This window comes from Mytilus californianus, unplaced genomic scaffold (assembly GCF_021869535.1).
Source record: "Mytilus californianus isolate M0D057914Y unplaced genomic scaffold, xbMytCali1.0.p SCAF_42, whole genome shotgun sequence".
Classification (NCBI taxonomy): Eukaryota; Metazoa; Mollusca; class Bivalvia; order Mytilida; family Mytilidae; genus Mytilus; species Mytilus californianus.
Window position 1 is genome coordinate 772,794 of NW_026262693.1, and position 121,896 is coordinate 894,689.

The 121,896-nt window shown below is 33.1% G+C and overlaps 4 protein-coding genes across 7 annotated transcripts; 3 read left to right on the top strand and 1 right to left on the bottom strand.

Annotated features, from left to right (window-relative positions):
• Nucleotides 1–15,061: 15,061 nt before the first annotated feature.
• LOC127699851 (neurogenic locus notch homolog protein 1-like) lies at nt 15,062–28,243 on the top strand. The gene is made up of 12 exons (XM_052203239.1): nt 15,062–15,206; nt 16,707–16,760; nt 18,341–18,601; nt 19,166–19,273; nt 21,102–21,197; nt 21,552–21,671; nt 22,222–22,332; nt 23,876–23,988; nt 24,898–24,988; nt 26,177–26,272; nt 26,590–26,708; nt 27,888–28,243. The coding sequence occupies exons 1-12, from the start codon at nt 15,155–15,157 to the stop codon at nt 27,942–27,944; spliced, it is 1,278 nt and encodes a 425-aa protein (XP_052059199.1). The 5' UTR covers nt 15,062–15,154; the 3' UTR covers nt 27,945–28,243.
• A 14,103-nt stretch (nt 28,244–42,346) lies between these two features.
• On the top strand, nt 42,347–58,009 carry LOC127699855 (stomatin-like). The gene is made up of 9 exons (XM_052203243.1): nt 42,347–42,463; nt 48,097–48,154; nt 48,917–49,035; nt 51,407–51,479; nt 52,662–52,744; nt 53,579–53,782; nt 54,510–54,565; nt 56,267–56,345; nt 57,119–58,009. The coding sequence occupies exons 2-9, from the start codon at nt 48,139–48,141 to the stop codon at nt 57,305–57,307; spliced, it is 819 nt and encodes a 272-aa protein (XP_052059203.1). The 5' UTR covers nt 42,347–42,463; nt 48,097–48,138; the 3' UTR covers nt 57,308–58,009.
• Nucleotides 58,010–70,575: 12,566 nt separating this feature from the next.
• Nucleotides 70,576–95,739, bottom strand: LOC127699849 (uncharacterized). 4 transcript variants are annotated; one of them, XM_052203236.1, is made up of 3 exons: nt 95,632–95,739; nt 80,363–83,162; nt 70,576–72,030 (listed from the first exon to the last, which is right to left on the bottom strand). In XM_052203236.1, the coding sequence occupies exon 3, from the start codon at nt 72,027–72,029 to the stop codon at nt 70,986–70,988; it is 1,044 nt and encodes a 347-aa protein (XP_052059196.1). In that variant the 5' UTR covers nt 72,030; nt 80,363–83,162; nt 95,632–95,739; the 3' UTR covers nt 70,576–70,985. The 4 variants fall into 4 exon arrangements, 3 of the variants coding, with proteins under 3 accessions (XP_052059196.1, XP_052059195.1, XP_052059194.1); XM_052203235.1 differs by lacking the exon at nt 80,363–83,162 and having other exon boundaries at nt 95,632–95,729; XM_052203234.1 differs by lacking the exon at nt 70,576–72,030 and having other exon boundaries at nt 80,747–83,162.
• Nucleotides 95,740–102,079: 6,340 nt separating this feature from the next.
• Nucleotides 102,080–110,470, top strand: LOC127699848 (uncharacterized). The gene is made up of 2 exons (XM_052203233.1): nt 102,080–102,147; nt 107,084–110,470. The coding sequence occupies exon 2, from the start codon at nt 107,085–107,087 to the stop codon at nt 108,750–108,752; it is 1,668 nt and encodes a 555-aa protein (XP_052059193.1). The 5' UTR covers nt 102,080–102,147; nt 107,084; the 3' UTR covers nt 108,753–110,470.
• Nucleotides 110,471–121,896: the final 11,426 nt, after the last annotated feature.

Genomic DNA, 121,896 nt, shown 5'->3' on the forward strand with positions numbered 1-121,896 from the left:
GAGTTTAAGTAATTCTGGGGCCTGTTTATCGAAGCTGTCCTAGAATTTGTACTTAGACCTCTCTTGGGAATTAGTTAGGATAAAGTTAGGACCGATTTACGACATGTCTCAGCATGCACGTCGAAGCTATTTTAGGAATATCTTAGCTAGGATGTCCTAACCGCTGTCCTAAGTGTTAAAGAATCAAAGTACTGAAGTACTGAACATCGGATGACCGCAAGTTCTTGTGGATGGTCAAAAACACTTGTCACAGAAAAAAAATCACATCTCTATACCTGAAACTGAGGTTAATGTACAGAGATTCTTTTTTTCTTTGACAATTTCGTGCGTGGATGATGAATAAATGACAGGAAATTCAACCTCACCGTAATAACTATTATATTGTAGTGATACAAATCAGTATACACTGGTTTGTTGAGATATATTATTTACATGTACGTTGGTTTTCCCGTTTGAATGGTTTTACACTAGTAATTTTTGGGGCCCTTTATAGCTTACTATTCGGTGTGAGCCAAGGCTCCGTGTTGAAGACCGTACTGTGACCTATAATGGTTTACTTTTATAAATTTTGATTTAGATGGAGAGTTGTCTCATTGGCACTTATACCACATCTTCTTATATCTATATATAATTTTCATCCATTTGTATATCATTCTATTCTACTATTCTAATAATAGTGCAGTGCAAGTGCATGGTGGACACTCTTCTGAAAAAATTCGATTTTTCTAAAAGATTGGATATGAGTAAGCATTCATATTTTCCCGCAAAAAAAACAATCTTCCATGCAGAGTTACCGGTCCTTGCCGGGATTGTCGCAAAACGTTCTTGAGATATTCTTCCGCATGCTCCAACACAATTTTTCGGTACGTGTGCATAGATATTATCAATGTTTTTTTACTTTTATATATATATATATATATATCTAACGACAAAATATTTTCATATTATTAATTTATGTTCTAAACAAAAATATTTTTATCAGTATTCATTGAAGAGATGTATTTATAACAAACGATAAGGAATGTTATTTTGCACTCGTTAATATCCGCGTATTTATCATGTTTATAGATCGGTTAAAAACCCAAAACGAATGTTACGCAATGGAAATCTAGGCGAAAGCAATACATCGAAATGCCCTCACGGTCATCGCGATGTAAAAATAGGAATTTATTGATTTTGAATGTTTAAGAATGCATTGAATTCATCAGTAGTAAATAATTACAAAATTAGAAATTAAAAATATTATTAGTATTATCATAAAGAAAATAAATAATGTTTATCTAAATAATGGTACATTGAAACTTAATGAAACAAAAACAAAAACACAAAAAATGTAACAACGTTTTATATAATAATTGAAAAAAATTGTTTGTAAACAGCAGCCACGTGACAGTGAACACTAATAAAAGACAATCGGAAACAATCATTATATATTTTTGAGTGAGTTTAATTCGAAGTGTCACGGTTTTATATTTTACAGAGTTCAAAGGCAAATCTCGTGCATCTTTCAAAAACATAAGGAATACATAAATTATTTCATTACGGATCATATGCGATTGTGTAATGGCAGGGACGGATCCAGCCATTTTCAAAAAGGGGGGGGGGGGTATCTTGTAAACGGTCGATATTAACGAGTGCAAAATAACATTCCTTATCGTTTGTTATAAATATATCTCTTCAATGAATACTGATAAAAATATTTTTGTTTAGAACATACATTAATAATATGAAAATGTTTTGTCGTTAGATATATATATATATATATATAAAAGTAAAACACCATTGATAATATCTATGTAATTTGCACTAACTTTATAACTTGTGTCCAAAAAATCATTGATAATATCTATGTAATTTGCACTAACTTTATAACATTGTCCAGTTTTATTCAAATCTAAGATTTTAGCTTTGACTTTTAATTTGATAGTCTTGTGAAGCGTCTTTGTTTAGATGTTCGAAAGCCAATAATTTCATGCGTCTTATTATTTTTATAATTTTTTTACATTTATTATGACAGAGTGTTGAATAAAGAATGAATCACATTCTACAGATGATTTATAACCGAAATATTGGTATTTAGAAACATTGATGTCAAAGCAATGAAATATTTATTCATAAGGCGTGTCTAAACATTAATGGAATCAGTATTAAAGTGCAAGGTATACACGAAAAGTTATTGAAATAAATGAATACAAAAAGAAAATAATTTTAACTTGGTGAAACGATCGTTCTGGATAATTACCAGTATTTTTTTTTTATTACTGACGAACATTGACTTTCTTCGTTTGAATCTAACCGGACATAACTAATTTATGGACATAATCGATAGAAGTACATACTGTCATGCACTCAAAAATGTACTTTAATGGATAATTTTATAAAATATCTACGAAGTATTGTCAGTATGTCTGCGTGTACAAGTCTAAAAGAAAAAAGAAATAATAAATGTACAGAACAAACTTTTCTATTGGATGTTGTGTTTTTTACAATTACATAATTACACTAATGCGAAATTGTCTTATATTAGAAGTAGAATTATCACACAGATGCGCTATATAGATATAAGAAGATGTGGTATGAGTGCCAATGAGACAACTCTCCATCCAAGTAACAATTTATAAAAGTAAACCATTATAGGTCAAGGTACGGCCTTCAACACGGAGCATTGGCTCACATCGAACAGCAAGCTATAAAGGGCCCCAAAAAATTACTAGTGTAAAACCATTCAAACGGGAAAACCAACGGTCCAATCTATATAAAAACGAGAAACGAGAAACACGTATGAACTACATAAACAGACGACAACTACTGTACATCAGATTCCTATTTACCTGCTTTTTTTCATGTAAATTTAATTTTTTGCGTTTCCTCTTTGTCTACTTATTGTAGTACTGTAGTGTCTATCCGATTTTTGTTTATCTTGTTATAGTTCGATTTCTATATCGGGAAAACGGAGATATCAAAGTATCTTTTGATAAAACAAATCAAATCGAGTGTTTTGTTTATGAAAATAACACCATTTTTTAATTTGATTTTTATCTTGATTTAAAAGGTTTTTTCACTCAGTATATTGAATATATTATTTTTCATATTTGTTATGGGAAGTTATACAATGATAAGATCAAGGATTCATCATAATCACTTAATACTTTAAATCCATTCACAGTTTTCCCATTCTTGCATCGAAGTATTAAAGAAACTCTGCACGTATATATATGTAACACTCAGAAACGTGTCCTTCCCCCCAAACGTGTCCGATTCCCCCAAACGTGTCCACATAACGTCACTGAACTGCAAAACATGTCTAGTTGTAAAAGGGCGCCAAAGCGTGTCATTTGTATAAACGCCCAAACGTGTCCATTTTTTTTTATTAAACACCCAAACGTGTCCATATCAAGCTTAATTGTTTTCTTTTACTGGAACTATCATTCGTGTCCATATTATAAATACGTAGATTATTTGGTTATTGCTTTTTCATTAACGTATAATCATTTTACTATTTCATTAAAAAATAGAAATACATTACTTAAGGTCTTTTTTAAACTGGCAGTCTAACCTGGGTAAAAGTGGGGGCGTCAGTTTCGGCTACGTTGGATCCAGGCTCAGTTAAATTGTAGATATTAAATTAGATACCTCTATGTCTCATTCTCTGTGCATTAAAACCTTTGTAGCATTTCACTCTTTCATGGTGCCATCAGTTGTATATTGGAAGGCAACGTTTTTTTTTTTAAATTTCCGCAACTTTTATTTAAAACGGCCTCTATTACATAACAGAGAATGAAGTAGTTTCTTACTGAAGTCATTAAAAAAATGGTCTTTACTCGCTCTTAATTTTTTTAGATTAAAATCCCAACTAGTGTTAATCCCGAATAACCGTAAAAATTTAGGCCCAATCCTAAATGTCCGGTATGATGATAGAACTTATCTACAGTATTTATTGTTAACATGATGTCGTTCAAATAATGCATGACATATTTGGCACTGGACGTTATGTCTCTTGTTCGTGTGTCTTTAGTGATGCTCGAAACCTACAATTTATTAAAAAAAAAACTGATAACCATGCAGTTTATAATTTGAAGAGCTTTTAAAATATCAGAACTGTTGAAAAAATGGAAGTCAATTCTGCTGATGTGCAATATTCGGATTAATATAAAAGGCATCATCGGAGTTTATTAGTAAAAAATAATTTACATAGTAAATGATTATTTCAACTGTACTAGAATTATTTGTATGTTCGCTCTAAATGAGCATGAAATACTTGCAACTGGACAAGTAATTTCAGTCAAAAGTTAGTTCATACCGGTATGTTACAGATTAAATTTGCAATTATGATAATCATTAACAACCGGTATTGAACAAACTAATGCTAATAAATGACCACTTAGTCAACTGTGTCCCCCATCGTAGAATTGCCGTAAACGTTATTGATTTCATTTAGAACATACATGTATTAGCGCTAAAAGACGTGAGACGTTCTGGCGTTTTACAGTGGACACGTTTTGGCGAATAACAATTATCGGACACGTTTGGGGGTTATGAAATTGGACACGTTTGGGGGAATCGGACACGTTTGGGGGGATGGACACGTTTGGGAGTGTTACATATATATACCAGTCTAAATTGAAAACAACATTCATATATCTTTTCCGCCAGTTTATTGTTTTCTGTTTAGTATTAAATTTGTAATTAAGATCCATTTATTACATCGGTGATCCGTTTATTTGGTAATCGCCAATGGCAGTCAGCAGGGTTTAAGAACATTTGTTGTTCGACCTGTTAGTCAAATGCGTTTTGTTAAAATATACTTTTTCACTTTTTTTTGGTCTTTTGGAAAATGTTGTTTGTGCTGTATTTAGACCCCTCTAACAAGAAATTTGTTTTGCATGCACACGTGTAAAAATTGCGGTTTTTATCCAACGCAATCATAGGTTTGAACGTTGTTTTCAATTTAGACTTGTTAATATTTTTTCGTTTGGGCTTGTATTCTATTTGCCTTCGGGTTTATATGATCCGTTCATCCTATTTTGACTCCTCAAAATTCAAGAGTCTATCCTAAATTGAGGTAAATTGTATGGCTTTCCAAATACCGTTTCGATTCCTAACATCACTGAAGAGACTTTAATTGTCGAAATCCGGATATGGTGTACAAAAACCTTTGCACCTTTTGTTTGCGGTATACCATCTTTTCCGCAAGTTTATTGTTTTCTGTTTAGTATTAAATTTGTAATTAAGATCCATTTATTACATAGGTGATCCGTTTAATTGGCAATCGCCAATGGTAGTCAGCAGTGTTTGAGAACATTTGTTGTTCGACCTGTTAGTCAAATGCGTTTTGTTAAAATATACTTTTTCACTTTTTTGGTCTTTTTGAAAATGTTGTTTGTTTGGGTGATAGTTCTCTATACTTTATTTGTTTGGCCAATCATTCCCTCTACTATATTTGTTTGGTTCATCATTCTCTATACTTATTTGTTTGGCTCATCATTCTCTATACTTTATTTGTTTGGCCAATCATTCTCTATACTTTATTTGTTTGGCTCATCATTCTCTATACTTTATTTGTTTGGTTCATCATTCTCTATACTATATTTGTTTGGTTCATCATTCCCTCTACTATATTTGTTTGGTTCATCATTCCCTCTACTATATTTGTTTGGTTCATCATTCCCTCTACTATATTTGTTTGGTTCATCATTCCCTCTACTTTATTTGTTTAGTTCATCATTCCCTCTACTATATTTTTTTGGTTCATCATTCCCTCTACTATATTTGTTTGGCTCATCATTCCCTATACTATATTTGTTTGGCTCATCATTCCCTCTACTATATTTGTTTGGCTCATCATTCTTTATACTATATTCTTTTGGTTCATCATTCCCTCTACTTTATTTGTTTGGATCATCATTCCCTCTACTATATTTGTTTGGTTCGTCATTCCCTCTACTATATTTGTTTGGCTCATTATTATTTATACTATATTTGTTTGGTTCATCATTCTCTATACTATATTTGTTTGGTTCATCATTTTCTCTACTATATTTGTTTGGTTCATCATTCCCTCCACTTAATTTGTTTGGTTCATCATTCCCTCTACTATATTTGTTTGGTTCATCATTCCCTCTACTATATTTGTTTGGTTCATCATTCTCTATACTTTATTTGTATTGTTCATCGTTCCCTCTACTATATTTGTTTGGTTCATCATTCCCTCTACTATATTTGTTTGGGTCATCATTCCCTCTACTATATTTGTTTGGTTCATCATTCTCTATACTTTATTTGTTTTGTTCATCGTTCCCTCTACTATATTTGTTTGGTTCATCATTCCCTCTACTATATTTGTTTGGGTCATCATTCCCTCTACTATATTTGTTTTGTTCATCATTCCCTCTACTATATTTGTTTGGTTCATCATTCTCTATACTTTATTTGTTTTGTTCATCCTTCCCTCTACCATATTTGTTTGGTTCATCATTCTCTATACTTTTATTGTTTTGTTCATCGTTCCCTCTACTATATTTGTTTGGTTCATCATTCCCTCTACTATATTTGTTTGGTTCATCATTCCCTCTACTATATTTGTTTGGTTCATCATTCCCTCTACTATATTTGTTTGGTTCATCATTTTCTATACTTTATTTGTTTGGTTCATCATTCCCTCCACTATATTTGTTTGGTTCATCATTCCCTCTACTATATTTGTTTGGTTCATCATTTTCTATACTTTATTTGTTTGGTTCATCATTCCCTCTACTTTATTTGTTTGGTTCATCATTCCCTCTACTATATTTGTTTGGTTCATCATTCCCTCTACTATATTTGTTTGGTTCATCATTCTCTATACTTTATTTGTTTGGTTCATCATTCCCTCTACTATATTTGTTTGGTTCATCATTCCCTCTACTATATTTGTTTGGTTCATCATTCACTATACTTTATTTGTTTGGTTCATCATTCTCTATACTTTATTTGTTTGGTTCATCATTCCTTTTACTATATTTGTTTGGTTCATCATTCCCTATAGTTTAATTTGTTTTGCCCATTTTTCTCTTTGCTTTATTTGTTTAGCCAATTATTCTCTATACTTCATTTGTTTGGTTCATCATTCCTTCTACTATATTTGTTTGGTTCATCATTCCTTCTACTATATTTGTTTGGTTCATCATTCCATTTACTATATTTGTTTGGCTCAACATTCTCTATACTTTATTTGTTTGGTTCATCATTCTCTATACTTTATTTGTTTGGCTCATCATTCTCTATACTTTATTTGTTTGGCTCATTATTCTCCTAGCTTTATTTGTTTGGCCAATCATTCTCTACACTTTATTTGTTTGGCTCATTATTCTCCTAGCTTTATTTGTTTGGCCAATCATTCTCTTTACTTTATTTGTTTGGCCAATCATTCTCTATACTTTATTTGTTTGGCTCATCATTCTCTATACTTTATATGATTGGCTCATCATTCTCTATACTTTATTTGATTGGCCAATCATTCTCTATTCTTTATTTGTTTGGCCAATCATTCTCTACACTTTATTTGTTTGGCTCATTATTCTCCTAGCTTTATTTGTTTGGCTCATTATTCTCCTAGCTTTATTTGTTTGGCTCATTATTCTCCTAGCTTTATTTGTTTGGATAATCATTCTCTATACTTTATTTGATTGGCGAATCATTTTCTATAGTTTATTTGTTTGGCTCATTATTCTCCTAGCTTTATTTGTTTGGCTCATTATTCTCCTAGCTTTATTTGTTTGGCCAATCATTCTCTATACTTTATTTGATTGCCGAATCATTCTCTATACTTTATTTGTTTGGCTCATTATTCTCCTAGCTTTATTTGTTTGGCCAATCATTCTCTATACTTTATTTGATTGGCGAATCATTCTCTATACTTTATTTGTTTGGCCAATCATTTTCTATACTTTATTTGATTGGCGAATCATTCTCTACACTTTATTTGTTTGGCTCATCAGTCTCTATACTTTATTTGTTTGGCCAATCATTCTCTATACTTTATTTGTTTGGCTCGTCTTTCTCTACACTTTATTTGTTTGACTCATCATTCTCTATACTTTATTTGTTTGGTTCATCATTCTCTATACTTATCTGTTTGACTCATCATTCTCTATACTTTATTTGTTTGGCTCATCATTCTCTATACTTATTTGTTTGGCTCATCATTCTCTATACTTTATTTGTTTGGCTCATCATTCTCTATAACTATTTGTTTGACTCATCATTCTCTTTACTTATTTGTTTGGCTCATCATTCTCTATACTTTGTTTGTTTGGCTCATCATTCTCTACACTTTATTCGTTCGGCCCATCATTATCTATACTTATTTGTTTGACTCATCATTCTCTATACTTTATTTGTTTGGCTCATCATTCTCTATACTTTATTTGTTTGGCTTATCATTCTCTACACTTTATTTGTTTGGCTCATTATTCTCTATACTTTATTTGTTTGGCCAATCATTCTCTATACTTTATTTGTTTGACTTATCATTCTCTATATAGATATAAGAAGATGTGGTATGAGTGCCAATGAGACAACTCTCCATCCAAGTCAAAGTTTATAAAAGTAAACCATAATAGGTCACAGTACGGTCTTCAACACGGAGCCTTGGCTCACACCGAACAGTAAGCTATAAAGGGCCCCAAAAAAATTACTAGTGTAAAACCATTCAAACGGGAAAACCAACGGCCTAATCTATATAAAAACGAGAAACGAGAAACACTTATGAACCACATCAACAAACGACAACTACTGAACATCAGATTCCTGACTTAGGACAGGTGCAAACAAATGCAGCGGGTTTAAACGTTTTAATGGTACCAAACCTTCACCCTTTTTCTGAAACAATAGTGTAGCATCACAACATAGAAAGACACACTATAAAATAGCAACTGAAATAGCTTAACTCAATCAAAGGACATATTAACACCATTGAACATACACTGAACAAATAAATTTGACCTATGACACAATGTAAATCCAAAATAAATAAACTAAGGGTAGAATAATAAAAGTCTATACTTTATTTGTTTGGCTCATTAATCTCCAAGCTTTATTTGTTTGACTAATCATTCTCTATTCTTTATTTGTTTGGCTCATCATTCTGTACACTTTATTTGTTTGGCCTATCATTCTCTACACTTTATTTGTTTGGCTCATTATTCTCTACACTTTATTCGTTTGGCCCATCATTATCTATAATTATTTGTTTGACTCATCATTCTCTATACTTTATTTGTTTGGCTCATCATTCTCTATACTTTATTTGTTTGGCCTATCATTCTCTACACTTTATTTGTTTGGCTCATTATTCTCTATTCTTTATTTGTTTGGCTCATCATTCTCTATACTTTATTTGTTTGGCCAATCATTCTCTATACTTTATTTGTTTGACTAAGCATTCTCTATATTTTATTTGTTTGGCTCATTTTTCTCCAAGCTTTATTTGTTTAACTCATCATTCTCTATACTTTATTTTTTTGGCTCATCATTCTGTACACTTTATTTGTTTGGCTCATCATTCTCTATACTTTATTTGTTTGGCCAATCATTTTCTATACTTTATTTGATTGGCGAATCATTCTCTATACTTTATTTGTTTGGCCAATCATTCTCTTAACTTTATTTGATTGGCGAATCATTCTCTATACTTTATTTGTTTGGCCCATTATTCTCCTAGCTTTATTTGTTTGGCTCATTATTCTCTATACTTTATTTGTTTGGCTCATCATTCTCTATACTTAATTTGTTTGGCTCATCATTCTCTACACTTCATTTGTTTGGCTCATCATTCTCTATACTTTATTTGTTTGGCTCATTATTCTCCGAGCTTTATTTGTTTGGCCAATCATTCTCTATACTTTATTTGTTTGGCCAATCATCCTCTATACTTTATTTGTTTGGCTTATCATTCTCTATACTTTATTTGATTGGCCAATCATTCTCTATTCTTTATTTGATTGGCGAATCATTCTCTATACTTTATTTGTTTGGGTCATTATTCTCCTAGCTTTATTTGTTTGGCTCATTATTCTCTATACTTTATTTGTTTGGGTGATAATTCTCTCTGCTTTATTCGTTTGACTCATCATTCTCTATACTTTATTTGTTTGGCTCATCATTCTCTATACTTTATTTGTTTGGCCAATCATTCTCTATACTTTATTTGTTTGGCTCATCATTCTTTAACTTTATTTGTTTGGCCAATCATTCTCTATACTTGATTTGTATACTTTATTTGTTTGGCCAATCATTCTCTATACTTTATTTGTCTGGCCAATCATTCTCTATACTTTATTTGTTTGGCTCATTATTCTCCTAGCTTTATTTGTATGGCTCATTATTCTTCTAACTTTATACATCAGCCTGACATTTTTCGATCTGCGTTAATTGTTTGTCTTATTATTGTATATCTATTTTTTGTTTGGTTTATTATTCTCTATTTTTCATTTGTTTAGCCAATTATTCCACTGCTTTAATTGTTTGTCCATCATTCTCTATACTTTATTTGTTTGTCCATTATTCTCTACTCTTAATTTGTTTGTCCATTATTTTATACTCTTAATTTGTTTGTCCATTATTCTCTACTCTTAATTTGTTTGTCCATTATTCTCTACTCTTAATTTGTTTGTCCATTATTCTCTATACTTTATTTGTTTGTCCATCATTCTCTATACTTTATTTGTTTTTCCATCATTTTCTATACTTTATTTGTTTGTCCATCATTCTCTTTACTTTATTTGTTTGTCGGTCATTCTCTATACTTTATTTGTTTGTCCATTATTCTCTACTCTTAATTTGTTTGTCCTTTATTTTATACTCTTAATTTGTTTAGCCAATTATTCTCTACTCTTAATTTGTTTGTCCATTATTCTCTACTCTAAATTTGTTTGTCCATTATTCTCTACTCTTAATTTGTTTGTCCATTATTCTCTATACTTTATTTGTTTGTCCATTATTCTCTATACTTTATTTTTTTGTCCATTATTCTCTATTTTTCATTTGTTTAGCCAATTATTCTTCTGCTTTATTTGTTTGTCCATTATTCTCTATTTTTTATTTGTTTAGCCAATTGTTCCTCTGCTTTATTTGTTTGTCCATTATTCTCTATTTTTCATTTGTTTAGCCAATTGTTCCTCTGCTTTATTTGTTTGTCCATTATTCTCTATTTTTCATTTGTTTTGCCAATTATTCCTCTGCTTTATTTGTTTGTCCATTATTCTCTACTCTTAATTTGTTTGTCCATTATTCTCTACTCTTAATTTGTTTGTCCATTATTCTCTATACTTTATTTGTTTGTCCATCATTCTCTATACTTTATTTGTTTTTCCATCATTTTCTATACTTTATTTGTTTGTCCATCATTCTCTTTACTTAATTTTTTGTCGGTCATTCTCTATACTTTATTTGTTTGTCCATTATTCTCTACTCTTAATTTGTTTGTCCTTTATTTTATACTCTTAATTTGTTTAGCCAATTATTCTCTACTCTTAATTTGTTTGTCCATTATTCTCTACTCTAAATTTGTTTGTCCATTATTCTCTACTCTTAATTTGTTTGTCCATTATTCTCTATACTTTATTTGTTTGTCCATTATTCTCTATACTTTATTTTTTTGTCCATTATTCTCTATTTTTCATTTGTTTAGCCAATTATTCCTCTGCTTTATTTGTTTGTCCATTATTCTCTATTTTTTATTTGTTTAGCCAATTGTTCCTCTGCTTTATTTGTTTGTCCATTATTCTCTATTTTTCATTTGTTTAGCCAATTGTTCCTCTGCTTTATTTGTTTGTCTATTATTCTCTATTTTTCATTTGTTTTGCCAATTATTCCTCTGCTTTATTTGTTTGTCCATTATTCTCTACTCTTAATATGTTTGTCCATTATTCTCTACTCTTAATTTGTTTGTCCATTATTCTCTATACTTTATTTGTTTGTCCATCATTCTCTATACTTTATTTGTTTGTCCATTATTCTCTACTCTTAATTTGTTTGTCCAATATTTTATACTCTTAATTTGTTTGTCCATTATTCTCTACTCTTAATTTGTTTGTCCATTATTCTCTACTCTTAATTTGTTTGTCCATTGTTCTCTACTCTTAATTTGTTTGTCCATTATTCTCTATACTTTATTTGTTTGTCCATCATTCTCTATACTTTATTTGTTTTTCCATCATTCTCTATACTTTATTTGTTTGTCCATCATTCTCTATACTTTATTTGTTTGTCCGTCATTCTCTATATTTTATTTGTTTGTCCATTATTCTCTACTCTTAATTTGTTTGTCCTTTATTTTATACTCTTAATTTGTTTAGCCAATTATTCTCTACTCTTAATTTGTTTGTCCATTATTCTCTACTCTAAATTTGTTTGTCCATTATTCTCTACTCTTAATTTGTTTGTCCATTATTCTCTATACTTTATTTGTTTGTCCATTATTCTCCATACTTTATTTGTTTGTCCATTATTCTCTATTTTTCATTTGTTTAGCCAATTATTCCTCTGCTTTATTTGTTTGTTCATTATTCTCTATTTTTTATTTGTTTAGCCAATTGTTCCTCTGCTTTATTTGTTTGTCCATTATTCTCTATTTTTCATTTGTTTAGCCAATTGTTCCTCTGCTTTATTTGTTTGTCCATTATTCTCTATTTTTCATTTGTTTTGCCAATTATTCCTCTGCTTTATTTGTTTGTCCATTATTCTCTACTCTTAATTTGTTTGTCCATTATTCTCTACTCTTAATTTGTTTGTCCATTATTCTCTATACTTTATTTGTTTGTCCATCATTCTCTATACTTTATTTGTTTTTCCATCATTCTCTATACTTTATTTGTTTGTCCATCATTCTCTATACTTTATTTGTTTGTCTATCATTCTCTATACTTTATTTGTTTGTCCATTATTCTCTACTCTTAATTTGTTTGTCCATTATTTTATACTCTTAATTTGGTTGTCCGTTATTCTCTTCTCTTAATTTGTTTGTCCATTATTCTCTACTCTTAATTTGTTTGTCCATTATGCTCTACTCTTAATTTGTTTGTCCGTTATTCTGTACTCTTAATTTGTTTGTCCATTATTCTGTACGCTTAATTTGTTTGTCCATTTTTCTGTAATCTTAATTTGTTTGTCCATTATTCTCTACTCTTAATTTGTTTGTCCATTTTTCTTTATTTTTCATTTGTTTAGCCAATTATTCCTCTGCTTTATTTGTTTGTCCATTATTCTCTATTTTTCATTTGTTTAGCCAATTATTCCTCTGCTTTATTTGTTTGTCCATTATTCTCTATTTTTCATTTGTTTAGCCAATTATTCCTCTGCTTTATTTGTTTGTCCATTATTCTCTATTTTTCATTTGTTATTTGTTTAGCCAATTATTCCTCTGTTTTATTTGTTTGTCCATTATTCTCTATATTTCATTTGTTTTGCCAATTATTCCTCTGCTTTATTTGTTTGTCCATTATTCTCTATTTTTCATTTGTTTAGCCAATTATTCCTCTGCTTTATTTGTTTGTCCATTATTCTCTATTTTTCATTTGTTTAGCCAATTATTCCTCTGCTTTATTTGTTTGTCCTTTATTCTCTACTCTTAATTTATTTGGCCCATTATTTTCAAAAAATTAAGTTTTGGTCCATTATTATTATTCATTCTATATTTGTTTGCCCCATTATTCTCTATACTTAATATATCAGTCTCACACCATTCGCTCTGCTTTATTAGTTTGGCCTATGTATTCCCTTTTCTTTATTTGTTTTACTCATTATTCTCTATTCTTTATGTTGTTTATCCATTATCCTCTTTGCTTTAAACCACAACTTGGCTGGACTATCCTTAATGTTAAAAATAACGTTTTTATCTGAAAATATGTACCTGCAATATTTGCCCAGGATGTTAAGGAACCAGCAATCCATTATAAGTTAATGATCGTGTTTTCCGATATTTTATTACTTGTTTTTCACTAAACCATAATCTTATTTATAAGTGATTTGAAATTTAAGATTTTTCCAGTATGTTATTACAATTTATCCGGTCAGTATCATAAAACCCCCAGCTGATACATAAAGAAAACAGTTGGAAAAGATTTTATCTTACCAATAATGGTTTATGTTCAAACGAAGGCAGGGTACTGTGGTATATCAATGTCCGGGTACAAACATTTGAAAGTTGTTTTCTTACATTTTTTTTAATTTTGTTTCATAATCTTAAATCAAGTGGTTTGCTGAAAAAGACCATTCATCTGAAACATGTTTTATTCAATATATACTCAACATCTTAGCAGCTGTTCCATACAAATAGTATGACATTTATATTAGTTTTATTGACATAATTCTTTTTCCTTCCAAGTTGAATTCGAATTATTTTTATCAATTGTATTGACGGATTAATAAGTATTTTTTAAGCAATGTACATTTTATATTTACAAAAGGGAAAAACCCCGATGTTAGTTTTTGTGGGTTCGTGTCTCTTAATCTTTAGTTTTCTGTGTAATGTTTCGTAAACTGGTGTTTTCTTTTGGCCATGATATTGTCTGTCTTTAATCGACTTGATTTCCCTCTTGTTGTCTTCTCATACTTTTTTGCTTTTGTTAAGAGATGATCAACTGAAATAAACTAAAAACAATTCTCTTTCCTGCAATATATGTGTTTTGGGTATATATCACTAACATACATTTTAAATAAGTTGTGCATACTTTGTATATTGATTGATTGATTGTTGCTTGCTTAACGTCTGGTGGCATATATCTCATGCATATTCATGGCGATTTGGATATTAAAATTTCTTAAATGAAATTCTTAGTATGTAATACTTAGTGCGATGTAGAGTTAACTCGACATTTCATATCTACATGGTTGCCTTTTTTGTTGTCGAGTATATGAACAGAATCAACTAAATTTGAAAAATAACAAATAAAACGTAATCAGGAGGCGTCCAACACGTACTTTGGTGCACTTTAGTGTTAATGGGTACTAAGGATACAAATAAGATATGACTTCGCATTTGATCATTATATAATGATTGGTCAATGGTAAATAATAAGGAATTTGATTGGTCTCTTCAGGAGTACTGTTTGTGATTATTTTGCATATAAATAGACCAGTAACAACTAAGTCAAACAGCTCTACACAAAGACGTATCATGGGTGTATTACAAGCATTGGTCCTCACGGTAATGTTAGCTGGCAGTCAAGGTATGATTTTGTTATAAATGTTTATTTACTGTTTTTACAATATTCAAACATACGTGTAAAAACTCGTTGTGCTGTAAAGTGCTTATTAAATCCCATAGCATTAAATCTTTACTTTTCTGTTGTAAGTTTTATAGTTTACAAGGCCATCAATGATAAATAAATGGATACACCATATGCTTATTTTGTCTGGCTTCACTAGCAGCTAGACTCAGATATAACAAATAAAGTTTTTCAAAAATAAATTCTAGGTATTTATCGTAGCCAAACAGTGAGTCCTGAATTGTGTTTGTATACGAGTTATTGCCCTTTAAGAGGAGTTGATATACGATGATATGTACATATCAGATCAGTTACAGGTGTATTAATGTAAAGTCATTTCTAGCATTTAACTTGAGTCTAATTACAAGAATGTAAATTATAAGGGAACCAACGTTGGCAATTATTACATGTTCCCCCTAAAAAACCATGGCAATAATTACATGTACTCCTAAACAACCAGGGTAATAATTGCATGTACCTCTAAACAACCAGGGCAATAATTGCATGTACCCCTAAACAACCAGGACAATAATTCCATGTAACCCTAAACAACCAGGACAATAATTGCATGTACCCCCAAATAACCAGGGTAATAATTGCATGTACTCATAAACAACAAGGGCAATAATTGCATGTACCCCTAAACAACCAGGGCTATAATTGCATGTACCCCTAAACAACCAGGGCAATAATTACATATACCCCTAAACAACCAGGGCAATAATTGCATGTACCCCTAAACAACCAGGGCAATAATTGCATGTTCCTCTCAGAACTCAGCATTGGTGTAAACCAGTTCACATCTCCTCTCCATTGAAGTCATATCAAAATATAGTTTCAGTTATAAATCTGGGTTAAGGAACTGATAAAAAAGGTTTGGAAAAATAATGTTTTCCCTTGCATTCTTTTTTCGAATTTTTAATTGTAAGTTTGATGAGAAGTAACAGTGTTAAATGGTTTACTTTTATAAATTTTGACTTGGATTGAGAGTTGTCTCATTGGCACTCATACCACATCTTCTTATATCCAATTAAAAAAAAAATTGATACAAACAGTGAAATAAAGGGAATACGAAGGCTGATTACAAAGTGTTAAAAGGATATTAACCGAGTTACCTCCCATTTTGTTGTGACGCTTGTGTTGTTCACTCTTCTGTCTTTTTTTCGTTTAATGTTTTCATTTTGCATACTTTTGTTTGTCTTTTCATCTTTTTAATTCTTTCGGCAATAATTTTTTGTTCGTCTTTAACTTCGACTTTGATTTATTCCTTACTATCCTCTTATTTTTTATATCTTTATAAACGGAATAAACAGATTAAACAGCGCTATGTCAAAAGACCATTAATTGTTCACTTTACAATTTCTTCGAATCGACATTACTCATAAAACAATATCATGATATCAACATAAATACTGTATGTTAATTTAAGTCAATAAACCAGTGTGTTTTTTTTTATTACAGGCCACAGAAATAATTGGTGGAATATATGGGATATTGACGACACCTATAAATACCGTAAGTTTTGTTATTATAACCTATATCACAAAAAGCCAAAAGATTTATTCGAGACTCTTAAGTCAGAATTCAAAGTTAAATTTTCCAAATTTATAAGTTCTAGATTCGAAAATAAAACTAATGTAACGTGTACACAGGGTAAGCGTGTCTATTTCTATTCTAGAATGAGTTCGTTACCAGTTTGATACTGGATCCAAAATATTCTATTAACAAAATGTATAACAAGTTAACTTTATTCATAAATTAACGTCAATGAACCAAAATATATACAACTGCTCTCTAAACTATTTTACTTAAAATATATACAACTGGTACAAATTTGTACTATTACAAATTTGTCCTGGGTCAGGAACAAATTAATCTCCTGGTACAATTATGTACCCTACAAGTTAACACACTTGTCCAATACGTCACTCGTTCTCTTGGTACAATTATGTACCTTACAAGTTGGTCACACAGACTCATACTTGTCCAATACGCCACTCGTTCTCTTGGTACAATTATGTACCTTACAAGTTGGTCACAGGGACTCACACTTGTCCTATACGTCACTCGTTCTCTTGGTACAATTATGTACCTTACAAGTTGGTCACACAGACTCATACTTGTCCTATACATGTTGGTACCCTTCAAGCTACGACTTGTCTTAATGGTACATTGTGGTACCCTACAAGTGAACACACTTGTCTTGTACGGTAAACTTCATACTTGACAAACTTCAAGTCGTACAAGTCTTAAACCTTGTCCTTTGTTGCATTACAATCATGAATGCAATTCCATATTAGAGAATACTAACAGGCACCAACCTGTTCTTTATTACACTTAGAAACTATATAAGAGACAACGATCGCAAATATCCTTTCTCTAATTACCACGTACCGTACGTATCATGGCCGTCGTCTTCGTAGTATAAGACGAATGACAAAGAGCTAGGAATCGCTCCTGCTTATATGCCGCAATGCCAGCTGTACTATTCTTGTAGAAGGGATGTTCTTCCAAAGTGCCTAATTACTCGTATTACAGTTTCCTTTGGAACACCCCTTCACATTTGACCTGACCCAAGGTTTACCCGCGAAACATCTTATTCATTTCTAAATACATTAAATAAGGCTTCTGCCGAACTGAAACTAATGTAAACGATCAAACCTAAGATTCAAAATCATCACACTTATAACATTTAAAATTCCAGATTCCAGATTCAACATTCAATTTATATATTATTATCATATATACATTTGAAATTCAAAATCTAAAAACTCATATCTTTAAAAAAAAAATATAAACTTCTACCTATATATATTACGTACGTTTGTGTGGTCACTACCCATTCCTCGGTAACTAAAAACCCGTGCAATTAGCTTATATACTGATCGCCAGCAATAGTTATACAACTTATAAAAAAAAAACCATTATAAGATTAATGCGCAATCTTTCAAATTCATTCCGCATACCGCACATAAATTCATAGCACGAAACGTAGTTTCTTATAGTGATGAAACAATTTAAAAATTTTATTAGAATATAAAAATTGTAATCTCGCTCTGTTCAGCCATTTAATCATAACCTTTATATTGTTATAGAGAACACAGAATTCTGCTTTGAAGGAGGAGAAGCAGATCTTGAATGTCACGACGGCTATTTGATCGATGTCAATTGGGCAGTGTACAAAAGCCGTTATTATCGATATAATCGTTGCAGCGACCCAAATGCTTCACAAAAGGTCAAGGCCCTTTGTGACGGATTGACTAGTTGTACTTTTACGTGCGATGATCAGTTATTCAATGATACCACTTGTAACAACTTAAACGAGAGATTAACTGTTTGTTATAAATGTGTGCCTGGTATGTATAATTAGGCTTAAAAATATAATATTACCTTAAAACACTAATTGTTCGTTTTTTGGTTGTCGTCTGTCCAACTTTTTACTAGTCCGTAACTTTTTGTAACTGAAATTGGAATTTGCACTTTAAATTGGTTTTCCACTAACAGCTCGGTAATACTTCGTTGATTTATGCTTTGGTCTAGTTTCTCAGTATTTTGTTCTGTTTTGGGGGGGATAGAAGATCTGGAAGATCTGCAACATAAAAAAATTGACTAGAGAGAAATAAAGATTCAATTGGGTATTCTTATATTGAGGCCACTGTTAAACAATTATCAAAAAATAACAAAATTTTATTGGGGCAATTCGTTGTGAAAGCTCTGGATAAGCACAAACATTCGATAAATAGAACAATTAATAACAATAATAATAAAGAAATATATATTTTCCTTTCATAACGCATCTTCTACACACATTTTTAAATCATTTTTTTATCTGAAAGAGAAACAGTTTAATGTCTTACTATTTTAGTTTGTTCAGATGTCCGTATTTTATGACAAAGTTATTCGTATGTTTTCTATTGTAGATCCATGTGACTCGTTTTACTGTGCTAATGGCGGGATGTGTAAGTTGGGGTCAGATCTAGAGCCTATGTGTCAATGTTTCGGAGACTGGAATGGAACTCATTGCGACGGTAAGTTTTTAAATTAAGATTTGATATGGAACCAATACATGAATGTGACAGTGTCAATTATGGAGCATTTTGGCATGGTACGTATTTCGAAGGAAACCTACATGTAAATGGCTCAGAAATATGTTTCAAAATGATATGTTATTGCTGAGAACATTCTGTTTTAATGATATGAAAATATTAAGGGGTCACCAGATTTTATTTGCCATCTTAATCATTCAGATTAGAGTGAAAAGAAAAAAGAAATTTGCAGCATGACGTCGGACGTTCCGAGGTTACGCTGGAAAATAAACAAATCCGGTGTCCCCCCTTATATTTTCAATTCATTTAAACGGAAGATTTCACAGCGATAACATGACATTTGTAAACAAAATTTTGTGCACGGAATTTCGAGAATAATCAATTTCACCTAAAAAAAAAAAATTTCGCCGCTTTTAACGTAAACTTTTTATATCTTATGAATCTATTTCATAAATGTTGAATTGACTGTATCTCTAAAGGTGTAAATGCTACAATTATCATTTTTTCGATATTCAGACGCATTCAACTAATTCTTAATGCATACGAAATTTCATAATATTATGAGTACCCCGTAATTAAGTATAATTCGCCTAAAAGAGGTTTTCATGAAAGAATACGTTTCTCAGACTGTTCATGACGTCTTTAACCTAAATCCGTTGGATGTGCAATGATGGATACTTTAGTCATCAGGGAGAACATGATTTATTTATTAGCTGTAATTGGTTATGAACTATAGCTTTCAGTAACTGTGAGTACATTTATATCGGTGCGTTGTGTCTATTGTTTTTATGTTTGTTGTTTTTGTTCTTCATACAGATATTTTCAGTTAAGCCAATTGCAACTGTCTTTTACAGTTTGTTCTTATGTTTTGCTGTTACACCACCTTCCCAGGTTAGGTGGAGGGTTGAGCGTTCACAAGCATGTCTAACCCCACCACATTCTTCATGTGCCTATCCCAAGCCAGGAACCTGCAGTTCGGTGGTTGTCGTTGGTTCATGTCTGTCATAATTGTTTTTCGTCAATTGTTTTGTTATAAAGTAGGCCGTTAGTTTTCTCGTTCGAATTATTTCACATTTTTTATGTCGGTGCCTTTTATAGCCGACTATATGGTATAGCTTTTCCCATTGTTGAAGGCCGTATGGTTGGCTATAATTGCTTACATCTACTTCATTTGAACTCTGGTGGATAGTTGTGTTATTGGCAATCATACCACATCTCCTTATTTTTATATTAAGTAACTGAGTAACTGGGTTCTCTCTGTATCCTTACTATTTACTGGTTTCTTATATTATTACGAACCAACGAAACGCCAATTCAAACTACTTTTTTACTTAATAAACGATGATATTTAGACAATATATTACCTCTAAACAATCCACACTCATTTCAAATAAACCAACAAAATTTATCAACCTAAACTCATTCTATCTATATATAGTATTAAAAGTATTCGTGTTCCTTATTTGGACCCTGGTATTAACATTGGTATTAGTAATAGCACAACATAATGCTATTACAAAGCAAAAAAAAAATTAAGAATTGTCCTTCAAATCTTTGTGTTGGTCGCAAACTTATTGATAGAGGTCATAAGTAAAGTACACTACTGTTGTGAAGTCATTCCGTCTTGTATTTGTATGACTGATATCGATCCACTCTTTTAACAGTCGACTATATAAATGTATCTAAAAAAATCATTTAAAAAAAGTTTGGTTGAATGAAACTCTCTACGAAGTTAACTGTGTTTGTTTATTTATTTTAGAACCAACATGAAACATCAATCTGTTATTTGTATCAATGATTTTTATTATAGAAAATCCTTGCAACGACATGATGTGTACAAATGGATCTTGTTTGGTGAACGCTACAACTGGTACAGCACAGTGTTGTTCTTCAGAGGAGTCAACTGGTAATAATTTTAAACATATTCAAATGTCTTTAACTCATCTTTTCGTTCTTTTCATGCACTTAAAAAGAGTTCATATCTCATAAATATTTAAAAAAGAATACTCAGTAGTCCTTTAAAAGTCTGCACGATTAAAGAAACAGTCATATTTTTGCAATGAATTGTTTGTACAAACTGTTAAATTTCAATTGGCACTACATGCATCACAAACTGTAAGCTATATTTTGTATCTTGTATACTTTAGTTTTTTCTTCTACAAGTTAATCGTGTATGCTTTTCCAGAATACATTATCTTATTATTTGAATTGACTAGAGTCAGCGTTTATCATTCTATAATTCGTGTCACAATATTTTCAGAAAATCCATGCGATGAAATTATGTGTCAAAACAATGGGACGTGTCTTGTCAGCCCGACAAATGGGACTGCTCAGTGTTGCTGTGCTGAGGGTTTTATGGGGTCTATGTGTGAAACCCAAGGTAAGACACTTTACTGCAACTAAAGCAGACAAATAGGAATGCTCATTGAAGCTTATATGGGTAACTCACTAAATGTATAGAAATCAATTAAAGAAACAACGCAATCATAAAATCAATAACAATGTTGACTTTCTATGATACTAAGGACATAGTCAGGAAATATACGCGGGTCCACATTGGGAGTCCCTCAATTCTGTATTCTTAATTTTTTAAGCCAATCATTCTTTATTCTTTATATTTTAACACTTATTTTTTGTTTTTTTTAACCTATTTTTCTGTAAGCTGTATTTTTTTGGTCCATTACTCTAGTATTTTTCCATTATTCTCTATTCTGTAAACCCCATCCACACCCTCATATATTTGTATACAAATCAATGATTATTACAACTTAAGTTGTAAAAGAGCAATTTTTAATAAAATCTATAATATAAGTGATCGTTTAATTTTTCTTGATTTTTGTTATTATTTTCATTACCTGTTTAATCATATTTATATATTGCAACTCAAACATGTTACAAAACATTTTCTTATTTGTATATCGAATTAACAGTTGACGCCTGTACAAACAATCCTTGTGGTAATGATGGAAATTGTAGCGTCAGCACCTTAGGAATAGCACAATGTTCTTGTCTGGATGGATTTGGTGGACCTCGATGCAACAGTTCGTATTTTATGTTATCTTGTTTGGCTTAGATGTAGTATCAAATATTTTTTGCATTGATGAACTATTGTCCTCAAAGGTCCGTACGCTAGATTTCGGACAGTTATGAGCATGCCATAAACAATTTTCTGTTAATGACATCTAAATATGAATAAAAGGAAATATTGGGTTCACATCATTGAGAAATCTAACCGTCATCACAAAAACCCATATCTGACTTTTCTGGTTTCATTATGTTTAACTTAGTGTTACATCTCTCATTTTCATATATCTACCTCATATATTCTAAATTCCTAATATACTGCGTACAAAGGGTTCTTTGAATAAACTCTCCCGTCGTGGCATGGACGAAATATTGTGGAACAAAAACAAATTCAAAGAAAAGGAAGTACAGAAGCTTTTAAATGAGTCAGAATATCCAAATATTTGCAAAAGAAGTGCGAACTTTAGTTTGATCAAAATGATAAAATTTATAAGCATTGAATTTTATTGAAACTGTTCGTATAAATGATATCTGAATCGCTAACAATTGATTTATAAAAAAAAGTCTATCAGCATTGAGCTAAATCAAGTAATTACAATTAGATGTAAAAATAAGAAATTTTGATATGATTACCAATGAGACAGCTCTGCACCAGAGACCAAATGACATAGGAGTTAACAACTGTAAGTCACCGTACAACCTTCAACAATGAGCAAAGCACATACCGCATAGTCAGCTATAAAAGGACCCGAAATGACAAATGTAAAACAATTCAAACGAGAAAACTAACGGCCTGATTTATGTACAAAACAATGAACAAAAAAAATATGATATACAGCAACAAACGACAACCACTGAAATACAGACTCCTGACTTGGTACAGACACACACAGAATGTGGCGGGGGTAAACTAGTTTGCTGGCGCAAAACCCTCCCCCATTCCTGCGACAGTGGTGTAACAGTACAACATAAGAACAAACTATAAAAATCAGTTGAAAAGGGCTCAACTTATCATATCGATACAAAACAGAAAAACATTTAACAAAAACACAGACCGGACGTGGCAGGGTATTTATACATCCAACATCAAATGGATTTAGTGTAAAGACGTCATTAACAGACAAAGAAAAGCATAACCTTGTGCAATGCCTAGATACTTGTATCGACAGATCGTAGAGCCATGAATGTGCATATGTATATAACAATTAATATTTAGTTTTATAATTAACTGATAACAAAATGAAAAATATTTATACACATAAAAACAATATTCAAGGATCTAATTAAAATGTTGAATTGGTAACCTTTAAGAATAAGTTTATTTTTAAAAAGGATCGATAAGTTTATCCAGTATATGCCATTCTCATGAAACAAACAAGAAGTGTATATAATTGAATAATGTTTATTGTAATAAAAATGAAATATATTCAACAATGTTTGAGAGCATCTATATCTATATTAGCAATTATACTTTTTTTTCAACTGATTCGTTCTTCTTAAGAATACATAATTTGGTAAAAAAGTAACATAACCAAACTTTGAAATGTTTCTTGCTTTTAGTTGATTGTAATCAGCGGTTGCCATGTGCGGACGGATTCCGGGAGATACCATTTGGATCTGGGAACTGTTACTTTATCTGTCCTACAGATTCGGAGTCATGGCTTGCAGCTGAGGTACATAAACATTTACGCTTTCTGTGTTATCGTTTTATTATTTAAATTTGGTTTAAATATGCACAAAAGCTAACATCACGCAATGTGTGTCACATGTTATTACAAGCATCATGAAACTATACATGCATTTACTTCTTTTTTCTTCTTTTTTAAGCAACATCACACGCTATGAAACTTTGATATCTCTCTTTAAGACTTGCCATATATATGTTCAAAAGAAAAAGAAGTTTGTAGGTTTATTGAAAATATAAAGTCTAATAGTATCTAATTGTTCAAAACAGCCTTGGTGCTCGCGTGGTCACATTGAGTGCGTGAAGCTGTCGGTTTATTTTCCTTCCGCGTCAAACCAAAAACAAAGACTGATAGATAAGAGGAAAATCAATGCGCCTTTGTAGGATTTACATTTTGCCGCAAAGACTGTTCCCGGTACAAACTATCCAAAGATACCAGACTTGTATATAAATTAGACTGACCCTGCCGCTTTCCGTTGAATCCGAATCAGAGGGTATTTGTTTCAGGCACCAACTAACATATTCAAATGATCTGTATTCATATTAAATATTTTTAATATATGATAATTATACGGTATTCTCAGGCAAAAAAAATGGACATACCAAGTTAAAAAATGCAATTTAGCTGCCTTTTTGATATTGTAGTATTTCTTAAAAAATATATCATATACACCTTATTGCTATTTGTCCGCCATTACTGGACATCACAAAGGTTCCCGTAAAATTTTGACGTCATAACACAAAATATCTGACGCCACAATGGAAAAGTGATTGTTGTATGACGTCAACGGTTCAAGCGGGACAGATTCTCAGGTCAGCCGGGACAGAATTCCAAATAGCGATAAGGTGTATTCATGACGGCTTTGCTTAAAATGTCACGTGTCGATATGTTTTACAGCTGACTTGCCTGTTACTTAATGCCTCACTATGGGAACCTAATGACGCTGCAGAAGAAGCAAACGTGGTAGCAGTATTAAATGGTCTCGGTGGTAAGAATAAGATCACATTTTAAATTGGTATAAGATTGTTAAATATATGAGATAAATGATTTTGTAGACTACCCTTTTTCTCAATTTGAAGCTCATCTTAAGTTTGATTTATCCTAATCGGAAGACTTAGAACCAAACTCTTTTATAATGTATGGGAAGCAAGGAAACCAAAAAGGGAATGTCTAAAACGGAACATTTTTTTATTTTTATAAATAGAATAGCTGTTTTTATTTGATTTGAAAAAAAAACAATTGTCGCTTCTTGGGCAAGATGTCGTTGGTTCCTCCCGTGTTGAGTCAAACAAAAAGAAATTTGATAACAAGTATTTGCTACATCTCCGCTAGGCAAACAGTATGTAGGCTGGTAAATTAGGAAGAAGTGTCTCTGTTAGATAGTCTGTATAGTGTTTGTCTGGATCAAGCGCATATCATTTTCTAGTGTGATTCTAATACCATTAATCGATTCATCCACCAATAAGTTACTTTTTAATGTTAATGAATAAGATCTCTTGATTTCGGGCGGGTCCATGATTTTTGAAGGGGTGGGGGGGGGGGGGCGTAATTCCAGAAAAGTGATGATAAAAGTTTTGGACGACTTTATGCTAAAGATTCAAATACATCGTGAGAAACATGAGCTTTTTTATCTATTTGTTTGGCGATCAAAGGGGTATACGGCATTTACGCCCTATCCTGGGTCCGACAGTGCATAGTTTATTTATGTTTGAATTAATTTCTGCCTCTGGTCTGTAAATAAGAGTTTATAAATCCATTCATTGATTTTTTTGTCAAATACACTATGGTATATAGTTATAGCGTTTAAATATTAATTTCATCATCCGAATTTACATTTTCCTACTTTGTAACAAGGTAACACACAATTGTGCTAAAAAGAGTAAATATACTCGTCTACTAAAACTGTGGTTTGGCGGGAGTTCGTTCCTACTTGTTTGTGTATACTGTCTCAGTCATAGATCTGATACCACCAATTACAATTGTTCTAGTAGCGCTTGTTTTGAATCAGAGACATATATATATTTCTCTCAGTAGTTGAATATAATCATTTGAGAGGAGAAACATTTCTTCTGTCAAAAAACAAGGTCATGATGTATTAGTTAAGCATTTGTTACAGTTCTTTGACCATTTCAACCTTGCTAATTATTTTGACCAAGTGATATATTTATATTTTAAGCTTCTGAGACATACTGGACAGGAGGTTTTGATGGAATACAGGAAGGTACCACTGTAGTTGTTGGTTCAGGATCAAGTTTCAATCGACCAACTGTTGGTATGTTTATATGTATACAAGACAGTCAGAAATATGTTAATTTACAATTTTACTAAAAATGCGTGTGACAATTTTTAGGAAGCATAAAGGGCAGTAAAAAGTTCAGTGTCCAATGGATAACATCAAGGCAATATAAACAAGAGATCACAAAGTTAATTATGAAATCTGTTACAAATGATATCAATATAACTTGACGTGTTTAACTGGAAATTGTAGAGAATTCACATGGAACATCCTAAATATTGTCTTTTAAAAACATTTTTTCTGCTTTGGAAAATGAAGATTATAACAACATTGCAATATTTTTTTGCCACCAGGAACCAATACTGCTACAAAAGACTGTGTTGATATTGAGAGGGAAAGTGCTGTGTCGGGTTGGCAATTTCAATACAAAACATGTACTACCACTACAAGAAAGTGTATTTGTGAAGCACTGGTAAGTAGAAAAATGTAAAATAACTTGGAAAACAGAGGGAAGATTAAAAGGGACAATCAAAATCAAAAAGTGGTAAACACAAGTTCTTTGGCAAAGTAGGATGTTAAATTATGCCCAAGTAGTGGCACCTGTGGTGTTGGTCATGGCAGGAAAGGCAGTTTCTGCCCAACTAGTGGCATCTGTCGTGTTGGTCATGGCAAGGTAGGCAGTTTCTGCCCATTTAGTAGCATTTGTCGTGTGTGTAATGGCAAGGTCAATAGGACACAACAAAGGTACTGAAATCTCACATGATTTTGATTTTAAAACATATGAAAATAAAACGATGTGGTATGATGGCCGATGAAACAGATATCTACCGAAATCAAAGGACGAGGATGTAAACAACTTGCCGTTAACTACAGCCTTTAACCATGAGCAAAACTCATTGTATAGCAAGCAATAAAGGGTCCTGGTATGACAAACATGAGAAATAATCAAAAGGAGAAAAGAAAACCAACGGCCTGAATTATCATTAACTATGTTTCTTCTGTAAAAGGAAAAAGGAATAGCAAATAATATATCTATAGATTTCTAGACAAAATATGTATACATTTTAAGAATGTAACTGAAGAATTTTATAAACCCAGTAACCAGATAATACCGAAATAAGCATGCACATATCAACAAAAGGTCTGTCATGATAGACATCTGTCAAGCTTTACATATCCCCGATTCTTAACAAATTGTGAACTCAACAAAGAGTATCGAAGATTTGCCATCAACTCAAAATTTATAAATGAATAGACAAAAAATAAATTATACAGATAATTATTGACGAGTTGTTGGCGATGGTCAGGCACCACCTGTCCCTAATTCGACTCGATCAAAGAAAACAAAATACCACTAAAACAAAACTTTAAAACAATGTCTTGGAGAATAAAATTATTTTGAAGTTTCGTAACTTGAAATATAAGGGCAGAATTGCAGAAACTGCTTCAAAATCCTGACCGATATTGCCAGTATTACCTAAACTTACAATGAAATGTACCAAAATGTTTCATAGATCTCGATTCTAATTACTGATAACAGTGTAAAGAATAAAACAATAATGAAATACAAATATTTGAAGAAAAATGCTATATTACTATAACTACTTGTGAAAGATGTCAAAAGGATAATTTTACAATGTTTATTTTTCAGAATCCTTGCCAGCTAACACCGGCACCAATCATTCCAGTGTTCGGTACTCCTTCTTAAATTGTGGTCAGATTTATAATGGGTTAATTTTCATTAAAAAAACTTTATTATGCATATTATATTTTAAGAAGTTTCACCTAATATTGCTTTGTTTATTTCTGAACTATAAATACAAGTGCATGTTAGAAAAGTGATGATGTGTAATTTTATAGACTTACAAAACAAATACATTTATAACTGTTACAAAATATCATTTATTCATTTTGTTTCAGTGATTTACAAAAATATGTCTTTAAATTCGTTTTACTTGAGATTATCATCTCTATATTGATTCTCAATAAATCTATATGTTAAATTTATGTTGTTGTTTAAATTATGAATAAAACGATGAGTTTTAAATTGTGCGTTTCTATACGCCCGTCTAAGACGGAACGTATACCGTTGTCCGTCCGTCCGCCCATCCACCCGTCCGTCGTCCGTCGTCAACACTTCGGAAAATAACGCAAAAACGCTTTTACCAATATCTATTGACGTAAGCTCTCTTTTGATTTTTATAAATTTTAGAATTTACGTTTCCAAGTTAGGAAATTTTATTCATTAAAAGGGAGGATTTTCCAGTTTTCAGACAATAACTCAAAAACGCTTGAGCAGTTTTCATGAAACTATGGTGACTTGTTTATATCTGTTGAAATAAGCTCCCTTTTGTTTTTTTTTGATAAATTTTTGATATGACATTGAAAAGTTATAGAACTTTATTCGTTGAAAAATTATAAAAACTAAAAGGGTGACGGTCGTATCATGCGCTCATGGCGCAGCTCTATATTTTTAATACAAGTATATATCGGTTGTTTGAATAAGAATTTGCATAAATGTTAATCATTGTAACTGTGCATCCTAAAGATGATCATGTTGTAAACATAGGGTTTAATATCAATGAGGAAACCAACAACTTAAGCCTACCAGAGGTAGCCACAGCACGCTCGTGGTTACCGTTTCCAAATACAAATATGAGCTAATAGCAAATGGTTATCCCTAAATTTTCCAAGCCTTTTGCACATTGTGAAATAAGTGAAATAAGTCATTCAAATGTCATTTTTATAGATTATCAATTTAAATATTAATCTTTGGATAAAACATTGAGGACTTATATGGCGTTTTGACAATCTGTGGTATGTGAAAGGAAGAGTTAACAACGTATCTGTTAAATGATTACATATCAAGTAGAAAAAATGACAGTGCCACATTCAAAAACGTATGTTATTGGATAGCATAGAAAGATTGTAGGTTAGAATTTCCCACAAATACACTATAGGAACATATGTTGTTCAAACATAATCCTTCTGAATACTGAGCAATCAATCCAAGGCATGTCCTTTTTTACGGATTTTCCTCCTTTATAAATCACTACTGATTTTCCCAATTCTGCTTCTTATTATATTCTTGTTCTAAAAATGTTCCACAAAAAGGGGAGTAGATAGCAATAGATATTTAAACTATAAGATAATGTAAGACACACAATTGCAAAAAGATATAAAAATGGCGAACAGACGGACACAGTCCACGAAACTCAACATAAAAAACTAAAAAGTTAACTAAAGTGTTTACTTTGGTGCTCTGATAGAGTAAACAGTTTCTACTTCACTCGTGGTATTCTTTGTGTTGTTCTCGTAGTAAAACTCCGTTGATATGTCGCACTCAGTGATGCAATAAACTTGAACATTTCTTCTTTCTTTGAAATGCATTATGTGTTCATATGTAATAAACTTTTGATAATTTTAAAACAGATTAAGAGATTTATAAAAAGAGAGGCGAAAGATACCGAAGGGACATTCAAACTCATAAGTCGAAAATAAACTGACAAAACCATGACTCAAAAGAAAAGACAAACAACAGTACACAAAACACAGCATAGAAAACTAAAGACTGAGCAACACGAACCCCACCAAAAGCTGGGGGTGATATCAGGTGCTCCGGAAGGCTCAGATCCTGCTCCACATGTGGCACCCTCGTGTGTTGCTCATAACTGTAAATATGAATATAGACAACAATAGGGTAACTAATGGTCAACCAAATAATTATGAATTGTTGTGTTGTGTTTCATGTAGGTTGGACGTTTTGTCATGACATGAATCTGATCATATCTAATCAAGTTCTCTTTCAAATATGTTTCATACCTACGGAAATTATCATATTTCAATGATACATGTATAACATTCTGTTTACTCTTTCGACACACATTATTTTACCCGTTAGAGGAAATTCCAAGTCTTATCACTATCGCCTTCGTTGTTATTCATCGATTAATAGGTTTAAGTTGAGTGAACTTTGATGTTTCCTCTTTAAATATTTATATCAAGTTCAATAGATTAAATGCATTTTTTAACATTCGTTATATAGAATTCGATGCAGTCATTGTGTTTGTCACACAGTCTAAGAATCTTTTATACAGACACGAAAATCATCACTTCGTTAGAACGGTCCTTTCTAAAATTGTCAGTTTATAAAATTTTAAAGTGTAGAGAAACTAAGGTTTCAACTCCCTCAGGCAAAGTTGACCTTAGACGGATTTAGCTATTGTTTAGGTCCTTTTTGTTCATGTAGCTCTTCAACTGCTTCAGTTCTTATACATCATTGGCTTTCAAATATTCAACTTTGAGCGTTCCTGATGAAGGTTAATCTAGAAAAGCACTTCGGACGCATGAAATTTTTAACGTGTTGTTTTCATTTTTTCGAGTGAAACATCAAGGAATATCACTAAACCTAACATAGAGAATATGGTTTAGTTATCAGTTGTGATTTGCTTTGAACTAGATAACAGTAACAGATAGTATTCTTAGAACGTTGCCTTGTGTTTTTGTTAGTGTTTTTGGTACGTGAACAAAGTGTTAAGTGTACCTCTAGGGTACGTGAACGACCTGTTACGCGTACCTCTAGCGTACGTGTAACAAAATGAATTATGACCCGAACGGCCCTTCATACAACTTACGTAACACGTTCAGGTATTTCACATCTAATCTTTTATGGTAATACTCTATACAAAGTACAAAAATGTCGTCATTGACCTCAAAAGCTAACTAAACCTTCAAACAGACTTATTCAGAAGGGATATAGTAACTATACTGTTGTCAGGTCATTAAAGATGGCATTTTTCTTCGAATTAATATTGATTTACTCATAGGGTCTTTGCATCGGAAGTAAACACATTTATTCTAAAACCAGTTGTTGGCATGATACGGGTTATGTTCTTATCGTATATTTTATGATGGTATGATACTAAACAGCTAACGGGGGGATTGTGCTTGATTTTCATATGATGAAGACATAATCTTTCAATCAGTCTAATTGAGGTCTGCAGTGGGCATGTCAGTAACTGCTAGGAGTCCTTTGTTATAATTCATGTTGATTATTGTCATTTTGCTTAGTTTCTTCTGTTACCTTTTCTAACATCGGACTCGGACTTCTTTTAAACTGAGTTTTACTGTGCGTATTGCTGTGTTTGTTTATTCTACATTGGCTAGAGGTATAGGATGAGGGTTGATATCTCACAAAACATGTTTAACCCCGCCGCATTTTTGCGCCTGTCCCAAGTCAAGAAACTCTGGCCTTTGTTATTTTTGTATGTTTTTTGTTTATTTTGGTTCATTTATATGTTTTGGAGTTTAGTTTGACGTAGACCATAGTTTCCATAGACCAGCTGAAGACCGCCTCCGGGTGCGGGATTTTCTCGCTGTGTTGAAGACCCATTGGTGGCCTTGGCCTGTTTTCCGCTCTTTGGTCGGTATGTTGTCTATTTGACACTTTCCCGTTTTCCATTCTCAATTTTATTACTCTTTATTTTGTTTAATATACAAGTGTGGACACAGATCAGTGTGGATAGTATGTTTGAATGTTTGACAGTGTTTTCTGTCAGAACCTGTATGTATGTTCTTCTCGTATGGTTCTATTTTGTCCCTTGTGGTGGCCATTTCTTACTTGGAACTGTAAATTAGTTGAGGATCATCCCAGTATCATTTATAGTAGATTTAGGAAATTTTACCAGTATGAAATAATTTTAATAACATGGTAAATCCAATTTATATGTTTGTGATTCATAATTTCTAAAAAAAATTATGACATATAGTGTAGACTTAAAGATATATTGAACTATGATTCTGTAGTATTTGAAATGAAAAAGGTATTACAGAATTGTTCTTGTTTCAAGGTTTTTGTTATGTGGATAAGAATATAAATGAAACCTGTAGGATGCAGTTTTGTTGTTGTATAAAAATTCAGAGTGGTAATCTGGTAATTAACAGTAACACAAATTAAGAAATAAATAAATAAATAATAAAAGTTGAACAATGAAAGATAATTTAAGAAACTGACTAGGCCTTGTGAGTTTCGTCCATATGTATAAATGAATTGACAAGTTGGACACAGGACTCTTCAGTAGGCAGTACAGATGATTAAAAAGGTGTTACAAAACCACTAAGGAGGTATCAGTACCAATGTTTGGTATATTTTAATGTGCTCTTTTGTTATTTTGCTATCTTGATGAAAATTGTTTGGTTCAAATGGAAATAAAATTTTCAATCTCTAATAAACTACGTATGTTCCGTGGATGCTGCTTGAATAATTTCTTATGCTGACAGTTTCAATAATCTTGCCTTACAGTTCATATGTAGATATACATTTGTAGGTTGTCTGTTTATGAATCTTAATTTCACAAAGAATCCATTTGCATAACAATGACCTTAAGTCAATGCAAAGCACTTTAATAATACACTTAGACAGAGAGCTTAATCCAGTGATATACTTTGTAATGCAGGCTCTTAAGGAACACCGCTAACTAACATGCCAAACTATATGGATCAGAGGTCCTGAAAATAGACTTATCAATTAAATATATCATATCTAAATGAAATGTGCATGTATATAAAACTTATACAAAGTTGTGGTAAATATTGTCAGTAAATAGCAAGAAGATGTCGCTACATGCACAAATGAATAAACACCCTCTCTTGAAATAATCTAGTGCAAGCAAGGTCATTGTCATTGTCTTTCCATTTATCATGTTTATGCAAGGAATAAGAAATTTAGCAAAATAAAAAGAATCCATGTCTACCGATATGTACATATATTGTTCCCTTTTTTCCCAATTTACGCATGCACTTGAAATGCAACAGAGATTTTCTATTTCTTTTAGCTTCTGTATCAGTGTATGCATTTTATATACAAACATGTCTTAAAGTCTAAATTTACCCGATATAATTCTCAGTCATACATTATGCACATGGTCGAGAACCATCTAATACTCCTGTGGTATACCGTTTGCAACTTGTCTTTCCATTATACGGAAGAATTATAAATAACAATTATTTTTTGAATTAGTGGGAAAAATTACATTTTCATACAGTTATATATAAAAATATCAAATATAGTTGACCTCTTGCTTATAGTACTTGAAAAACAGACCAAAGCACAAAAACTTCACATTGGCCAATGAACCATTAAAATGAGGTCAAGGTCAGATGACACCAGCTAGACAGACATGTACACCTTACAATCATTCCATACACCAAATAGTTAACCTATTGCTTACAGTACTTGAATAACAGATCAAAACACAAAAAATTAACAATGACCAATGAACCATGAAAATGAGATCAAGGTTAGATGAAACCTGCCAGTCTGACATGTACCCCTTACAATCATTCCATACATCATACTAGTATATAGTTGACTTCCTGCTTGTAGTATCTGAGAAACGGACATAATCACGTTACTTTTACCTTGATCACTGATCCATGAATTGAGGTCGAGGTCAGGTTAACCCTGCCTGATGGACATGTAGACATTTCAAGGAACCCATATATATCAAATATAGTTATTCTATTACTCATAATAAGTGAGAAATTCTCATGACAAAAAAACTGTAATTTTTTTTTCAAACAGTCACTGAACCATGAAAATGAGGCCAGGATAATGGGCCTATGACAGACGGAAATTTCGTAACATAAGGTATCTGCATACAAGGTATGAAGCATCCAGGTCTTCTACCTTCTGAAATATAAAGCTTTATACAAATAGTTTACGCCGCCGCCGTCGCCGCCGGATAGTAATACCCATGTCGTAGGCGAGACAAAAACCCACACAAATTTCAGAAATAAAATGGCCCTAGGCCTATTGTCTACAATATAAATCATATTGCCATGAAACCTGGTCAACAGTCTTATTAATCCCAAATCTTAGGTCATGCCAAGTTTCATAAAAATTGGTCAAGTCTTTCTATTCTATGGCACAATTGATCTATTCATATATATATACACTGGAAAACAGCACAGACATTTTGGTATTCCCTCATCTCTTTATTTACATGTAACTAAAAATATATATATTTTTTTTTAAATATTTTTTGTAAACGTTACATATTTGTATTGTTTATTGTTTATTGTTTACTTATGTTATCTCTGTATTAAGTAGCAATCTGATTGTTTGGATTCTACACTAATAAATATCTTATCTTATTTTACCAGTCATATCATTGACTTCCCATAAGTGGTTCCTGTTAAACTGACCTACATATACATGTAATTATTACTTGATTGGTGTTTTAACGCCACTTTCAGCACTATTGGCCAATTGTGGCGGTTAGTTTTTATTGGTGGAGGGAGCCAGAGTGCACAGAGGGAGCCACCAATCTTCAGTAGGAAGACTGACAATTCTTATCAATTAAGATTATACTGGAGTACAATGTAACAAATAGTAATTACAATCTTTATCAAATTGTTTACATCATTTGTTTACATTATTTGTTATGCCAAAAACAGCACGCTTTTTAGCTTTGGTGACTTAGTTGCAGCAAGACAAAACAAATTGGGAAAGGGTTCCTCGCCTGCAATTGCAGCTGGCAGTGTAAACGTTACATGACTGCCAAATAATAAATCCATTTATCAGTTAAAAGTGGGAAATTTTGTTTTGATCCTTATAGTTATATGCAGTTTCATTTAAGGCAAAAATAAAAAAAAAACAAATGGTGTCTTTCCTGTTGCAAGCTCCCAAAAAATAAAATTGCAAAGTCGGAATCATATTTCCATCAACCATTAGTCGTATCATGAAGTTCTTTAAACAGATCTTCAAATGTTTTTGGATGTGAAACTGTCATGAAACTGACTTTGTCATGAAACCTTTGTATATCAGGTTTATGGTTGCATTTCACCATCTGAACTGGGAGCACACCAGTAACATGTATTTAAACCAACCATTTATTTATTATAAATCACAGTCACGAAAAAAGGATTTTACAAATAGCACTAATTAGACGCGGAAGATTTTGAGACATGTTGAAGGTAGAGTGTTTTTTCTAATAACAGCAAAAATTGCAGATTTTTTAGTTTGCAGCGAAAAGATAAAATAATTCGGGGTGATGGAAAAAATCCCACCTATTCTTTTCTTTTTTGCATAAGTCAAAATTTGAAACGCCTGTTTATATACATGTATGTGCTATTATACCGAGGCGTGTTTATATACATGTATGTGCTATCATACCGAGGCGTGTTTATATACATGTATGTGCTATCATACCGAGGCGTGTTTATATACATGTATGTGCTATCATACCGAGGCGTGTTTATATACATGTATGTGCTATCATACCGAGGCGTGTTTATATACATGTATGTGCTATCATACCGAGGCGTGTTTATATACATGTATGTGCTATCATACCAAGACGTGTTTATATACATGTATGTGCTATCATACCACGGTAAATCAGATCAGTAGGTAGGAATTTAAAAATATCTAGTGGAAATCACTGTAAAAGATACTGCAGGGTTTGTTGCTCGTGCTGTGTGGATGCAGTAGAATGTGTCCCCGTGCTTGTGGTGTATGCCCTTATATTTTTCAATTATGGGTTGTTTGCCTGTGAGATAGCTTTCACATGTTTATTATATCTTTGTTCTTAATTGTCAATTATATATTATGGTGTTTGGATGTATAAATACTCATCCACGCCTGCTATTTTTATTTTTGCCCCCTGCTATGGTTTTACTAAGATTTCTTACAATCTCTGTTTTTGCCCTGTGTTTGTTATATGTCAGTACTGTAACACTTAAGTCTTTACGTCGGGCCTTTTATAACAGTTTTTGTAAGATTTCTTTTACTGCTTTGTCTATTATTTCCTATTCCGTAATTGTATTCATTGTTACAACCTCCGGTCTTGTTTATTTTTCCTATACCCCTATTTATTTATCATGATTTTACGCAATGGAAAGAAAATTATTAACAACACAACTTCTAGGATATCCACGTGCTTAAACAAACGTTTTGTAATGCCTCTACAGCCAGATTGTTTAACAAAAATGCACGTGGATATCCACAAATTTTCCCGTGCAATGCCAAAAAGTGACTAACCTGTTTTAGATTAACTTCACAAAATACTGTACGGTCAACAGTGAACGGGAGAGCCTTTTCGCTCTCCTTTTCCTGTGACATTACCTGAAAAACTCAAAACCTTATATATGTGGTAACTTGAACCCAACCTAAGTGTGGTATTCAATATGTGGGACAGACGGGACGAGCGTATTACAAAAGAAATCAAGAACACCTTTACCGCTTTCGTAGACCTAAAAAATTCAAAAGTTTGATATATCAACATTTAGATAAACATAATCACAATCTAAAATTTATTAAATTCCAACCACTTGAAACCGTTCAGAAACAACCAGGAGAATCACACAAGCAATTTGAAAAATCACGTGAAGTTCGCGAATTATTTTGGATAAAAAGACTTCAGACAGCTTATCCTCTCGGTCTTAATGACAAAATATTAGGACAGGGGAACATAACTAAAACTTCAATCGATGTCATTAATATTGTCGATAAACGACTTAGAAATAAAAGGTCTCATGGCAAACGCAAAAACCGTAATCAACGTATTAAACATCGTATAAATTATACACTTGCTGATCTGTTATCTATAATAAAAAATAATGGCAGACATCAAGTATTATGCAAACTGGGTCAGATACCAATAAGTAAATTATATGCTATTTTTCTGGAGTGTGATACAATTTCTTTTTTTAGCCCAATGTATGAATACACCCGTATTATTACAGCCTTTTGTCACCATAGGCTATTTCCTAGTATCGATAAACCTGAAAATCATAAACGGCATTTTCTTAAATTAAAATATATAAATAGAGGTATTGATTTTATTAACTTATCTAGTATATTCAATGACTTTACCATCAAAAGCCAAATACCTCCATATTTTGATAATATAGAACCACCTATTATTTCGTATTCTTATCATACGCTCCACAGAGAGTCAAATTGTAAACAAGCATAACACTGCCACTACCCAGCTTAAAGCCTCTTCCGAACATTTGAAAGTACCTACTATGTACTGGTTACCTAAATTGCACAAAAAACCATGTAAATTCCGTTTCATCTCCGCATCTAGTAAGTGTTCTACTACCAATCTATCAGTGCTTCTAACTACCTCCCTTACTATTATCAAAGAACTTGTTATTAACTTTTGTAATAAAGCTTATGAAAATAATGGTATTAATTATTTTTGGAGTGTTAAAAATTCTTTAGAGGTTTTAGATAAAATACATGCTTTTGATGGTCCTTTTAATTCTGTTGACAGTTATGATTTTTCTACTCTCTATACTACACTTCCACACAATCTTATCAAGAACAAGTTTTCATATTTAATTAAATGGTCTTTTGAAAAATCTCATTACAAATTTATTTGCTGTGACTCGTTTAAAGCTTTTTTCTGTAACGAAAAAGGAAAGTATGCTAGATACACTTACTGGAAATGTGAAGATATGATTGAAGCTTTAAATTTTCTCCTGGACAACATATATGTACGTTTCGGCGATAAAGTGTATCGACAAGTAGTAGGTATTCCTATGGGCACTAACTGCGCCCCTTTAATAGCAGATTTATTCCTGTATTGCTATGAGTCTCAGTTTATGACCAAACTCGGTAAAGACACGTCATTGTTACATTTGGTTGATACATTCAACAACACCTTCCGTTATCTAGATGATATTTTTTCGTTAAATAATCCAGAGTTCTCTAAATATATTACCGAAATTTACCCAATAGAACTTACTTTAACTAAATCTAACATAAACAGCAGTAGTTGTCCTTTTCTGGATTTGGACATTTCAATCTCTAAAGGAAAACTCCATACGAAAATTTACGACAAAAGAGACGATTTTTCATTCCCTATTGTTAATTTTCCTTTTTTAGACGGCGATGTTCCTTTGGCTCCATCATACGGTGTTTATATATCCCAACTCGTTCGTTATGCCCGTGTGTGTAGTGATGTCATAGATTTTAACGAACGTAATCAATGCATCACTGGTAAATTATTAAATCAGGGATTTCGTTACCATAAATTACGTAAAACTTTTGCTAAGTTCTTTCATAGATACAAAGATTTGATTAGTAAATTTGGCTGTACTTGTAGAAAACTGATTAAAAATGGTATTTCACATCCTAAATTTTACGGTAATATTGTACTTAAAGCGCGGAAATCACTATGTGATCCATGTAAACTCATCGAACCTTTAAACAAACTTATTAGTAAAGGTTATCTTACCAATGTTGTAATTAGATCTTTGAATATAGTTTACATTGGTACTAACATCGATTTTGTCATCAGCAAATTAAAAAATAACTAAATTTGTATTCTTTTCAAACGGGATGTATAAAGACACACCCACGTTCGTTTTGATCTATAAAGAGGTTAAACTCCTAACTATCCTACTGTCTGTCGATACATTTATTTTTGGCATTGCACTAGTCATGTCTTCTTTGACTGTCCGTGACGTTAAAATACTAAATCCCTGGGATGTGTTTTAGTTGATTTTAGTCTCTGATGCATGATTTTTTATTATTGATTGATTTGGCTTTTAACTTGCTGTCAGTAACTGCGAGTACTCTCAAATCGTACTTTCTTGTTTATTTGACCTGTTGATACTAATTGTATTGCTTTTTTGTTATTTAATGTTATTCAGGGTTATATCTGGTCTATATACCAGCTTTTATAAGTGTTTGGTATTACTATTCCCTTAGTTTATTTATTTTGTATTTACATTGTATCATAGGTCAAATTTATTTGTTCAGTGTATGTTCAATGGTGTTAATATGTCCTTTGAATGAGTTAAGCTATTTCAGTTGATATTTTATAGTGTGTCTTTCTATGTTGTGATGTTACACTATTGTTTCAGAAAAAGGGTGAAGGTTTGGTTCCATTAAAACGTTTAAACCCGCTGCATTTGTTTGCACCTGTCCTAAGTCAGGAATCTGATGTTCAGTAGTTGTCGTTTGTTGATGTGGTTCATAAGTGTTTCTCGTTTTTCGTTTTTTATATAAATTAGACCGTTGGTTTTTCTCGTTTGAATGGTTTTACACTAGTAATTTTGGGGGCCCTTTATAGCTTACTGTTCGGTGTGAGCCAAGGCTCCGTGTTGAAGACCGTACTGTGACCTATAATGGTTTACTTTTATAAATTATGACTTGGATGGAGAGTTGTCTCATTGGCACTCATACCACATCTTCTTATATCTATTATTAACAGGTAATGACAAACAGAAACACATGCAGCTGACATGTCATGGCCTCTATTAATTTGGTGATTTCTTTGTATGCTATTTCTTGGTCTTGAAGATTAGCTTCTGTCAAAGTTTTATAACAATCCATGAAGGTTTACAAATTCATCATGTCAAAACAAAATGTAATCGCAGACTGTCTGTAAATGTTAATTGTGAAATACGATGTCCATCTATCAGAAACATAATGAAAATGAAAAAAAAAAAACAATTTCAAAGATTTGCTTAAGACATTATCATTTAATCATTAAAAAGTTTCTGTCAAAGTTTCATAAAACTCTATGAAGGTTTAACAAAGTAATTGATGAGTAACAAACTTTAACCCCAGCCTGTATCTACTTGATACTGTAAAAAACTAAGTCCGTTTATCTGTAAAATACGGAAAAATGAAAATAAATATTTCAAAATTTTGCTCTGGATACTTTCTTTTGGTCATAAACAAGCTTTTATCCAAATTTCAGAAAATTCCATGTAGGTTTAACAAAGTTATTGATGTCTATAAAAACTTTAACAACAGACTAAATCTAAATGTTGACGCCGCCGACGCCGACGACGGAATCCAGGATCGCTATGTCTCGCTTTCGCGAAATAAATTTCGCAGGCTCGACAAAAATAAATAGTATTCATGGACATTACTCAAATTGTTCTAAATATTTAGAGAGATAAAACAAAACATCAGTCATTCGGTTTATACATGGGTGCAATTTGGGTGCTTCTCATTACAGAATCGTGGATCGTTTGGAGATCGGTTTTAATCTATTTTTCTATGGTTTAATATGGATTCAAAATCAAATTGGTGGAAATATATAGAAAATAAGGATATATCAACAAAATAAACACAGACTGAAAACGTTTATCTGGATCAGAAATAAACGTGGGTGAAAAACTGTCAAAATAGGTACAATTTGGGTACCTTCACGTTACTTTACTTAGGAATTACATTTGAGAGGAAGAATTGTTTTTGTGAGGCGGCTTAATTTTTGGGATCGTCACAATGTAGTTCAACCAATCAACGGCAATGTAATTTTGAACAGATCTATTTTTGATGCAGATTTTGGCATACTAAAATGGAAATTATAGAAATGCTTTCAGTAGATATTAAACAGGGAATGATGAACTCTTTTACAAAAGAAGGATTGGATCGGTTTCATACCCTACTCTTGAAACATCTCGAGTTATTTTCCGAAAATACTTCTAATAAATATATTTACCTAATATAACATAAATACAATATATTTTTGTCAGCTGTAACTATTTTAAAGATTCAAAGATTTTGAAAGTTACCTTGCTGGTATCATATAACAAAAAGATCAGTGGTTCTATGTAATCAGTATATTCAAGAGGACGTATACAACCATTACCATTACCATTCCACGGGTTAGAGGATGATTGAGCGTTCACACGCATGTTTAACCCCGCAACTTTCTTTATGTGCCTGTCCCAAGTCATAGAAATAAGAAGCTCCATCCAAATCACAAGTGTAAAAAGTAAACAATTATAGGTCAAAGTACGGCCTTCAACACGGAGCCTAGTTGTTTTTCGTAAATTGTATTGTATAAATTTGGCCGTTAGTTTTCTGGTTTGAATTGCTTCTAATTTTCATGTCGGGACCTTTCATAGCCGACTATATGGTATGGGTTTTCTTATTGATGGAGGCCATACGGTGACTTATGATTGTTTTTGTCTCCATCATTTGAACTCTGGTGGCTGTCTCATTGGCAATCATACGTATACCACGTCTATTTTTATACTAATCACTTCCTTTACAATAATAAATTCACCTGATACCAAACTAATGTCTATTACTTTATAAATCTTTACAAAGGGAATTTTGAAATACTTTCACTTTCATTAAAACAAAATTAAATCATGAATAAAATATTTGTTCCTCTTTCCATGGTGCATTATTCATGTAGTAAACAAACACCAAATACAGGAATCTGATGTACAGTAGTTGTCGTTTGTTGATGTGGTTCATAAGTGTTTCTCGTTTCTCGTTTTTTATATAGATTAGACCGTTGGTTTTCCCGTCTAAATGGTTTTACACTAGTAATTTTTGGGGCCCTTTATAGCTTACTGTTCGGTGTGAGCCAAGGCTCCGTGTTGAAGACCGTACTGTGACCTATAATGGTTTACTTTTATAAATTTTGACTTGGATGGAGAGTTGTCTCATTGGCACTCATACCACATCTTCTTATATCTATTTATATTTACATTGTTAACATTTAATTTCATAGAAAAATGATAACAAAAAAAATTATAATAAAAAAAACAACGTTTTCCGTTCAAATTTTATTTTGTGTTCAGAAATATGACGCATTGCTGTCAGTCACAATCTAAAGCCGTGATAGTTCTTAATAAAGTAAGGTTCATGTAATTTCTGATATTGACCCTGCTATAGTACAATAAATATATATATAGAAAATTGACCTAACATAACAAAGCTATAACAAACCAGTACAAAAGAACTCTCGATTCCAGACTTGAAGTAGTCTCGCGGGCCACATGTAATGACATCTACCTAGTAATAGTAATAGTAAATACACCATTATAAGATATCAATACTAGTTTAAAGCACCAAATGGATCGAGATCGTTCTGAATTTAAATTTCAAAGAGAACATCATGGAGGCTGGTTATGACTCCGGTTTTTACCCGATTAAACTTTGAAATATCATCAGAGTGATTAGGTTTTACATTTATATTCAAAAGGAACATAAACAAAGACACCCATTAGGATCTTCTCTGCTATTTACAATATTAATTGAAATAAAGATTCATTAATTGTAGTACATCAATTTTAATCAATACTGGTATTTGTTTCCACAATAATCCATAGCGCAGCTAACGACGTCCCTAAATATCCATAGCAAATAATTTTCTATAGCTTTAAAACCAGAATAATCACGTCGTATTATACTGGGTTTACACTGTGATAACTAGACATACACACCTTAACCTAACCAAGGTAAGTCTCATGTAACTGTGGTATTAACTTTACCAATTTGCTTAATATTACATGTATAAAAGGGTTTGCTACTTTTGGTAATTGATTGAATTCATTTTGCTTCAGAGGAACTAGTATCGATTGACCTGGTGATTGTCCCTGTAGGGTTGTAAGTTTTGTTTTGTCGAAATACCTAATTTAATGTAAATGTTAGACGATGTTCTACATTTGGGTTATATCAGTCCTATACCATACGACTTCGTATTCTGTTTCTATTTCTAACATTTTCATGCTGAAAGTTTGAAGTAAAGCAAAATAAAAATAAAAATAAAAAATGAAATAGAAAATAGCAAAATTAAAAAATGAATAAAAGGAAAATATCAGAAAACAAACAGACAAGGCTCCGTGTTGAAGGCCGTACTTTGACCTATAATTGTTAACTTTTTATACATTGTGACTTGGATGGAGAGTTGTCTCATTGGCACTCATACCACATCTTCTTATTTATAGATACAGGAAATATCGCCCGAGGTCTTACGTTATAGGACTAGGGTAATATGAAAGCATTCATTACAAATTGTGGAATTTGCATTTGGTAGAATAATTTAAAATCTGGCTTTTGTTATAATATTGTTATATTTAAAAGAACTATAAAGAAACCTGGGGTGGTGTTCTCGAAAGTATCATAAGATTCGTCCTAAGTCATAGATAAGACCAATTTTAGGATGGACTTAGGATCATCTTAGGACACTCTAATTTGTGTCTCGAAGCTATCTCAGACGCATCTTATATTAGGACGTCCTCAACATATCCTATGTGCGAAATTTTAAGTAGTTAAAATAATTGTTTGATAAAACATTTATTAAAGACGAAACCAATTAATAAAACTGTTTACGAAATTTTAAAATTACATGTATTTAATTAAATGCATGATTTCAAATGTAATTATAAAATAATATCAAAAAGGATTGTGATTTAAACTGGAAAACAATTTGTTTGGAAATGAAAATATTGAATTCGTAGTGTCATCGTATCGTAAAACACGAAGTTCAAAGTTTAAAATCATGTACAAATTCTTTAAACGAGTTAATAACCGATGGTGCGTTTCATTTCATGTTTATTTTCACGTAAAAAATTGAGAAAAAAGCATGCACAAAGTTAGGATGAAGATATGATGATCTAAGACACATAATTAGGTGTCCTAAAGTTAGGACGAAAAATGTGATATATCCTAAGTTAAAAGAGCTTCGAGAACACGACTTAGGACAAAGACTTGTCATAAGATGTTCTTAGGACACGTCCTTATCCTAAGATAGCTTCGAGAACACCACACCTGAACCTTATTGTTTATAAGTACATTAAATTTAAAGTTGATGGATTGGTGATTCTGAATTCAAGGGAACTGAAAAACAACACAAAAATTGTTATACAAAATAAAAAAAAATGCCAGTTATATGCATGATAAACAAGCGTTATAAAAATAAGGAGATGGAGGTATGATTGCCAATGAGACAACTATCCACCAAAGCTACAAACGAAGTGTTGTTCACTACAGTAACATGTTCAATATCACACACCAGAATATAAAATTGAGGGGGTGGACAGGGGGTACCCTTCTCCAACCTCCCGCCCCATATCTCCCACCTCCCACTTTTAGAATCTTTTTTTCTCTCCCACCTATTTTTTGTCTCCCACCTCCCACCTCCCTCAAAAGCTGTCCACCCCCTCAAAAGTAGGAGATGCGGTAATATTACAAAACAGTACAGGAAGAAGCGATCTGATATACTAGTATGCAAGATTGAAGTGTCATTTTGTACAGCAATGATATAATAATACCGACCAACACAGCAGCAGAGTATGTGAAATATAGTAGTACATCTAACAATGAATATGTATACTTTGGACGACAACAATAATGCACTTTAAACATCTTTTCTTCAAAATCCCAGTGCTTTTTCTAATTTTAGCAGGCGTATATTTTCTATCGTTAATGAAGTAAAACATTCCGGAAGATCGGAAAGTATCAGAAGGAAACCATGCAAGAAAACTGAATGTTTAATAGGCTTTGATGTTTTTCCAAATTTTAAAAACATCAAAAGAATAAAAAAAGGTAATCCAGTCGAAGTTCAGTTGAAGGCAATTTTGTTTGAAAGTCCAGCAAATTTTGTATTGCCAGACATCTGGAACCAAACCGAATTAAATTGGAATGACAAATAAACAACTAATCCTGTTTCGATTTTATCAATTTATGAGATAACAACTAAATATCTACCAAAATGTCAGAAACAGAAGTGTGCCGTATGTATGTGTTCAAAAATACGATTATATCAGAACATTGATGTACATTATAAGGGTCTGGATGGGGGTTCTTGATTCTTGAATTCTTTAGAGTATTTTTCTCTGTTCTTTATTTACTTTGTCCATTTTCGAGGCTGTAACAACATTATGACGGTTTTTTTTAACAAGAAAACAAATGATAAAGGCATAAAGATGGTTATAAACTGAAATTTAGATATGTTTTAGCACAGTCTATCTATTTTCCCAAAGAATGAATAAGAAGATTTTTTACATTTACAAAAAACAAAGTTCTATTGAAATTAAAGCAATACAAGTTTAACCTTTCAAAAAAGGTATGGAGTGCTTAGCCGTATCATAAATTAACATGATTTTGTGTTTATTTATATAAATATTTTTGTAATACTTTTATATGGGTTTCAGTTTCATTATTATTTGTAATTTGATATAAAATGCGACATTTGCCAACAGGGAAATGCTTCGTTTTTAGTGTCATGAATAATGGACCGCGAAAGGAAAATGTAACTTTTTGTTTCTTTTGTTACCTATTCTGACATCGGACTCGGACTTCTTTTGAACTGAGTTTTACTGTGCGTATCACTATGTGTTTCTTTATTATACATTGGCTAGAGGTATAGGGGGAGGGTTGAGATCTCATAAAACATGTTTAACCCCGCCGCATTTTTGCGCCTGTCCCATGTCAGCCGGGAGCCACTGGCCTTTGTTAGTCTTGTATGTTTTTTAATTTTAGTTCATTTATATGTTTTGGAGTTTAGTGTGACGTCCATTTTCACTGAAGTAGTACACTATTTTATTTAGGGGCCAGCTGAGGACCACCTCCGGGTGCGGGATATTCTAGCTGCGTTGAAGACCCATTGGTGGCCTTCGGCTGTTGTCTGTTCTTTGATCGGGTTGTTGTCTCTTTGACATATTCCCCATTTCCATTCGCAATATTAACAATAAAATTAATACTTAACACTATCAAAGTACATGCATTCATTAGACGAAGAGGGTTATATTCGGATATCCTTGATTAGACTGATATGCGATACTGTTAATTCAGACTGAACATTTTTACTATCTTTAATGAATTAAATTTATTCTGTCAGGTACAAGAGAATTCGTAGTTTCGACTTCATCACAGCGAGAGCAACACATTAACTGATGCTTACATTTTACCATGTTCCGTTACATTTTACCATGTTCCGAGGGTTACACCTACAAAATGGACTTTATATACATGTGTATTGATTGTTTTGTTGTACTGTTTTTTTTTGTAAATTTCGTTTTAGACTCATAATTTCCAAATTGAATAAAGTGATAGTTATAAATATCTAACAAATACATATTGGTCAGTATCGAGTAAACGGACCATTGAACAGAGGTATCAATCTTCGTATATTTTATAATATTAAATATATCAATTTTGACTGTAAGCGTATCCAAAAACATGTGATCCTATAGCAACATATTTATCGATTATGTCTCGAATACCCATACTGTCAGACAATCCGTGTATAAGTTCTGCTTCCCTTCTTGACGTGTTTCCAGTTTTATTACTCATTCAAGCCAATATAATATTATCGGCCACACCAATAAGCAACCAATCAGGATTGAATGTTGTTTAGTTTTTTTTTTCAAGATGGCGTATATATCGACTGTAAAGCTACACACCATGATTAACCTTCATTATATAAATCAGTTGATTTAATTACTGAAATATGTCCCATGATTAAAATTTTCACAGAAACTTTTGTATATCATATGCCAAAGACAATGAATGAGACAACTCTCCACCATGCAGAGACCAGATGACGTATATGTGAGCAACTATTGGTCACCGTACGGCCTTCAACAATGAGCAAAACCTATACTGCATAGTAAGCTATATCCGATTGTGACCCTGTGAGTAAACCGACTTTATAGAAAATTGGTCATACCGCTCATTCTTTTTATACCTTTGTTCATTAAATGCATATACAACGTTTTACTGAAATATGTAACGCCATTGTCTTTTCTGAAATAAAGTTAAAATGAAAAATAACAGTCATATTTTCATTACAATGGTATTGTATACAAAGAAATTCGTTGTTTAATAGTTGACAAAGATGTTTGTAAGGCCAATTAAAATTAATTGATAGATTTTCATCCCCGCCCGCCCCTCTGAAATCGTCCCGCCCCGATTTTTTTTATTTTTAAAAATTTACGATTTCCGGGTTTTGTTCATTTCCGTTACCGGAAACCACCGATAATTTCGTTTCGTTCATAACTTCCTGTAGCAAATTTCGGTTTTCGTATTTCTTCGAGTAATTTAACCAAAATGATTAAGTCGAAATATTCTGCTGCTCTATGATGACAGCATTATCTTCCGAGAAAAGAGATTGCTTACGAGAAGGGCATGAAATATTCGGGTTACGAGTGACAGGCGGTGTCCAAGAACGCAAATCGCGGTCAGTGATTAGAAACCTGTGGATTTTTTTATTTATACAATGACTTTGTGTCAGGAAATTTGGACTGTGAATGATATCTAAAGCACAAGAATCGTGGAATACATTGCTACAATAAAAAACATGACTGGGATAAAGAAATTGACACAAGCACGAACTTGTGCGATCTAAGACCATATATTGAGTACAAAAAAGTCTGCCAATGTAATGCTATGTCTTAAAACTTTTCCAGATACACAGGGTTATCTGTACTCGGAGTAAATTTTGAGGTGAAAATGCAGCCATTGTAGCCAAAGGGTCCACATGAACCTTAAAAGCATAAACCATAGTATTTGCAACATAGTTTGAGTTTTAATTTCACTCTGTACTCATAATACTTGTAATGGGCACTACAAAGTACTACTTAGAAAGCAAAATAAATTTGATGTAGGTAGTCTAAAAGAGAACATTTCTCCACCTTTTTGCTATTTACTAAAAATTGGTTTCTAAAGTGGCAATCACATGTAGAACAGTGGTTGCCAATCCGAAATCTTTATTAAGAATTTGAAAAATTATGTAGAATTCCTTATATATACATGATATAAGCTTAATATTACCCTTGCATATGAACAGTCTGATTGAAACCAGCCCCCAATATCTACAAAGGCAAATGGAAAGTGGGGGCTGGTTTTAATTAGACTGGCATATGAAGAACACGTCACAAAAGGGTTTCGGAGGAAATAAAAATTAAAAAATAAAATCCTCCCACCCGCCCCATTTTTTTCAAAAATTTGGATGAAAATCTACTAATTAATTTTAGTTGGCCTAATATTGATTGATCTTTTCAATTTGTATGCTACATATTTGTATATATATTTTCATTATAGTAGCGATGAGATCTAGTTTATCTATAATAACTCTGATCATTTGTAGATTAATTAAAGACGCTACCGATTAACTGTCTACATCTATACGATGGAAAGTAACAAGGGTGAGTTCTTTATTTCCGTTTTATAAATAGAATGAAAGCAACCGATTATTGCTAGTAAAGGTGCCTTCCGCTATAAATATGTGTCAGAAAGTTAATATTATATACACAGCATACACATTTTTTTTTATGTTTCAAAAACACACTAAGATCTTAAGATCAAACAGATGTGACATTTGTATGCATGATTTCATAATCAGAAGTATGGTGTAGAATTACTTTCAATATGCATAAATGATAGAAGGCCGAATACGGAAATGGAGCATTGGCCTAGCTTACTCTCAGGCATATTAAGCGTTGTGGCGGGAGTCCAAATATTTGTAAGGGACTCAATCCTTTCCCCTTCTAAACTGGTATACTTGACCATAGATGAAAGGTTTTTGTCACATTAAATTTGGCTTATAGATACATACATGCAAATCATTACAAAGATGAAAATATGACCGAAAAAGAAATTCTTCCTTCCTACTGGCAAATAAACTTTTAAAAAAAGAAAAATAATTGCACTTTTTTTTCGATCCTAGGAGAACATTATTACACAGATGAAAATATGACCGAAAAAGAAATTATTCCTTCCTACTGGCAAAAAAACTTTTAAGAAAAGAAAAATAATTGTACTTTTTTTAGATCCTAGGAGAACATTTGGATCTTAACAGATTACAAATGCATGTTCAATGATAAACCATAATTATCAATGATATTCAGACTATTTTGTTTCATGCTATTGCTTAAAATATAGGCTAATAAATTGTTTACTCTTAGTAGGTCCGGATTCTCGGCAAGTTAGTGACGACGGACCCGGATGTTGTGGGTGTATTTTGATGGGACTATCGTATTTTATAGTGGGCATATTTTTCCCATTTTCTTTGGCTATGTGCATAAAGGTAGGCATATTTTCAATACAAATATTACGTGTTTTCTTCATAGTATAGCATCATAATTTCATTGTGCGCTCTAATTGGTAACCAAAGCCGCAGTCAACTTTAACAATATATAGAATAAATTTTATAAAAATTTAAAAAGATAAGTCAGATTTTTAAGCAGGCTGCATTTCCCCTTATCCCAGTTCCAATTAATTATGTATAAACATGGATGTAATACTATATTCTCAGGTGCAAATTTCCTTTGAAATCTGCTGGTGGTGCATGCAGTAAATATTTATTGAACAGTTTTGAGTAAAAGCTTCTTTTTTAACGAACAAATCAATAATATATAAATACGGTAGTTTATCTTATAATATACATATCGGTTGGTTTGTAGTGGTGCTTGATGGATTGATTAGTGCTAAACACCATTTTCAGCACTATTTGGCTATTTTGTGGCGGTTAGTTTTTATCAGTGGAATGAGTCCGAGAGGCCGGAGAAAACCACAGACCTTCGGCGGGAAAACTTACAATCCTATTCATGCACTTAAGATTGGAAATGAACGCACCTGCCACAGACCTTCGGCGGGAAAACTTACAATCCTAGTCAAGCACTTAAGATTGGAAACGAACGCACCTGCCACAGACATTCGGCGGGAAAACTTACAATCCTAGTCAAGCACTTAAGATTGGAAACGAACGCACCTGCCACAGACCTTCGGCAGGAAAACTTACAATCCTAGTCAGGCACTTAAGATTGGAAACGAACGCACCTGCCACAGACCTTCGGCGGGAAAACTTACAATCCTAGTCATGCAGTTAAGATTGGAAACGAACGCACTTGCCACAAACCTTCGGCGTGAAAACTTACAATCCTAGTCATGCACTTTAGATTGAAAACGAACGCACCTGCCACAGACCTTCGGCAGAAAAACTTTCAATCCTAGTCATGCACTTAAGATTGGAAACGAACGCTCCTGGCACAGACCTTCGGCGGGAAAACTTACAATCCTAGTCATGTACTTAAGATTGGAAACGAACGCACCTGCCACAGACCTTCGGCGGTAAAACTTACAATCCTAGTCATGTACTTAAGATTGGAAACGAACGCACCTGCCACAGACCTTCGGCGGTAAAAATTACAATCCTAGTCATGTACTTAAGATTGGAAACGAACGCACCTGTCACAGACCTTCGGCAGGAAAACTTACAATCCTAGTCATGCACTTAAGATTGGAAACGAACGCACCTGCCACGTACAGACCTTCGGCGGGAAAACTTTCAATCCTAGTCATGCACTTAAGATTGGAAACGAACGCACCTGCCACAGACCTTCGGCGGGAAAACTTACAATCCTAGTCATGCACTTAAGATTGGAAACGAACGCACCTGCCACAGACCTTCGGCGGGAAAACTTATAATCCTAGTCATGCACTTAAGATTGGAAACGAACGCACCTACCACAGACCTTCGGCGGGAAAACTTACAATCCTAGTCATGCACTTAAGATTGGAAACGAACGCACCTGCCACAGACCTTCGGCGGGAACGCACCTGCCACGTTCAGGATTCGAACTCACAACCTCAGTGTTGACAAGCTAGTGATACTATAGTTGAACACATTCTCAACATCAACATGTCAGGTCAGCGTCTTCTCTGGTACGGTTTGTTTACAAAAGTGGCAATTAAACCCATCATGTGACATGTGTGATGGTATCTTTTTCCTAAGTTTCGAAAAAAACCTGTTCGAACCGATTAAGGGTTTGAATTTTTTTTAGTCATATTGAAAATGGATAGTTACTGTAAGTTATTTAACATCTTGAATTTGCCTCAATTTTGGGCGATAAAAATAAGAAGAAAAAAACAAGTTATTGGATTATTTCTATAACAATGTAAAATAAAAAAAAATCATAATTTAAAAAAAAAAAATCCTCTTCAGACATAATATCTAAAATTTATTACAAATGTTCAGTCAACAATCAAAAAAGTAATCCGATATTCCAAAAGCAAGTGGGTTTGTGGTTTAAAAATGATTTGCACGACCAGAGAACGATTGTTGGATAGCCTCTTTTTACTTTTTAGGTCACTTTCTTTCAAAAAGTTGTACTTACAGACTTGAAAGCGGATTACAGTTTATATATTGCAGTTCCTTATATTTATATCAGAGGAATGCTACAGAAATTATGATACAAGAGCCCACTTCCTTACGGACAAAATATATAAATCCATGCCCTCCTTATCCTCCCCCTTTTTGAAAAACTGGATCAGCTCAGCCACTGACAAAATTGTAAATTACATTCTAATTTTTGGATAAGAACAATAAATATGTCCATTTGTACAAGGTTACTATTCTAACTAATATTAATTAATAATTAAATAATTTTTGATTCCAGATTGTTCAAGAGTATGAAAGAGCTGTAATATTCCGGCTAGGTCGTGTCCTCCCTGGAGGAGCAAAAGGACCAGGTAAGTAAAACGAGTTTTCTTAATCAACACTTTATGCGGTATGGGCTTTGCTCATTGTTGAAGGCCGTACGGTGACCTATAGTTTTAATTTCTGTGTCATTTGGTCTCTTGTGAAGAGTTGTCTCATTGGCAATCATACCACATCTTCTTTTTTTTTTACTTTATGTCTTTGACATTTTTTTTTCTTTTGGACATGATGTTAAGTTTCTCCTTTTTTTAATGACAAAGACCCGTCTCGTTCTCTACACTCGACGTTCTTTGTATGTATTAAAGCCGTGCCTCTTCTCCCGAATGACTGAACCAAATGAAACAAAACTCAATTGGCAGATACAATTCTGTAAATCAACGATTTCACAGAACTTTATGAAATTTTTCAAGCCACAAGAACATGTGGAACTGCAAATGAACATCAAAACAAATTTATAATTGACTTTGATACTTTCGGAGATATAGCAAATTGAATATCCCGTAGAAAGAAGAACAAATGTATAGAATGCACGTACACATATTGCAAAAAATATTGAATATTATGACTATAAACTGTCTTTTCTCAGAAGCCTGTCATACGAACTTTCCTGAAAAATTATATGCTATTGAGGAAAATCGATAGTATATTTTTCCCCATTGGCGACAATACTAACTTTTTGTAAATTTACTTCTTTTTATAATAAAAAAAACCAGGACGGAACCGGTATGCGTTTTATTAGTACACCATTATTCTGTTTTAGAAATTGAAGTCAATTGGTGTCATTACCATCTTCCTAGGGAGCTTAACTCAATTGAGTCCGTAGTTCTGCAGCTATTTTTTTTTAAAATAATTAAATATTTCTTTGTCTTGTATCTAAGGGAGCTACCATTTGATTTTCATGGGGGGCTAGGATGAAAAATTTTGTCCTGCATTTTATTTTAGTTGTAATCTCTGTCCTGCCTTTTTATTTTTCACTCTATTCGGTCCTGCCTTTTTTTTTTTTTAGTTTATCCTGACTTTTTTACATAAACTATCATCATGCCTTTTTTTTTTTGCCAAGTTGCTCATCCTGCCTTTTTCTACTCAAAAGTCCTGTTCTGCCTTTTTTTTCCAATTTCATCCTAGCCCTCCCCCCCCCCCCCCCCCCCCCCCCCATAAAAATCAAATGGTAGCTCCCTAATTGAGTAAATGTCAACTAACTCATGCTTTTGCAGGGATGTTCTTCATTTTGCCATGTCTGGATGATTTTAAGAAAATTGACATGCGTACAGTTGCTAACGACGTCCCCCCTCAGGAGGTAGGAGTTAAACTTATCAAACACTGATTTGGATTTCACAGATAAATCTAAAACACATTTACACGCCATGTTTTCAACATGTATTAAAAAAATATGTTTTCTCAATTTTCTTACACAAAGTACAATAACGAATTTAAAATATATTAATCTATATTAGAATTTCAATTTCCATGGACATTGTTTGATATAGTAAAGAACAGTATTATCAATTATCTTATAACGTTATTCCCTGCATTTAATTTTCTATTTTTGCCTTGGGAACGACGAGGAGCTTCCTTAGAAAGTTAACTTTTACACTTTAATCATGGAAATGGTTTTAAAAACAAAAAATATTCTTTGAGAACAAAGACAACACATATCATGATACAAAGGGCCTCGGTGGCCGAGTGGTCTAAGTAGTTACTACTGTAATCACTAGCCAGTCAACACTGAGGTTGTGAGTTCGAACCCCGCTCGTGCGGGTGCACTCGACTCCAAAATTAATTGACTAGGATTGTCAGTTTTCCTATCGAAGGTCGGTGGTTTTCTCCGGGCACTCCGGCTTCCTCCACCAATAAAAACTGGCCGCCACGAAATAGCCCAAAAGCGGTGCTTAAAAGTGGCGTTAAAACACCAAAAATCAATCAATCAATATAATACAAGAATGCAGGCAATCCAGGTACTACAAGACAGAAACAAATGTAGCGAAATGTTTCTTACAGCATCAATCTACAATACCTATAGAATACCCAGTCTGACCTTTTTAAAGTATCCATGACTTGAAAAACATTATTGTCCTCATTAAATCAAGTGGTTGCTCTCTCTCACTACTATTTGAAGATATTTGAATTGTAGATTTTAACTAAAGATTCCGTGACTGTAGCAGTTGATGCAGTAATTTACAGCAGCATATATGATCCCACCATGTCTGTTATTAATGTTGAAAACGCTGACGCCTCTACCAGGTTACTAGCAGCAACGACATTGAGGAATGTCCTAGGTACAAAAAATATGTCGGAAATTTTAAGCGACAGAGACAGTATTGCACATGAAATGAAGGTACGAAAATTATAGAAAAGCAAAAGTGTGTAATCTTTCGTGTTTTTTTACCGGTTTCTATTTGAACGATTTTAAATATTACCAAAAATGATTTTAAATCCAATGGGAAATTTTCATTGTATTGTTTCATTTACGGGGGTGACACGATCTGAAAAATAAAGAAACTTAGTGGAATGTTTTGATATCAAAGTATACATATAACAAACTTAGAACTATATACTAATAATAAATAAATTTTTACAAATTTCCATAATATAAATATGTAATTTAGTTATGTACATTGCTTTTAAAAGACAACATGGCAAATTTTAAATGTTTTATCTGAAGAAAAGGAGATGTTTTTTTTTTAATATTTTTTTTTAATTGATTGATTGATTAATTGTTGTTTTTATCCATCTGTCCACACCATAGAATTAGTAAAATGATGACACGAGGTAATGAAATATCCCATGTGGAAGAAGAACGAAAAAGAAAAAAAAAACACGACCGAAAGAAAATGACGTATAAACAACGTAAACAACTAACAATTAACAGTCAACACAATATTAAATCGTCCAAAGGCACAACGATATTAGTTCATAAAATGCAATAAATACACCGTCTGTACGTTTGCTGAATTTAATTTCAAACTCACATAAATAAAATCTTTTCTTTTATTACAAACACCAACTGAACCGTAAAAGCTTAAACGCTTTATTCTTTGAATACATTATATTTTATTCTTTAGTCTCTCTTAGACCAAGCTACTGATCCATGGGGTATAAGGGTTGAACGTGTTGAAATGTGAGTAGAGTTTCTTAAACTAATTACATATTAGCAGACAATGGAAATATTAAGGTGATTCTAAATTTTCATGTATATGCATGCAGTTTTCTTAAATAATAAAACATTCTCTTAACTCTTGAGAATGCTTATAATGAAGCATTTTTGTAAAAAAAATTCATTTAAGACGATAGCAAAAAATACCAAGAATATATTAGAAATCTCATGCACAAGAGACATAAAAATACCACAACCACAGATAAACTGTTATCACAGAGATATGTCTCGCCTTTTTGTAATTTTGATAATGCAAATGTTGAAATTAAAATAGCAATACTTTAACATGTAAGTTATGCAAATATTCAAAGTCGATGAACCATGACTGAAGGTACATGGCTAAACAATCTCCATGGAATGAGATGTGCCAATGCTAATACAACTGCATACCAAATACCATTGACTTATTATAAGTTGTTCCCTTTAAACAAACCTAAACACAAACATTAACTTGTAAACTATGTAAATGTTTCAAAGTCAATGAATCATGATCAGGGGTGGGGCTATATAATCTCCATGGAAACGATATTTGCAAATGCCAATACATTTGCATACCAAATATCATTGACTTAACATTAGCAGTTCATCTTAAACTGATCTAATCACAAACTAATACATGTAAACTAAGCAAAAGTTTCAGTCAATAGACCATGACTGAGGGGGCGGGGCCAAATATTCTCCATGGAAATGAGATGTGCTAATGCTTATACAACTGAACACAAATTAACATTGGCCTACCACTAATGGTTCCCCTTGAACTGACCTAATCACAAATGAGATGTGCTAATGCTTATACAACTGAACACAAATTAACATTGGCCTACCACTAATGGTTCCCCTTGAACTGACCTAATCACAAACTAATACATGTTAACTTAGCAAAATTTTCAAAGTCAATAGACCATGACTAAGGGGGCGGAGCCATATAATCTCCATGGAAATGAGATATGCCAATGCTTATACAACTGCATACCAAATATCATTGACCTACCACTAGTGGTCCCCCATAAATTGACCTAATCACAAACTAATACATGTTAACTATGAAAAGTTTCAAAGTCAATAGACCCTGACTGAGGGGGCGGGGCCAAATAATCTCCATGGCAATGAGATGTGCCAATGCTAATACAACTGCATACTAAATATCATTGACCTACCACTAGAGGTTCCCCATAAATTGACCTAATCACAAACTAATACATGTAAACTATGAAAAGTTTCAAAGTCAATAGACCTTGACTGAGGGGGCGGGGCCAAATAATCTTCATGGTAATGAGATGTGCCAATGCTAATACAACTGCATACCAAATATCATTGACCTACCACTAGTGGATCACCATGAACTAGACCTAATCACAAACTGATACATTGTTGACGCCGTCGCCGTCGCCGACGCCGGAAACAGCATATCTATGTCTCGCTTTTTGACTCCGTCAAGGCGAGACAAAAACGACGACAAGACAAACAATAGTCAACGGAACATTTAATAGTCTAAAGGTTCAAAAATGTCCCCCCCCCCCCCAAAAAAAAAAGAAAATATATAAACTGTCTATGTTTACTGAATTCGTTTATTCTTTTATAATATACACCAACTAAACTACCAAAAAAATTGTTTTAGATATAGAATTCCCTTGCATGCACAGTAATCATACATTTTATTAACAGTAAAGATGTCCGGCTTCCAATGCAACTACAAAGAGCCATGGCGGCTGAAGCAGAAGCATCAAGAGAAGCTCGAGCGAAGGTACGTAGTAATTAGAATTGAGTATTTGACACAACTTATAAAGCTGTAAGGCTCTTTATGTGTTGTAAATAACAAATGACACCAGCAGACATCTTATGGGAAGCAAATGAAAAGGTATACGAAGAGGATAGAGGAGCAAAATATATTTCAATTTTGTGTATACAATAGTTTTATGGATTTCGTATAGCCTTCTTATCCGTGAACATAAATGCGTGAAAGCATGAGCAGGAAATTTTGTTTTAATTATAAGAAGTATTAACAAAAATACCGAACTCCAAGGTAAATTCCAAAAGGGGAAGTCCATAAAACTTGACAAAACCAAACGCTCGACTATATCAACCAACGGAACTAATAGAAAACAACTGTCATATTCCTGACTTGGTACAGGTATTTACCGAAGAAAATGGTCGATTACACATGGTTTTATAGCTAGCGAAACCTCCCACTTGTATGACAGTTATTTATAGTTCCGATATATTGACAAAATTGGGAACAACCGAAAACAGATATAATAGGTTAACGTGACAATGATTGGGATCCAGCAGCTAAAAATGTGTAAATTGCAACACAACGGACTTAAAAAATCAAACAAACTATAGAATAAATCTGACAAAAACGCTAACAAAAAGCTGTTTTGAAGTTGATAGTACATACATATAAGACATTTATACATGCTTGAATAGACTATGCATAAGTCAATGAATCCTATCTAAATCTGCTGAACTGGTTGCATGATTTAAAAACCATCCAAGTTATATTTTATTCTTATACAGGTTATAGCAGCGGAGGGAGAACAACATGCATCACGTGCTTTGAAGGAAGCAGCCGACATCATGGCCTCCAGTCCGGCCGCTATCCAACTTCGATACCTCCAGACACTAAGCACGATATCATCTGAGAAGAATTCTACCATTATTTTCCCGCTTCCAATCGACTTGCTAGCGGCGTTTGCAAAGAAATGAATTAATATCTATCAATAACAATAATGACTAAGCTTTAAAGGGAAATCCTCTGAGATTCTGTATCTGCTCAATAAATCCACCCTTTTCATATTTAGTCATTGGTAAATTGATCACAATATATCAATGCATAATAATCAAAGTACTATCTTTCCGATCTAATATCAAAGAGCAATATTTTTTTCTTCAAATAAGTATGAGATTCTATTGAAGAATCATATTGGATTTTAAAAACATTAACTATGTTTATATTTGATCATAATCAAAGTTTTGGCCATGCGGAGAACATAACGATTATATAAGTGTAGCTGTTTGCTTATGTTCGGAGGACTCGGCGATACAAGAGGACCTATATGTATTGTGTAGTCAACCACCATACACAGGACGGAACCTGCTGCATTGTTAACGTCCAAGGGCCCTATCATTAAAACAACAAAAAGCGATTAGTGTGTTCCGTTATAATTACTGTGATGTACTGCAGTTATTGTGAACTTTTACTTCTATTTTTAAAATTGAGGGCATCTTTATCTTTTATAATTCGTTAATTCCATGACTTCCGATCAGTATCATTTTACGATATATATGGTCACAAGCAGAAGCTTCTCTCGTGGAAAGAAGTATATAATTTGCCTATTTCAGAAAGACAATTGAAACATAATGTTTTTATTTGAGATCACGAAATTTAAATAAAAAATGTCTTGTCGTCTTATTGTTCATTTCGTATATCAAAATCAAATAGTTTTCAGCATATCGATGAAAATGGAGAAATACTGTAAAAACAAAGTAATTGCACGAAACACGCTTCATCTCTAATTGAAAATTAAATTTTCACGACTAAAAGCTATTTTAAGTATTGATTTTACCATAAACGAATGACAAATTTGTCTTTGATTTTAAAGTTACAGAGTTTAACAATAAACATTAAATTTACCTGGACTCAAATCGCGACAAGAAGCATTCTCAATAAAGACAAAATCACGTTACGTTTAAAAAATCAAATTTCTAAGACTTTTGGAAATATTTCTCAAAATTTGATTCATATTTGATTTTTCGGGGAAATATCGCTGCTCACGATCATTTATGTAATTCGATTGAATTAATTTTTTTAATATGAATAAATTAAGATATGATGTATACCTCAATGAATCAGCAACCCAACGACACAAACAATCAAGAACACATAGAGGGGAACGCATAGTCCTATAAAACAATAGACACGTGTCTAGATAATGTTTCAAGTTCTAAATCGTTCTGAACCTAAAAACAAAGGGAATAACTTAACAGAAAATAGCAAAGAAATTCCTTCGACACAAATTTGTTCTAATAAATAACTAAAGATATGACATAAGACAACCGGTGACGAGGTTTCTGAGATGGGACATACACATGATTATGTAGTGGGTAAAGCCGGTGGGTGCTAGGGGTTGTCTTGTTCTTGCAGAGAGGTGAGAGCTTTTTGTTCCTTGTTGAAGGCCTCTCTGAGACTTTGAGATGAAAAAAAGCGTTGTTCCTTTGCTTTTTGCGTGTTGCTGTGCATGTACTGATTTTGTGTCATGAATGGATACTCCATATCCTTTATCTTTCTATTAAGACTAGTTTTTTTGTGTTTTGTTTAGTTCACTTGGTCCCTAAATTCTTATGCTTCTAACATCCTTTGGCCTAGGTACACATAAGCATTACATATTGTTATCGTCTTCTATAAAATCGCCTATCCAATACAGTCCAAACTTGACAGTATTGACACATGGAAGATTTTCTACGAATTATTCCGATTTTGTGTCGATAGGAGGAGGAACATCGTCGCCACAGGCAACATCTGATTCTGATTGGTTATGTAAACTTCTGGGGATTTGTCATTCAAGACCCCTGCAAATGTAATGATTCTCATTTAGTGTTGATCGGTTTACAAACACAGCGTCATGCATGGCACATAGTTCCAGTGAAACCCTATGAATAAATCACATCTTATTCTTTTTTGTCTAATACAATACACTTGACCATTTTTAACAAACTTGGTAGAATGACGCATGGAAATATTTCTTCAAAGGGTCCTCATGTTTGTTTCAATCTGCGGAAAACAGGACTACCAGAGGCATTCTTTGACTCTGATTGACCGGTTTTTAAAAATCCTCTCCTCTGAAACTACAATGCGAAATGTTTTGAAACTTTTAGAATTGATGATTGGAAGTTTCTCTGTAAATTATTCTCATTTAATGTTGATCGATAAATAACTTTTTGTTTTGTTTTATTATTAGGCTGTTTTTTATTTCCTTTATTTTTCACTTAACTGTTTATTTTAATTGTTATTTTCTGTTTGTTTTCTATACACTGATAAAAATTAATGTGGGTTTGAGTGCTGAAAATAAACTACTTGTTGATGGACCTTTCCCCAAGTCAGGAACCTCGGCAGTGGCTATCTTTATCTTAAATAGGAGTGTTTTGTGTCCTTCAAAGAATTTTATACTGATGGCAGATCATTGGTGGTGTCTGTTTCATTTATTCACAATTTGACTTGAATTTGGACGACTTTAAAGAGCTTGACATATGATAAATACTCTAGCACATTCATTATCTGTTCACCTCTCGTTTTTTATTTTTTCAGTTGTTATTCTCCATTTATCAACCACTCTTTTTTTTACAATCGCAACCGAAACAGTACTCGTTCATTCATCTCGGGTTCGTTGTTTTACAGTCACCGAATGGGTTATTTTTACAACCGGCATGAGTAATATTAAGGGACTTGCAAAGGGTACCTATTCTAAGACCGATGAGAACCTCTTAAAAAGTAGCTTTCAAGAAAAAAGGGACTGAAGCAGAAACAATTTTAATAATCACAACAAAATCATAAGGTCTTTCCATTGGAATGTGGAAATACTTAAAAATGAAAGAAAGAAAAAAAAAAAAAAAAAGACCAGGCGAACAAGTCCACGGAGCATTTCACACTACCACGGCTGAGCGACAACGAACAAGAAAAAAAATTTAAAGACTAAATAGTTTTCTAACGAATCAATAACATGTATAAAGAAGACAATGAACACATATTTATATGTGCATGCCGCAAATTAAGTTATGAATTCGTCCAACCTTATGTAAAAAATATCCAGAAGTAGGGCGGCTCTCTGTGATTCAAGATGATTATAAAAAAATGACTTTTTTCCAAAAAAAAAACATTGCAGGATATATATGATGTTTTATCTTATATCTACAGATGTTGCGCAATGGGAGCTTGTATTTTGTTTTATAAATATCTGAAACATTCTAACATTCTGATTGTGCCTGTCCCAAGTCAGGAGCCGGTAATTCAGTGGTTGTCGTTTGTTGTTGTATGTCATATTTGTTTTTCGTTCATCGTTTTGTACATAAACCAGGCCGTTAATTTTCTCGTTCAAATTGTTTAACATTTGACATTTCGGGATCTTTTATAGCTGACTATGCGGTATGGGTTTTGCTCATTGTTGAAGGCCGTACGATAGCCTAAAGGTGTCTTCTAACCGCAAAAAAACAGCCAACAAAAAGTTACAGCACTCGAAGTTACTTAATGCGTTTTTGGTCAAATAGCTCTTCAACTTTTTCTGTTCTAATATATGCTTGATTTTCAAATATTCATCTGTTGGCGTTCCTGGTGAAACCAAATCCATAAAAGCGCTTCGTACGCATAACATTTATAACGTGTTGTTTTCATTTTTTTGTATGTAAATTTTCTTGTCCCTTTTCTGAAGTTTTTTCCCTTTATAGGTTCTTTTTCAAAAACAAGAGGATTATAAATTCGACATCTTAATACGCATGGCTCAAATACTGATTAACAAAGCAACTCCACCAACTCACAATGAACTAGAGTTTCTTTATATCTTATTCGATAAGACTTATTGCGCGCATTTATTTGCGTACTACTTATTAGTCAAAGAACGGTAACTGGTTTCCATATGTAAAAAAAAAATCGACTTTTCCAAAAACAAATATATGTGGCAATTTTCCTGAGTATATCTTCATGTCTTCTTCATTTAAACAAATGTTATTTGCTAATGAATTCACGAATTAACATATAAAAACAAAACAATATCTTTATTTTTCCGGCTTTAAGGAAATAATTGTTCGTTAGGGTGAACATTGTTAAGGTAAAAGGTTAACTACTTACCCTTCCGGATCACTTGAGATCACCTCCGGTGTTTTGAATACTATTGTTGTGTCTTTTGGTCGTTTTTCGATTTTTGCCATGGTGTTGTCAGTTTGCCATCGAGTTTTAAAACCCCTTAAGTATCTTCCGCCTTTTTAATTTTTATTAGCAAATTTAATTATACAACACCTGGTGTATATTAACCATACGAAGCACAAAGACGCATGCTTAGGGCCCTTGCTAGTAAACCAATTCCCATTTACCAGGGAAAATACAAAAGGGTGTCTATGTTCAAAGTTTATTTTGAAATAAAAGTCATATGAAACTTAAAATTTAAAAAAAAAGTTGAATATGTTTTATATACTTGAATGGCTAAGTTTTACTATAAAACAAGTGTACGGGAACTTTCTTGTAAAAAAAAATCCGTTATATTATAAAAATCTTCATCAATGTACTGCTATTGAATTATTGTCTTCCCGTACACTAGCCGATATTTTCCCGTATGCGATGACTTAAACTACATGACCTCTCGTTAGAACTTCGGCCATCGCACAGCGCAAGTGCATGCGAGGGGAAAACCGTGATGAAAGAATGTAACGAAACGTGCACTGGAAGGTAAGGGATCAACCATTTAACTTCAAAAGATTGGGGGGGGGGGGGGGGGGACGCTATCAATCAAATTATTTTTTTCAAAATTTAACACTATAAGATATGGGGAAAATCTGGATATAGAATATTTTTTTTGTCACATACTTGATCACAATATTTTTTCATATCAAATTGGAGATCAGAAAAAACCATAACACCCCCACCCTCCTTTTGAAGTTAAATGGCCGATCGTTCTGAAATAGTAATAACTGATTCTGAAAGAACTAATTAAATACACACAAACATTCAACAACTGTTAAAGAAAAGTTTAATTAACAAATGGAAACGCATGGAATATAAAAAAAAAGAAAATACACAACTATTTGCTTTTTAAAGTAAATTTTTGAATACTAGTACGTTATCTGTGCCGTGCAAAATGGTATAAATCAGAAAATAGCCCTTTGTTGTTTTTCAAATTAATCGTACCGGTTGAATGACTAGTATGTTAGGTCACACGTGCAAAAACGAATTGTGTGATGTTGAAAATGTGAAGGAAACTAATGGGGGGGGGGGGGGGGGGGTGAGTAAAAAATCATTACATCTTCATTGTATGTATTGTTCATGTTTATAAATAACACAATACACAACTAATTACCTAGCTTAAAGTGTTTGTATGATGTTTGAATATACGTCATCACCTAATTTACGTTTAATACATTAAAGCAAAATCTTGATTTCACGATTAACCACATCAACTATAACATTTGGACTTGAAAGTATCTTTCGTTGATATTTGACAACATTCCTATATTTAAAAATTACCCATTTTGTAGTTACAAGTACAGTATCATAATCTTCATTTTTACGCCACTTTTAATGTTCATACCAAGGAGAATATATTCTTTTCTGTTTTTTGTAAATTGGTAATATTTTTACCAGTACAAAATTTATTTGGCATATCACAAATTTCAATCCAAATTTCGTTAACTAATTTACAGAGTGCAAAAAGATGCAATAATGTTTCTCTTTCTTGACAGAAGCGGCAAATTCCATTTAATCTTTTCTTTTTGTAGCCAATGTTTGCTTGTCTATTAGCTAATTTTCGTAAACACAGTTCTAAATTAGTCCCCATGGCAACTAAGATTCAAATTACAGTTTCCATTTTAGTTCAATTCAGTACAATAGAGGTATCAGAGAAATATTGAATATTTTTTAAACGTAATTTCTGTACTGCTATGATTTCATTTGTTTTTAAAATGGATGAAGTTTTTAACTTTGAAAGGTTTGTAAGAGTTAGAAGGGTGTTTACGGGTAGTAAGGTCGTCATATCGAGGAGCATTTAGTACAGTGATTTTGCCATAGTGTGGTTAAGTTGGACATGATTGTGTTAAGTGTTTTTGATGACAAATAATGACACAATGTAAACATTCTGATATTTCGCTAAAGGAACGTCTTAACATGAATTCAAGCTGGTAAATATCTTTGTTTATAGCTGATATGTTAGTAAATTCATATTTGTATCATATATTTCATTATTTGACACATAATAATGCTTGCGGATGTCAACATTTAAAAAGTTGCTTACTCGTTTACCAACCATAAAAAAAAAATTATTTACTGTCTGCTATATCACATATTTCGTTACAATATACAATTGCCGTCAATTTTTCCGAAAAAATAGCTTCTTTTGCACATGATTACAGATTACTGACAATTCAGGGTCATGGTTTGGTTAAGAAGTGTCATGGTTTAGTTCATGTTCGACATGGTTCAGTTATGTGATGATTCTTATCGTTAATATGAAGGAAAGTAACGATGAAAGTAAAGATATATCATACAACTATTGAAAAACTGAGAAAGACAAATATTTCTCGACTATTCTTTTTTTTCGCGTTTAACCTTTTCTACCCTATTTCGCGAAAATATATGAAGTCGCCATTTTCTAATGTTCTTGTTTTGTTCATATACAATCAGATCCAAGTTTCAAATATCAACGTTGATTTTCTACTCGCGGAAAATAAATCCCTCTAGAAAATAAGTCGTTAACAGTAAATTTTAGATATAAGCGTAACGGCTATAGAATACGCATTAACGAAGTAATCACGAGGGTAATATATTACTGCGTTTCAATGGTAATTTCTTTTAAAATTGTTTCATTTGAAATAAAAAAAAGTAGAGGCTCTAAAAAGCATGTGTCGCTCACATTGGTCTATGTGCATATTCAACAAAGGACACTCTCCAACATTGTAGACGATAATAGAATTCTTGACAAAAATCTCTGTTTTGTATATCTTGTATTGCTGATCATTTAGTCTGTTTAGTTTCTCTCTATCTTCTTTAGTTTTTGCTCCAAACACAAAAGAGGGTAACAAAAATCCTCATTTAAGGGCAATCACTCCTATAATGAGTGACAGTCTACTACTACCTATATCAGCAAAATTTGACTTGTTAGTAGATCTTGCCTTGCTGATCATTTTTGTGATTTAAAGTGTCTATTTATCAATTATGATTAAAATCATGTAAGGAAACCCCCCCCCCCCAAAAAAAAGAGTAAAAATCGTCACTATTAAAGGGCAATAATACCAAGGAGACGTTGGACGATTTCCTTTATATTGTCTTAATTGAAGATCTTGTCTTGCTGATCATTTTTGCTTATTAAAGTTTCTATCTATCTATTAAAAATTTTAAGATATAAGGCAAAAACGCAAAAAATGATAAAAGTCATCATCAAAGGGCAATAACTCTAATAAGGAGTCGGCTGACCATTTAGACCATTGACTTATTTGTAGAACTTGTCTTGCTGATCATTTTTTGCAATTTAATGTTTCTCTGTATTTATTTTAGTATCCAAGAAAATAGGCAAAAATGAAAAAAAATAGTAAAATTTGTCATTTAAGGGCAATAACTCCTATAAGAAGTCGTCTGACAATTTTGACGTATATGGACAATTGGTAGGGCTCAACATTCTGAACATATCTACTCCTGTCAGAATTTCCCTATTCATAACGGTTTCAAAATAATGGTCCATTGGGCCAGGTGAGCTAAAAAATGACCTTGGAAATTACATAGTAATATATAATAAGTAGATACAGTATGATTTCCAATGAGACAACTATCCGCCCTAGACCAAATGACGCAGATGTAAGCAACTATATGTAGTCGTTTGGCTTTCAAGAATGAGGAAAACCCATACCCCATACCAAGCTATAAAATTAAATGTAAAACCATTCAAATGAGAAAACCAATTTCGATATTTTGGTTACCCTGCGTTAATTTCTTAAAAACTCCAATTTCAATGTAGATCGCTTAACTTACAATATAGATTCAAACATCTTATTTGCTTTTTATTTGCTCATTTGAAAAGAACTGAGGCAATCGTTCTTTGAAGTAACCTAACCAATCCTTAACCAACTTATCCAAACTATGACAAAATCACTGAACTAAACGCTCCTCGATATGACGACCTTACTACCTTTGGTGTTATTTTCTGATAATAATTTCAGATGTGAATGCCGCTTTGATTCGACTCAGCTCTGATATCCAATTTCTTTTATTGATAAGTCGATTGAATGTTTAAACTGAGCCTCCAAAACATTTCGTATTTACATTCCAGATTCCCATTTAAAAAAAAATTTGGATAATGTAATGAATTCCCCTCAACCTGATATTAAAATTTCCAAAAATATTTGTTTCTAGTAATTCCTCTCTCGTCACATATGTTTGTACTTTTTTGAATTCTGACCATGAGACCAAGAGATTGCTGTAATATTTCGACATTTTGGTTTTTAAATAAATGTGTTTAGTGCCGATGCAAAGACCCTATAAGTGAATCAATATTAACGCCAAAATATGCAATCTTTAATGACCTGACAACAGTATCGTAACTATATCCCTTCTTAATAAGTCTATTTAAAGGTTTTGTTAGCTTCAGAGGTGAATACTGACATTTTTGTGCTTTATAAAGAATATTTCCATAAAAAATTGGATGTGAAATACCTGAACGTATAAGAAGTCTGCATGCTGAGCTATATTTACGAATGATGTCCTTTTACCGATGATAAAATTGAGTAAATGTTTTGACTAGTTTGTGATATCGAAAACCCTGGTGTAATAATTTTTCAGTAATACATAAATTTCTCTCGTTAAAATCTAAAACATTGTTACATACACGAGCGAATCGTACAAGTTGAGATATATAAACACCGTAAGATGGTGACAAGGGAACGTCACCATCTAAAAATGGATAATTAACGATAGGAAATGAAAAATCATCTCTTTTTTCATATATTTTAGTATTAAGCTTTCCGTTAATGATATAGATATCAAGATCGAGGAAAGGGCAGTGGTCATTGTTGGTATTAGCTTTATTTAAAGTAAGTTCAACAGGATAAATTTCTTTAGTATACATACTGAAGTCGTCATTATTGAGAGCCAAAATATCATCCAAATATCTAAAAGTATTATTAAATTTGTGTATCAGATGTTGTTTCGATGGGTCTTTGCTGATTTTTGTCATAAATTGTAACTCATAGCAATACAAAAAAAAGGTCCGCAATAAGTGGTGCACAGTTAGTCCCCATTGGAATTCCGATAACCTGACGATATACGGAATCTCCAAAGCGAACAAAAATGTTATCTAGTAAAAATTCAAGGGCATATATAGTATCAAAGCATGTCCAATTGACATAGTTTTTTTGTTTATTGCTACTAAAAAATGACCTAAAAGAGTTTGAACATATATATTCACATTCTGACTTTTTAAATGCCCATTTAATTAGGTGTGTGAATTTTTTCTTAATGAGAATGTGAGGCAATGTGGTATATAGGGTAGAGAAATCAAAACTTTGAACAGATTCAAAATCACCAATATATGCATGCAATTTATCAAGTACTTCCAACGAGTTCTTGACACTCCAAAAGTAATTAATTCCACTATTTTCGAAGGCCTTATTTGAACAAATTATTATCAGATTTTTGATTGTACCAAGTGTACTGGTAAGAAGAATAGACAATTTAGTAGTGGAACAATGGCTTGAAGACGAAATGAATCTATATTTGTAAGGTGTTTTGTGTAGCTTCGGAAGCCAATACATAGTTGGGACTTTCATTGTATTTGGTTCTGCTTGTAAAGCGGTAGCTAAAAGTTTATGTTTGTTACAGATGTCGTTTTCTGAAAATGGAGTCAGTTGGAATGTTGGTGAATTGGTGATTTCTTTTTTCAGAACCTCAATGTAAAATTTACGTCAAACAATTATAATATTATTAGCAGCTTTATCGGCCGGGACAAAAACAAATTCCTTGGCTAGTTCTTTTAGTTTATGTTTGATACGAGAAATAGGTTTATTGTGGTTACTGTTAAGAGTAAAATGTTCTTTAAAATGTTGAATACGTATATCAACTATGTTCATTACTGATTTAAAAAAAGAGTCCAAAGATTTTTTGTCAGCTTTTTCCCGTTTTATCCATTTCAAACAGTAAGTATGGAGTGAGTCGTGGATGATATTACGACACTCATTCCAATTAATAATTGACGGGGGACGATATTTAGGTCCTTTACTGAGGAATGATTTTAACTCTCGGTCTTGGACGATGTTAAGATCTCCTGTTATAACATGGGAAATGGGTCCATAAATGTATTCGGAATTACTGCAATTACATGAAGTAGGTGTATTTTCACTGATATTAACATCTTTACACAATTGGCTATAATTAAACACAAATTTCCGGGTAGATTTCTTGTAAATATAACAAATAAGAGGGAGCTCAGTATCAAAATATCCCGGAATTTGTTCATATCTACTCCTGTCAGATTTTCTCTATTCATAACGGTTTCAAAATAATGGTCCATTGGGCCAGGTGAGCTAAAAAATGACCTTAGAAATTACATAGGAATATATAATAAGTAGATACAGTATGATTTCCAACGAGACAACTATCCGCCCTAGACCAAATGACGCAGATGTAAGCAACTATATGTAGTCGTTTGGCTTTCAAGAATGAGGAAAACCCATACCCCATACCAAGCTATAAAATTAAATGTAAAACCATTCAAATGAGAAAACCAATTTCGATATTTTGGTTACCCTGCGTTAATTTCTTAAAAACACCAATTTCAATGTAGATCGCTTGACTTACAATATAGATTCAAACATCTTACTTGCTTTTTATTTGCTAATTTGAAAAGAACTGAGGCAATCGTTCTTGGAAGTAACCTAACCAATCCTTGACCAACTTATCCAAACTATGACAAAATCACTGAACTAAACGCTCCTCGATATGACGACCTTAATTACTACCTGTAGTGTTATTTTCTGATAATAATTTCAGATGTGAATGCCGCTTTGATTCGACTCAGCTCTGATATCCAATTTCTTTTATTGATAAGTCGATTGAATGTTTAAACTGAGCCTCCAAAACATTTCGTATTTACATTCCAGATTCCCATTTAAAAAAAAATTTGGATAATGTAATGAATTCCCCTAAACCTGATATTAAAATTTCCAAAAATATTTGTTTCTAGTAATTCCTCTCTCGTCACATATGTTTGTACTTTTTTGAATTCTGACCATGAGACCAAGAGATTGCTGTAATATTTCGACATTTTGATTTGACCAACTCCTTTTATATCCGAGCAAGTACAAATGAAAAAGTATACATAACATTTATTGTCTAAACATGTCAACAAATATTTTCCTATGGCATAACATTTCTCCACATCTGAATTAATAATGTTATACATACTTTTAATATGTTTGGATTTTATAAAACTTCTTAAATTACCCATCTCCATCCCGCCTTTTAGTTTTAGATAGACAGCAAACCGCTCGCGACACCTGATTTGTTTTCCCGTTCCAAATAAAAGACGATGTGATATTGTTTTTTTTTCTTCTTCATATTTTTCTGGTATTCCCCTCATTTCAATCTCAAAGCCAACAAGAGACAAAACGAATTATTTAATGATGATTATCTTTCCATTGTACGTCAGATCTCTCGATTTCCAGACTTCCATATAGCTTTTTATTTTGTTTATCTTTTCCAGCCAAAGTTGTTCTAAGTTGATCCCATATCCGTACTGTACACAAAGTGCCTTAATCGGTTGTTTAGTCCATCTAATGTTATTAAACCGAGGTTTTTGTGACACTACTTACCACTATACATAGCAACGGGTTTTTGCCATGTTCATTTTTGCTCCTGAAGCTTTCTTGAATAACATTTAAACTCAACACTCAATTTCTCCCGAAACCCACATTTTTCTAAACACAATTCGAACAAAAGTTACCTCTCTTTTGTCGCCATGCACAAATTCCTTCAAAAATCAGCCAAATTCAACTTGTTATACTGAACGATAGACTTTAGAAAAAGTTGTTTTCTGAACGATTTTAGTCTCTTTCAGCTTGATGCATCACTATGACCTTGTAAGGATGTCTCACCAGACTTTGTTGTACCGCATGTTTTAATTTGAGTAGTCAAATAAGAAAATCAACCATTTACCCCTCCAATCGGTGGCCAAGGGAAATAACTCGAACACAAATTACGGCTTATTTAAACCTTTCTATACAGAATGAAATTTAAAGCTACAATAAATGCAAATTTTACAAGGTAAATACAAATACATTTCTATGTAAATTTTCTTCACCCTAAATGTACGTATTTTTTTTTTCGCATTCTTCGTGAACTACGTGCAAACGATTTTGCCATTAAAATAATCGCAAATTCTAGTTATCGGAAAAAAATAGTTGACATTGTGTCTTTAAAAATGAAAAATTAATATAAAAATAAAACCATAAATCATTATCCTATGATATAGATATAACATAATGATTGAAAACTGTTCATTATTTTACTAGCTATCTACTTTGAAAATCGAAATCTTCGTATGCCGCCAATTTCAGCTATGTGACGTATAATAATAATGTATTTTTTGTGAACCGCCTTCATCTCACTATATAGTTTCTTGTTTAACTAGATTCAAAAGAATAACATAGGTTTAATTTATTTCGAAAATTTAAGTTTTTGGAAATTTAGGGAGCTACCATTTGATTTTTATGGGTGGCTAGGATGAAATTTGAAAAAAATAGGCAGGACAGGAGTTTTGAGTAAAAAAAAAAAGGCAGGATGAGACACTTTGCAAAAAAAAATGCAGGATGACAATTTATGTAAAAAAGTCAGGATCAACTAAAAAAAAAAGGCAGGACCGAATAGAGTGAAAAATAAAAAGGCAGGACAAAGATTACAACTACAAAAAAATGCAGGACAAAATTCTTCATCCTAGCCCCCCCCCCCCCCCCCCCCCCCATAAAAATCAAATGACAGATCCCGTATACGAAGTGAAAGCAAATGACAAGCACATGCAAAAGTGATGATCACTATATCTTATTTTGTATAATTAAAAAAAGAAACACCATTCAATTATAAAAAGAATTATTAAATAAAATGAGCCGGCCTAGTAAAGATGAAAATTCTTAAGAAAAATCTTCCTGCTCCCTTTCCCGACCAGAAAACCAACCCGTCATTAACCGGCAATTTTAGGGACCAATATGAACCATAAATTAAATTAATTAAATTTTTTTCATCATCGGACACCTTTAACCAAATTGATTTACTTTATATCCTAAATTCAATAATTTCAGTTTCAGTAGAATTTTTGATATTGGCCAATAATTTTTTCTCTATTTTTTCAATTTTCCAACAGTATCAAAAACGCAGTTTTTAACTATCTTTAAGAATTTATTAGATGGTCATATTTTTAGAAATAAACACTTATGTTATAACCTCAAAATAAAGATATAAACATGTACTGTTGTAAATTTAATGTTTAAGAAGAGATCGAAAGACTTTTAAAAATGGTTTTTCTTCTATGCGGGGAACATTAAAATATTATTTTATAAATTCAATTATATTGGTTATATCTGACAAAAATGGATTATAAAGCAATATCTATATATTTTTTTCTTTTACTTACAGTCGGACATTGAACCATTATTGTGTTTTATAAATATTGACTGTTTCGTAATTGTTGTTTATAACTAACAGTTCTCTTGTTTCATAATTGTAAGATAAACCGCCTGGTAGGTTGATACCATCGTCAGCTGTCAGGACAATATCATGTCCCTGTCCATTATCAGATATAATATGTATGTTGTTTGATCCTCTCCCTACAACATACACATCACCGCGGTGGTCTACAGCCACACCTTGAGAATCGTCCAGGTCAGGACTGCTGTATATCTCACGTTCTTTTCCGTCCGATGTAACGACGAAGACTTTATCACTATTATCGTGAAGGCAAAATATATCACCATCTTTGTTGGCACAGATATCCCAAGGATTAAATGTTGTGCGTATTGTTTTCAGAACTTTACCATTAATATCCACTATGGATAGAGTTTTGGGTTGACCATTTACCCATATCTTATCCTTTACACTGGTTATTCCATAACAACATCTTCCAACTTTAATTATTCTACCAAGTTTTAATGATGTGAGGTCGATTATCTGCACACTTTCCCCACCTACAGGTACTAAAGCTTGATTATTGTCATACAAGGTAATACATTCTGGTATATAATCCAAGTTAATAACTTTGGGGTTGGATCCATCTCGTTCACAAACAAAAAGATTACTTTGTAAGTACTGACTAAGGATTAATCTATTACCAGGAATAAAACAACCTTTATAAATACACACATTATCCCCTAATACCCTAGTCTGGAATGAATTCGTCAATGACAATTTTCTCTGGTCTCCCTGTGGTTTGACCGGAAACAGAACTTGTTGGTCTATATCTAGTACAGACATTGGTACTTGGACATGCTCTACATTTATTGTACCCAAGTCTTGTAGTACTTTTTCTATAATTGACCGTTTTTCTGTTAACAGTATTATCTTGTGAGCTGGGAACATCCTTTCGTGAACTCTGGTACATATTTTACAAACAGGTTCACTACAATCACTGCACCAGGATTCTGCTTTTATGTCTTCGTTACCACGTTGACAACCGACACACAGTTTACTGTCTGCCATACTATAACATGAGAAATAAATAGCGTATGGATTTTAGTGCTAATAAATGTTCATGATAATTTCCTGACTTCTAGACTATATAAAGCCATTAAAAGTATACTATTTATTCAGCTAGTATATGTTTGTATATCAATTCATGACCGACTAGTTGTGCAAATTAGAGTCGCAGATGCTTGGGGTTGGGACTCCTCATTTTCTTTTTTTTCTTTTGTTGTGTTGAAGATCCAGTAAATCGAATAATAAATGAGAGACAGACGATACCAAAGGGATATTCAAACTCATAAGTCGATGAAAAACTGACATTACAACAAAAAACGACAAAAAGATAAGCAGAAGCATACAAAACAGTCCTGTACATGTATCAAGCTAAAACAGAAGCATACAAAACAGTCCTGTACATGTATCAAGCTAAAACAGAAGCATACAAAACAGTCCTGTACATGTATCAAGCTAAAACAGAAGCATACAAAACAGTCCTGTACATGTATCAAGCTAAAACAGAAGCATACAAAACAGTCCTGTACATGTATCAAGCTAAAACAGAAGCATACAAAACAGTCCTGTACATGTATCAAGCTAAAACAGAAGCATACAAAACAGTCCTGTACATGTATCAAGCTAAAACAGAAGCATACAAAACAGTCCTGTACATGTATCAAGCTAAAACAGAAGCATACAAAACAGTCCTGTACATGTATCAAGCTAAAACAGAAGCATACAAAACAGTCCTGTACATGTATCAAGCTAAAACAGAAGCATACAAAACAGTCCTGTACATGTATCAAGCTAAAACAGAAGCATACAAAACAGTCCTGTACATGTATCAAGCTAAAACAGAAGCATACAAAACAGTCCTGTACATGTATCAAGCTAAAACAGAAGCATACAAAACAGTCCTGTACATGTATCAAGCTAAAACAGAAGCATACAAAACAGTCCTGTACATGTATCAAGCTAAAACAGAAGCATACAAAACAGTCCTGTACATGTATCAAGCTAAAACAGAAGCATACAAAACAGTCCTGTACATGTATCAAGCTAAAACAGAAGCATACAAAACAGTCCTGTACATGTATCAAGCTAAAACAGAAGCATACAAAACAGTCCTGTACATGTATCAAGCTAAAACAGAAGCATACAAAACAGTCCTGTACATGTATCAAGCTAAAACAGAAGCATACAAAACAGTCCTGTACATGTATCAAGCTAAAACAGAAGCATACAAAACAGTCCTGTACATGTATCAAGCTAAAACAGAAGCATACAAAACAGTCCTGTACATGTATCAAGCTAAAACAGAAGCATACAAAACAGTCCTGTACATGTATCAAGCTAAAACAGAAGCATACAAAACAGTCCTGTACATGTATCAAGCTAAAACAGAAGCATACAAAACAGTCCTGTACATGTATCAAGCTAAAACAGAAGCATACAAAACAGTCCTGTACATGTATCAAGCTAAAACAGAAGCATACAAAACAGTCCTGTACATGTATCAAGCTAAAACAGAAGCATACAAAACAGTCCTGTACATGTATCAAGCTAAAACAGAAGCATACAAAACAGTCCTGTACATGTATCAAGCTAAAACAGAAGCATACAAAACAGTCCTGTACATGTATCAAGCTAAAACAGAAGCATACAAAACAGTCCTGTACATGTATCAAGCTAAAACAGAAGCATACAAAACAGTCCTGTACATGTATCAAGCTAAAACAGAAGCATACAAAACAGTCCTGTACATGTATCAAGCTAAAACAGAAGCATACAAAACAGTCCTGTACATGTATCAAGCTAAAACAGAAGCATACAAAACAGTCCTGTACATGTATCAAGCTAAAACAGAAGCATACAAAACAGTCCTGTACATGTATCAAGCTAAAACAGAAGCATACAAAACAGTCCTGTACATGTATCAAGCTAAAACAGAAGCATACAAAACAGTCCTGTACATGTATCAAGCTAAAACAGAAGCATACAAAACAGTCCTGTACATGTATCAAGCTAAAACAGAAGCATACAAAACAGTCCTGTACATGTATCAAGCTAAAACAGAAGCATACAAAACAGTCCTGTACATGTATCAAGCTAAAACAGAAGCATACAAAACAGTCCTGTACATGTATCAAGCTAAAACAGAAGCATACAAAACAGTCCTGTACATGTATCAAGCTAAAACAGAAGCATACAAAACAGTCCTGTACATGTATCAAGCTAAAACAGAAGCATACAAAACAGTCCTGTACATGTATCAAGCTAAAACAGAAGCATACAAAACAGTCCTGTACATGTATCAAGCTAAAACAGAAGCATACAAAACAGTCCTGTACATGTATCAAGCTAAAACAGAAGCATACAAAACAGTCCTGTACATGTATCAAGCTAAAACAGAAGCATACAAAACAGTCCTGTACATGTATCAAGCTAAAACAGAAGCATACAAAACAGTCCTGTACATGTATCAAGCTAAAACAGAAGCATACAAAACAGTCCTGTACATGTATCAAGCTAAAACAGAAGCATACAAAACAGTCCTGTACATGTATCAAGCTAAAACAGAAGCATACAAAACAGTCCTGTACATGTATCAAGCTAAAACAGAAGCATACAAAACAGTCCTGTACATGTATCAAGCTAAAACAGAAGCATACAAAACAGTCCTGTACATGTATCAAGCTAAAACAGAAGCATACAAAACAGTCCTGTACATGTATCAAGCTAAAACAGAAGCATACAAAACAGTCCTGTACATGTATCAAGCTAAAACAGAAGCATACAAAACAGTCCTGTACATGTATCAAGCTAAAACAGAAGCATACAAAACAGTCCTGTACATGTATCAAGCTAAAACAGAAGCATACAAAACAGTCCTGTACATGTATCAAGCTAAAACAGAAGCATACAAAACAGTCCTGTACATGTATCAAGCTAAAACAGAAGCATACAAAACAGTCCTGTACATGTATCAAGCTAAAACAGAAGCATACAAAACAGTCCTGTACATGTATCAAGCTAAAACAGAAGCATACAAAACAGTCCTGTACATGTATCAAGCTAAAACAGAAGCATACAAAACAGTCCTGTACATGTATCAAGCTAAAACAGAAGCATACAAAACAGTCCTGTACATGTATCAAGCTAAAACAGAAGCATACAAAACAGTCCTGTACATGTATCAAGCTAAAACAGAAGCATACAAAACAGTCCTGTACATGTATCAAGCTAAAACAGAAGCATACAAAACAGTCCTGTACATGTATCAAGCTAAAACAGAAGCATACAAAACAGTCCTGTACATGTATCAAGCTAAAACAGAAGCATACAAAACAGTCCTGTACATGTATCAAGCTAAAACAGAAGCATACAAAACAGTCCTGTACATGTATCAAGCTAAAACAGAAGCATACAAAACAGTCCTGTACATGTATCAAGCTAAAACAGAAGCATACAAAACAGTCCTGTACATGTATCAAGCTAAAACAGAAGCATACAAAACAGTCCTGTACATGTATCAAGCTAAAACAGAAGCATACAAAACAGTCCTGTACATGTATCAAGCTAAAACAGAAGCATACAAAACAGTCCTGTACATGTATCAAGCTAAAACAGAAGCATACAAAACAGTCCTGTACATGTATCAAGCTAAAACAGAAGCATACAAAACAGTCCTGTACATGTATCAAGCTAAAACAGAAGCATACAAAACAGTCCTGTACATGTATCAAGCTAAAACAGAAGCATACAAAACAGTCCTGTACATGTATCAAGCTAAAACAGAAGCATACAAAACAGTCCTGTACATGTATCAAGCTAAAACAGAAGCATACAAAACAGTCCTGTACATGTATCAAGCTAAAACAGAAGCATACAAAACAGTCCTGTACATGTATCAAGCTAAAACAGAAGCATACAAAACAGTCCTGTACATGTATCAAGCTAAAACAGAAGCATACAAAACAGTCCTGTACATGTATCAAGCTAAAACAGAAGCATACAAAACAGTCCTGTACATGTATCAAGCTAAAACAGAAGCATACAAAACAGTCCTGTACATGTATCAAGCTAAAACAGAAGCATACAAAACAGTCCTGTACATGTATCAAGCTAAAACAGAAGCATACAAAACAGTCCTGTACATGTATCAAGCTAAAACAGAAGCATACAAAACAGTCCTGTACATGTATCAAGCTAAAACAGAAGCATACAAAACAGTCCTGTACATGTATCAAGCTAAAACAGAAGCATACAAAACAGTCCTGTACATGTATCAAGCTAAAACAGAAGCATACAAAACAGTCCTGTACATGTATCAAGCTAAAACAGAAGCATACAAAACAGTCCTGTACATGTATCAAGCTAAAACAGAAGCATACAAAACAGTCCTGTACATGTATCAAGCTAAAACAGAAGCATACAAAACAGTCCTGTACATGTATCAAGCTAAAACAGAAGCATACAAAACAGTCCTGTACATGTATCAAGCTAAAACAGAAGCATACAAAACAGTCCTGTACATGTATCAAGCTAAAACAGAAGCATACAAAACAGTCCTGTACATGTATCAAGCTAAAACAGAAGCATACAAAACAGTCCTGTACATGTATCAAGCTAAAACAGAAGCATACAAAACAGTCCTGTACATGTATCAAGCTAAAACAGAAGCATACAAAACAGTCCTGTACATGTATCAAGCTAAAACAGAAGCATACAAAACAGTCCTGTACATGTATCAAGCTAAAACAGAAGCATACAAAACAGTCCTGTACATGTATCAAGCTAAAACAGAAGCATACAAAACAGTCCTGTACATGTATCAAGCTAAAATTTTGATTAACCATGAACTTGTTATCGCATCAACTTGACACTTTATCGTGTTATGAGCTATTTAAAATGCATGCCAATTTAAGGTGTCAACTCGGATTTCGCTAACAAATAAAAAATAAAAACTTGAATTGAATTGATTGATTAATTTCTTTTTAACATCCAGCAGCAAAATATTACAAGCATATTCAGGACATGCTATTGAAATTTATAAACCATTTGTTGTACGACACCGACACGTTGAGTTGGAGTGCTCACTATGTCACATGCCACAGGAAGGCATATCAACATTCTTAGACACATTATGCTACAAACTCATAGTTGATCAGTCTATATGTTCTTACACCTAAATATAACGTGCATGACGGGAATGCGTGAAATACATGCACCAGTTTAAAAGTGATTGATTTGGCCAATCGAGAAATTAAAACCACAACTTCTGCAATACACCACTGACTTCAAAAAGTTGTCTTTCTGGCATTTATAGATTTATTCGTTATAAAATTGACTAGGCCAAAAGAAAGTGTACAATGGAATAAAATAATACGAAGATAGGTATAGATGTGTACAATGGAATAAAAAAACTATGAATATAGTTATAGATTAGAAAACGACAAACTGTAACAATTAAAGGCAACAGTAGTATACCACTGTTCAATAGTCATAATTCGATTAATCAAAAACAAATCCGAGTAAAAAACTAAAACCGAGGGAAACACATCAACTATAAGACTCATAAGAGGTAAACAACGGAATAACAGAAACACTGAACTACAACAAAAGCATACATACATAGAAACGGACTGTCGGATAACAATATTCCTGTGCCATATTCCTGACTTGGTAAAGAAAAATGGTGGGTTGAACCTGGTTTTATGGCCAGCCAAACCACTCACTAATATGGCAATGTTAAAAATACTGCTAAAATGACAACACTACCTGACAGGAATACAGTACAAAGGCAAGAACACTCAGCACAGATTTTTAGCCATGCCAAAAAAAAAAAAGATACTCGCCTTACGATAAAGGGCAACGAAATCAAATAGTTTAGTTTGTTTATGTCGGTAACCATGAAGATAAAACGTTATTTCAAAACTATACTCGTACATGAAAATATGTATTTGAAGTATGCAGCGTACCTTGACCTATAATGGTTTACTTTTATAAATTGTAACTTGGATGGAGAGTTGTCTCATTGGCACTCATACCACATCTTCCTATATCTAATAAATGTAGTTTGTCTTTGTTTCGTTACTTATTGAGAGATTATTGCATAAGAAGCTTGTTATTAAAACAACATTGCACACGCTGAAAAGTCTCGCCTGCTATACTTTTCATGATGGAATTTCATACAATACATCGAAAATAGTTAGCCTTTTGATTATAGTATATGAGATATAGACTGAATTTCGAAAATTGAAGATTGACCAATGAACCATAAAAATGAGGTCAAGGTCAGATGAACACTGCCAGACAAAATAGACTCCATGCAAGTATTCCATACACCAAACATAGTTGGCATATGCTTGTAGTATCTGAGAAACAGACTTAATCACAAAAACTTAACATTAACTAATGAACCATGAAAATTAGGTCAAAGTCAGATGACATTTTCCAGACTGACATTTATACCTACAATCATTCCATTCATTCCAATAAAGTGGTCCTATGCTTATTGTATCTGACAAGTAGCCACAACCTGAAAAAAAATTAACATTGTCCAATGAACCATAAAAAAAGGTCAAGATCAGATGAAACCCGCCAGACAGACATGTGCATCTTACAATCATTCCTAACACCAAATACAGCTGATCTATTGCTTATAGATTCTGCGAATCAGACCAAATCACAAAATACCTAACATTGACCAATGAGGACAAGGTCAGATGAACCCTGCCAGTCAGACATGTACACCTTGTAAAAATTCCAAAAACCAAATATAGTTGACTTATTGCTTATAGTATATGAGATATGGACTTAACCTAGATCACTTATTCATGAAATGAGGTCGACGTCAGATGAACCTTGTCTAACGGACAAGTAAGCCTTACAAGGACCCCATATACCAAATAAAGGTATAGTATTACTCAGTCGCTGAACCATTTAATTGAAGTCAGGACAATGGACATAAGCCAATAACATAAGGTATCTGAATACAAGGAATGAAGCCTCTTCTAAGTTCTGAAATATAAAGCTTTATATCCAATTGTTTACGTCGTCACCTCCACCGGATGGTCACCCCAATGTCTCGCATTAAAGGTTTCCCAATCTGCTACCGTACCAACCGAGCCTTTATTGAATTTTTGAAAATAACTGATGTATAGGCTTAATGTAAACGTATGTGTTATGAGTCATAATTAACCTCATTAATAATGTATTAATGATGAAATAAACCAACTACTTTTAGACGAGTAAAATCTCTAAATTGTCAAAATATTAACATACAATATACCAATTATTATATCAATGTCATTAATCATCAGCATGATTAGCATTAAGTCTTCACCTTCTGATTTTAAAATATTTATTACCTTTACCATTCTATATTTTTCTCCATTTTCACACATGTATGAGAGATTTTACCAATAGGAAAAATACGAAGAAAGCGTCAAACTACAAGATACGCTAATAAACCATTTCATGAACAAGAGTGTCAGTGCAATTTACAATCATTTTATGACAATTGTTCTTGAGTTTTTTTATTCCAATAATTCTAGACTTTGGTCGTTTTTTTCATTGGCAATAAAGTAGAAAATTTTTATTTTCTCGATATTTTCAGTTTACATCTTTAGAATGCATTTCTAGAAAATGGAATCTTTAGATTGTGATAAAAAAAAATGAGTAACACGTGTTTAAGAACGTCGTTCATAGATCGTATTTCAATTATTCCAAATTCTGTTTATTATACATTAACAAAAGATTCTTTCATTTTTTCTATATATAAACAAAACAAACAAAAAACAAAAACGCAAATCTATATTTAGATATTTCAAGGCCGTGTCAACTTAGTTCGTGTAAGGTCTGTTTGATTCATGCACTTGTGCACTAACTGAATAATCTCATTTAGAATAAAAACCAAAGTGTTCTATAAACGGTGAAATCTCTATCAAATAAAAAGTTCAGCAAGATTTTGCTGATTTGCAATTCGATTTCTTTAGTTTTATCATGATGAATTAAGGTGGTACCTAACACTACAGGGAGATAACTCTGTAAAAATCAGCTAAACGTTTTAATTACGTTGTATTGTTAAGGAAATATTAAGCTTCTCAATGATCAAAATTAGTGTTTGTCAAGCTGCTATATAACCAAAGAAATTTTTCTGATAAAGTGGTTGGTTCAAATTTTTTGAAATTTTTATATTTTTGTCAAAGGGTCAAAGTAAACATTTTGTCAAAATTTTATGAAAATTAAACGAACCAAATTAATATTAGTCAAGGTGTTGGGTACCACCTTAAATAATCTAATGCGTTAAATGATACCTCCAAAACAACACTAACGGTTGAGATACGTACCAACCGTACCTGATACGTAGCAAATCGGGAAACCTCTAATATGCGACTTCCGTCAGGCAAAAATGTTAATCTTTGTTGCATGTTTACAAAAACAATATGGAAAAGTCAATACATCCTCGTAACGGCAATCAGTGAGGCAGGTGCAACCGGTAACACAGATCCGAAGAATATTTATACGTTTGTCAGGTAGGAAAATATTTTCCCATTTTCTCCTGTTTAAAGTATTTTTATGGTAATGTTTTATGTTTCACGTATTGGTTATGTGACAGGTCATTTGTTTTTCAAATTTGAAGTTGGAACTACACTAAGTCTTGTTAAAAAACTTATCAATGAATTCAGTTGGAGGATCTCTCATTTTAAAACAGTTGCGTAAATAATAGCATATTTCTTCAAAACTATAATTGGAAATCACAAGTTATATATGTTTCATAAAATAAGTCAGTGACATATACGACTTTCTAACCAAATAAGAAGAATTTCTGTTATTTAATCACTGTTATATACACAATTGAAATTGGTAAATCAACAGTGTTTGGCTATCGTATACAGCAGACATGGCAAACACTGATGGTTGATTTTGTTAACAAGTTGGCAATCGTAAACAAAAGTTGTAAATTTACTTTTCAAATTAATGGTCTTGTTTTCAGATTTAAAAATCGTCCAATGATCGCTAATCTTCCACCTTGGGTTTGTTTTTGATTAATTTTCAAAATGTCCAATGCTTAAACAGTCTGTAGTATTCTTAGCGAATAAGTTTTCAATAGATTAGCAACATTCCAGCAGCGCCTGCATTTGAAGTATCTTCCAGTTGATACGATATTCCATGGCTTGAATTTCCTATTATTTCCTTGATAGATGTTGTTGCTCACAAAGAAGATATTAAACCAAGTGGTGAAGTTGAAATCACCCCTTCGTGTTGCTTAGTCTTTTGTTTTCTATATTGTGTTTTGAATACTATTGTTTGTCTTCTGGTCTATTCCGTTGTCAGTTTGTTGTCGGCTTAAGAAGGAATTATTCAAACCTCTTTACGTAGAATATTTCACACCATATCAAAAATAGATTTTATTGATTATTTCCGTCCGAAATGGAATACATAGCAATATAATTAGTTATTTGAATTCATAATCTGACATGGTTCCATTATTGTATTTTATAAATATTGACTATGTTATTATAATTATTTACTACTAACAGTTCTCTTGTTTCACAGTTGTAAGATAAACCGATAGGTTGATAGATACCATCATCTGCAGTCAGGACGATATCATGTTTCTGTCCATCATTAGATATTCTATGTATGTTATTCGATCCTCGCCCTGCTACATACACATCACCGCGGTCGTCTACAGCCACAGCACTAGTTATGGTCAGGTCAGGACTCTTGTATATTTCACGTTCTTTTCCATCTGATGTAACGACGAAGACTTTATTACTAAAATTGTCAGTACAATAGACATCCCCATTGTTGTTGGCACAGATAACCCAAGGATCAAATTTTGTATGTATTGTGTTCAGAACTTTACCATTGATATCCACTATGGTTAGAGTGTTGCGTTCATTTTTTACCCAGATTTTATCTTTAAAACTGGTGATTCCTTCACACGTTCCTCCAACATTAATCATTCTACTAGGCCTTAACGATGTCAGGTCAATGATCTGGACACTTCCATTACCTTGAGATACTATAGCATGTTTGTTTCTATACAATGTTATATATTTTGGTTCAAAATTCAAATTAATTTCTTTGTAGTTTGATCCATCAAGTTTACATGCAAAAAGTTTGCTGCCACTGTACTGACAAAGGAGTAACCTATTACCAGGGAAAAAACAACCTCTTAAAATACACACACCATTACCTAATTTCGTGGTCTGGAATGAATTTGTCAGCGACAACTTTCTCTTGTCTCCTTGGGCTCTGACAAGAACCTGGCTTTGTTGATCGAGATCTAGTACAGGCTTTGGTACTGGGACATTGTCTATCGTTATATTACCGAAATCCAGGAGTATCGCTTTTACATTTGATTCTAATTCTAAAGGATGATATGTAAGTGTTGGAACAGTTGCTATTTGAAGTTCTCTGATTTTCAATTCTTTCTGGTGAGTTTTAACATCGAGAAATTTTACTACCTGGAATAAATGGATTTCAGAAGCGTGTTGTTTAAGCGATTTTAGATCACTTTTCCATGTAGACAATGAGTCAGTGCTAGACCGGGCGCTATCTTTATTTCGGGATATCGTATCATTACATTGTTTATACTTATTATCAATGTCTTTATATATATCTGCTTCTAGTTTATCTAAATGACCGATAACTCTCTGTTTCATTTCCGACACTCTTTTCTTGATGTTGTTACGAATGTTCTTCAAATCTTCAAGTGTTGTCTCATTTTGACTCAGTATTTTTTCTGTAACCTGACTAAGGTTTTCCATCCTTCTCTCTAGATCGGAAATAGCAGTGCTATCTTTCACGCCCTTGGCAGCTTTTTCAACTGAAATGATAGGTTTGCAATTCTGATGTGATGCAGGTACACATGAATCGCAGATCACCTTGTCATGTTGACAGCAGTACAGTACGATCTTTTGATCGGGATGATTGTCACAATTCTCGGACATTTCAAGAAACGAAGAAATAAGTTGTTGTATTTCTTTCATTGGTACTATCTTATTGGCTGGTAACATTCGTTCATGAACTCTGGCACATGTCTTACAAACAAGTTCACTGCAGTCACTGCACGAGGATACTGCTTTCATGTCTTCATCCCTACACTGACAACCGACACAAAATTGAATATCCGCCATACTGTAATATGAGAAATACATAACGTATGCATTAAAAAAAGTATTTGATGGACATAAAATTAGTTAAACATTTTTTCGATTTATTTTTAGGCTATAACTCTCTAAGGAGTCATCCAATTGTTTTTAACATTATAGTGTTTTTGTTTGATTTTTTTTTTTGTAAATCTTGGTTTTTAAAATTATTTTTGCAGTTAAGTGTTTCTATCTATCATTATAACTTCGGGACAATGGAAAAAAAGCACGTCTAAATTTATTAAAAAATCGTCATTTATAGCCAATAATTCCTTAACAAGTTGTCCAATGCTTTCTGTCCTTGGGCATTTTTGTAGATCATAATTTGCTCATCTTTTTTGTCATTTACAGTTTCTACGTATCCAATATAGTTTTTTGAGAAAATAGGTAATAAACAGCTGCGCCATGAGCGCATGATACGCCCGTCCCATTTTCTAAGAATAAAGTTCAATAACTTCTCAATGTCATATCAGAAATTTATGAATAATTAAAGGGAGGTTACCTTAATAGATATAAACCAGGCACCAAAGTTTAATGAAAACTGTTCAAAGCACTGTAAAGGTATTGTCTGAAAACTGCAAAATCACCCCTTTTTATGAATAAAAATCCCATAACTAGGAAATGTAAAATCTAAAATCTATTAAAATCGAAAAGGAGCTCATGACAATAGATATAAACAATTCACCAAGTTTCTTGCAAATTGGTAAAATCATTTTTGAGTTATTGTCCGAAAACTTGAAAATCCCCCTTTTTTTAATGAATAAAACCCAATAACTCGGAAACGTAAAATCTAAAATCCCCCCTTTTTTAGCTCACCTGGCCCGAAGGGCCAAGTGAGCTTTTCTCATCACTTGGCGTCCGTCGTACGTCGTCGTCCGTCGTCGTCGTTAACTTTTTACATTTTGAACTTCTTCTAGAGAACCACTGAATGGAATGAAACCAAACATGGCATGAATGTTCCTTATGAGGTGCTGACCAAGTGTTGTTACTTTGAAGCCGATCCATCATCCAAGATGGCCGCCAGCAGGGGACATAGTTTAACATAGGACCCTATGGGAAATACATACAAATGTCTTCTTTTAGAGAACCACTGAATGGAATGAAACCAAACATGGCATGAATGTTCCTTATGAGGTGCTGACCAAGTGTTGTTACTTTGAAGCTGATCCATCATCCAAGATGACCGCCAGCGGGGGACTTAGTTTAACATAGGACCCTACGGGAAATACATACAAATGTCTTCTTTTAGAGAACCACTGAATGGAATGAAACCAAACATGGCATGAATGTTGCTTATGAGGTGCTGACCAAGTGTTGTTACTTTGAAGCCGATCCATAATCCAAGATGGCCGCCAGCGGGGGACATAGTTTAACATAGGACCCTATGGGAAATACATACAAATGTCTTCTTTTAGAGAACCACTGAATGGAATGAAACCAAACATGGCATGAATGTTGCTTATGAGGTGCTGACTAAGTGTTGTTACTTTGAAGCCCAGCCATCATCCAAGATGGCCGCCAGCGGGGGACATAGTTTAACATAGGACCCTATGGGAAATACATACAAATGTCTTCTTTTAGAGAACCACTGAATGGAATGAAGCCAAACATGGCATGAATGTTCCTTTTGAGGTGTTGACCAAGTGTTGTTACTTTTAAGCTAATCCATCATCCAAGATGGCCGCCAGCGGGGGACATAGTTTAACATAGGACCCTATGGGAAATACATACAAATGTCTTCTTTTAGAGAACCACTGAATGGAATGAAACCAAACATGGCATGAATGTTCCTTATGAGGTGCTGACCAAGTGTTGTTACTTTGAAGCTAATCCATCATCCAAGTTGGCCGCCAGCGGGGGACTTAGTTTAACATAGGACCCTATGAGAAGTACATACAAATGTCTTCTTTTAGAGAACCACTGAATGGAATGAAACCAAACATGGCATGAATGTTCCTTATGAGGTGCTGACCAAGTGTTGTTACTTTGAAGCTAATCCATCATCCAAGATGGCCTCCAGCGGGGGACTTAGTTTAACATAGGACCCTATGAGAAATACATACAAATGTCTTCTTTTAGAGAACCACTGAATGGAATGAAACCAAACATGGCATGAATGTTCCTTATGAGGTGCTGACCAAGTGTTGTTACTTTGAAGCTAATCCATCATCCAAGATGGCCGCCAGCGGGGGACTTAGTTTAACATAGGACCCTATGGGAAATACATACAAATGTCTTCTTTTAGAGAACTACTGAATGGAATGAAACCAAACATGGCATAAATTTTCCTTATGAGGTGCTGACCAAGTGTTGTCACTCTGAAGCCGATCCATCATCCAAGATGGCCGCTAGCAGAGGACTTAGTTTAACATAGGACCCTATTGGAAATATTTACAAATGTCTTCTTTTAGAGAACCACTGAATGGAATGAAACCAAACATGGCATGAATGTTCCTTATGAGGTGCTGACCAAGTATTGTTACTTTGAAGCCGATCCATCATCCAAGATGGCCGCCAGCGGGGGACTTAGTTTAACATAGGACCCTATGGGAAATACATACGAATGTCTTCTTTTGGAGAACCACTGAATGGAATGAAACCAAACATGGCATGAATGTTCTTTATGAAGTACTGACCAAGTGTTGTTACTTTGAAGCTGATCCATCATCCAAGATGCTCACTAGCTGGGGACAGTGTTTAACAAAGGACCCTATGGACAATACATACAAATGTCTTCTTTTAGAGAACTACTGAATGGAATGAAACCAAACATGGCATAAATTTTCCTTATGAGGTGCTGACCAAGTGTTGTCACTCTGAAGCCGATCCATCATCCAAGATGGCCGCTAGCAGAGGACTTAGTTTAACATAGGACCCTATTGGAAATATTTACAAATGTCTTCTTTTAGAGAACCACTGAATGGAATGAAACCAAACATGGCATGAATGTTCCTTATGAGGTGCCGACCAAGTATTGTTACTTTGAAGCCGATCCATCATCCAAGATGGCCGCCAGCGGGGGACATAGTTTAACATAGGACCCTATGGGAAATACATACAAATGTCTTCTTTTAGAGAACCACTGAATGGAATGAAGCCAAACATGGCATGAATGTTCCTTATGAGGTGCTGACCAAGTGTTGTTACTTTGAAGCTAATCCATCATCCAAGATGGCCGCCAGCGGGGGACATAGTTTAACATAGGACCCTATGGGAAATACATACAAATGTCTTCTTTTAGAGAACCACTGAATGGAATGAAACCAAACATGGCATGAATGTTCCTTATGAGGTGCTGACCAAGTGTTGTTACTTTGAAGCTAATCCATCATCCAAGTTGGCCGCCAGCGGGGGACTTAGTTTAACATAGGACCCTATGAGAAGTACATACAAATGTCTTCTTTTAGAGAACCACTGAATGGAATGAAACCAAACATAGCATGAATGTTCCTTATGAGGTGCTGACCAAGTGTTGTTACTTTGAAGCTAATCCATCATCCAAGATGGCCGCCAGCGGGGGACTTAGTTTAACATAGGACCCTATGAGAAATACATACAAATGTCTTCTTTTAGAGAACCACTGAATGGAATGAAACCAAACATGGCATGAATGTTCCTTATGAGGTTCTGACCAAGTTTTGTTACTTTGAAGCTAATCCATCATCCAAGATGGCCGCCAGCGGGGGACTTAGTTTAACATAGGACCCTATGGGAAATACATACAAATGTCTTCTTTTAGAGAACTACTGAATGGAATGAAACCAAACATGGCATAAATTTTCCTTATGAGGTGCTGACCAAGTGTTGTCACTCTGAAGCCGATCCATCATCCAAGATGGCCGCTAGCAGAGGACTTAGTTTAACATAGGACCCTATTGGAAATATTTACAAATGTCTTCTTTTAGAGAACCACTGAATGGAATGAAACCAAACATGGCATGAATGTTCCTTATGAGGTGCTGACCAAGTGTTGTTACTTTGAAGCTGATCCATCATCCAAGATGCTCACTAGCTGGGGACAGTGTTTAACAAAGGACCCTATGGACAATACATACAAATGTCTTCTTTTAGAGAACCACTGAATGGATTGAAACCAAACATGGCATGAATGTTCCTTATGAGGTGCTGACTAAATGTTGTTACTTTGAAGCTGATCCGTCATCCACGATGGCCGCCAGCGGGGGACTTCTTTTAACATAAGACGCTATTGGAAATACATACAAATGCTTCTTCTAGAGGTGCACTGAATGGAATGAAACCAAACATGGCATAAATGTTTCTTATGAGGTGCTGATGAAGTGTTGCTACTTTGTTGCTGATTTACTTTTCAAGATGGCCATCAGGATTTTTTTTTTAAATAACAGGGCCAATTTTAAACCAAATTTGGCCTCACTCATTATTAGGGTATCTGTTATGATTTTAATCTATTTTAACATGATTTCCAAAACCAAAGTAGAATAAGGTGAGCGACACAGGCTCTTGAGAGCCTCTAGTTAATGAATAAAACCCCATAACTCGGAAACGTAAAATAAAAAATTTATAAAACACAACAGGAAGCTCACGTCAATATATTTAAACAATTCACCAAAGTTTCATGCAAATTGATTACAGCGTTTTTGAGTTAATGTCCGACATGTTGACGACGGACGGACATACGGACGGACGGACGGACAGATGGACAGACGAACGGACGGACGGATAGACAGATAACGGTATACCATAACACGTCCCGTAAACGGGCGTATAAAAACATGAAAATAAGCCGAACATCGTCATTTAAAGGCAATAACTCCTGAAGAAGTCATCTATTAATTTTGTTGAAAATATGAAGTAGGCAGATCACTTTGAGCATTTTTGCACATTCATATTAATTATGGTTTCCACCTATATAACCATTTAATGGCTCTCATTCATATGTTTTATTTTTAGCAACTTCGGCCATGTTTGTTGACTGACCAGAAAACAACAACTTTATACTACGTATATACCCTAAGGATCATTCAACTTAAGATTTGTTGAAATTGGTTAAGAAGTTTCAGATGAGAAGATCTTCGAAAAATTATACAACGGACACGAAAATTTGTCAAAAATCCTCGTTTAAGGCCATAGCTCCTTCGACTAGGTTTTACATACTGTTATCTATTTGGGGACCATTTGATATTCTAGGGGAGGGGAATAAGCATGCGTAGCAATAATTGAAAATGAATAGTCGTACTTCAAAATAAACGGGGAATGTGTCCATGGGACACAGATGATGCCCCCGCTTGCATATAACCTTATAAAGAAACATAACTCAAGAACGGTAAAAGTGACGCTACCAAAAGTTGTACTTGATCTGAGTTTTGAGGTAATTAGCATTGTGTATAAGTTTCATAACATTTGGTTGAGGCTAACTTAACTTAGAGAACGGAAACCAAAAATTAAACAATTTTTCCATTTGTAAAGGGACATAATTCTAAATGGTAAAAGTGACGCCACCCAAATTCAAATTTGATCTGTGTTTTGTGGTACTAAGCATTATGTATAAGTTTCATAACATTTGGTTGAGGCTTACTAAAGTTAGAGAACGGAAACCAATTGCGGGACGTACGGAAGGACGGACGTTCAGACAGACAAGGGTAAAACTTAATGCCCCCTCCGCTACGGCTGGGGCATAAAAATACGTAGTGACATACTGAGCATTTTGTCCTTTAAGGAACGAGTTTCTGGTGATTATAATGTTAAATAAATTATTAAACCAAATTCAAAGTCCTCTCTGTACTTCTTTATATTATTTACAGTATGTATTACGAATCTGCAATGCGAGTTCGTCTTCATAATCGGAAGGTGTGTATTGTACCTTCATGTTTTTGTGTACAGTGACTTTGTATTGTAGTAACATATTACAACATTAGCTATCAGATCTCGATATCCAGGGGTATCATATTTGTTTGTAATTTTAACTTTATGATACACTAATCCCGCAAACTTGTTAAGAAAATATAATTATGTTTGGTTAGTTGTTCTAATCCAACGAGAGACATCATTATATATATTTATAATATCAGAAGTCCATTGGAGCTCTAATAATAAACGTCCAAAAGTCAAGTATTTCCTCCTCACAAGTCCATGGGGGGGGGTAAAAATAATAACGAAGATGCAATACTGTGATTCACTACAAATATCATAATGTCTCTCCATCTACTTTTTATTCAAGTATGGGGAGTACAGTGATTAAAAAACATTGTGTCGGAACAGTTTGAACCAGTTAAAGTTTTGTATAAACCAATGCTATCTATTGAACTGTGTTGAACCTCCATTTAAAAACTTGGCAGTGGATTTTTCTCCAGTAATACATAGAAGACATTTTTCATGGAACAACACTCCTTATATCTTTAATCTGAGACTACTATGACTGTTATAGTAGTCTCAGCTTTAATGTCATCCGAATATGTCATTTGTCTTAATGTTTCTGAACTCAATAGTTTAACTACATCTAAAATCAGAAGATACGAAATTTGGTTTGGTTGAAATATTTTGTCTTGGATCATTTTGAAAAACTGCTTTAGTTTTAAGCTGTTCGTTTCCCTTTAAGAAAGTTATGAACTCTGATGAAAGATCGATAACACTTTGCATATCTTCCTCGGTATCACCATCATTATCATTGACATCAAGCTCATCAATATATTTTAGTATATAATCCTCGAAAATTTCTCTTTCGACGGTGGTGCTAATATGTTATTTTGTTTATTTTTTTATAAGCTGGACGAGCTATTGACAGCGATTTCAAAACTGATACTTTTGTAAACACGTGTTCATTGATATCTATGCATATCTGTTTTCTACATGTTTCAAAAATTGATTTGAAGTTTAAAGTTCGGCTACCATAATGACCAGTGGTTGGTGATAATTCACCTTTTTTGCATCTCAAAATTTTTATTTACATGATATAAAATTGAGAATGGAAATGGGGAATGTGTCAAAGAGACAACAACCCGACCATAGAACACAAAACAGCAGAAGGTCACCAACAGGTCTTCAATGCAGCGAGAAATTCCCGCACCCGGAGGCGTCCTTCAGCTGGCCCCTAAACAAATATATATACTAGTTCAGTGATAATGAACGCCATACTAAACTCCAAATTGTACACAAGAAACTAAAATTAAAAATAATACAAGACTAACAAAGGCTAGAGGCTCCTGACTTGGGACAGGCGCAAAAATGCGGCGGGGTTAAACATGTTTATGAGATCTCAACCCTCCCCCTATACCTCTAGCCAATGTAGAAAAGTAAACACATAACAATACGCACATTAAAATTCAGTTCAAGAGAAGTCCGAGTCTGATGTCAGAAGATGTAACCAAAGAAAATAAACAAAATGACAATAATACATAAATAACAACAGACTACTAGCAGTTAACTGACAATTAAGCCAGCTCCAGACTTCAATTAAACTGATTGAAAGATTATGTCTTCATCATATGAATATCAGGCACAATCCTTCCCGTTAGGGGTTTAGTATCATACCATCATAACATATATGAGAAGAACATAACCCGTGTCATGCCAACAACTGGTTTTTAAATAAAAGTGTTTAGTTCCGATGCAAAGACCCTACAAGTGAATCAATATTAACGCCAAAATATGCAATCTTTAATGACCTGACAACAGTATCGTAACTATATCCCTTCTTAATAAGTCTATATGCTTACCTTCAGTCATGGTTCATCGACTTTGAATATTTGCATAACTTACATGTTAAAGTATTGCTATTTTAATTTCAACATTTGCATTATCAAAATTACAAAAAGGCGAGACATATCTCTGTGATAACAGTTTATTTGAAGGTGTGTAATCCGACAAAACTGGAGGATCCCGAAAGGCCTTTAAAACAGATGGCAGAATGGAGCGTTTCAGATCCTTGTAAGCAAAGCTTGGATTTGATTTGATTTGATTTATTTTTGGTGTTTTAACGCCACTTTTAAGCACCGCTTTTGGGCTATTTCGTGGCGGCCAGTTTTTATTGGTGGAGGAAGCCGGAGTGCCCGGAGAAAACCACCGACCTTCGATAGGAAAACTGACAATCCTAGTCAATTAAGATTGGAGTCGAGTGCACCCGCACGAGCGAGGTTCGAACTCACAACCTCAGTACTGACTGGCTAGTGATTACAGTAGAACTTCTTAGACCACTCGGCCACCAAGGCCCCAGCAAAGCTTGGACACACAGAATCTGTATTCGAATCAGACTGATTTGATATCAAAGATAAATAACTAATTTATGTTTTGCTCATAATTGAAGGTCGTACGGTGAACTATAAAGTTATCGAAATTCCTATTGGGACTAACTGTACACCAATTATTGCGGACCTGTTTTTGTCTTGTAAAGAGTTACAATTAATAATGAATAAAATCAGCAAAGACCCATAGAAACAACTAATACACAAATTTAATAACACTTTTAGATATTTGGATGATATATTGGCTCTCAAAAAAGACGACTTTAGTATGTACACTAACTGAGAGAATTATCCTGCTGACTTTAAATAAAGTTAATACTAACAATGAACACTGCCCTTTCCTTGATCTTGATATCTTTATCTTTAACGAGAAGCTTAATACCAAAATTTACGATGAAAGAGATGATTTTTCATTTCCTTTTGTTAATTATCCATTTTTAGACGGTGACATTCCCTTGGCACCATCTTATGGTGTTAATATATCTCAACTTGTTCGATTCGCTCGTGTATGTAACAACGCATTTGATTTTAACGAAAGAAATCGCTGTATTACTGAAACATTATTACGACAGGGTTTTCGATTTCACAAACTTGTCAAAACATTTACTAAATTTTATCATCGGTACCTGAAGGACACCATTCGTAAATATAAATCAACGGGCAGACATCTTATACGATCAGGTATTTCAAATATCAAGTCAATATCGTCAAGCATGACGAAAAAAAATGTGGAAAACTGATTATTTAAGTGAATTTTCTAAGTCCAAGGACCATAACTCTGCACAAAATCACCAGACCGGAACACAATTCGAACTTGATCTGTTACTTGTCATGATAAAACTATATACCAATTATCCATTCAATATCTTCAAGCATGGCGAAAAAAAGTTAGGAAAACTGATTATTTTAGTGAATTTTCTAAGTCCAAGGACCTTAACTCTGCATAAAATCATCAGACCGAAACAAAATTTGAACATGACCTGTAACTTGTCATGCTAAAACTATATACCAATTATCCATTCAATATCTTCAAGCATGACGAAAAAAAAGCGAGAAAAACTGATTATTTGAGTGAATTTTCTAAGTCCAAGGACCTTAACTCTGCACAAAATCATCAGACCAGAACAAAATTCGAACTTGATCTGTAACTTGTCATGATAAAACTATATACCAAATATCAAAACAATATCTTCAAACACGAAGAAAAAAAGTGTGGAAAACTGATTTGCCGGACTGACGGATGGACAGACAGACAGACAGACGGAGTGCAAACCTAAAGTCCCCTTCGACTTCGTCGGTAGGGGACTAAAAACATTGATTCACTCATAGGGTCTTTGCATCGGAAATAAACACATTTATTCTAAAACCAGTTGTTGGCATGATACGGGCTACGTTCTTCTCGTATATTTTATGATGGTATGATACTAAACCACTAACGGAAGGGATTGTGCTTGATTTTCATATGATGAAGACATAATCTTTCAATCAGTTTAATTGAGGTCAGGAGCTGGCATGTCAATAACTGCTAGCAGTCCTTTGTTAATTTATGTTGATCATTGTCATTTTGCTTAGTCTCTTCTGTTATTTATTCTAACATCGGACTTCTTTAAAACTGAGTTTTACTGTGCGTATTGCTGTGTGTTTGTTTATTCCACATTGGCTAGAGGTATAGGGTAGGGTTGAGATCTCACAAAAAATGTATCATTCTAATCGTGCATGCGGAACCAGCACTTAGGAAAAATAAATGCTAATAGTTATAGAAAACAAATAAAAGATAATTGAATTTTAATTATGCATTTTTAGAATAAAAATTTTACTTTTGCACCTGTCCCAAGTCAGGAACCTCTGGCCTTTGTTAGTCTTGTATTATTTTTTAAAATTTTGGTTCATTTATGTGTTTCGGAGTTTAGTGTAACGTCCATTTTCTCTGAACTTACGTCTTCATAATTGTTTAGGGGCCAGCTGAAGCCCGCCTCTGGGTGCGGGATTTTCTTGGTGTGTTGGAAGACCCATCAATGGCCTGTGGCTGTTTTCTGCTCTTTGGTCGGGTTGTTGTCTCTTCGACACATTCCCCGTTTCTATTCTCAATTTTATAGTTGTAAACTTTTACATCATTTTGGTCTCTGGTGGAGACTTGTCTCATTGGCAATCATAGATTCATACCCCATTTTTTAATTTTTATTTTGACATTTGTAACAATATTTATTAACTAAATTGTCAAAAAAACCTGATCAGGCATTCAGACAATACATCCAAATATTTTCAATTTTATCATTATTTTTATGCAAACATACAGTTAATGTATGTCTTTATTCTGTAATATATCATGTAATCAAAAAGTGAAGAATCAATATAGAAAACAAAAGAAACATTTCAAACTTAATGTCCTGTTAACATGTGGTGTTACACAATGGAAATCACAGTACACCTAGAACAAAAAGCCATATATTTCATAGAGGACACTGTTTACATAGTGTGGACAAGACAAAGCAAGACAAAGCAATCCCTACTTTTCTTTTCATAATTTTATTACATATAGTTTAAAAAGCCATATTTGAAAATCTTACAAAGTCCTTATTATTTTTTCATTGTTTTTGAAAGAAAAAATTTGCAAATGTCATGAATGTTAAATGTATGAAAAATCTAGAGAGAATCATTTCCCGCCAAATTTTCAGAGGCTTATATCTCGAAAACAAGTACACTGACCCTTATTTTTTTTTCTGCTTTTTTAGTTCCTTTAATTATATACTATCAATTTGTAACTCTTACTCACAATTTGAATCTTACTCGAAACACAATTCCAACCTGATCCCTAAGAATAACTTGAACTTGAACTCTAACTCTATGGTAAGCCACAATAAAAAAATCTACTCTATTTAATTTAACAGTCTTCACGCTTAACCACAAGTCCTACGGCATTGGCTTGTAAAATTGATTTTCGGCTTGTAAAATTCTTCTCTACAAGCCAACAGAATCCAACTAAAATATTCAAAAAATTGAGCTTCTGGCTTGTGGACTCAAAAATTTAGCGTGAAGGCTACTCTAAGACTTATGATAAAGGGCAACAAAAATCAAATAGTTTGTTTATGTCTTTAACGTTATGATCAAAAGTTATTTCAAAACCACATTCAAGGTAGGTATAGTTTCTGGTTGGGATTTCTTTTTTCCGTGTGAACTGGATCACTTTTTCATGTGTCGTTAAACAGTATTTAGTTTATAAGATATCTTATTAAGTTTATAAGATATATCAATTAGTTTAAAGGATATATCAATTAGCTTTTATGATATCTTATTGACCAAGATACATGTATCATATACATTACAGATATCTTATCTAATTTATTAGATATTATATTTGATTTATAAGATATCTATTTCAGTTGATAAGATATCTTTTTAACTAAATAAATAAGATATCTGATGAGATTTTTAAGTCCTTTAAGGATTCTTTTTTGATGAATATGATCTTAACTTCAAAAATGTACTTGGATTTCAGGATTGCTACCTTTCACTAAGATATTACAGGTAACTTAACTTTATTAACCATATAATATCAGTAATAAATGGGTCCCATAATGTAAATGGATATTGCATTTAGGTATAAACTTTTGAAGATTTTTCATGATTACCAAAATAGTACTTCTATTTTTGGATTGCCTCATAATAATTTCTTATTGCACCATGTACTAAATGGTTCTTCTCTTAAACCCTTATGAATTATTACCAGTAAGGACCCCACTGGAAATAAGTTTCAATAACTTTTGTGGGTCATCCTAGGGTATTAGGCTGCAGTGATAATCTTAGTCTATATAGTTTACTTATTAAAATCTAGTCTCAAATCAAAGTATCATGACAATTTCCATACTTTTATTTTTTAAATTATAATTTTTAGTAAACATGTAAATCATTTGTGTCTGTAAGTTGTAACTATTCATGTCTGTATGTGTCATTTTAATTTATTGTGTCTGTCAAAATTCATACCTTATATCTTGAATGTATATATTGTTCAGTCTAGGTGGCCGAGTGGTCTAGAGCGCTGGACTAAGTGCAGGCGGTTTTGTATTGATATCCCAATGGCATGAGTTCGAATCGCGGCGAGGAAAGAACTCAAAATCAAGGATTTGTATAGTAAGACCTTCTTACTACACAAAGATCTACAAATCCTTATTAAAATCATTCTCCTAAAAAATAATCTATTTTGAAAACTCCGGCGGAACTCTACTGAAAATTGATGTTACTTACCTAATCAGTTAATTTCTCCTATCATTTTTGTTTGGTAAAACCACGGCAACGCTTACTTTCGTTTTCAATGGGATTTCCCTTTGATCAAAGGGAGACGATCTAGTTGTGCTAAAATGAGGGGATACACTGGTATCGGGTCCGTTCGCCCTAATTACATGTTCGCCCTGGGTTCGTTCGCCCTGAGTCCGTTCGCCCATAGAGTCCGTTCGCCCTGGGTCCGTTCGCCCTAATTTTAATAAAAAAAAATAATATTAGTGGTTTAATTTAAAGTTTTGTAATCTTATTCAGATATTTAAATGGTAAATATTAAAAAATATATCTCCAAATTCATGAATAAACATTGAAATTAAAAAAAAAGGGTTTTTGTTTTGAAGCATTAACCAGGCTAGTAATTGGCTTCATTGTTACATTTGTTTTTATTCAGAATTACTTTTAATGACTGTTGATTGTATATAAACTCATCATAGATACCAAGATTGAAACTTTGTACGCCAGACACACGTTTCGTCTACAAAAGACTCATCAGTGACGCTCGAATCAAAAAAGTTTATAAGGCCAAATAAAGTACGAAGTTGAAGAGCATTGAGGACCCAAAATTTCTAAAAGTTTTGCCAAATACAGCTAAGGTAATATATTTCTGAGGTGGAAAAGCCTTAGTATTCCGAAAATTCAAAGTTTTGTAATTTAGAATGCTGATTAGATATGATTACGATGTCTTTGGTCTCACTGATTGTTGTAGTTATTATTTTTGGTGGATTAATAATGAAATTGTTTTTTTTAAATAAACAAGTCAGCTTGGAATGAGTTAAAACAATGATGTATGAATTGTAAGACATTAATCTAAAAGAGAAATTGTTTTCGCCGCTTAATTGGCTTCTTTGCTCTCAAGGTGTTGAGTGAGTTGGATCTTGTTATACCTGTTTGGATTGTTTTGAAATTGTTACAAGGTTTCAAATTAAAAAGATAAATTCATACAGATAACTTTTTTGTCTCCAGTTCCTGTACAATTCTTCTTCAAAATACTGTCCACATTCAACATGATGAATATTCTTGCAAGAATATTCAATGCAAATCAAACGAAAAATCATTATCTGGTAGCATCAATACAACATAAATCCTTGTCTCATGGGTTTTCGTGCTATTAAGAATGCATTGTGACGTCACAATTTCCATTTAAAAAGCATGCATAGTACGAATTCATATGACGTACGAAAACGTATGATCTGACCAAATATTTCGGCGGAATTTTCAACAAACTTTAGAAAATAGAAATCAGGGCGAACGGACTCAGTGCGAACAGGAATTAGGGCGAACGGACCCAGGGCGAACAGGTATTAGGGCGAACAGGTACTAGGGCGAACGCGAATCAGGGCGAACGGACCCGGATTCTAGACACACTAAAGACCTGAACTTGGACCTGAAAAGACCTGAACATATACTATTTGCTTTATTATCTTTTCAATAAATTAAAAAAATGAATTAAAGTAAAGATTGAAATAAATATTTCATCAACAAACAAAGGCATGGTAATAAGATAAAAATGTTGATGCAAAAACTCTGACCTGAAAGGAGGAAACGAAAAGAAAGTAGTCTTAGTCGTAATTAATGCACAAGTTTAGAGTGACAAAGAAAATGCCAACATATAAAACACATACAACAAATTTAACAACAATCCGTTAATCAAGAGTGCCTTGTTCTCAATTTCATTGACCGTGAAAAAAAAGAAACCTAGACGGGCCAGTTTGTACTTTCGTTAGATTTAGTAAATGTTGTAACTTTTGTTGTAAGTGAGACTCATTAAGTCAGTATTTTGAGAGATCCGTTTGGAGGAGTAATTATTTCTTAAATTTTGATTCTTTTGTTATTGAAGCTGAAATGAAATTTATCATCTATATATATACTATTATTAGAGCAAAAATACATAGTCTAAGATTACGAGTTATTTTTTTATTTTTATACTGTATCTCGGACCCAATTCAAGTCACAGGCACTTGTTTCTATCCATGGGAAGCCCCACTATCAACGTAAATATACGTTGATAGTGGGGCTTCCCAAGGATAGAAACAAGTGCCTGTGATTCAAGTTCCAGATTATGTTCATATAGTTTAAGCAGAGACATGTGTAGATATGATTCTGGTTTAATATAAAAAAAAAAGAAGATGTGGTATAATTACCAACAAGACAACTCTCCACAAGAGATCAAATGACTCAGAAATGATCAAATATAGGCCTCAGTCAACAATGACCAAAGCCCATACCGCATAGTCAGCTATAAAAGGCCCCGAGATGACAAATGTAAAATATTTCAAACGAGAAAACTAACGGCCCAATTTGTGTACATAATAATAAATGAAGAACAAATATGATACACAGAAACAAACGACAACCACTGAATTACAGGCTCCTGACTTGGGACCGGCACATACAGAATTAAGTTTAGTAATAAGTTTACGAAATTCATAAGTGTTACAGAGTGAATGTGATAAGTAAAACTGTCTCTCTATTTTGAGATCCTTGAGGAGAAAAGCCCGGGCTTATATTGTTCAAATAGTTAAATGAATTTGGTTGCTATAAAAGTAAAAAAGATACAGTGGCGGATCCCGGCAGAAATTTTTATAAGTGGGGCCCACTGACTGTTTAAAGAGGGGCCCCGCTCCAGTCATGCTTCAGTGATTCCCTATATCTCACAAAAGGGGGGGGGGGGGGGTCCTGCTCCCCCTAAATCCGCCTCTGAGATATGGTATGATTGTCAATGAGACAACTCCCCACTAGAGACCACATGACGTTGAAGTTAGCATCTATGAGGGCTAGATTAAAAAAAACATTTATCAATCTTCTATTTGATAACTCCCACCTTAATACAGGATTATAGGACTCATCAACTGCTATTTTACGACAAGAGTTCCATGACGATGGGTGTCACTAGTTGATTAGGTACTGCTAGCTGATATTCCATACAGAGCATAGAAATTCACCTCTGATTTTTGGTGGGGTTAATTTATTGTGTTGTGAAATATATTTGTTTAATAGTAAGGAAAATGTAACCGTAAAAAGGTTCGCAAGTTCCAAAGTCTTCATACTGTTGTGAAATCGAGTAAAAAGAAGTATAATATAAGGCTTGACCGGGCCCCATGCACCTCTCCCCTTATTTACACGTAACCACCCCTTTCTAATAGCTTCTCCTATGTAACAAGCACTAATTAAGGTTAATTTAGCGAATCAAAATAGGCTTGTGTGTGTTACCTCTTCCATTTAAAAGTTTATTCAGACAACTGAAAAAATTGTTATTATGAACATTGTATAAAATACAACAATTTAAAAATTCATGGTGGGATTGCACCAAGGATAAAAAGAGGTATGATGTCTTAAATAAGGACTATTTCCAAATAATCAAACCACCATAAAAGACTGTTGACAATAAGAAAGGTTTCGGCTATGGGGCAACCATAGCATACTGTATACATAAGCAATGGTCAAATAAGTATAGAAAAATGTTCACATAGACTACTGCAGTCTCGTAGGAAAACCTATTCGGGTGGGTGTCTGTTTGGAAGTTTTATACATAATCACGTCCGATCGGAATGCAAACATTTATTGAATTCGTTATCCAGCGTTTAGGCAGTGCCTAACACATTTATTTTTTAAATTGTCCCCTTCGACTACCTGTGCCACCTCCCCCCGGAAAATTACAATTATTGAGACTGTTAAACAGATATTATCGTCCTAATTGTGGCTGAAATATTTGACACCGGACATAAGAAAACATTTACAAGTCTGCAGCGATATATAGTTCTGTATATTGTGTTCATCCAAGCTAACAGTACTCCAGTACTATGATTTGTCTAGATGTTTTCCACAAAGACAGTCAAGCGTCACAGCTTTTCTATTACCAAGCCATTAAATGGATCATTGTTTTCAAATCCCTCCATTGTATATAAGTCAACTGTTTTGTATTTGTTACTTGTCATTCAACAAAATGAAAAAGAAAAAAAAAAGATTCGCAAAAATCTTAAAATAAAACATCGAATCTTATCGGGAATTGACGATTCAATTATCTCTCTCGGTTAATATGGGTAGAAATCCGTTTGCTCCAAAAATGCGCCTTTTTGCGCCACAAGTCATTTGCGCCTATGCTTCATTTGCGCCGATAGTTTCGAAATGGCGCCAAAAACAAGTATATGATTGCTCCATTTTTTTTTTAAAGTATGATAACAAAACATAAAACTATTTACAGTCAGACAACATAATCAGATTAAAACCTGAAATTTGTAATTTAATACACAAATAAGATAATTCTAGTATTTATCAATGGCTAATGTTTCCTTTTCTGAGTTATGCTTTCATTTAACTACTGTTGCATTAACATTTCCCAATTTAATGTAAGTAGAGGCTTGAAATTTAATGAAATTTTCAAAAAAAATAAATAAACCTAGATGGATCTGATGAAAAAGATTCCCAGTTCATTGTAGTACTTATGAAATGCCACCATTAATTTTGTTAGTGCGTCTCGGGGTTGATGAAGTTTCAGTCCATACGGATGGTGGAAACAAATCATTGTCATCAACATATGTGGATAACAGATAATCAGGAAAAAATCAACTTTCTCACATTTTGGCATATCTATCAACAAAAGTCCCCAATTCCATAAACTGTTCGTTTTGTCAACGTATATTTGTTCCGCCTAACAGAAGTTCCACTGGAAACTTTGTTATAAACAATGTCATAATATCTGTTCCTGTTGGAACAAATATTCTATATCATTTATTCCGTAAGGAACATTTACTGTAATATTTATTCCAGTGGAAATAATATTCCAGAATATTGTTTCCATTTGGAACTTATATTATGAAGGAACTTCTATTCCGTTACAGTTTTATGGTTCAGAGTAGTACAGGAAAATTGGCGCAAATGAATTCCGTAAATTGGCGCATTTGATACATTTGAAAAAAATATATGACGCAAATGATACATCTTGAAAATAGCAATTGGCACAAAAGGATTACTGCCTTAATATGAATAGATGATTGAAGCCATGCATGCATTTGTTTGTTCAACCAAAATTATATTCAGGACGAGTACCTATGTTAATAAGATGTAAGTGGACAACTATTAATATGATATAAGTGGAAAACTATTGTTGTATATGGGGTTTTTATAGTTTGTTCTTATGTTGTACTAGGTTAGGGGAGGGTTGGTGCCTTCAAACTAGTTTAACCCCGCCACATTCTGTATGTGCCTGTCCCAAGTCAGGAACCTGTAATTCAGTGGTTGTCGTTTGTTGCTGTGTAACATATTTGTTTTTTCGTTCATTATTTTGTACATAAATTAGGTCGTTAGTTTTCTCGTTTGAATTGTTTTACATTTGTCATTTCGGGGCCTTTTATAGTTGACTATGCGGTATGGGCTTTGCTTATTGTTGAAGGCCGTACGGTGACCTATAGTTGTTAATTTCTGTGTCATTTTGTCTCTTGTGGAGAGTTGTCTCATTGGCAATCATACCACATCTTCTTATTTTTATATCAAAAAGGATAGAAGGATTAAATAAATGTAATGTCCTTTGTCATGAAATTAAGACAACTTTAGTTCAATTATAACTCGAACTTGTAAAAGATGTATAAACTATTGGCAGTCATGATAATTTCTACGACAATCCTATACGGAATCACAGAGCCAAACATTTATGGGATAAGCTTGAAATAAAATAAACCAGGACAGCCGGAGATGAGAATCTTACAAATTTATTTTATATGGTATAAAACTAAATTGCATATAATTTTGATATAGATGGTATTGTCTTTTTTATTTTTTTTTCTATACAATTGTGTCGCGTGTCAAATTATATGACCTTCGATCCAAACTCTTGGAATTTAGCGATCTTCTTTCCAACGTAAAGTGTAGGCATCATTCAACGTCATTTTTCTCACAATACTTCTCTACAAAATATGAAAGGAAGATATATGTCTGATCAATAACAAAATTCAACTGGAAAAGAAGTTATTGCCTTTCAGATATTATCTTAATCTTTTTTGTTTAAAGGTGTCAATCGATGCAAAATTTAACAAAAGTGTATTTAAGCAAGCCATAGATATAGGAAGATGTGGTATGAGTGCCAATGAGACAACTCTCCATCCAAGTTACAATTTATAAAAGTAAACCATTATAGGTCAAGGTACGGCCTTCAACACGGCGCATGTAGACATGTTTTTTTTTTATTTCTTTTTTTTTTAGTTTTTGGTTGTCCTACTGAAATTGTTTGGGATCGACTAATTTATTTTCTTTGAAGAGTATTTTCTGCGGACGGAATACCACTGAACTAATAGAAATTAATATTGAAATATCGTCGTCTTTCTCTCTCGGTGTAAACAAATAACGATTTAAATTTTAGCGGCAATTTAAGCATTTAAAGTTCATCGATTATACCGTCTCCCTTTAATTAAACGGGAAATCCCCTTGAAAACGAAAGTAATCGTTGCCCTTGGTTTTAACAAACAGAAAAGGATTGAAGCAACTATTTGGGTAAGTTACAGCAATGGCAATTTTCAGTTTTGATCATCTTCCAATTGGCCGAGGCAAGATCAAAAGTGGTAGTCACATTTGTCAATAATTTATGATCATTTATGAAAAAAATGATCAATTAATTTATTTGATATACTAGACATACTAGTATAATGTACGATCTGTCACAATTCAGTATTTGTCATTTAAATTATTATATAGCTCATATATGATTTTAACATGTTTTTAATATATTTATAAATACTTTTGATAAATTTGAATAAATATACGTAAATGAAAAACAATATTTATCAAATACTAAAAATAAAGTTCATTAATTAATGTAAATTGGGATATTACAATGGATAGACAATTTTAACATATGAAAATGAATATTTATAGTTTTGGATATACGAATATTTGTAAATTATCATTATAACGTGGCTTACCATCGAGTTTAAGTTGAGTTATAGTTCCAGCTTGAGTTGATAATTGATTTATGATTCGCGTTAGACTTCGAGTCAAAGTCTGAGCTCAAGTTCGAGTAATAGTCAAACTTGCGTTTCGAGTTACACATTGAGTAAAACTTCGAGTTCGAGTCACCTTTCCAGTTAGAGTTCGATCGTATTGAATATTGAGTTAATTCGATTTTTTAGTTTGACTTCTTATTACAATAAATTTAAATCCCTAATCTGGAAATACATTTAAAAAACTGTAATAAGGCTTCCATACAAGAGCATGTCTCCTTGCAATTTCGAATTGGACACAATATTTGAGGCGCACACTATGTTTTATTGAAACAGTATAAATATAAAACTAAAATACGATATCTGAGACTTAATAAACAAAAGAATGTCTGGCAAGAAATAAGCTTTATTGTAGAAATTGTACAATCTACGTTCAAGTGTTAATCTTTTTTACCTTTGAAAATTAATTCAGTCAAATGTACCCAATCCTCGTTAATAAGATGTCTTTTGTGATATCTTATTTTTTTCTCGTTTGAAAGCACTAGAAAACATTTGTGTTTATCTTAAATTGCAGATCTATGTAATCTCTGTTTCATTAATTCATACTTTTTTTATTTCCGGGGTGTTTACAAATATTGTAGACACCTGTCTATTGTTGAATACCATACGCTGAGATCTGGATGTTTTGAAGGTTTTTTTTGTGTTGTTTAGTTGCTGTCGTATTGACATATACCCCATATAATCATTTATTCGTATACTGACATTTGAAAATTAAAAGGCACAACAGAGAAATTCGAATAGCTCAATATCTTAATTAACCCCTACCTAATGTTATGTGCCAGTCCCAAAGTTAGGAACCTCAACAGTGGTTGTCTGTTATTTTATCCTGTAAGGACCATTCTTATGCAACATACTAATTTAAGGAATTTACTTGTGTATTTGAATAAACATATCTAAATATTAATAATTCACAAATATCAATATTGTAGTATACTGTCTTAACTTCTTAATTAAGAGTATTAAAATGAGACAAATATTCGAACCTATATGATAGATGTCAGATTAAATAATAGTTTGATTTTTCTTCGTTTAAATTAATAGGTAGCATTCGTATTTTGTTTAAAACATGATAAAGACTCTTCTAATTACATGATAAAACTCTTCTAATTATATGATAAAACTCTTATAATTACATGATAAAGCTCCTCTAATTACACGATAAAACTCTTCTAAATACATTGTATGTTAATTTTCATTGACCATAATATTTAGTCATATATGATATATACTCTTGTAATAAAATCATCAAAATATACTAAACTTTCATTATTTTAGAAATATAATATTTAATAGTAATATTATAACAAGGCAAAAATGGTCAGTTAACTTCTTATAAATGACAATATTACGAATTGGTTGATCTATACGATGTGTCTGTGTCTAAACGAAGTAATTACATTTTACCACGTCTTAGATTGTGGTTTAACATCTATGTCGTCTGTCTTCTAAGTACCGAACGTGACCTATTCCCGAATATGAGTGTTTTGCAGTGTGTGAATTTGCATTGCTATACGACGTGTCTCGGTATTTATACATCCAACATTCATGTATTTATACATCCAACATTTATGTATTTATTTATGATGTTTCTGTTGTGGATTCATTTGGATATTGTGTTATGTATTATCGTTAATGGAAGATGTTCGTTGTTATTCTGCGGTTTACATGTTGTAACGACTATTATATTATGTATTTGTGCGTTTCTCTGTGCTGAGTGTTCTTACGTTTGTTTGTGCTGTATTTCTCTCACGTAGTGGTGTCATTTTAGCGATATATATAGATTCTACCACTGCATCGAGTGTGATACGATATTTATCCACTCGAGACAGTTAAATTTTCAAATTTAAAACGCGAGGCTTTCTGAGCGTTTTAAATATTTAAAATTTAATTGTCGAGAGTGGATACATATCGTATTACACGAGATTTGGTGGTGGAATCTGTTTCTCTAATGATTTTCAAACAATAAGCAGGCAAACTTATTCCGTCTTTTCGAATGATCTGTAAAAAGATGTATTCTTTCTATGTGACGTCATCAGGCATGGTCGCCTTTTTTCATGCCGTCACAATAGGAAATTCAGAGGAAAGCAAGTAAATTCGACGTCATAATCGGATTTTAACTAATGAAGAACTGAGATCAAACGAACCACACGTCGATTAATTTTTTTTATACAATGGGTGCAGAAAGGGATAAATTGACGAAGAATTAGAGAAATATTTTTTAACATTGCCATATAAGCCGGAGGTTTGGCTAGCCATAAAACCAGATTCAACCCACCATTTTTTCTTAAAATGTCCTGTACCAAGCCAGGAATATGACAGTTGTTATCAAATAGTTCGTTTCTATGTATGTTGGCGTTTATTTTTGTTGCACTTCAGTGTTTCTGTTGTTCCGTTGTTTTCATCTTATAGTTGATGTGTTTCCTTCAGTTTTAGTTTGTAACCCGGATTGGTTTTCTCTCAATCGATTTATGACTTTTGAACAGCGGTATACTACTGTTGCCTTTATTAACCATTTTTGAGGGATCTTGGATATTATCTTGAAAACTATAAAAGCTGGAGAACAAATTAGAATTGCACAAGTAATCAACAAGACAGGATCTAATAGTTAGTCAACATTGCCCAAATCGTCAGTTGACTCCTTATTGGAAAAAAGTAAAATAGCAAAAATACCGAACTCTAAGGAAAATTAGAAACATTAAGTCCTTTATCAAATGACAAAATCAAAAGCTCAAACACATCAAACTAAAGGAAAACAACTGTCATAGTCTAGGTACAGGCATATCCTTATGTAGAAAATTATTGCAAACAAATTTACAAAAGAGTTAAAAGGCGGAAATCTTTAATCAACTCCTAATCGGAGTTCATATTGTATTTGAATAATCTTTTTTCATAGAATTTTGAGAGAAACTATGGTAGGTAGATAAAAACCGTAAAACGCAAAATAACGTCGCCGCATCTAAGTCAAATTATGGAAATCGCCAGTCGCCATATACAGGAGTAATTGCCCTTAACGTATTTTTTGTCAATATTCAGTGTTTGTACCTAATAATCATTAATAATATAATAGATAGACTGAAAAAGAGGGGCGAAAGATACCAGAGGGACAGTCAAACTCATAGATCGAAAATAAACTGACAACGCCATGGCTAAAAAATAAAAAGACAAACAGACAAATAATAGTACACAAGACACAACATAGAAACTAAAGACTAAGCAACACGAACCCCACCAAAAACTGGGGGTGATCTCAGGTGCTCCGGAAGGGTAAGCAGATCCTGCTCCACATGTGGCAACCGTCGTGTTGCTCATGAAACTTTGAACTGCAAACATGACAAGCAATACAAGATCTTCAAAAAAAGATCAACTCATTGAAATCGTTAATCAACATACGCGTCTGTTGCCGCTAGATTAAAATCACACTGAATCATTATTATTTCTTTATTTTTGCCTATTATCTTGAATACTATGAGGGTAGAAAAAAAGTCTGTCCAGCAAAAATCATCGTAGGGCAAGATTTTAGCCCAAGCAATTTCCTTTCATCAGAAATTTTCGTGTTGCATAGTGTCCATGTTATGCAAAAATATCAGGTCAGATATACAGGCTTCTTGGAGCTTCTAGTTTGGACGATTTAGAGCTTGAAATACTGCGAAGGAGCCTATCGTTTATTAAAAGCTTTCTGTTGAACTTTAACTTTCTTTTGGTTAATTTTGTCTAGGGATTTCTGTCTTGTTCCCAACATCTCCTTCTATTCAGATTCTTTTATGAATTATCCAACCGCTCCCTAGGAAAAATGTTCTCACTGGTGTTCACCTATTTTCCTACGTATAAATCAACATATTTCAAAAATATATAACTTATCGTTTTTCTCCAACTCTGATATATGATTTATTATTTCTTTCCCATTTAATTATGCTCTTGATTGTTTGTTTATCAATCCACATTTGAGATATTACCTTTTTGCAATGTTAGTAAGTTGAGCAGCCGATATATCTTCTGCGTGAAAACACTTATAAGTGTTGTATAATTTTTGATGGCATAAGATAATAGAGGCGAAAGATACTAAAGGGACATTCAAACTCATAAATCGAAAATAAACTGACAAAGCCATAGCTAAAAATGAAAAAGACCAACAGACAAACAACAGTACACAAAACTCAACATAGAAAATTAAAGACTGAGCAACACGAACCCTACCAAAAGCTGGGGGATCTCAGGTGCTCCGGAAGGGTTAGCAGATCCTGCTCCACATATGGAACCCGTCATAAATTATATTCGGTTAGTGAATGTATTTTTTAATCCAAACTTCATTTTAATAAATCTCATGCTTATACTCATCTTTTAGATTTGTTTACCTATAATTTGAGATCAAAGATGATCGTCGCTTTTTTCGTACTTTTTAATGTTATATCTATGTATTTATCATGTTACAGTATGGCGGACAGTAAATTTTGCACCGCTTGTCGGCGTGGTGATGGACACATAAAATCCGTATCCTGGTGCAGTGACTGTACTGAACCTGTATGTAAGACATGTGCCAGAATTCACGAAAGGATGAACCCACCTCACAAGGTAGTACCAACAAAAGAGATACATCAACTAAGTTCTCCTCTTCTTAAATTGTCGAAGAATTGCGAGAATCATTCCGATCGAAAGATCGTACTGTACTGCTGTCAACATGACAAGGTGATCTGCGATTCATGTGTACTTGTATCACATCATAATTGTAAGCCTATCATATCCATTCAAGATGCTGCCTTTGGCGTGAAAGACAGTACAGCAATTTCTGAGCTAGAAAAAAGAATGGACAACCTAATTCAAGTTACAGAGAACATACTGAGGCAAACTGAATTAGCATTTGAAAATCTGTCGAAAAGTCGAAACAAAATCAAGAAAAGAGTGTCGGATCTCAAACAGAAATGTATTAATCATTTGGATAAGTTAGAAGCAAGTTTACATAAAGACATCGACAATATGTATAAACAATGTATGGAGACGCTGTCCCGAAAAAAAGATAACGTTCAGTCAAACGCCGGCCTACTGTCTATAAGGAATAGCGATTTTCAATCAATAAAGCAACAAACAACTGAAATCAATTTATTTCAGGCAGTACAATTTTTAGATTGGACGACTCATCAGAAAGAATTGGAAATCAGAGAAATTCTTAAAGCTACTGTTCCAACACTTACATATCATCCTTCCAAATCAGGGTCAAACTTGAAAAAGATACTCCCAGACTTTGGTACTGTAATCGTAGATAATGTCTTAGTACCAATGCCTGTACTAAACATCGATCAACAAGGTCAGTGTTTCGCCAGAGCCCCTGGAGACAAGAGAAAGTTGACGTTGATGTATTCATTCCAAACGAAGAAATTAGTAAATGTAAAAGATGGGGTGCGTATTTCAAGGGGTTGCTTTATTCCTGGTGACAGGTTACTCCTTAGTCAGTACGAAGGTCAAAAACTTTCTGTATGTAAATTTGATGGATCCAACAGCACAATCATTCATTTGGATTATTATCCAGAAAGTATTATCCTATATGACAACAATCACGCTTTATTATCTACAGGCGGTGAAAGTATCCAGATCATCGATTTGTCATCATTACAACATGTTAGGAGCATTATAGTCGGGGGACGCTGTTTAGGAATGACCATTGTAAAAGAAAAGATATGGATAAAAAATCAACCCAATACTCTAACCATAGTAGATATCAATGGAAAAATTCTGAATACAATAAAAACAACATTTAATCCTTATGATATATGTGCCAACAAAGATGGTGATGTTTATTGTACAGACTGTCATAATAGTAATAAAGTCTACCTCGTTACATCGGATGGAAAAGAACGTGAGATATACAGTAGTCCTGACCTGAAAACTGCTCGTGGTGTGGCTGTAGATGACCATGATGATGTTTACGTAGCAGGAAATAGATCAAATAACATTCATAGAATATCTAATAACGGCCAGAAACATGACATTGCCTTAACAGCAGACGACGGTATCAATGGACCGACCGAATTATCTTACAACTGTGGAATGAATGAATTGTTAGTTGTAAACAACAGTTTTAAAATAGTCAATATTTATAAAACATAATTATATCGTCCGAAATGTGCATTAAATATTTGCCACTGAATTTTAAGCAACCAACAATCCACCAATAAAACATAACAATGCAAAATTGATCTAAATCCACCTAAACACACACCAAACAATAAACGAGGGATCAAGAATATCAGTCACTGTTTATGCGAAACATTTTGAAAAAAAAACCGAATGACATATACTGTGCGCACAACAGTAGTTTCTTGATTATCCGTCAAGTGCATGTATGTAACCGACCATGCGTGACCCTTTTGAGGAAACTGGATTTTTTATTGTCAAAATCTACGCAATATTTTATATGTCTGAAGTAAGTTCAAACGAATCCTCATATTTGTTTTACTACATATAAAAAAGAAGATGTGATATGATTGCCAATGAGACAACTCTCCACAAGAGACCAAATGATACAGAAATTAACTATAGATCACCGTATGGCCTTCAACAATGAGCAAAGCCGATACCGCACAGTCAGCTATAAAAGGCCCCGAAATGACAATGTAAAACAATTTAAACGAGAAAACAAACGGCCTAATTTATGTACAAAAAATGAACGAAAAACAAATATGTAACACATAAACAAACGACAACCACTGAATTACAGGCTCCTGACTTGGGACAGGCACATACATACAGAATGTGGCGGGGTTAAACATGTTAGCGGGATCCCAACCCTCCCCCTTACCTGGGACAGTGGTGTTTGTTCATTCAATATTCTGTTTTTAATCTACATTAATGTCATTGATTTGTGAACTGATATACCAGAGATTCCAGCAGAAACAAATTTTAATATAAACAGAATATTATCTACGAACGACTTTATCGATGTTGGTTATAATTATACGTTAACATGTCAAAGTTGTGTTGATTTCTCAATATAGTTCTTGCATGATTTTGAAATTAGTTATTATTATTTAAGTAAAATATTTCGATACTTAAAGAGAATTTTTTTCTTGAAAAGATGAAAGAGCTGGGATTTCATATTGAGTGAGAAAATGGCACCCTTCTGATGTTTTCTTTTATCAGCAGCTGAAATTTATTTTCTAGAAATGTATTCTATAAAAGTAAACTAAAAAATATCGAAAAATAAATATTTGCGACTCTATTGCCGATGAAAAAACAGCCAATTAGAATTATTGAAATAAAAAAGACAAGAACAATTGTCATATAATTATAGTAAATTGCACTGACACTCTTCTTGAAAAAGTTTACGAGCGTATTTTATGATGTGAATTTTTCTTCGTACTTATTTTTCTTTGGTAAAATCTCGCATACATGTTTAAGACGATTTCTGTGAAAATGCCGAAAAATATAAGAATGGTAACGAAATAAATATTTAAAAAATTGAACTATGATATATAATGATTTTAAAGAATGTGAACAATTGATAAAGATCATTAAACAATAATGTTTATCACCTATATGTAAATATGTAATTTGTGTACTGTTTGTATGTATTTTTGACAATAAGGAGGGACTTGCACAGTTGGAGTTACAGTTTATATTTTAGATCTCGCACTGCCGAATATTGTTTAACTATTATTTTATCATTAATACATTATATGAGGATAATTTAGTATGTTAAAATGACTCTTATTTTTTATGTTTTCTAAAATCCTACCCAAAAAATTCCAACTAATTCATTCCATTAAGTATAGTTGTCGAGCCTGCGACTTTTTCACAAATGCGAGACATAGCGATCCTACATTCCGTCGTCGGCGTCGGCGGTGTCCACAAATATTCACTCTGTGGTTAAAGTTTTTGAAATTTTAATACTGGATTTCTACCAAACTTAGACAGAAAAATAAAGGCAACAGTAGTATACCGCTGTTCGAAATTCATAAATCGATTGAGAAAAAAACAAAAGGTTACAAACTAATACTGAGGGAAACACATTAAAAATAAGAGGAGAACTACGACACAACAGAAGCTTGTTTATGATCATAAGATAGTATCCAGAAGTAAATTTTATAAAAATACCCTGTTTATCCGTATTTTACTTATAAATGGACTTAGTTTTTCTGCCAGTTAACATTACATTCACTCTGTGGTTAAAGTTTTAAAAATTTTAATAACTTTCTTAAACTATCCTGGATTTTTACCAAACTTGGACAGAAGCTTGTTTATGATCGTAAGATAGTATCCAGAAGTAGATTTTGTAAAAAATAAATCCAGTTTTCCATATATTACTTATAAATGGACTTAGTTTTTCTTCCAGTTAACATAACATTCACTCTGTGGTGAAAGTTTTTAGAATTTTAGTAACTTTCTTCCACCATCCTGGATTTTTACCAAACTTGTATAGAAGCTTGTTAATGATCAAAATAAGGTATCCACAGGACAGTTTAGGATTTTATTTTCTTAAGTTTTCTGTATTTCACTTTTAACCTTTCATACATTTACATTAACTCTTTGGTTTTTCAGATTTAAATAACTTTCTAAACCATCCTGGGTTTTTACCAAATTTGCACAGAAGCTTGTATATGATCAAAATAGAGTATTCAGAGGAAAATTTTGGAATTGCTTCCCATATTTCCTAACACACAATTTTCTTATTTGCACATATATTCTACTTTTTTAGTTGCATCAATTATTTTGAACAAAATTTTAGAATTGCATCTTCTATTTACATGCATTTTTATTGATGAATTAAGGAATAAATCATCAAGCAATGTAAAAATTATCTTCTTTTATATCATTTGTTCATTCAATAAATTTATGTTTCAACTCTTTTATAAATCTATAGATTTGATTGCATACTGTATACACTTTTTACAAGCATAACTTTTTTCATACATTTCAAACGTTTTATTTAATTAACTGTAAATCTATTATGTGCATTACCCTATTACACTAAAAACAAAGACATCAGTAAAAGTAGGCGAGACACTGGGTTCCGCGGAACCCTAACGAATTTTTAATATAACTGGCGAAAATCAGATGGATTATATTTGTGCCTTATATTTTAGCTATATTTCGCATTTGCAATTTCAGGGGAAATAAATCTAAATTACAAACCGTTCATGCAAGGTTACTTGCAACGGTTGCTTGAAAGCGTGATCGAGTACACTCAATATTGTTGGGTATAAAATACGAAAAATTCCCACGTGAAATTAATACCCCTTAAACAAGGAAATTTTTAACTACGTTTCCCATTTTTGTAGAAAAGATCAGCTTGATGAGATAATAGGGTCGATCTATCAATTGATCATGAATAATTCTAGTGTAAAGCTTCGATAAATGAAAGGTTTAGATATTACTGCAAAACCGTAAAGATCGTGATCTTTAGAATTTTAAAAAACACCTCTGGTTGACTATACTTCATCACAATAATTCTGAACGCCTCATTTTACTTTATCGCACCTTGGTCCATCATCAGATATTCTGTGTATGTTGTTTGATAAATATCCTGATACATAAACATCCCCATGATCATCTACTGCAACACCACGAGGACATTTCAGGTCAAGGCTGTTGTATATCTCACGTTCTTTTCCATCCAATGTTACGTAGTAGACTTTACTTCTAGTAACGTCTGTACAATAGACATCACCATCTTTGTTGGCACATATATCACATGGATCAAACGTTGTTTGTATTGTATTCATAGCTTTACCACTAATATCCATTAGAGTTAGAGTTTTGGATTGATTTTCTACCCAGATTTTATCCTTTACACTGGTGATTCCATAGCAATGTCCTCCAACTTTAATTTTCCTACCAGGCTTTAATAGTGTCAGGTCGATGATCTGGATACCTCCATAACCGGAAGATACTATAGCATGGGTATTGTCATACAAGTTAATATGTTCTATTTTATAATCAACTTTAATTACTTTTGGGTTGGAGCCATCAAGTTCACAAACATAAAGTTTATTTTGTGAACACTGACTAAGGAGTAACCTATCACCTGGAATAAAGCAACCTCTATAAACACGCACATTATCACCTAGTTTTGTGGTCTTAAATGACTTTGTCAACGACAACTTTCTCTGTTCTCCGACCATAAACTGACATTGTTGGTCAATATCTAGTACAGACAATGGTACTGGGACGTTCTCTATATTTATTGTACCCAAGTCTGGGAGTTCATTTTGTATGTTTGACTCTAACCCTGAAGGATTATACGTTAGTGTCGGAACGGTAGCTGTTTGAACATCTCTGATTTCCAATTCTTGTTGGTGAGTTTTCGCATCTAGAAATTTAACTGCCTGGAATAAGTGAATTTCAGATGTGTATTGCTTCAGTGATTTGATATCTTTTTTCCATGTGGATAGTGAGTCGTAGCTTGATTGGACGCTATCTGTAATTCGGGACACCGTCTCGGTACTCTGTTCATACTTATTATCTATGTCCTTATGTATATTTGATTCTAACTTATCTAAATGGGCTATAAATTTCAGTTTCATTTCAGTTACGCTTTTTGTGATTTTGCTCCGACTTTTTTTCAAATCTTCAAGCGTTGCCTCATTTTGACTCAGTATATTTTCAGTGACTTGGCTAAGGTTGTCCATCCTTCTCTCTAGGTCGGAAATAGCAGTGCTGTCTTTTACGTCCTTGGCAGCTTTTTCGACTGAAATGATAGGATTGCAATTAGGATGTGATACCGGTACACATGAATCGCAGATCACCGTGTCATGTTGACAGCAATAAAGTACAATCTTTTGATCTGGATGATTTTCGCAGTTCTTGGACAATTTAAGAAGAGAAGAACTGAGTTCTTGTATTTCTTTCATTGGTACTATCTTGTGAGGCGGGTACATCCTTTCGTGAACTCTAGCACATGTTTTACAAACAAGTTCACTACAATCACTGCACCAGGATTCGGCTGTTATGTCTTCTTTACCACGCTGACAACCGACACAAAATGTACTGTCTGCCATACTGTAACATGAAAATACAAAGCTTAGCATTAAAGGTATAAAAAATATATATATACATATAAAGTGAGAAATGGTTGTTACAGGATGCTGTTACCAAGTCTCCAAACAAAGTCCCTATTGCTATAAACCCCTTCGAACACCCTTTTATTCATTTAATTGATCTTGCAGAAAATATATTGGTTAAGGGTGGGGATCTCAACCATTCACAAGATATAAGAACATTCTCATATTACACGAGTGGGGATGACCCCTGGGAACTTCTTTTATATATCATTCAAATCATTGTGACATAAAAAACAGGAATATATATGGTTAAGGATGGGGTTCTTGACCACTAACATGATATTTGAAAATTCTTAAATGCCAGGGGTGGGAATGACCCGTAGGGACTCATTTTATAAATCATCCAAATGATTTTGACATGATAAACAGGTACATATATGGTTTAGGGTGGGGATCTCGACCATTTACAAGATATAAGAACATACACACATAATATCCCCCACCATCGTATTTGGTGAGAAAAACAATAAAGGAACAAGCAAACAGTAATATAGAAAGAAATATACATGTAGAAAGATAAAACGACCTGTATTTTGATGTCACAGAGACCATTTCTCACAAGAGAAAACTATGAAATAGGACACCAGGGAATGTAATTATAAGAATAAAGGGTCAGTATACTGTAAACCAACTCATTTTCGCCAGCGATTTATTTTCGCGAGTTTCGCGAGTAGAAAAATAACGCGAATATAAATCGTCGCGAATATGTAAAACTTGGATCTTTCCTTATCTAACTACAGCAAGTAAATTAGAAAATCGCGAAATTTAATCGCCGCGAAGTGGAATAGAAAGGGCTAAACGCGAAATAAAGTATCCGTGAAAATAAGTTGGTTTACAGTATTCCGTATACTCTTTTATGGTCATACACGGTGCGAAAATGGGAGATTATATGCATGAGGTAATCGTTGTTTTGTTGATAAGTCCTATTTTCACAGTTTTGTTGATAAGTCCTATTTTCACAGTTTTGCTCTGTAAGAAATGACCTCCAGATGGTAACTTCAAGGGGCGGATCCAGCCATTTATAAAGGGGGGGGGTTCCAACTATATGTCCCCATTCAAATGCATTGATCGTCAAAAAAGGGGGTTCCAACCCCCGGAACCCCCTCCTGGATCCGCCACTGACTTCAATGTTATTTATAACTAAATACGATGGTAGGGGGTATTATGTTTGTATGTTTTATGTAAAGTTAACATAGTCATGTTCAACACAAAATGGGTGCTTGACGTCACAACTGTTTTATTTTGAACGACAGTCGGGATCAAAATAGATATTTTTGGGGGTTTTTGCTTGCTATGAACTTAAACAAAACATGGTAAAAGTTATATATATATATTGGTACTTAGAATTGAGAAACCCTTGTTCTTTTATGAACGATTTGACGCTTATTTAAAAATTGGCAGAAAAAAATAGTTGTCAAAATAATTTCATCATCGTCATACTATCTGCCGTATTCTAAAAGGTACCAAGCTTTCATCTTTTTTAGGCTGGCGGGCGTATTTTTGTTTAAATAATAGTTTTACAAAATGGTTTTTATTTTTAACATTTTTTTTTTTCACAAAATATTTTGTTTCAGAATAGATGTGAAAAAATATCCTTTGCAAATTATGAAACAAAAATGAATTCAATATTGAGTATCAAAACAAATTCTTTGTTTGTATATGTTATTGAAAAATATAGTCGGAAAAAAATTTTCGACGCGAGGAAAAAAACAAAACAACACGAACAGTAAAAAAGATGATAGGTCGGTTCGTAAGGTATTATGTAAACTAGTTTCACAAATATTTTTCGGCCTTTATGATTTCTCGAGAATGTCATAGGGTCAAATCCATTGAAAATGAAAAAAAAATCTGATTATTTTGAGATATATATGTTACATTCTTATGCAATTTGTTTGGAACTATAATTTTCATTGGACGTTGACAAATATTTGAAGGGTTAGATTCCATGCTCTACCAGTCCGTTACTGAGGAAAGCCACCATTTTGAATTCCGCATTTTTTTGGTATGTAATTTCTGAGAAAAAAAATAATCACATTTAGTGCCTAAAAATTTTCTTATGTCAATATTTAAACCACTGAGAAGCGTTCGAAAAGTATAAATACGTCTAGTGCTTCTGTTTGACATCGGAGGTATATTTATGACGTCACATTGTTTAGATGCCAAAGACGATGTAACAGTTGCTGGGACTTTTCATTTGTGGCATTTTAAAGCCGAAATATTTACTAAAATGGAATTTTTTTTTATATGTGGATTTAAAATGGAGATGACTGTATTGTGTTTTAAGCTTGGCCTTCGTGAAACTTGATTTTACTGTGGCAAATATCTATTTACCTAAAATCTACGTTTTACGAAGGCCAAGCTAAAAACACAATACAGTTATCTATAAGTGATTATGTAAAATCCCTGATATAATTAGTGATTATGTAAAATCCCCAACAGTTTCAGTGATTTTGTATAATTTCATAAAATCACTGAAAATATCGCTGGGAATTTTGTGAAATCCCTAATTACAAGTTAAAACTTAATATCAGAAATAAATTGATTTTTCTTAATATAGATAGACCATTAAATAATTAAATATATTTACTAAATGAACCTAACTGGTTTTCACTATTTTAAAGTGACAATGAACAAAAGACATATGTACAGATATAAAGACTACAACTTATTTATGTGCCAGATAAGTTTGGGTGACATCTGCTGTTACATAATTTCTCAGCTTTTCGACAGGGACACATATTTTTCGCATCTCCACATGTAGAATGGCATACCTACCTTCTTACTAGTATTTATAAAAAAAATACTTTTTATTTGATTTTTATCCAAAGAATGGAAAAATATAGAAAATTATCTATTCCTATGTGCTAGCATGGATGCATATCACAGTATCTTATATTATGACCAAAGCAAGCGAAGCTTGATGAATGGTCATGGTGACCTACTTTTTAACAAGCAAATCAATTTCTAACTTCTTGCATGTGATTTTCTCCTCTTACGAAGGTAAGCAATTTAAACTTTATAGAACAGCCCCGATTTTTCCTGATATTCAGCACTGAAACCATGTAATTGATTGTTTATACAAGCAATTAAATGATTAGGTTAAGTGCTTCTCTCACAGTTGGTGTTCACTGATGTTATCAAATAAACACAGATGGCTAGCTGGTCAAGATTATTTAATTTCAATATCACCTACACTAAATACATTATATATTCTTATCTACAAAATATTCTCTTAGACAAGGTGTTTTTATTTTTTTTTCTTCTCATTTTTGTAATGTTTTCATAAAAAATTCGATCAAAAAATATATATATTTAATGTTTCTTTGAATATTGATGAAAATGGGATTTCTGCAGCTAATTTGGAAATGCTATGATAAATTTTTAGATTTGCTCATTTAGCAAATTATATATGTTTTAATAAAACGTGTCAATGTAATTATATTAAAATCAATTGAGTCCAGGACCAATCCAGTGTATCTTATTATAACCCTTTGTATTTAATTCCATTTTTTGATGTGCATATATTTAGAGCTGGCATTTTCGGTGTAGGATAAATATTTGTTGTTATGGAATACATTTTTCAGTATTTACCTTATTTTATTTTTTTTTAGAATTTCCCACTTGCATGCTTGTAGTATAATTATTGTGTGTGTATCTTTAGAATAGAAATCCAAATCTGGTATGTATTTCGGTCAAGTAGAATTGGAACTATCCTCATCAGGTATCCCTAGCCTATATGTTTCCTTTCTTGTTATATTTAGAATGGTTCGAATTTGATTTCACTTATGGGGATACTCGAATAACTATATTAAAATAAATTGGGTCAAGGATCAATCCATATATAAACTGTATATATATTCAGCATTTTTTCAGTATATAAGGTTCAAATATTACCTATTTCTATTCATATGCAAATGAGGAGCGGACCCTCCCCCTTATTTTCCACTGAATATAGGGACACTATGTATATAAAACACTTTATTGTTATATCGCATTGAAAATGCTTAAAATAAGAGAAAATAAGTTGAAATATGAAATGAAAATTAAACACAAAAATAATATGAGCGCAAATATGATACGCCTGTCGCGTTTTCAAAGAATAATGTTTAATATAAACTTCTAAATGTCATATCAGAAATTTATGAAAAAGTAAAAGGAGGTTATCCTAATAGATATAAACCAGTCATTAAAGTTTAATGAAAACTGCTCAAAGCACTTTTAAGATATTATCCGAAAACTGGAAAATCACCCCCTTTTTAATAAAATCCCATAAATGGGAAATGTAAAATGTAAAATCAATTAAAAATTGAAAGGAAGCTTACGTCAATAGATATAACCAATTCACCCAAGCTTCATGAGAACTGCTAAAAGCATTTTTGAGTTATTGTCCGAAAACTTGAAAATCCCCATTTTTTAATGAATAAAACTGTCCGAAAATAGGAAAATCACTTTTTTTTTATGAATAAAACCCCATAACTCGGAAATGTAAATCTAAAATTTATAAAAAAAAGACAAAATGGAGCTCACGTCAATAGATATAAACAATTTACCAAAGTTTCATGTTTTTTGAGTTCATATTCAACATGTTGACGACAGAGGGACAGACAGACAGACGGATGGACAACGGTATACCATAATACCTCTCATAAACGGGCGTATAAGAAGGAGGGTTCTTTTTCCAAATTGTCTTTGCCTTATGAATATTCTATTAAGAATTTCTTTTAGATATTTAGGAAATTTCCTTTTATCATTAAATGACATTTTATCAAAATAAATGTGAAAATTACAAAGAATATTCATTTCTAATGAAAATTAATCTTCAAAATGACAACAGATTATGGATCTATTCTAAATTTTAAAAAAATGGAAAATTAATAAAAAAAAAATCATAACTTTATATAATATTCCTTTAACTGTATCTGAACATGATTAATAAAAAAACACTGACTAGACTTATATTTCAAGTAAAGACAGAAAATGCCAAAATATTGACTTTCTTATCAGATAACCTATGTGTAACATCTGTGGTCAGTTTATTGGGAAGAGTGATATATAAATGACAAGGACTTCAAACTGTGAAGCTAATCAGTTGTGAAATTTGAGATTCCCTCAAATCTGAGGGCATTCTTCGGGCTGTACTATAAAGTATTTAATAAACTGTCTGTATTTTTTATTTTGAAAAAAAGATAGTTTCTTTTATTATTTTCAGCAATTACAGACTGGGGAACTAAACCTTAACTAACTTTCAAACAAGGTAGAAATATGAGCTTGCTCTGTCTCTTTTGTCTCTTTTGTCGGTCTTTATCAATATGTTCCACAAATTCATCATTTTTTATATTTTTTCTCATCTTGTATTAATTAAATAGGTCATGTTCAGTGTTACTGTTGTAAGCTTTTGTCCTTTTTCAATGAATTATTCAAACAAAAAGATTGATTATTTTATGAATTCCCTTAATTAAATCAGTGGATCTATCAGAACATTCTTAATTATTTTAGGGATTTTGTAAAATTCCAAATCAAAAGCAGAGATTTTATAAAAATCAATCATCAGTTCTGTGATTAAACAAAACTCCGGAAATTTCAGGAATCATCCCTTCGTAAATTTTACGGACGCCATCACGAGTTGGTTGACCGTTATGGAATATCCGTTTCACAGATGATATGTTCCTAATGTCGTAACAGCATCCCCGTCCCCTTTTCCCGAATGTGACCTACCGAATTAGACTTATTACCGGGTTTGTACTAACATGAGCAACGCGACGGGTGCCACATGTGGAGCAGGATCTGCTTAACCTTCCAGAGCACCTGAGATCACCCCCATTTTTAGTTGGGGTTCGTGTTGCTCAGTCTTTAGTGTTCTATGTTGTGTTTTGTGTACTATTGTTTGTCTGTTGGTCTTATTCTTTTTTAGCTATGGCATTGTCAGTTTGTTTTCGACTTATGAGTTTGAATGTACCTTTGTTATCTTTCGCCTCTCTTTTACAAAATAATAATAATGTATTACTTGTGTTTCTTGATGACTATTTATTTTTACTTATATCACACATTTCAATTGAATCATGGTAATCAAATATGAAATATCATAACTTAAGTAGATATAAGAAGATGTGGTATGAGTGCCGATGAGACAAGGTATATATTTTAATAAAGTATCCTATGTATGGAAATTCAAGATTATAAAAATCAACATTGAAAAATAATTGAACAACACTTTTTATCGATATTTTTGTTTCACATGAAATCCAAACTAAATTCAGAAAATTTTCTTTTGAATTATGATTGGAAAATATCATTGAATAAACTGTTGCGGAAAAGCACATGCTGTACTTCGCCATTCTAATCTGGGATGAAAAGACACACAAAGTAGACATTGTGCTATCGTCCAATGCTGATTTGTCTATTTGAAATGAATGAATAGCTATAAATATTGTTCCAAAGTTAACTACATGTGGTCTGTCTTTGCTAGATAAATAGAAACAAAGATGTGTAAAGTGGAATGAAAATATGCTTAACTTTCATTAATAAAACTTTAAGTAGAATCCCGTACTCAAAACAAATTAATAAAACTCAAATGCCGTCATTTTCTTTAGAAATAATTGTCAAATTGCACTCACTGTAGCACAAAAATTCTATGGAATAATATGGAGGTTATAAAATTAACAAACATGAACTATAAATAGTGAAAATGGTGAGAACCAGCTTTGGCATTACCATAGAGTATAAAGAATATAAAAATAGAATACACGTATATATATCATATATGACACTAATAGTTTACTTTTTCACAGATTTTGTCCACGGTAGTAACCCTAGTCTACTAAAAAGTTAAAAACGTAACTTTAAGAAGAAAAATATAAATGCCTGATTAAGCTTTAAACTTTACAACTATAGACTTTTACAATATTGAAATAGACGGTGATCAGTTAATGGCTGAAGTTTACAAATATGACCTACTTGCACGTCAATCGGCTGTTCAAAGAAAGAAAGATAATAAAACCATGAAAATGTTGGCTTCAACTTATCTAAGATGCGAAATATTTACTTAAAATTAAAAACTCGAAATCACAGACAAATTTACTCACACTGTAGTTTAGCAAAGATTGCTCTCAATACCAGATATCGAACAGCGAAGCCACATTCCTTTTCGACAGTTCAATGTGGGAATATCAGTATAAACGTAATTTATTCGTAGCACGTATGTAACAAACGGTAAAACACGTGTAAAAGGCGGAAGTTTTGAATTATCTAAAAATTGGTATTAATGAAAGTCAGGAATATCTTTTTACATATTTTGGATGGAAGTATTATAAAATACAGTTTTGAGCTCTAAAAGAATTTATTATATGGTAATTTGTCTTGAAATAAACCATTGTTATAACCTCAAAGTATACCAATAAGGACGTAATGCTGTGAATTTGAGTTAAGTTAGGAAGACTTTTTGATTTGCAATGGGCCTTGAATGGAATAAATTCAGGGAAATTAGAAACATTTCACACTTATATTATACATAGAATTATATTGATTATTTCTGTCTTAAATGGATTACCTTGCAATGTTAATAGTTTGGGTTTTTTTTATTTACAGACGGACATTGTTCTATTATTGTGTTTTATATATAATGACTATTTCCCAATCGGTGTTTACAACTAACAGTTATCTCGTTACATTGTTATAAGATAACCCGTTCGCTCTTTTGATATATATCTCGCGTAATTCCATTGATATCCACTGTGGTTATAGTGTTGAGTAGTTTCCCTACCCTGATCTTATCCTTTACACTGATGACTCCTCTACAATATCCACTATCTTTAATTTCCTTCCATGCTTTTTAATGTCAGGTCAATACATGCAATGTTCTCGATACTTTTTTCTTTTACCTTTGGATACTTCGGCATGATTGTTATCATACAATGTTATACATGCTGGTCCATTTTCAAATATTGGATATTTAGATCTAGAGTAAGATCCATCAAGTTACAAACAAAACGTTTGCTACGTTCAAGCAGACCAAGTAGTAATTTGCTGTCATTTATGAGTTATCCCCTAGAAATACAAACATAATCACGTAAGCCTGTGGACTGGAATGCAGTTGCCAATAATATTTTTCTCTTGTATCCGTGTGATCTGACCAGAAACGAACATTATTGATCGACATCTAGAATAGGAATTAATTTGTTACTTGAATATTAGTT

Bases quoted from the DNA above. Each gene is read 5' to 3' on its own strand.
- LOC127699851 (XM_052203239.1), top strand. From the start codon at position 15,155: ATGGGTGTATTACAAGCATTGGTCCTCACGGTAATGTTAGCTGGCAGT. The intron at 19,274-21,101 runs GTAAGTTTTTAA...TTTTTATTATAG, and splicing joins GAATGGAACTCATTGCGACG to AAAATCCTTGCAACGACATG. The intron at 21,198-21,551 runs GTAATAATTTTA...CAATATTTTCAG, and splicing joins TTCTTCAGAGGAGTCAACTG to AAAATCCATGCGATGAAATT.
- LOC127699855 (XM_052203243.1), top strand. The intron at 53,783-54,509 runs GTACGAAAATTA...TTTATTCTTTAG, and splicing joins GTATTGCACATGAAATGAAG to TCTCTCTTAGACCAAGCTAC. The intron at 56,346-57,118 runs GTACGTAGTAAT...ATTCTTATACAG, and splicing joins CAAGAGAAGCTCGAGCGAAG to GTTATAGCAGCGGAGGGAGA.
- LOC127699848 (XM_052203233.1), top strand. From the start codon at position 107,085: ATGGCGGACAGTAAATTTTGCACCGCTTGTCGGCGTGGTGATGGACAC.
- LOC127699849 (XM_052203234.1), bottom strand. From the start codon at position 83,161: ATGGCGGATATTCAATTTTGTGTCGGTTGTCAGTGTAGGGATGAAGAC.